The following is a 144,179-nucleotide window of genomic DNA, read 5'->3' as shown; positions in this document are numbered from 1 at the left end:
CAACAGCACATTAAAAGGATCATACACCATTATCAAGTGGGATTTATCCCACTTGAATAGAATGCAAGGATTCAAAAGAATGCAAGGATTCTTCAATATATGCAAATCAATCAGTGTGATACACCATATTAACAAATTGAGGGAGAAAAACCATATGACCACCTCAATAGATGCAGAGAAAGCTTTTGACAAAATTCAACACCCATTATTGATAAAAACCCTCCAGAAAGTAGACATAGAGGGAACTTACCTCAACATAATGAAGGCCCTTTATGAGAAACCAAGAGCCAACATCGTTCTCAATGGTGAAAAACTGAAACCATTTTCACTAAGATCAGGAACAAGACAAGGTTGTCCACTTCCACCACTATTATTCAACATAGTTGTGGAAGTTTTAGCCACAGCAGTCAGAGAAGAAAAAGAAATAAAAAGAATCAAACTTGGAAAAGAAGAAGTAAAGCTGTCACTGCAGATAGCATGATATTTTACGTATAGTATCCTAAAGATATTACCTGAAAACTACTAGAGCTAATCAATGAATTAGGTAAAGTAACAGGATACAAAATTAATGCACCGAAATCTCTTGCATTCCTACACACACATTCCTACACACTAATGATGGTATATCATCATAGAAGAGAAATAAAAATTCTAGTGTTATAGGGAAGAACTAACCTGACTTCATGTTGTATCTATTTCTTTAAGCTCTAGACTTGTTCTCTATAGCTAATTGCTTCCTGCCCAGTCTTGCTAACTGCACGTAGGTACATTAATCATAAATAGGATTGTGGCTTATAGCTTGAAGTATACATAATACATATACAAAAGGTGGTTCTTTAGGATGTTAATCCACCACCTTTTTGGTGTGCTGGCTTTTCGAATAAAGTCACTATTCTTTGTCCCAACACCTTGTCTCTCAACTTATTAGCTTTATGTAGAGAGCAGTACAAGCTTGGACACAATAACCCTTGCAAGCTACAACTAAGATAAGAACTCACATATGACCCCAGGAAACATATTGAGATGAAAAATTTAAACATCAGCCAGGAAACAGTATCAATATGGTCTTCTTTCATAAAGTGCGTACTTAAAATTCTATTAATTTGATGGTACTTTCCATAAACTTGATAACATTTTATTTCTCTCTACATGGTAAAGGTGAAATGCATTTCACATTATTATCCCTCAGTCTGAACTACTATTTTCTCCATTAATTTCTATTACTTTTTCCTTTTTATTGCCAACGTTTCCATAAAGAAAGTAGAATTGCATAAGATGAAGTGATATTCTTTGGATGAACACAGCAATCACAAGCTTCTTAAGATAAAAAGGGCTCAATATTACTGCAGGGTCTCAGTGCAGAACTGCCTTAGAACCTATTTCTCATAAGAACTGATCTACGTTAATCTAATCATTCAGGAGGCTCTTCCTCGGGGACCCCATTTATTATTTGGCATCCAGAAGTTGGCCTCCTGCAAAGTGAACTAATCTTGAAAGAGACTTTCTGTCCTACTAATGGCTTAGAAAATTTTCTACATCTCTTTTTTTTAATCCAATTCACATCTAGGTCTGATCGAGAACTGCAACAGAACCCTCTGTTTTCCTAGAAAAGAATTCTACATTCTTGGACAGGGATTTAAGTAGTGTAGAAAGGCAAAAATAGAACTTCTTTAAAGTGTTAAATCAATAATTTCTATAAATTGATCACAAAATGCAAGGCACTGGTTGACATTTTTTCACAGTTTCTTAGTGTACAAGTTGTCTAAAAGGACACACTTTCACTTATATCTCATTTACTCTTCACAACTTACTCCACTCCCAGCATCGTCAGGGACAACCAGAAAACAAGGAGAACACATTTAGATTACCGACAACCATTGAAATGTTATACCATCATATTGCCCACAATTCAGGAAACAACAATCCACAGTGCTCCTGTGGATACTTGTGTGTGATACGGACAGCATGAGGGGTGAAGGTGGAGAAGGGGATGAGGTTGAGGAATAAATCTTTGCTAAGTACATTTGAAAAGATTCAAACATCTGTTCCTTCAATTACTGATTTTTCCAGATTCCTAAACCAAATACAGGGAGCCATAACCTCACTCTGATTTCTAACTTTCAATGATCTATTTTTGTGAGACTTATTGCTCTATGAATATATAGTAATAAAAAGAAGAGAGAGAAAATTTTCTAAGTACATTGAAATTCCTTAAATAAGTGACTTCCTTAAATAGTTAACCAAAATTAAAATTATCTTTCTCTGATTTCATTACGTGAAGTTGATATATATATATATATATATATATAGAGAGAGAGAGAGAGAGAGAGAGAGAGAGAGAGAGAGAGGGAGAGAGAGAAAGATATATATAGAGAGGAAGATATATATATATATATATATTTTTTTTTTTAATGGGCTCACACAAATATTTCCGTGAAATTATTTTATCCTGTGTCCCCCTGACAATATTACACACATGCATACACAAACACATACACACATTTGTTTGGTATTTGTGAGAAAATTGATGCAGGGAGCCCGAAGAGCCTGTTGTTGCTATTTTGGGTCTTTCCTTCTGTCCCAGTATTAGTGCCAACTCAAAACCACTAGAGAATAATGCAATCTTTTGAAGCAGAGACTCTATTTTTGTTTTGATTTTCTCAGTACACCTTTCTCTAATAACTGTGAAATATTTATAGCAGTACTTTGATTCAAATTAGCTGAGGGGGAAATATTTCTGCTAGGAACATTTTTGTATAGGCATTACTTTTCATCAAAAACCTTCCTGGAAACTAAGTCATTATGTGAATTGCCATGAAAAGCATAGTGTTTTCTCTGAAAATGAACATGGTTATATTTCTAACTAAGGAGTTTATATTCAATAAATGAACTTTGATATTGATTTTAAAATAATATGCACCAGTTCTATTAAATGAACCACACAGCTTAATGTAGACTTCAATGTACTATAGACTACATGTCATTCACAAACATAAACCTCTATTACATAATATATATAACTAGACTAGTGTTATATTACTATAGGCATAATAACCACTCAATCAATATCTCTTAATAATATGAAGAGATTTAAAAATATTTTTGCCATCTCAAGATTTAGATAGAATTCTGAGATGGTTTTGGTGATAAACCCTTATTAAAATTCTGTCCAATTAAGTCAGAACTGATGGCTTCATTTTCTATAAGTACATTTCCTTATGTTCTTTGAACTTATATCTTACAGCCAGCTGATCTGCTCGTAGATTACACAACCTGCACTCAATGGATGCAAGCACATAGCAGAAGATCATTTTCTTATCTGTTGTTTTTTAACTGGTATGTTTAAATAATTTATATTTAATATATTTATTGATAAGATTTAATTTGGTTTTATAATTTTATTATTTGTTTCCTCTTTGTTTCCTTTTATTTTTGTTCCTTTTTTCCCCCTTCTCTTCCTCCTTTCGAGTTATTTGAACAATTTTGAGCATTCCATTTAAATTTAACTATTTTGCTTTTGACTACATCTCTTTGTATATTTTTAATGGTATCTCTATGGATTAAATTGTAAACACAACTTTTTACACTCGAATTAGAGTCAATATTTACCTCTTTAAGTATAATGTACAACCTGAACCACTATACAGGTCACTTTACCCTCTCTGATTACATTATAGTTTCTTACATATTACATCTATAAACAGACAATATTATAAGTTATGGTTTTAGCACCCAAACATATTTTGAAGAACTCAAGAGAAGAATAATCCATTATATTTACCCAGATATACATCATTTGGGTTATTTTTCCTTTGTTCTTAATTTCCAGGTTTCTTTCTGGAGCCATTTCCATTTTGTATGCAAAACTTTCTTATCAACTTAGGGCAGATCTGCTGGAAGAGCAATTCCCTTAGTGTTCTTTTTTTCAGAGAATGTCTTTATGTCATTTCATTCATGAAATTTAATTACACTGGATGTAGAATTTTGCATCGAAATTTCCTTTTTTTTCAGCAGTTTACAAATATTGTATCATTTCTTTCAGGCCTCCATAGTTTTGCATGGGAAATCCACAATCACTCCAGTTACTGTTCCTATGTGGCAGGCTTCTCAGTTTTGCACTTTTGACATTTTGAACCAGATATTTCTTTGTTGTGTATGTGTTTATGTATGTGGTGGGGAATGGGGGCCTGTGCATTGTAGGATGTTAAATGCCGCCTCTGCCCTCTACCAAATAGGTGATTTTGAACTGTGGGAAGTGAATGATGTCCATCTTGCTTTGCTGTAAAGAGGTTGGATTGTGTTTAAAATTGGAATCTAAAGAATCCCAGTTAAATATATATTTCATTTTCTCTCTTGGAACAAGTTGAGTCCACAAAAGGCTCTAGAAAACCATCCTGTCACCATTGATGATCCTTTAACCTGTCACAAGGTGCCTCAAAATAATTCATAGTTTCTTGGGAGAGGATGAGGAGTCTATAAAACTTTCCAAATGCTTTATCTGAGCCATAAGAAAACCACATGAAGGTGCCAGGCTCTCTAAATGTTAGGATTTCTGTTGCCTTCTTCTTAAGACAAATCCATAGGCGTTTTCCTGGAGTTGTCTCTGTCTCCACCCTGGTGCCTACTTCTGGGCTTGGGGGTCACGTGAACCCTTCAGTGTCTCAGTCTAATCAAATCAAGGTGAAATAATAAAAACATTGGAAAAACCATCCACTCCAAAAAAATATTTACAAAAAAAAAAACATCTGTTAAATTCTCTATGTTCATTCAGTTAACTTCCTTTGGGGTAACACACCTGTATTATTAGATTGCATATTATTCAAGCAAATCTAACTTTAAACATGCCTGATGTTTTCCAAGTATAGACAACATATGAGATGGACTTCAGTCACATTTATATTTTTCAGTTTCTCATTTATTAAATATTGATTCTAATTAGATCATGTTTAAGAGCAAAGAGAGATTTTCTCAAAGACAATGGGTTCCTTTTCTGTACTTTTTTTCTGTTTATCTTACTGTAAGTGGAAAAAAATAAAACAAAAACAGAAGACCAATGTCAGTATGAGCGTATTTTACAATATGAATTAAATTTCAAAATCAATAATATTAAGGCTAAATGTAATTCATAAAGTATACTAATGTTCATGTTTCTAGCTATAGGATAATATTTATTATCAGTGTATTCTAGAATTTTTTCAATGTTTGCTACTGTTAATACATAGTGAGATTTTTAATTTCTTAACTTGTCCCCTAGGAATCACCAAGTAGGGATCAGGGGCAAGTAACACAGAGCCTGGCATATAATAGGCACTAAGTAAGTGTCAAACATACATGAATCTGGATCAATTAAATGGGGGATTATACTGACGTCAGCAAAAATAAGTTTAGAAATAACAGCTCATATACATATAAGAAAGCATCCTCTCCTGCCCATTGCTGTGTCACATTAGCCTTGATAGATACTGAGAGGAAAATTTGAGGTTATATGCACTATAGCTGAGTTGTTATATGAATTACTCTGCAATTTCTCTACCACTGATATAAAAATTGATGTTGAGGAAATCAAGTCCTTATTTTCAGATAAGGACAGTTAGAATTACTTGTACCCAGTTCAGGTGGAGAATTCTTGCAGAAACAAATATGCTATAGTGAGTTAGCAGGGAGCCCTGTTAAATTTTTAATTAATTAATAAATCCATTTATTTACCAAATGTGTTGAAAATATTCCTATGTTTTAGGCAAATAAGATATAGCTTTCCCTAAAAAGGCCTAACAGCAGACAGATAATTAAACACATAACTGTAATTAATGTGCTAAATACTAAAGTAGAGAAACAGTGAATAGAGTGAGTCATTCTCATTTCAGAGGTCATGAAAAATCTTACAAACACAAACTTTCCAACAGGGTCTTAAGTGAGGTGTAGAAGTTTCCCAGGAATTATGGTAAGGGAAGAAAATATGGAGGGCATTCCAGGTAATATCTTGAAGAAATATTTTCAACTGCTTTCCAAGCATTTCTCATGTGCATGTTTCAAGGATAATGTGTTCCAACTGGAACTCTCTCTGTCTCTCTCTTCCTGTCCAGACTTTTCCAAACCAGAAAACATCCAACATGACTGCAATGGCAGATTTTAACAGATAAGTCTCTTGTCCTAAACTTTCATGTGAATGTTTGTGTATGTATTAGAAGCACATTTTTTTTTTTTTGACCATGCCACCCGGCATATGGGATCTTAGTTCCCTGACCAGGGATTGAAACTGCACCTCCTGCATTGGAAATACAGTCTTAATTACTGGACCACCAGGGAAGTCCCTGTTATTGTTGTTTTTAAGTGTTCAAACTTCAAAGAAAAAAAAATACTTCTCTGCATGGTTTTCACACAATTCTGGGTTGGAAAATTTGTGGGAGACAAATACTAGGGAAATTGTGATGATAGCATATTGGATCAGGGAGGCATTTTTCCCTGAGTAATGAGATTTATTCTAGGCAATGAGTTTTAATTTTAGAAAAGGGAAACTAGTCAAATCCTTTCAAAGAAGCTTTGGTAGACTGTCCAAATCCATGTTTCCAAGTATCTGAATGTCTCTCCTTCTTTGACACATGAGCGAACTTCTCCAAAAAAAGCAAACAAGCAAAAACAAACGAGGGGCAATTGTAAATTAGTTTGATTTACAACGGATTTAGGGCCATTTTAAATATGTTCTGGACATAAATTATGAACCAGAAGAGTGTGTTGAAGTTCTGTTTATATTGGACGCTACTACTGTGATTCTAACATATTTTCCAACATAACAGTTTAGTCATAAAAGAGCTAGATAACGTTTATCCGTAGATCAGAGAGAAGAGAATCTGCCTCATTTGGGGTAATCCATGCTGAGAGGAAAATAGACAAAATCACCATGTCTTGTGTGATAGAGTCATGAATTTTCACCCTTACACTTTCAGGGTATAGTAGTATAAATGTTTGTTGGAAATAATAACTCTATTAGAAAATTTGATTTTTCTGAATATATTTTGAAGACATAAATCTAATTACATCCAAAAAGTTTAAAATTGAAAAAATACATCTCAAGAAGTAGTTTTTAGTTGTATATGTTGCATTTTCTTACAGTTCAGTGTATCTTTAAAGTGATAAAAAATAGCTAAACTAAATGTTTTCAAATTTTTGAATGTTTGTCTCACTCCATAAAATGTTTAAAATTAATTGGTATACTCTTTTATATACTAAACATCTGTGAGAATGTTCTGCATGCAACAGATACTTTATGTCATGGGATAAAGATTTTATAAAGTGAGCAAGGGATTTTCAATATTTAGGTTTTCTGTAGGTTTTGATTTTCATGAGCCACAATATTATTTTTTGTATAAATTATAAGTATAGATTTTCTTTATGATTGGTGTATTATTGCTTATGATTTTAAGTTAGCATAAGTATTACTATTTTGATGAATTTTTCTCCTTCACATTAAATATAATTTGAGTTGAAGAAAAGAAAAAACACAGATCAAAGTGTGTATAATCTTTTCCCAAAACACAGTCTACCTAGGTGAATATTGTGATGAGTAACTTTTCTATTCATGTAAGGAGATCAGGTATATTAGGTCTAGAGTCTAAGAAATGAACCTTAAATTTAGGATGATCTTCATATCTTTCACTATTCTTCTCAAAATGCTCTTAAGTAGATTTGATTGCCCTTGTTTTTTTATAAAATGAATTAACTGTAGTGGAACTACTTCAAATAGAAAAAATCAATTTCTGATCAAGAAAGCAAGAGTAGTATAGAAAGTTACAATCGTTTTAATTAACCCTGAAAACTAGTAGTAAGGAAGGATGATTAAACCATATCGATAATTGGAATCATGGCATTTTGTATTTGCTGTCTGCAATGGGTGGTCAGACTGTCATTTCCTGGATTCAGCTTCTACAAATTTGCAGTCAAGATGCACAATGGGAAGCAATCACGCCTCAGAGTGACTTCTGTGTTTAAGATCACCAGCATATTCTAGCTATGTGAACTTTGGTAAGTTCTTCCAATGTATTTTGAGTCTCTGTCTTTTTTCCTGTCAAATGGCAATTGCACTGATTTTAACCATTACAGAGGTTGTTGGGTGGTATTACAGAGTCCTTTACATTTTAAAAAAAATTTTAGAACAATTTTAGATTTACAAGAGAACTGTTAAGATAATACAAAGTTCCCATATATAATATGGATGACGAATTTTCCTTTCATATTGAATCCCCTGTCCCAGAAAGAGTTGAACAAGTATCTTTGACTGAGTCTACATTTCCATGGTCAATCACCCTGTACTGAATGGTTTTGTAGACCCAATTTACAAGTGATTTATGCACATTGAGACTTCAACAGGGGAGACTATCAGTTCTAGCTTCTCTGTCATTAGGAGAATCATGCAGACTCTTTGTAGCAAATTGGCTTCAAAATGATTCATAAATCATTTTGATTCATGCAGATTCATGCAGATTCATTTTGATTCAACTGCACACGTACAGGCTCAGCCTGAATCTGAAAGCTTTTTTTTTTTTTATTGGCCCTAAATCCCTTTCTTGTCACTTTTGTGCCAGGAGAAACACAGTGGAAATTCTAGGGGTCCAGAGAGAATGAGATTCTAATTAAAAATGATTTGAAAACCAAGCAAAACTATTAAGTCAGATGCAATTGAATATCTGAAAAAGATTTTTATATTTGCATACTGTTATTTGAGCTTTGGGGCAAACTGTGTTCCCTAAAGATTTTAATGCAAGAATGTTTTCTTAACACCTTAATATTATTTTATTTGTGGATTTAGTTATGTGAATAATATTTTTGGCATAGAATAATAATTTTGTGTATGTTAAGAATGTATTTCCAATGATTAAAAATTCTGGACAAACCCAATTTGGATGAATAATTCATCTGTACCAAGTCCACATAATGTGCAAATCAAAGTAGAGATACAGATAACCAGAAGTAGAGCATAGAATAGCATAAATGCTATGTAGAGAAAAAAGGAAAGCAGTTCAAAATGAGTAATAAAAGGTTTTCACTAACTGAAGAATTAAGATAAAGTCTCGTGGCACAGATAAATTAAACTGGGTTTTGGGCCAGATGGTGGAGAGTACTGAATGCCAGACTAAGGAATCTGGAGGCTAACTTTTGTAAATTTGAAGTAGACTAGTGACATGACCAATATGATGCTCTAGGAAGCAGACAGGATAGGTTAAGAGGCCAATGGTCTATTGTAGTAAAATCTCATCTAGACACTATAACTCCAAGTGGACATTATCCAAATTTGAGAGCCTTTTTTGTTTCAATGATAGAATGATGGTGCTAGCATTTGTGGATAAGTGCAAAAGATACAAGACATTCAGCTATGGATAGGACAACTTCAAACAAGAAATGATGGTTTCATGTCCCATACAACTTTCAAATGCTTTGGTGGATAATGATGTACTTTAAAAATCACCTTATCTTTGATAAAGGAGGCAAGAATATACAGTGAAGAAAAGACAGCCTCTTGAATAAGTGGTGCTGGGAAAACTGGACAGCTACATGGAAAAGAATGAAATTAGAACACTCCCTAACACCATACACAAAAATAAACTCAAAATGGATTAAAGACCTAAATGTAAGGCCAGACACTATAAAACTCTTAGAGGAAAACATAGGCAGAACACTCTATGACATAAATCACAGCAAGATCCTTTTTGACCCACCTCCTAGAGAAATGGAAATAAAAACAAAAATAAACAAATGGGACCTAATGAAACTTCAAAGCTTTTGCACAGCAAAGGAAACCATAAACAAGACCAAAAGACAACCCTCAGAATGGGAGAAAATATTTGCAAATGAAGCAACTGACAAAGGATTAATCTCTAAAATTTACAAGCAGCTCATGCAACTCAATATCAAAAAAACAAATAACCCAATCCAAATATGGGCAGAAGACCTAAATAGACATTTCTCCAAAGAAGATATACAGATTGCCAGCAAACACATGAAAGAATGCTCAACATCATTAATCATTAGAGAAATGCAAATCAAAACTACAATGAGATATCATCTCACACCAGTCAGAATGGCCAACATCAAAAAATCTACAAACAGTAAATGCTGGAGAGGGTGTGGAGGAAAGGGAACCCTCTTGCACTGTTGGTGCGAATGTAAATTGATACAGCCATTATGGAGAACAGTACGGAGGTTCCTTAAAAAACTAAAAATAGAACTACCATATGACCCAGCAATCCCACTACTGGGCATATACCCTGAGAAAACCATAATTCAAAAAGTGTCATGTACCAAAATGTTCATTGCAGCTCTATTTACAATAGCCAGGACATGGAAGCAACCTAAGTGTCCATCAACAGATGAATGGATAAAGATGTGGCACATATATACAATAGAATATTACTCAGCCATAATAAGATACAAACTTGAGTTATTTGTAGTGAGGTGGATGGACCTAGAGTCTGTCATACAGAGTGAAGTAAGTCAGAAAGAGAAAAACAAATACCGTATGCTAACACATATATATGGAATCTAAAAAAAAAAGAAAATGCCAATGCAAAAGACTATGAAATATGAAGGGATCACCCCAGATTAAAGGAGTAAAGAGGTGTGACAATTAAATGTTTCATGAATGATCATGGACTAAGGGAAAAAAACCCAGCTATTGCAAACAACTGAGAAAATTTGAACACACACCATATATGGTGCATGATAGTATTCTGTCAATATCAAATTTTGTGAAATTGTGCCATGGTTACATAAGCAAATGTCCATTTTCGTGGAAGATATATGAAGAATTCAGGGATTAAATAGCATAACATCAGCCACTTGTACCTAATTCTCAAATGGTTCAGCAAGAATCATAATGTGTTTTTTGTGTCCTGTGTCTATATGCTTACTGATTCTCAATCCTACTTACACATTACAATAAACTGAAATCTCTGAAACAACAACAAAAAAATCATTTAAAACCTATCTTTTAAAATGTAACTCCACACAAAAATACTTTTGCCTTTAATGACATTGGATTTTCTACAAATAAATATAATAAGTAAATTGAGGAGTGATTAGTCACCTGACTTACATGACTCTATATTAACATTTGAAAATATTTATTTCTTATAGATTTAGTACTTGGTCCAGCATATTAACTACAGATAATATATTTCAGCAATACTCAGTTGTATATTTCAGATTGGGTTTCAAATATATGCCATAAATAAAAGTTATCAACCTACCTAATCTGCCAACATTATTTTTATTCTAATGAAACAATGAAATGTTAAATAGAATATTTTACAATGAAATATGCTGGTAAGATTGGCAAAATATACTTCCAAGATTTAGACAAAAGTTTTGAAGACTCTATACTATCATTTTAATGTTAAAAGAAAAATAACCTTAACATTAAGGAAGAAAAAAGAGTCTGTTGTTTCTTTAAGTATAACACAAATGACCACAGAATATGCTAAGCTATATACTATTTAAAAAAAAAATTAAACTTGTCAGCTATGAAAGGTCATGAGAATGAAAGAAAGAAATCCAAATAATATATTTTCTCTTACTCCTTTAAGAAATATCTGTGTTTCAAGAAAGACTGATGCAATGGCAAAAGATGTGAAAAATCAATTGAACGATGAACTGCAGTTAAGCACATTTTCATTACAATCGCATGAGAATATCATGTGTCAATATGATGCTTTACTGCTCACATATATTGTTTCCACAAAATGAAAAGTATTAAAATGTTTTTTTTTAAATATTGAGAAAGGTCACTAAATGCCAGCAAAAAGTTATGACTTATTTTGTGGACAACATATTTGACTTTCCAAATGTCACTGCTTGTACAAACTGGTAGAGCACCAGCTGTGGCTAAGAGCAGTCATAAAAAAGTCGCAACTGGTATTTTAACCATTTATTTATGTATCTTAGAAACCAAGATTCTTACATCAAGACCTCAAATCACAAACGTTGTTACTGTTGTTATTAATAAAATTAAGAGTAATATATTAACAATAGATTAATTCATAAATAGTAAAAATAGCATGAAAAGAATGTGTATGAAGATCTTTTTTACGCTAAAGGCAGATGGCTCTCCAAAGGAATTGTTTTAAAAAAATCATTTTGCTATTTGAGATTATAGTAATGTATTCTGATATAATTAACACAAAATTAAAGACAAAAAATAGTATATTTTGATCTGATGTGATATGTCTTTCAGATATATTTTAAAAGATGATTCTAAAACTGCAAAATAATGAAATCAACATTAGAAAAGGGAATTATTATGGAATTAACATCATAATATCTAAAATTAACATTGCTTGCTTAGAATTACCACTATTTATTATCTTTGCAGCAATTAAATAAGGATAGGCTTAAAAATATTGTTTTTCCATATTATTAAAAGGTATGATGACTGATTTTTAAGATGTGTATGAAATTTCAATACATGGTTACTATATTTGAAATACTGTGTAACACACTAATGAACATTTTTAGGAAGATATAATTAAGTTGTTAAAAAAACAAAATATTTTAAGGTCAAACCCAACTGGACTCATCAAACTACAAAATGTTTTAGGATCAATGAAGACAGAAACACATTTCTTTGTAAATAATGTAAATTACTTAATTTGAGCAAAAGCAGCAAAAATAATTGCAAATAGAAGACTCCCTTTTAGTTTAATAATATTTGATTCTAAGTTTGCTAAAAGGGAGATTCATCATCTCCCTTTGCTGTGTACATCAGTTGCTCATTACTTTTTATTTCTGAGTAGTATTTCACAGTATGGCTATACCACAGTTACCACAGTTTTTTTTTTTTTTTTAATTCATTCTCACAGTAGAGGACAGTCAAGTTATTTCCAGTTTTTGGTGATAATGAACAAAGCTACTATAAATATTCTGACAGGCTTCTCTGTGATCATAAGTTTTTATTTTTCTTGGGTAAATAACTAAGAATGGGGGCTTCCCTGGTGGCGCAGTGGTTGAGAGTCCGCCTGCCGATGCAGGGCACACGGGTTCGTGCCCCGGTCCGGGATGATCCCACATGCTGTGGAGTGGCTAGGCCCGTGAGCCATGGCCGCTGAGCCTGCGCGTCCGGAGCCTGTGCTCCGCAACGGGAGAGGCCACAACAGTGAGAGGCCGCGTACCGCAAAAAAAAAAAAAAAAAAAAAAAAGAATAACTAAGAATGGTATTAATGGGTCTTATAGTAAGTATATGTTTAACTTCACAAGATATTGCCAAACGATTTTCCAAAGTGAGTATACCATTTTTTGTTTTCACTAGCAGTGTATATAAATTCTACTTGGTCAGCATCCTCACCATATTTGAAATTGTTTAGGTTTTTATTTTTTTAATTTTAGCCATTCTAATGGAAATGCAGTGTTATTGCATTATGGTTTCCTTTGCATCTCCCTAATGATTAATGATGCTGAGCATCTTTTCATGTGCATATATACATCTTTGGTGAAGTATTTTTTTTTCCAAACATTTTTTTTTCATTTTTAAAACTGGGTTGTTTGTTTTCTTATTATTTGGAATTGATAGTTCTTTATACACTCTGGACCAATCTTTTGTTAGATACACACTTCATCAGCGTTTTTCCTAATCTGTGGCTGGTCTTTTCATTCTCTCAACAGTGTCTTTTGCTTAGCAAAAATATTATTTCAATGAACTTCAATGTATCAAGTTCTTTGTGCTTTGGCATTATACTTAGTTTTTTTTTTCCTAACCCAAAATCATAAAAATGTTCTCTCAGGTTTTGTTCCAGAACTTTTATAATTTTAGGATTTATATTTAGACCTATGAACCATTTTAAGTTAATATGTGTATATGGTGTGAGGTATAGGTTGAGATTAATTTGTTTAAATATAGATGTACAGTTGTTCCAGCACTATTCTTTGAAAAGATTTCCATTCTCCAATTATTTGTCTTTACACTTTTCTCAAAAATCAAATGACCCTTAAATGTAGGTTTATTTTGGGACTCCATTCACTGATAGATGCATATTTTTGTCAATATCTACTGTCTCAATTACTTTAGTTTTATGGTGAGTCCTGAAATCAATTAGGGTGGGCCCTCTAAGTTTTACTTTTTTGTAATTTTTGACTATGCTAGTTTCTATGGTCTTTAATGTAATTTTTAGACTCAGCTTTTCAGCATCTACAAAACATCCTGCTGAGATTTTGATCTGAATTGTCTTAATGGTATAAATCACTTTGAAAAGCATTGGCATCTTAACTATACTGAGTGGTCTAATCCACGTACATAGTATATCTTTGAATTTATTTGGATGTTCTTTGATTTCCTTCATTACTATTTTCTAGTTTTAGCATACATATTTCACAAATGTGTTTTTAGATTCACATCTAAATATATGTTTGTTTTTAAATTTTGATTTTCAATTGCTCATTAGTAAATAGAAATACAGCTGAATTTTTAAATGTTGACCTTGCATAATATTAGCTTTAATTATAGTGTCCACTCACTCATATCTCTACCCATACATTTTTCTATTCTTCTTGTATAGGATGTGTTCTGAATTTTGTACTTCTCTTAAGTATTTAATCATAAAAATAGAGAACAAATCATGCTCTTCCTTGGCACTGCCTATGGAGATGATTTTTTAATTGTGTAGGGATTATGAGATACTGTATGTATTATAATATAAGGACATGAACTAGATCATTGGTGGCAATTAGAAAAGAAAAAATAGAGTGGATATGTTTGAAAAGGAAATAGAGTAATAAAAATAGTAGGAAATATTTGAAAAGGAGAACAGAATTGTACATGGTAACTTACTGGATGTATAAAATGAAGGAGAGGTACAGTTTCAATTTCAGGATTACCATCTACAAAGTTCTTTCCTAGAAATGCATTTTCTGTTCTTTTTTTTTTAATTCAATTGCTCTTTACTACCAGGTTTGCTAGTGCTATTTTCTCCACTAAATCCTACTGATGATTAGCCATTGGTAAGAATTAAAAATGTTTACTGTGAAAATGCTGATTTTTTTTCTGCCCAATCATTTTTACATTGATGAACCAGGAGGATTTTCTTCTTGTTTTACTTCTGTAAATGGAATGGGTCCCCCTTTTAAAATAATTAGCCCATATTAAGACTATTGAGTGCATATACCATATTTATAATTCTAGGTTGTTAATTACTTTAGATGATTCCAAGCTTCATCTGAGGCCCTGAAAACCAATAATAGAAATTAGGTCTTTTTAAATATTAAGAAATGCAGGTTTTCATTATCTGATTTTTCAAACAAGAAGGAATTATTTAGCTGAGATATAAGATTCAGCATCTGAACAAGCAGTTATGAATATTTCTGTGTACATTAGTAGGTATCTGCTAATACTAATTCTAAAACCAGATAAAGGAAACAATTAACAAAATAAAAAGAGGATGATAAATTGCAAAACCACCTCAGATACTCCTTTTGTTTTTTAATGTAGACATGGTAAGAATTAATTAATAACAATTAGTTTAGCGAGAATTTTGTGAGATCTAATGAGTACTTCTTACATTATCAGTCCTATTTGAAACTGATAGATGTTGTTTTGGGGGGTCTCTGAAGAGCTGGTCTCTGAAGAGCTCCAGCCCTTTATGTCTTAGTGCAGAAAGAATTCAGAGAGAGGCAAAGTGATAGATAAGAAGTGATTTATTAGAATAGGACACTTATGAGGCTTACAAGTGGGCAGGCGAGAAGGTGCTGTGCCCCAAGAACTTAGTTGGCTACAGTTTTATAATCAAAGGAAAAGTAGGGAGGAGGAAAAGACCACTTCCTTCTTCATTCTTGAGTAGACGTCACACTTTCATCATCAGCTTCTCCTCCAGGTTGGACAGGGGCGTTTTCTTGTCCCTACAGGTAAAGCTAGGACTGTCATGGCACTATGGAAAAATTTTTTTAAGTCTCCATACAATGAGGGTCTTTCACTTTAAAATGTTACCTTTCCATAAATTATTGTTTTTTAAGTGTGTAGAGAGCATGTGCTAGGGGTTATTAACTTACTGAGCTCACTGGGCAGGATGTGGGTCTCATGCCACCATTGTTTTATTGTTTTGGGGCATGTCTCATGCTTCTGCTGCATGGGTTTTGTTGCTAAGCAGGCCTGCTTGGTTTTGTGGTTAAGCAAACCTGCTTTCTTGAATGATCATTAATTTACAGGTGTCTCCCATACTTTCTTCTTTACTTACAATCCCCTAGTGGGATTAACTATTTAATTACCTAATTTGTCCCTTTAACTCTGTCCCTATCATACTCATGGAAAGTATCTTCTTTTGTATTTATTTGCTTACAAAGTACATACTTCCAGCAGAATTTCCAGTATATATGCCAATCAAGAGACCTATAATATTGCTGTGAATTCTTAAAATCTTGAAATTTGGTTTGATTTAAAAATTAGAATATATTTTTATGTCACAATCCCATTTTGATCAACTCTAAAAGCACCTAGCATCTCAAACAGTTGCAAAGGAGGTGATGAAACTTGATGATTTCTGTTACTTAGAAAACAATTCCATGGCAAGAGAGTCTCTCCAAAGGCATATGACTTTAGGAGCACAGAAGATAATTGATGATTTTGCCTTCTCAGCAACTAAAAGGGAAATGGATGACCTTATAGGCTCATTTCCTCATCATCTTGAAAAGCTGAGCAGAAAGCTACCTCAATAAAGGAAGAGGTCATGTCTAGTGAACAAGCTCCAGAGTCTCCCCTTTCTGACAAGCCAGTCTACTAGCCTAAGAGCTTCCACTTTTACACAGTCATACACATGTTTTCTGTTCCTCCTCTTGGAATCTGTGCTAGAATTTGGTGGCAGACCATGAGGATGAACTAAGCTGTGGGATAATAAAAGCTCAAGTGACTGTTTGCAAAGTAGTCCTTTGAATATACTCACATATTCCCTGTGCAAAAGATTTTATTATATCGCCCTAAATAAAGAAAAGCTGAGGCAGAGTATTGGATAAAATTTTATAAAGTTTTTATGTGGACAGTAGAGTTTTGTGATTATTGTGGATCCAATTGACTATATATAATGAAAGGAACCTAATAGTCATAATTTGGAGGGAATTTTGGAAGAAAAAAAAAGGGTGTTCCTATCATGGTTCACTCACTGTTAACACTGGAAATAAAAAGTTAAATCCTGAATTCCAAAGTCAGCTGAACCACGTTCACCAAGCTACTATTTTTATGGTTTTGTTTATTACATCATTTTTCTCAAACTGTTAGTGTTTTCCCATTCAATGGAAAAGTTATAGAAATGATTATTTGGTCTTATTCACACCATTTGCTTTAGGCGTCTTGTTCTTTGGCTTAAAAGATTTCACGGTGATATTTTAGTTTCTCAATAGATCAAACAACAACAAGAACAGGGAAGAGAAATGACCCAACTGAAAGCAAGCAGGCCATAGAAAGAAAGAAAAGTAAATAAAAATGAGGGAAGCTAGTAACTGTTCATATCATAGGTAAAGAAAAGGTGTATCTGACATTTTTATCACAGTGCATGAATACTTCTTGCTAGGAAAAAAATAAGTGATGTATGCTAATTCACATGTTAAAATATTCTAGCAGTACTCCTTTGAATTTCTCATAATAATAGACTGTAGTGTAGTGTGAAATGGATACCCTTCAAAATAAATACAATTATAAACGCATGTGCTTCAGTGAGCTCTGAACTCTTCTCATTCAGAGAAGTAGAAATACCACTTAAAAATGGAAATCCGGTTGCTTTCATTCTTATAATAAGGCAGTTTGTATGGATGTCTCAGAGTGATTTACAAATCAAAACAAACCAAGAGCATAGCGCTTCAAATGAGGCTATCAACTTTTAAGATTATTTGAAATTCAGACAGTGGGGAGGGGAAGTAGTTCAAACTCCCAAAGACTTGGAAGTACCACATACAAAAACCATGTAAAGAAACTCACAGGGCCTGTTCTTCTCTTTGATTCTCTTAGTTACAAATATATAAACTGCTCCCTGTAGCTGGATTGCATATGCATAGACATTATAGGTGATATGAAATATCTTGATTTTCACCCTTTCCACTAAAGTCAGGAGTCTTTAACATGCTTTTAAACAATCAACACTAACCATAGCTTCTTTTTTTTAAGTTGAATTATACAATTATAGTATTTAATTTAAACGTTGTATTAGATTCTGGTGTGTAGCATTATTTCATTCGTTATTATGGCTGAGTAGTGATCGACTGTGTGTATATATATATATACCATATCTTCTTTATCCATTCATCTGTTGATGGACATTTAGGTTGTTTTCATGTCTTGGCTATTGTAAATAGTGCTGCTATAAACATTGGGGTGCATGTATCTTTTTGAATTAGGGTTTTCTCCATATATATGCCCAGGAGTGGGATTGCTAGATCATATGGTAACTCTATTTTTAGTTTTTTAAGGAACCTCCAGACTGTTTTCCGTAGTGGCTGCACCAACAGGGGAGGAGAGTTCCCTTTTCTCTGCACCCTCTCCAGCATTTATTGTTTGTGGACTTTTTAATGATGGCCCTTCTGACCAGTGTGAGGTGATACCTCATTGTAGTTTTGATTTGCATTTCTCTGATAATTAGAAATGTTGAGCATCTTTTCATGTGCCTGTTTTCCATCTGTATGTCTTCTTTAACACTAACGATAGCTTTTAATACCTTCATCAATCTTATCAACCTTATTTTTTCTGTTGTTGTTTGCCTGAAAAAAGATACATAAACACATCTCAGTTTGGTGATATTTTGAACATTTAAACCATTGATTGCTATAAAGAGGCTTGGTAGACATGTGTAGTTGCCTAAGATATAGGAAAATGTTCTGCTGTCTACATCCTCCTCTAGAACAAATGCACAGATCCACACAGAGAAGGAGCTCAGTAATCATCATATTGATGATCCTTTAGACACCAAGGTGAAAACTGTCTTTAAAAAATACAGAATCCATGGCACCGTGTCCTAAGATTTCAACTTAATAGACTTAGAATGAGGAGTCTGTTTTTCTGAAAGGCACCCATACAGCCAAATTTGGAAAATAGTGCTTTAGATTATTTTGAAACTAAATATTTTTCTATTTTTATTTAAATATAATTTTAACAAAGATTGTGCAATGGCTAAACACTTTTACTTTTTCTTCCAAATCCATTCCCAAACTATGGGCATTTAATTATTTTCATTATAAATAGATAACAAGATTACCCTTTTAAATTTAACACTCAGAAACATTTTTAGGCAAAAAAACAATTATAAATTACAAAATATATGTGCAATGAATTCATGTGACTGAATTTTTATGTAAATGCATATGTATATTTTCAGCATATAATAATAAATATGATACTTGGGAAAGTTCTTTATACAAGAAATGCCAGTATCTTATTTTATCTGTACAATGACATATATTTTTAAGGACCTTGAGTTGTGAGATGGAAACAAATAGTTAAGAATATCATTTTTTTGTGACATTAATAAAGGGCTTTCTTTAACAATTCCGACTCTAGCTAGTGATTCGTTTGATTTTTGCTACTCAAGGGGAGGAAAAGATAATGAAGATGCTTAGTTTAAAAAGCTTTATTTTATAACGTGAAAGAGTTTTGTTCTTGTAAATTCATCAAATGATCTTATATAACCCTTTTAAGCAGCCACCTCTGGTATGAGTCTTTATTGCTTACAGTTCTTCACCAAACACTGGGCAAATAAATTTGACAAATCCATTTAGTGTATGAAACTCTATGAATTTATTTGGGACCACTGCATTTGGACCACCTCATTCTTTAAGCAACTTACTGTACTAATTCTTGGATTAACAAACAAAAAGTGACTTGTCTAGTCCTAAAAGCCTTTCATCAGTAATAGCTCTCAATATTTCATTATAAATTTTAAAGTACTTGATATATGAACATAAGGGGATATGGTTACAAAATCACAGCAAGAATTAGGATAAGCATTTAGAGTCTGTTTAAATAGTAAAGGATTCATTATTATAATGATTGAATAGTAAGTGCTCATTCATAGTAAAGTATGCTAAAAATTTAGAACATGCTACCTGCTCTTTCAGTTAATTTTCGATGTCCAAGAAGAATAAAGGTGGATTTTTCACCATCTTTTATTTATGTAATTTTTCTTATGATTTTCTAATTTAGAAATGTGATTTTGGTAACAAAATAAATTGAAGCTATCAGGAGATTCATGTTGTAGTATTTGTTCTGCTACTAACTCCCTATAGGATTTATATGTGTGACTTTACTTCTCTCAGCTACAATTTTTTCATTGTAAAAAATGAGCTGTTGGACTGGATTTTATCTACTATTCCTTCCATCTCTAAGATTTTATGCTTCTGTGGCTGTATACTGTCTTACTAGGCAAACCAGAGAATTATATAATATTCAGCAAGTGGGATGTGATAGCACATTGACATTTTCTTATTTTGCAGTTATTTTTACTGTTATGATTTTCATACTTCCTGATCATAGTATTCATCTCCAGACCATTCTTAAAAACAGAACTCTTACTAAAACAGAATTCTCATGGGAGTTATCTGGAAATCTGCATTTTAAGGAATACCAACTGATTCTTATAATTATGCAAGTGCAAAAAACACTGAGTTATAATATTGGACACCAGAAGGAATTATATCATATATTAGGAAATTTTTGATTGCAAATGACAGAAAATCCACCTTAAATTGGTTTAAGCATCCTGTAATAAGAAACATTTATTGGCTCATTTAACAGAAAAGCCCTGGAATAAAATATTCTTTAGTCTCTAGAAAATCCAGAGCTTATATGATGTCATCAGGGTCTGATTTATCTTTCTCTGTGTATGTACATATCACATATGATTCTAATTTCCTCTGTGTTTTATTCAATCTCATACATACACTGCACTTGAGAGCCCTAGTTACAGTCTCACACAACTCCAGGCTTGCTTTTATACTGCTTTAGAAAACTGGAATAAACAAATATCTTTACTGGGTGCTCCACAAAATCCCTAGATCAGTTCTGATCCTCTTTGATTGATTCACATTCCTGTCTGGGCAAAGTCAAATGGAATTCTCTGTTGGCCAGCTGCATCATATACTCATCCCTGAAGCATCTGCTCCACATAAATAAAACAGGATTAGATCGAAGAAGAGAATATTTCCTGAGGGAAAATCAGGTGTTAACAGAAGAATTGATCTTGGGCAAGAAGACATTAATGATTCACTACATGTGGATAGATTTTTCAGAGAAGTCTCAACTCATCTGGGAAAGTCATGGATCAAAGCTTCTTCAACGAGGTAAACGGGAATATACCTTGTCCTATGTTAGATGCCATTCACCACTTCTCATCAATACACTGTTATTCAGTTAGATCCGAGTTCAGTGAAAATTATTCCCAGTTTCTTGTTCCTCCCCAGTGCTGCAGCTCTGATTTTAAAAAAAGAAGAAGATGTGAAAGGAAGGCCTTTTCTCAGTAAATCATTAGAAAAAATTTATATTTTGCTCTTTGAAGATAAAAGGTAAAATGTAAAAACACATGCCACTGTCATTACATTCTAAAGAACAGGAGATTTAACTTCATTTTCAAGGTTTATTTCAAAGGAAAAAACAGTAAACATTTTTTTAAATTTAAAACTCTATGTGTTTAATAATGGGAATTGAAAAAGATTATATTTTAAAATATTTATATTTCTGGACATCTTTCTGTACTGTGATGTCTTCCTAACATTGAAAATATTCCTTTTGCTTTTGATTTCCAAATATAATACACTTCCTTAATAGAAACATTTAAAAGTATTAATACTTATAAGCACATAAAGACAACTTATTTATTATGCTCACATGGCAAATAATCCATCTACATGTCTCATTTTAATTAATTTCATCATAATTTGATAGTATATTTCTGTTCATAAGAAACTGAATTTCTAGCTTGAAGAGGAACCTGTGCAAACAATTCTGTAAGGCACATGATAACTGCATGTTTGGAGACTTCTGGATCTGGCTAAGATGGAGTAAGCAATGCTACCCTATCTCTCCACAGACTGCAACTTGAAATGCTGGGGACAACACAGGAAACAAATACCCGAGGGCCCTGAAAAGAAAATAAGAGCAGATGGATTAGGAAGGGAAATCAAAACTCAAGGAATGACCAAGGCAGCTATGTTTTCTCTGTTACTTTTATCCCTCCCATACCCTACCTTAGACTTTATGGAAGCCTAAATTCCAGAGCTGTGTGAACATAGAAAGTTCCAAGAAGAACCTTGTGTTTCTGGCCAAAAAATCGAGAAGTTAGGGCTTTGGGGAAGGAGACTATGTGAGGAAATCCTTAATTTCTCTTCTTCTTCTTCTTTTCTTTTTACTTTTCTGATCCTGCTGCAACCAACCTCTGTCAAAAGCTGCACTCTGGCAACTGTAGTCGTGGCAGTACCAGCAGCACCTGCCACATAAGGCATCCAAAATACTAGAGAAAATATGCCTCTCTGTTTGGAAGGACTGGGAAAAGGGACATCTCTTGTCCTAAAACTATGAAAAGAACCTCTGTTATTATTTTTTTTCTTTCTTTTCTTTCAGTTCTCTACCCCAAGGTGGACTCAGTCCCAGAGACTACATGACAATGTTAGGAGACCTGATGCTATTCAGAGCATTAGGGAAGGGTGCTGTTAGTGAACTTGAAAGAGAAGACTGAAAATGGGTCACAGACAGGTTGGGAGGACCTTCTGAATGGCCATGGTTTACATGTGAACAGTAGGGCCACTACATTCAGTGGAGGAAGTGATGGTTCTGGAAATGTGCAATGCATGACCTCTGCAATCACCAGTGCAGCTCAGGAAGGACTGCTTTTATTTTTCACATGCCAAATAATTAAGGAAGATATAACACTGATTCTATATACTCTCCTCCAGAAAACTGAAGAGACAGGAAAACTTTCCTCACTTTATAAAGCCAGTATTACCCTGATTTGATTTTTTAAAAAGACACACAGTATAAGAAAAAATGAAAATAAAAACACTACAAACCAATATCCTTCATGAAGACATATTTATAAATTTTTAACAAAACATTAACAAATCAAGGAATACAGAAAAAGGATAATACTTCGTAACCAAGTGAGATTTATTTCAGGAATGCAAAGGTAGTTTAACATTCAAAAATTAATCAATATAATCCACGGTATTAACAATAAAGAAAAAAACACACGATCATAACAATTGACAAAGAGAAAGAATTTGACAATATTCTATATACATTTATGATTAAACTTCTCAGCCATCTAGGAATAGAAGGAAACTTCCTTAATCTAATAACATGCATCATCTAAAAAGTTACAGCTAATTTTATACTTAATAGTGAAAAACTGAATTCTTTCCTCCTAAGATAGGGAACAAGGCAAGACTGCCCACACTCACTAGTGTAATAAGTTAATAAAAATAGTTAAAAAGCATATAAGGTTCAAAAGAAAGAAATACAACTGTCTATATTTAGAGATGAAATAATTTTCTACATGGAAAAATCCCCAAAATCATACCAAAAAAACTCTACCTAAAACGAATTAAAGTATAAAAAATTAATTATATTTCTATATTGTAAAAATAAATATTAGGAAACAAGTTTAAAAAAATAGAACCATCCAGAGAGAGGTTCCAAAAATGCAATTCCTATGTATATATCTTATATAATATATGCGGGAACTATATGCTAAAATTGTTCATTGACAGGTGAATGAATAAAGAAAATGTGATATATATAATGATAAAATATAATGTTTTATATATATAGATATATGCACAATGGAATACTATTCAGCCTTAAAAAAGAAGGCAATCCTGTTATTTGAAACCACAGGGATGACCCTGGATGACATGATGCTAAGTGAAATAAGTCAGATTCAGAAAGACAAATACTGCACAATATTATTTAAATGTGGAATCTAAAAATATTGAACTCATAAAAGCAGAGAGTAGGATGGTGTTTACCATGTGCTAGGGTAAAGGAAATAGGGAAATGTTAGTCAAAAGTTAGAAAGTTTCAGTTTTGCAAGATGAATAAGTTCTGAAGATTCAATGTACAGCATGGTGACAGTAGTTAATTGTACCGTATACTTGAAATTTGCTAAGAGAGTAGATCTTAAGTGGATTTTTTTCTACACACAGAAAAAGGATAACTATGTGAGATACTGGATATGTTTAACTTGATTGTGACAATCATTTCACAAAGTATACATATATCAAAACATCTAATTTTACACCTTAATCATATATAATTCTTATTTGTCAATTATATCTCAATAGCTGGAAAAAAAGAAATGTTAAGAACTCTCGAAAGTCAACAGTTAGCAAGCAAACAACTTGCTCTTAAAATAAGATTTGATGGGAAAAGGATCTAAAAAAAGAGTGGATATATGTATATGTATAACTGATTCACTTTGCTGTACAGCAGAAACTAACACAACATTGTACATCAACTATACTCCAATAAAAATTTTAAAAATAAAATAAGATTTGATGAAACACTTTACCAAAGATGATTATAGTTGGAAGAAAATCACATGAAAAGAACACAACATCTTTAGTCATTGAGAAAATGCAAATTAAAACCATATGAGATTCCTCCCACATCTTTTAGAGTGGCTGAAATGAATGTGTAAAAATGAATGAATGAATGAAAAGATCTTAATACTATGTGCTGACAAGGATGCAGACCAGCCGGACATCTTATACATTGTGTGTGAGAGTACAGCTACTTTGGAAAATAGTTTGGTACTTTCTTATAAAGTTAAATATACATTTATTATATGACCTCACAGTCCTGATTTTAGTATCTTATTAGAGAAAATAAAACTTTGTTTACTCAAAAATTTACACACAAATGTATATATCAGCGTTATTCATAACCACTAAATATTGGCAGTAGCCCAATATCCTTAACAGGTGAATGGATAAACATACTAGTGCGCTCATACTTTATACTAACTTTCAGAAATTAAATAGAATGAACAACTGAATGTCAAAACCATGACTAAATCTAAAATGGATTATACTACTGAAAGAAGCCAGGAAAAAATTATATGACATTCTGGAAAACCTAACAATTATATGACATTCTGGAAAATGATATGACATTCTGAAAACTCTAAGAAGGTCAGTACTTGCCAGGGTGTGGGGAAAAGGGGCATTTGACTAAAAAGGGACAGTAGTAGGGAATTTTTTTGTGGTAAGGAAATGGTTCTGTGTACTGATTATAATGGAGGTTAAAAGACATTACGTATTTGTCAAAATGTACAAAACTGTACACTACAAAATTTAATATTTCTGTATATAAATTAAGATAAATATATTTCTTGACAGGTTTTTCCTTGCTTGTTGCATCATAAACTCAGTAGATACATAGCATAGAGAAAAATAATATTATTTATTTGATGACGGTTGCTCATTTATTCAGGTAATATTACATGACATCAGTTACAGTTAAACTCATTCAAGAAACCATTCATCCCCTTCACTCCATTCCCACATGCGGAAAGTCTGGTTTTATTGATCTTTTACATAATACCCATTAGTAAACTCACAGTTTCAATGTTTAGCACTATCAATGACAACATAAGGATTTTAAGAAGTCAAATTTCATTTTATTGCAATTTATAACAATTAAGAAAACTTGTTATCACCTAGAATATTTCAGTTCAGTTGCCCTTAAAATTGGGTATGTTCATGTGTTTTTGACTCGTGCTAAAAACAGCTTAATTTCTTTTCCCAATTAGCTCAACTGGCAAAGATTTTGAGTCAACAGGGCACACACTTATCTTTTATAGAGTTCAAAAATGAATGATGCAATCACAGTTTGGAAATATTTTAGTTAAAACTTTATGCCTTAATTATGCAGACCATGTTGTCTAATATTGATTCATTACAATATAATTTATATACAGTATGTTTGTGAAGGGATTAAGATGATGCACTAAGCTTTAATTATTAAACAGACGATTAACTTCCAAGAAGAAAGATGATCATCTATTAAGAAAACCACTCTACTGCACTCTTATCTCAAACACCTTCTCTCAAAATCTCATTTATCTTTATCATTCAAGAATATGTTGCTACAATGAGCAGAGAATTTGTCTCTCAATTATAATCATATTAAATTGGGCTTTAGGAAAATATTCACGATAAATTTGGGTCATAAATTTACATGTTTGTGAGCGAAGAATTCAAATATTCCTTTTTTTAAATTTCCTTGTAAACTTTTATTTGTCAGCTTGGCCTAAGTAGTCATAAGGTAAATGCTCAGGGAATCACATATTTCATCATGGAAAACTTGGGCAATGAGGCTTCAGAAATCGATGAGGTACCTACACAGTCTCAAAAAAGAGAAAATCCTGAGAGCACTGAACTGTGTCCTTTAAATTACATTTTATCTTATAATTAAAATACCATATATATTAATAAACAGATAATTTGGGGAGAAATCATGTAGAAATAGGTTAATAAGCAAGAAAAAATGAAGTTGCATTTGAAAAGTAACAGGGGAGAAATCTTGACACTGTCATCCACCCCAGCTCACTGATCTAGCATCGTACTGAGCACGAATGCAAATCTCAGAAAATCTACTCTAAACAGGTAGTAAATTCTGATTACTTATTTACTTTTCCTTCAAACACACGGCTTCCATATATGTTACTTTATTTGAATTAGTTTCTCTTCAGCTTGCATTAATACAATAAAAATTTTACTGTTGAGAAATATCAACAACACATCAGATACAAAATTTCTCTATGGAATTAGAATTATTTTATTTAAATAGAAAAAAATGTGTTTTGGAATTATCAGTTTGGATTGCTATGGTTTATTGATTCCCTCTTCCCCTTCCTCTCTCTCTCTCTCTCTCTCTCTCTCACACACACACACACACACACACACTCACACACACACACACAGATATAAAAACACATATATCTTAACTGCTAATTGTTAAGTAAATATTCTTGGAAGTCTATTTAACCCACATAAGACTGAATTTTCTTAGAGCAAAAATAATTTCACTTAAACAGCCCAAATCTAGGCATCTCAGATGTATGACATACACTTTTCTTTTGTCAGTTTTCTTTAATGTATTCTAAAATTGACATACCTCTCTGCCTAGCTTTGCACTCATCTTTAAAGCACACATACTCTGAATTATTATTTTCTTTTGTTTTTCAATTTCATTTATATTATATAAAAGAAAGAGTTAGATATATCTCTTGCCAAAGCGAGAGTTTTCCACTCATTTCATCCTAGTCTTTCCTCAGGCCCTTCACATTCTCCAGTGAAATATTAGTCTCTGTCTGCCAGATATTTGCAATCATATTTTTCATCTGCCTTGAAATTTGGAATTTGAAAGGACTTCTAGAGAGTTGTGTTGGTTATTTAACACTCTCAAAACAATTTTCATTTTTTTAATGCTCATGTTATCACTGTCAGTTATTGATTAGGTGTCTTTTTTTCTAAAAAGATAAATATACAAGTTCACCACAGGCATTATCTATATCTAGAATATTATAAACAACAGAATGCTTTCAGCCTGAAAATCTCACCTACGTTGGAAATCTAATATCTAACTTCCTATACAACATGGTAACTTATAATTCCAATAGGTATCTCATTCTAAACATGCCTGAACTCCATTCTTTAGCTTTCCACATAAAACTGTTCCACAGGTAACCCTCTGAATTCACATGCTGACAACTGTAATAGTGGTTAAGTCAAATCCTTGGAACTGCCTGGATTCTATTTTGTTTACTCACACCTCACAGTTATTCTTTCAGAACATTTTATTAGCTCTCTTTCCAAATATCTCAGGTTCAGCCACTTCTCGTCATGTGCACTGCTACTTCGTGTCCTAAATCATCACCAAAATGTGCCTGAATAACTGCAATAGCCACTTAGTTTCCCTTATCCAACACACAAATAAGAGTGATCCTTCAAAATATGAATCAAATTGTTTTGCTTCTTGCTAAAGACCCTATCATGCTTTCTATTCCATACACAGGAAAGTCAAGGTCCTTGCTGTGGACATGTTGCCTGCCATTCTGATAAGCAATGAATGGTGCCCGCCAACAAATCATCAGCCACGGCAGCCACCAGGATGGTGAGTCCTGAGGGGAATTCAGGATGGAGAAAAACAGGATACTGGCCCTAGAGAGTTAGGATACATATCAAAGGAATAACTTCAATGAGCCCAGGCTCTTGAATCTTCCCATACATAGAGAAGTGTTAAATTCATGGTCTTGAGGTGTTTTGGTTTTTGTGATTAGCAGTAATCTTTTGATGTTCAACTTTTTTTTTTTTTTTTTTAAGCAAAATCTCCTATAGATCCTGGCTCCTCCCCTACCTCTTTGGAGCAGTTCCACAGAGCTATCTGAGAAGCTGCCTCACAGCCTATAGACCTCAGTAAAGTCACCTAATAAACCATAACTCTCAACTTTTAGATTGTATTTTTTTTCTTTTACTTCTGCTTCCCCTTCTCTTCCTGAGACTATAATTACATATATTTTGGATTCCTTGATCTTGTCAGCCTGTTGAAGTTCTGTTCATTTTTTTTTAACTTTTTTGTTGTACTTCAATTTGGTTAGATTTTATTTTTCTGTATCCAAGTTCACTGATCAAGGCTTCTTTTGAACCCATTTTATGACTTTTCATTTCAGATATATTTTTTCAAATCTAGAAATCCCATTGATTTTTACAGTTTCTCTCTTTTTTATATTTATGTTTTCATTAATTTTTGACTCAAAAATGATAAGAGAAATAGAAAGAGGGCTGTGGGGAGAAAGAGAGTATGCTGTGTTTGTGAAAATGAAGAAAATCATTAAGGTGTATATGTGAACATCTTTTGAAGCAGAATCATTTTCCTTTGAAACTTTATTGTTTTATGTTTATTTATTTGTTTATAATAATTATTTTTCTCTGAATACGAGAGCAATTTATGTAAATTATTGAAACTTTAGAAAATATATAACAGCCAAATATAAAAATCAAAACTAAAGCTACCATTCAGATATCTAAACTGGAAATATATGTATGCATTTAGGCATGTGAATAAAATATACTGTTCAAGACATAGAATATAATCAATATTTCTCTCTTTCTCTTTCCTTTTGCCCACACTTTAAAATATATAGAAATACTGTATGTTTAAATAAATTGGGGTCATACTGTGTATTATGGAATCTTATATCTGGTCATATAAATCTTGTGCCATCAGACAAGTATGACAACTTTCCTGTGGCAACTGAGGAATTAATTTTATTCGACTGAGATTTTGTTAGCCATTTTAGATAGATGTATTATAGGAATAAAATACTTACCTCAATAACCCATTGTGAGGTCATATCGATTCATTTAGCAAGTACACATGGACTAGTTTGTGACAAGTTATCTTTTGTTATTTTGTTTTTAATGTGAATGTGTTTTTAAAGTGAAAATATTTTTCACTCACTTATAAATTTGAAAGGCTTGGGAGGTACAGTCTACATCATTATATTTTTTATAATGTCAAATCCATGTTTTTCACTCCTTAAGCATTTGGTAAACATTTGCAAATTAGCAGGAAATAATTTATTTACACTTGACATGGTCCTTCCAGTTCATTTTACAAAATATTTTCATCTCATAAAACACTGATGTGATCACAGAAATGAACTGGGCATGATTATTGAATGTATTTCTAGTTCTTAAGACAGGCATTATTTTAGTAATCTATAAAGTTGACTCTAGTGTAGATGAAAAGATAAAAGTCATTTTTAGATACAGATATTATTTTAAACGAAGTAACTACTTTTCAATATTTCAATATGGGATAGACAAAGGCTTTTTTTTCTCTCTCTCTCTCTTTCACACATACACACAGACACTTACTATAGCTCTTTAAATTTACTGCCCACGCAACACCTGCCATTTCAATATGTACTCTGCAGTGCACAGAATTATTTAGTCATGGTTTCTTGAAAACCTTACACATTGCAACCATTTATTAGAAATTGTAATTTGCCTTTGCTGCTCCATAGACCTGCATCAAAAATGAATAAATTAAACCTAAATATAGCTTCCTTCATTTTTCAATTTGCCTAATAATTCATTTTTCTATGGAAGTGTTATCCATCTACAATATGATTATTAAATGACTTCTTCAAATTACTAACCATAGGCCTGTTAACTTATTAAAAATCTTTTGAGAAATTTAAAATGTTAAAACAAATACAGTCTTTATAAATGTCTTTCTCCAGTATATAGTTCCATGACTACTTACCAAGATTTTTGCAGAAGGAAAAAATAAAACAAACATAAAAATGGAACCTAAAGAAGAATGTCAGGATAAATTTTGCAAGAAAATGTTTCTGGTGTCATTCAAGACTTGGAATATTTTTCATTCAAGACAGACATTTGTGTCATAAAATATGATATGTACCTTACCACAATGCATGTTTGTGACTTAAAACAATACAAATTTATTTACTGAAATGAGTCTCATTTGGTTAAAATAAAGGGGTTAACAGGGCTGTATTCCTTTCTACAAGTTTCTAGGTAAGAATGTTTTCTCACTTTTTCCAGTTTCTAGAGGCTGCCCACATTTCTTTGTTTGTGGTCCCCTTTCATCTTCAAACCAACAATGGCTGGTTACATGTTTCTCACCTAGTATCATGCTGAGTCTATGGTAATATCCTTCAAATCTTTATTCTGATTGTTACTCATGATCAGATGCTGTAAATTCAGATGTTGATAAAAAGATGTTTGATTCCTTCTTTAGTGTTGTACTTGAGTTATACGTGGAGCATAAGTATGATCTAGAAGATACGGATCATATACTTTTTTAAACACCAGAAAAATAATGCTTTGCGATGGTGATGTTATAGATGATTATGCTATTATTACCTTGAGTCCAAGTTGCCTATCAAGAAGATTGGAATTTAAAATCTATTACAGTTTATTGCCTCATAGCATAATAATATTTTCATTAAACATTATGACAGTGAATACTTTTGAATACAAAAGACTTGAACACGCACATGTGCACCAATGCACAAAATGTTGCAAATAATTTAGTAGATCCATGAACCTCCTACAGTAAATCTGTGGATACTCTAGGAGTCTTGAAAACTCAATTGAGACCCTTTGAATTAGGGTACACAACCCAGCATCATGCTATACTTCCTGCTGGAAAGGAAGCTGGGATACATTTAGGTAAGGAGTTATTTGGTTGACAGGGCAATGACCTAAGAGTCATTTAATGACTATTTGAACAAGGTTGCCAGATTCTGTTCAGTTCTACGCAAGACATAGAGGTCCAAAACCAGTACGATTCAGGGAAAGAGAGTTAGAGGACTTGGTTAAATAAGTGAAAAAGAGAAATAAGTCAGGCAGAACCAAAGCCGATCTAGGATTCTGCTTGACCAAAGACAATAGGCAATGAGAAGGATTCCATTTTCAGGAAGTAGAACTGACAAGGATAATCTGGGAAGAAATTAATTCTCCTTCCCATGACATCATTACTAAAACAGTGCTACTCAGAACAAAGGCTGCAAACCGGTGCCTGTAAGTAAATTATCAGCAGCAAAGAGATGAACACATAGTAAGTGTTTGGAAATTTTATACCATAATGTTATGTGTGTTGAGTCTAAAAATAGAAAAGTTTTGCTTGTGTTTCTGTGCATTTTTTAAATTTACTAGTTATATATTTTATTTTACAAAAGTCTTGATACACAAAATGAATACATTAGAAATTAATAATAAAAGTTTAGAATTTTTCCACCAGAAAGCTTGAGTAGCACCCATCCAAAATGAACTGAGAAATCCTCAACACCTAAAAAGTCAAGGCAGTAGGGCATGTTTTCTTTGTTGAAATTGCTCATGGGAGATTATTGGAAAAGGGAGAAGTGCCTAGTAACTTCTACTTCAGGTGCAGAACAACAGAATGAATATATGTTTAAATCCTCTGCCATTCAGACCAAATGTTCCATTGACCCCTCCATTCGATTCAGTCTGAGAAACAGGTTGCCTGCCTGAAATACCTGGTCATTAGAAACAACTTGGAAAAACTATTATGGAGCATTAATTGATAGAAAATTATCTTCTCATCTTTTCGCTTGGTATTTTACCCTAAATATAAGAAGACTGAATTTCTTCGAGTATGGTTCACAAACATTTTCCAAACAGAAATCACCCAACAAAATGTAGATATTTTTTCCAGTCTCAATTCCTGCAAATTCACAAAACAAATGGAAAGAGTTGCCAATTCATAGAAAATTAGATATTACTTCAGTTTGTTCAGCTTTGCATCCCTCATTTTTTAACACTACCAGATTTTCAGATAGAAATTTTTAGATATTTCTAGTAGTAAATAAGATCATCAAATTGTTTTCTCTCAAATAAACACATGATTTTAATCAGGATCTTTAGCATCAGAATTATTTTAGGTGGCACATATTTTGTAAAGATATAATGAAAATGTACTTAGAAGTTCTTGAAAGGCTGAGATCATTTGCAATAGAGTAATTGGGTTAAGCTATAATCATCTTTCAGTTTTGAGTTTCAAGTGGCATTGCTAACTTACTCCTAATTATAGCCCTTTAAACACATCATTATGGCATTACAATAATTTTGACAAGAAATGATCCTTGAGTAATTTTTTGAGCTAAAAATACATGGATGAACTTAATTTGCATATGAATGATAAACTGACAAAGTTGGCTGAAGCCACATATATTGAAGACAATTCCTTTAAATGAGCACTGTTAATTCAATACTTTAAAATCACACACACACACACACACACACACACACACACACTTTAAAATAACAATATTGGTTAATCATAATTTCAAAACATTTTATTAGGCATTAAAATTCTTCTGGCTCCTTGACCCCACCAAGCATCATTTATGAATGGAATCCAAAATAATGGATGAAACTGAAGACAGGCCAGAATAAAACTGAGACTGAATGTCTAATCAAAAGAGAAATGGATGTTAACTCAAAGTTTTCTTTTCCAGGTTCTTGCCATTAACTTTCCACATGATCTTAAGAACTCTTGAGTCTTATATCTCCATCCTTTAATGGAGGGCTGTTGAATCATATAAATTTTAGTTTCTACTTCAGCTGTAAGGCTAACAGTAAGAACATATTTGTGATTATAAAATTTTCAAATGCTGCCACATTTTCAATAATTTGTTAGTATCTGATTAAGTTTATAGTATATTCTTTTTCTCTTCAGCCTGCCAGGCAATGTTGTTGTAAAGAGTGTGGGCTTAACAATTCATCTAGTAGCAATGAAAGACACATATAAAAGCAAAAACTTGCACTCTGAAACCTTACATTTCTGTTTGGTATCCAAAATAAATAAATTAACCAGTCATTACATTTAGAACTTTGAATAATTATTTGTTCAATTGTCCTCAACTATTTTTTACTATAAATTAGTGTATTTACATGTTGTTATGCATTTGTAAAAATTTAATATTGGAAAAGATCTGCCAATTCCGTTCATTTATGCTTTTATATCTCTCCTAATTTACTCTAGGTTCAGAACAGCTCTGTGAGCAATTTGCTGTCTGATTGAAGAATATTTTTTTGAAGTAGACCTTAGTGAAGTAAAGCTTTCTCTACTTATTTATACATATAATTCTCTATGTGAAGTATCCTTGAATTATTTCAATTGCACAATTAACTAAAAATTACTGTTTAATTTTTAATAATTTTTTCCACTGAAGGCAACTGTATAGAAACACATGCAGATTTCAGAATTATTTAATGTATCTCTATATGGTGCCTTTGTGGGTTGGTTATTCATTTTTCATTTGACCTTTAACCTAATTTCACTATTTGGGCTATCCTGCTGTAGTATCAAGAAGCTTGTATTACCTCTCTTTGAAAAATGAGGATGTATATAATGATATATAAAATGAGAATCATCTGTTAGTTTAGTTTATATCTACATATATAAATAAATATTTACACACATATTTATAACCATAATCATATCAGAATTTGGATTTTTCTTAATCTTCTATGAGCCAGGCTATTGATCTTGACATTTAAAGAATCTCTAAAGTGGGGAGAACTTGGAACCACTTTTGTGACTAATATCTTTTGTTCATTTAGGTGATTCATTCTGGCAAGTATTTCAGACTAGGCTAGAAGAATGAATTTTTAGAAAATCCATAGCTTGAAAAATTTAAATACAGTAGTATATTTTCTAACACAAAATTTTAAAATTCTATTTAAAGGATAGTTAATGCCCAGTTTTTAAGAGACATATCTAGAAACTACACATAACACTTAACAGGACATTTATTTTCCTCCATTTTCTACACATGTGTATAGAATTCTTTGTTCCACAAAAGGCTAGATTCAATCAATTTAGTACAAAGTAAAGTGTTGAGAAGCAACTCAATGTTATTCCACATGGGTTTTTAGCCCAGGGAGCTATTTTCTTCAATGCTTGCCATTATTTGATTTTTTTCTTCAACTCCTTAGTTCATTTTAAGATTCTAAATATCTTTCTCAACCTTTTAATCCTCTGCCTGTCCAATATTTGTGCATCTCCAGTTTCATGTACTGTGTGAATTTTTAAAACAAGAAAGTTGACAATAATCCTCTGAGCATGATTCTATGTTTTGATCAAATTTCTATGTTTCAAAAACTGTTAAATTTTTGTGGAATACTTTCTCCTAAGCAACACTTACAACTGTATTTGAATATATTATGTCAAACAACATGAGCATAAATCTTCTTAGATGAATATAATACCTCCCTTTGCCATTGCTTTTTTTTTTTTTTTTTTTTTTTTTGCGGTACGCGGGCCTCTCACTGTTGTGGCCTCTTCCGTTGCGGAGCATAGGCTCCAGATGCGCAGGCTCAGCGGCCATGGCTCACGGGCCCAGCCGCTCCGCGGCACGTGGGATCCTCCTGGACCGGGGCATGAACCTGCGTCCCCTGCATCGGCAGGCGGACTCTCAACCCCTGCTCCACCAGGGAAGCCCCTGCCATTGCTTTTTTCCCCTTCAATTTATCTATTGAGCATCACTCTTTGGAATAGCTAGGGGATGCTCAATAAAGCAAGAGACGTTTTGTTGTCACTATAGGAAGGAGAAACCAACAGAAAATATTCTGCAGCATGAAGACTTTAAATTCAATTCAGCCCATGGTCTAAAGTCACTGTCCTCTAGCAGCTGTTTTTAGATATCTCCAGAGACAGGGGGCAGAAAGTGGTATGACAAAACTGGGGATCTGAACTATAAATAATTAGGATACAACAGAAGTGTGAGCAGCAATCCTCAATGTAATTATTAACTGTTAAAACAGAAAACAGCACCTGATGCCTACCCTTCCCACAGCCCAATCTTCAATAAAGCTGTTACACATATACGTATATATATATAGATATCTCTCCATCTGTCTATCATGACTTTCAGAACCAATGTCATGGTCTAATAGGCCCATGCATTTGACACCCATCTGTTGTCAGTTTCCTAACTGAAACAGGCAAAAGTCTTTATTACTAATGAGAATTGGACAAATGTCCCACTCACTGGACACCCCAAAAAGAGAAGGTGAGAATGAAATGGTCTCTGAGGATTCAGAGCAGTCTAGGTATAGATAAATTTGGATGCTTTCTCTGGCCAGGGAATAAGAAGGACCTGCACTTACGCTCCACTCCAATCAAATAGTCATTGCATAGCTGGAATGTGGATAAGAGAGTAACAGACAACAGCCTGATAGAAAAGAACTTAGGATGGTGGCCAGGCACAGAAAAAGAATGGAGTATGTCCCAGACTTCCAAATCAACCATGAGCCTGCAGTAAGCAGTTATGCCTCAAAGAAAACAGGTGTGTAGGGGAAGACCAATGGAGAATGGAATCCTCCAGTTCAGCTGCCGAAGTGTAAAAACAAACAAGAACAACAAAGATCCAATTTTTCTATTTGATTTCAGGCTTTCAGGATAAACATTTCTCAAGTTCCTACCTATGTCTTTGTGGCTGTGGCTTTGACGTTTTCTTGTGTACATTGTGACACTTTGATGCTACCAAAGGGAAAAAAGTCTAAATTTTCCATGTTTCAGTAGCCTAGGTTTGAAAGAAGTGAAAGAAGTCCAATCAAATAAACTACAAGTACCGATTAAGATGTGCTCTACACACTTAGAGCAAATGGACTTCAATGAAAGAGAATCTCTGTAGGAAACAGGTTAAGGATTATTTTACATGAATTATATAAAGGCAGACTTTCAGGATACAAGGGAAATGATTTAAAACATGATAATAATGAAAGAGAAATAGAACACAGGGTTGCCAGAATAGAGTGGCAACAGATACCATAGTGAGTACTTTAGGGAAGCATGTTAGTTACTTAGAAAGACACTTGAATAAATTATTTCAGAACTAGGAGCAAAAGGGGAAGAAAAGGCATAAATTAGGAAATAAAACATAAATGACATGAGACGTTTGATATAGCCAATATAATTGTAATGGGCATTCTAGATATCCAGATCACAGAATGAGTCAGATAGAGAAAAGGATATAACTAAAGGCATTTGGGGAGAAAAGTTTTCTGCTCTGAAGAAGGCCTTGAGAAGTGTTGCAACGTCAGCGCTGATGGTGCTTCATGGCTTCTCACTCTCAGGCTCCCTCCTGGCACCACTTATGCTCCTCAAGGCCCCTTACTACCCAGCTACATTTTATTTCTGCTCTTCTACTCAATACCAACACTGCCTGGTACAAAAACTGGGTGGTATTTGTGGGAATTAGGGAGGATACTTTTGTGAACCTTATGCTATTCTCTTTTAGCAATGTCTTTAATGTCTTAAATGAATAATGTTTGTGGTTCAATATTTTATATATTTCAGCTTTTACTTACAGTTCCTCACACCACTGGGCTGGGTAAGAAGAAAAATCTGACTAGTAGGCACCAAGGTTTGTTCAGAATTAGTGTTTCTGTCTGTAATTTTGCGGGTGTTATTGTTAAAGGGCTAAGTCTGTAGGATCCAGGTGTTAATCACTTTAGCATGGATTTTTTTTTCCAGGAGAGAACTCAACACTTCCTTCTATATGAAAATAGACTATTGTTTGTCTAGCTAACTAATCCAATTGACAGCATATTTATATTCAGTCATCCCTTGGTATTCTCAGGTTCTGTCTCCTCAGATTCAACCGTGAATGGAAAATATTAGAAAAAAATTCCAGAAAGTTCCAAAAGAGAAATTTGAATTTGCTGTGCACTGGCAACTATTGACATAGCATTTATAAAGTATTAGATGTTGTAAGTAACCTAGAGATGATTTAGAATAGTTTATAAACTTCCAAAGAAATTCATAACACAGAGCATACTTAGGGATTATAATTAGAATTATCTTGGTTAATTAATCATTTTTCAATTTGGAAATATGGTCAGATGTGTCTTTTTTAGAAACAGCATTGTGACATTTGCTGTTTAATTGCGTGGATCTGTGGTATCTAATTGGATTTTCAGGCGTGACTCAAAAATTGTAATGTCTACTATTTAATATAGTTGTTCTGACATTCCTTCAAGCATTTTTATTTAGTAGTTCAAATAATGATTAATTTCTCTTTGTATAAGGAAGGGGAAAACTTCTAGAAAGAAAATATAAAATTAAGTCACACATTTGTTTCATAGGTTGCTTTGTTTTATAACACATCTCTACACACCCATTTACTCAGAAATGGCCACACACCACCCCCTTCATTTCTGTTTTCTCATTACTTCCTCTGATCTCACATTATGCTCTTTTTTTCTCCTAAGGACGTAGCTGCCTTCCTTCAAAGACACTCCCCCCACCCCATACCAAATATCACCTTCTCCACAGAGCATTTCTGGTGCAGCTGAATCCATACAAGATTATACTTGTAAAACATCGTCAACTAACAAAAAACTAAGGTGTATCAGGAGGGAATATGGTGTAATTGCTTGGGAATTTCAGTGTGGTTGCTGATTTCTTTATGTGGTAGCATGCTTCACTCCAGAACTTGTTACCAAAATATTTATTTCTTCAACTTTGAAAAAAAATTATTTAAAAACCTCCCCAAAATTCTAAAATTCCGTGTATGTTTTATTAATCAATAGAAGGACAACTGACAAAATCCTAATGATTTCAAATATTTTACAAGCTTCGTAACCGTAGACCAGAACTGCATATTGAAAACTTGTTATCAGCCCTTCAGTTATCCCCTGAAGATGTAAAAATTCTTTCAATGTGGGGGAAATAGGGCAGGTGAAGTTTCACCCAGTCATGAGATAGTGTATGTTTAGTCCGCAAATGGATGGATAGTCATTTAAATAAGAACAATCAGTTACTGTACCTTTGATTGTTATTCTTTATGGCAACAAATTTTATAAATCTAATTTCATAAATGTACAAACTGTTTGTCTTATAAGTTAGCAATGAAACTTTTTTGTTATCAACTTCCATATAAGAGCTTTTTGAGGTTCAACATGGCAGAGGAGTGAGACGTGGAGATTGCCTCCTCCACACAAATACATCAGAAATACATCTACATGTGGAGCAACTCCTACAGAACACCTACTGAACGCTGGCAGAAGACCTCTCAGACTTCCCAAGAGGCAAGAAACTCCCCACGTACCTGAGCAGGGCAAAAAAAAAAAAAAAAAAAGACAGAGACAAAAGAATAAGGACAGGACCTGCACCTTGGGGAGGGAGCTGTGAAGGAGGAAAAGTTTCCACATACTAGGAAGCCCCTTCACTGGAGGAGACGGGGGGTGGTGGTGGGGAGGCTTCAGAGCCACGGAGGAGAGCGCAGCAACAGGGGTGCAGAGGGCAAAGCGGAGAGATTCCCGCGCAGAGGATTGGTGCTGACCAGCACTCACCAGTCTGAGAGGCTTGTCTGCTCACCTGCCGGGATGGGTGGGGGATGGGAGCTGAGGCTTGGGCTTCAAAGATCAGATCCCAGGGAGAGGACTGGGGTTGGCTGCATGAACACAGCCTGAAGGGGGCTAGTGCGCCACAGCTAGCCGGGAGGGAGTCCGGGAAAAAGTCTTGACCTGCCGAAGAGGCAAGAGACCATTGTTTCGGGGTGCGTGAGAGGAGGGGATTCAGAGCACCACCTAAACAAGCTCCAGAGGTGGGCACGAGCCGTGGCTATCAGCACAGACATCAGAGATGGGCATGAGACACTAAGGCTGCTGCTGCAGCCACCAAGAAGCCTGTGTGCAAGCACAGGTCACTATCCACACCTCCCCTCCCGGGAGCCTGTGCAGCCCAACACTACCAGCCTCCTGTGATCCAGGGACAACTTCCCCAGGAGAACACACGGTTTGCCTCAGGCTGTTGCAACATCTCGACAACCTCTGCCGCCACAGGCTCGCCCCGAATTCCGTACGCCTCCCTCCCGGCACCTGAGTGAGCCAGAGCCCCCGAATCAGCAGCTACTTTAACCCCGTCCAGTCTAGGTGAAGAACAGTTGCCCTCAGGCAACCTACACACAGAGGCGGGGCCAAATCCAAAGCTGAACCAGAGAACCTGTGCGAACAAAGAAGAGAAAGAGAAATCTCTCCCAGCAGCCTCAGGAACAGCAGATTAAGTTTCCCAATCAACTTGATGTACCCTGCATCTGTGGAATACATGAATAGACTAGGAACTATCCCAAAATTGAGGCGGTGGACTTTGAGATCAACTATGTATATATTTTTTTCTTTTTCTCTTTTTGTGAGTCTGTATGTGTATGCTTCCTTATGTGATTTTGTCTGTATAGCTTTGCTTTTACCATTTGTCCTGGGGTTCTGTCTGCCCCCCCCCTTTTTTTTTAATAATAGTTTTTAGCACTTGTTATAAATGGTGGATTTGTTTTTTGGTTTGCTTTCTCTGTTCTTTCTTTTTTTATTACATTTTAATTTTTTAATAATTTTTTTTATTTAATAACTTTATTTTATTTATTTATTTTCCTTTCTTTCTTTCTTTTTTTTCTCCCTTTTCTTCTAAGCCATGTGGCTGACAGGGTCTTGGTGCTCCAGCCAGGTATCAGGCCTGTGCCTCTGAGGTGGGAGAGCTCAGTTCAGGACATTGGTCCACCAGAGACATCCTGGATCCATGTAATATCAAATGGCAAAAGCTCTCCCAGAGATCTCCATCTCACCATGAAGACCCAGCTCCACTCAACAACCAAAAAGCTACAGTGCTGGGAAACCCATGCCAAACAACTAGCAAGACAGAAACACAACCCTACCCATTAGCAGAAAGGCTGCTTAAAATCATAATAAGGTCACAGACATCCCAAAACACACCACCAGACGTGGTCCTGCCCACCAGAAAGACAAGATCCAACCTCATCAACCAGAACACAGGCACCAGTCCCCTCCACCAGGAAGCCTGCATAACCCACTGAACCAACCATAGCAACTGGGGACAGACACCAAAAACAACAGGAACTACGAACCTGCAGCCTGTGAAAAGGAGACCCCCAAAAAAGTAAGTTAAGCAAAATGAGAAGACAGAGAAAAACACAGCAGATGAAGGAGCAAGGTAAAAACCCACCAGATCAAACAAATGAAGAGGAAATAGGCAGTCTACCTGAAAAAGAATTCAGAGTGATGATAGTAAAGATGATCCAAAATCTTGGAAATAGAATGGAGAAAATACAAGAAACGTGTAACAGGACCTAGAAGAACTAAAGAGCAAACAAACAATGATAACACAATAAATAAAATTAAAAATTGTCTAAAAGGAATCAATAGCAAAATAAGTGAGACATAAAAACAGATAAGTGACCTGGAAAATAAAATAGTGAAAATAACTACAGCAGAGCAGAATAAAGAAAAACGAATGAAAAGAATTGAGGACAGTTTCAGAGACCTCTGGGACAACATTAAATGCACAAACATTCGAATTATAGGGGTCTCAGAAGAAGAAGAGAAAAAGAAATGGACTGAGCAAATATTTGAACAGATTGTAGTGGAAAACTTCCCTAATATGGGAAAGGAAATAGTTAATTAAGTCCAGGAAGCACAGAGAGCCCCATACAGGGTAAATCCAAGGAGAAACTGGCTAAGACACATATTAATCAAACTATCAAACATTAAATACAAGGAACAAATATTAAAAGCAGCAAGGGAAAAGCAACAAATAACATAAAAGGGAATCCCCATAAGGTTAACAGCTGATCTTTCAACAGAAAATCTGCATGCCAGAAGGAAGTGTCAGGACATACTTAAAGTGATGAAAGGGAAAAACCTACAACCAAGATTACTTTACCCAGCAAGGATCACATTCAAATTCAATGGAGAAATCAAAATCTTTACAGACAAGCAAAAGCTAAGAGAATTCAACACCACCAAACCAGCTTTACAACAAATGCTAGAGGAACTTCTCTAGGCAGGGAACACAAGAGAAGGAAAAGACCTACAATAACAAGCCCAAAACAGTTAAGTAAAAGGTAATAGGAACTTACATCTTGATAATTATCTTAAATGTGAATGGATTAAATGCTCAAACTAAAAGACATAGACTGGATGAATGGATACAAAAAGCAAGACCCATATATATGCTGTCTACAGGAGACCCACTTCAGAGCTAGGGACACATACAGACTAAAAATGAGGGGATGGAAAAAGATATCCCATGCATGGAAATCAAAAGAAAGCTGGAGCAGCAATTCTCATATCAGACAAAATAGAGTTTAAAATAAAGACTATTACAAGAGAAGAAGAAGGACACTACATAATGATCAAGGGTTCAATCCAAAAAGAAGATATAACAATTCTAAATATTTATGCACCCAGCATAGGAACACCTCAATACATAAGGCAAATGCTAACAGCCATAAAAGGGGAAATAAACAGTAACATCATCATAGTAGGGAACTTTAACACCCCACTTTCACCAATGGACAGATCATCCAAAATGAAAATAAATAAGAAAACACAAGCTTTAAATTATATATTAAACAAGATGGACTTAATTGATATTTATAGGACATTCCATGCAAAAACAGCAGAATACACATTCTTCTCAAGTGCTCATGGAACATTCTCCAGGACACATCATATCTTGGGTCACAAGTCAAGCCTTGGTAAATTTAAGAAAATTGAAGTCATATCAAGTATGTTTTCCAACCCCACACTATGTGACTAGATATCAATTATGGGAAAAAATATGTAAAAAATAAAAACACATTGATGGTAAAAAATACACTACTTAATAGCCAAGAGATCACTGAAGCAATCAAAGAGGAAATCAAAAAATTCCTAGAAACAAATGACGATAAAACATGATGACCCAAAACCTATAGGATGCAGCAACAGCAGTTCTAAGAGGGAAGTTTATAGCAATACAATTCTATCTCAAGAAATATCTCAAATAAACAACCTAAACTTACATGTAAAGCAATTAGAGAATGAAGAACAGAAAACCCCTGAAAGTTAGCAGAAAGAAAGAATCATAAGGTTCAGATCACAAATAAATGAAAAAGAAATGAAGAAAACAATAGCAAATATCAATAAAACTAAAAGCTGGTTATTTGAGAAGGTAAACAAAATTGATAAACAATTAGCCACACTCATCAAGAAAAAAGGAAGAATACTCAATTCAATAGAATAAGAAATGAAAAGGAGAAGTAACAACTGACATTGCAGAAACACAAAGGATCATGAGAGATTACTACAAACAGCTATATGCCAAAAAAATTGGACAACCTGGAAGAAATGGATACATTCTTAAAAAGCACAACCTTCTGAGACTGCACCAGAAGGAAATAGAAAATATAAACAGACCAGTCACCAGCACTGAAATTGAAACTGTGATTAAATATCTTCCAACAAACAGAGGCCCAGGACCAGATGGCTTCACAGGTGAATTCTATCCAACATTTAGAGAAGAGCTAACACTTATCCTTCTCAAACTCTTCCAAAATATAGCAGAGGGAGGAACACTCCCAAACTCATTCTACGAGGCCACCATCACCCTGATACCAAAACCAGACAAGGATGTCACAAAGAAAGAAAACTACAAGCCAATATCACTGATGAACATAGATGCAAAAATCCTCAACAAAATACTAGCAAACAGAATCCAACAGCACATTAAACGGATCATACACCATGATCAAGTGGGGTTTATTCCAGGAATGCAAGGATTCTTCAATATACGCAAATCAATCAACGTGATACACCATATTAACAAATTGAAGGAGAAAAACCATATGACCACCTCAATAGATGCAGAGAAATCTTTCGACAAAATTCAACACCCATTTATGACAAAAACCCTGCAGAAAGTAGGCATAGAGGGAACTTTCCTCAGCATAATAAAGGCCATATATGACAAACCCACAGCCAACATGGTTCTCAACAGTGAAAAACTGAAACCATTTCCACTAAGATTAGGAACAAGACAAGGTTGCCCACTCTCACCACTATTATTCACCATAGTTTTGGAAGTTTTAGCCAAGCAATCAGAGAAGAAAAAGGAACAAAAGGAATCCAAATCAGAAAACAAGAAGTAAAGCTGTCACTGTTTGCAGATGACATGATACTATACCTAGAGAATCCTAAAGATGCCACCAGCAAACTACTAGAGTTAATCAATGAATTTGGTAAAGTAGCAGGATACAAAATTAATACACATAAATCTCTTGCATTCCTATACACTAATGGTGAAATATCTGAAAGAGAATTTAAGGAAACACTCCCATTTACCACTACAAAAAAATGAATAAAATATCTAGGAATAAACCTATTTAAGGAGACAAAAGACCTGTATGCAAAAAACTATAAGACACTGATGAAAGAAATTAAAGATGATACAAACAAATGGAGAGATATACCATGTTCTTGGATTGGAAGAATCAATATTGTGAAAATAACTCTACTACCCAAAACAAACTACAGGTTCAATGCAATCCCTATCAAAATACCGATGGCATTTTTCACAGTACTAGAACAAAAAAGTTCAATTTGTATGGAAACACAAAAGACCCCGAATAACAAAAGCAATCTTGAGAAAGAAAAACAGAGCTGGAGGAATCAGGCTCCCAGACCTCAGACTATACTACAAACCTACAGTAATCAAGAGGGTATGGTACTGGCACAAAAACAGACATATAGATCAATGGAACAGGATTGAAAGCCCAGAGATAAACCCACATACATGTGGTCACCTCAGTTTTGATAAAGGAGGCAAACATATAAAATGGAGAAAAGACAGCCTCTTCAATAAGTAGTGCTGGGAAAACTGGACAGCTACATGTAAAAGAATGTTATTAGAACACTCCCTAACACCATACACAAAAATAAACTCAAAATTGATTAAAGACCTAAATGTAAGGTCAGACACTATAAAACTCTTAGAGGAAAACAAAGGGAGAACACTCTATGACATAAATCACAGCAAGATCCTTTTTGACCCACCTCCTAGAGAAATGGAAATAAAAACAAAAATAAACAAATGGGACCTAATGAAACTTAAAAGCTTTTGCACAGCAAAGGAAACCATAAGCAAGATGAAAAGACAACCCTCACAATAGGAGAAAATGTTTGCAAATGAAGCAACTGACAAAGGATTAATCTCCAAAATATACAAGCAGTTCATGCAGCTCAACATGAAAAGAACAAACAACCCAATCCCAAAATGGGCTGAAGCCCTAAATAGACATTTCTCCAAAGAAGATATACAGATAGCCAACAAACACATGAAAGAATGCTTAACATCACTAATCATTAGAGAAATGCAAAGCAAAACTACAATGTTGTATCACCTCACACCAGTCAGAATGGCCATCATCAAAAAATCTACAAACAGTAAGTGCTGGAGGAAGTGTGGAGGAAAGGGAACCCTCTTGCACTGTTGGTGGGAATGTAAATTGATACAGCCACTATGGAGAACAGTATGGCAGTTCCTTAAAAAACTAAAAATAGAACTACCATATGACCCAGCAATCCCACTACTTGGGCATATACCCTGAGAAAACCATAATTCAAAAAAAGTCATGTACCACAATGTTCATTGCAACACTGTTTACAATCCCCAGGACATGGAAGCAACCTAAGTGTCCATCGACAGATGAATGGATAAAGAATATGTGACACATATATACAATGGAATATTACTCAGCCATAAAAAGAAACAAAATTGAGTTATTTGTAGTGAGGTGGATGGACCTAGAATCTGTCATACAGAGTGAATTTAGTGAGAAAGAGAAAAACAAATACCGTATGCTAACACATATATATGGAATCTAAAAAAAAAAAATTATTCTGAAGAACCTAGGTGCAGGACGAGAATAAAGATGCAGCCGTAGAGAATGGACTTGAGGACAAGGGGAGGAGAGGAGGAAGGGTAAGCTGGGATGAAGTGAGAGAGTGGCATGGACTTATATATACTACCAAATATAAAATAGATAGCGAGTGGGAAGCAGTGGCATAGCACAGGGAGATCAGCTCGGTGCTTTGTGACCACCTAGAGTGGCGGGATAGGGAGGGTGGTAGGGAGACACAAGAGGGAACAGATATGGGGATATATGTATATGTATAGCTGATTTACTTTGTTATAAAGCAGAAACTAACACACCATTGTAAAGAAATTATACTCCAATAAAGATGTTAAAAAAAATAAATTTCCATGTAAGAGATGTCTTCTTACAGTCCTAGATGTATCTACTGCCACAAAGAGAAAATAAAAACTCTTACTCTTGTTTTTGACTCTGGTTAGATTCACCTTCTACTCACAGAAAGGACCACCTACACATGGCCCTAACTGCAGAAGAGATTACGGAAGCAAAACTTTTTTGCTTTCCTAGAGCCTGTGCTTATTGGCATTGTATAATGACCTACATAACCTAACAAATTCATGACTCCATCTTGGCTGTTTTTATCTTATGTCAGCTGACTCTGGGTTCCCAGAGTTTGTTTTTGACTACTGATACCTCTCTCATCTTTCTCTAGATTTCTCTATATCAATCAATCAATCAATCAATCAATCAATCTATCTATCTATCTATCTATCATCTACCTATGTATCCATCTTTCAGCTCTGTATATCTAACATTTTTTCCTCAATCTTGGTTTTCTGTCTCTGATTAATATTTCCCTAGAGCGGCTTGAAACCAAATCTGTCAATCTCAATTTAAGATATTCTCTAGCTCATGCATACACTTGGTCAGTCCCTTAGTAGTTGCTCAGTGTGTCAGAGTTTTTATGAAGTCAGTGATTGACTTCTAGGCCTTTCCAGTATAATTTCATGTAAACTGCTACCATATATCATGGTGCCTTGTTTATGGTGCTATAATCTTTATACATAGATTCCAATTTATTCATCCATTGTTAGTTGCTGTGCTAGTAAAAAAAAATGCATAGGCAAAAAAAATAAATTTGTGCCTTAGGGAGGCTAGATTTTAGAGTGGAGAAAAGATATATGCAATAATATTACAAAGTGAAATGCTGCACAGTAGTACCTATGGGCTACCTAGGAAAAAATCCTGTATTACGCACTTACTAGTGAATGACTTTAAACATATTAAATTCTACACATATATACTGACACATGATAAGAATTCAATGAATATTTATGGCTAGAGTTGTAGAAGTCTTAACACACAATGAACTCCCAAAACGTGGGGAAATAAGCGTATGTTTACATAATTTTTAGGTTGATATATCTTTTTATTATCTTTGTCACTAACAGTTGTATTCTCAGTATGAACTATCTAGACTTTCATTTGTTGATTGCTCCTTTATTTGAAACTATCTTTCTACCTAGATTTATGGCATTGCCTCGTTCTTCTCTTATAGGCTGATATTGTTTCCTTCATATTAACTCTTGACTTATTCTCTCTAGCAATTCTTATGAGTAGGATCAGATATCATTTTCCAGAATAAAATTTTAATATACTAAGGTATAAAATGTCTTTCTCATAGTACTTATAATCAATCCCATAATTAATAATTTGAAATACTATCTGGAAATTTCTCTAAAATGATTTTCAGTGAAAAAGCAGTTTATAATTAATAGATTGTAGTTGACAATTTCACTGAAGACTTGTAACTTAAAATCAGAAAATAAAAGAGAGAAAAATACCTTGTTGAATGATCTGACATATTAAAAATACTAAGTTTACTTCTGAGTTCTTCGGAAATGCGATCACATTTAGAATTTATGTAGCCATGGCTCCACATTTTTTTTTTTTTTCGGTATGCGGGCCTCTCACTGCTGTGGCCTCTCCCGTTGCGGAACATAGGATCCGGACGCGCTGGCTCAGCGACCATGGCTCCCAGGCCCAGCCGCTCCGCGGCAGGTGGGATCCTCCCAGACCGGGGCACGAACCCGTGTCCCCCACATCGGCAGGTGGACTCCCAACCACTGCGCCACTAGGGAAGCCCCATGGCTCCACATTTATGTAGGCATGGTACTATCAAATTAGAATAGCTCATGTGTTGTTTGTAGAATAATGGTTTAATCTTTTCTCTGATGAGAAAGGCAAGGTTTGGAAGGCAGTAGGGATAGAATCCACTAATAAAATCTTCTCCTCCAACAACAACAAAAAAAGGATAAAATGAGAAACAATGCAGTTCAACTGAAGCTAATTCTTCATTTTAATCATAAATTATTTTGAAAAAAGTTCATGTAATACGGTTTAGATTCCTTCAGCTTTGAGTAAAATCACAGCCTTTTGTAGTTTTCCACCTGCAAATCTTGTGAAGATCAATAATACTATTCTCACAGTCAAAGGGCGATTTTCAGTTTTGATTATGTCTTCCACATTTAGGACACTGTTGAGTGGCACTATTGTAAACACTCTCCTTTCTTGGTTTCTATAGTGATGTTCTATCTATCATCTCTCTCTCTCTCTAATCTACCTATCCATCATCATTTTACCAATATCATTTATCGGTAAGACCCAACTCAATGGTAGTAAAAATTTCACTACCTATCGAACTTTATTTCCTGGAATTCGCCAGCATTTAGAAATGTTTCTGTAATAGCAATTGCAATGTGGTTCTTAATACAGTGTTGTGTTGCATCTTTTTATCTAACATAATGGCTGTCACATAAAAATGTTTGTTGTCGCGATGAGCGGATAGATTGAGTCAACCAGCTTACCTTGCTCAGTGGCCCATATGACCTCATGGTTAGTCTTTTTTAATGTTTGACTTTCCACTGAGTATTGGCAGGCAAATTAGGGAGAGAGGAGAGCATGATGAGGATGTTTATCCTACCGACCTCCGCCCTATCATAGTTTCCTTTTATCAGGGTTGCTTTGGTCTGAAGTTGTTTCTCTTAATGAAAACTAAGTCTCTCTCAGGGGTCATTTCCATAAGGTTGGGGTGAGAGATCCTAGGACATCTATATTTGCTAATCAGCCTTACCCAGATGAAGAGTAAATTTTCTTGCACCTTTATAACAGGAGGTAATATTACAATTTGGAGCAAGGCTCCCACTGAAGTGAGGCTCCCACCTCCCACAGAGACTGGAAGATAGAGGTGCTATCTTCCTTGGTGATTACATTTCCAAGAGATGGCTCCCAGGTCCTTGAGAAAAACTGTCCTGTGATATAAAACTGGTAAAAGTCTTTTAAAAACATTTATTCCTCAAAGGGGCAGAGAAAGAATTTTCGATTACCAATTTTCTAAAGTAAATGCTTTAAGGAAAAGGAAGTAATGGACTTCTGTGGTTAGGCCATTTGGATTCTGTAAAGGACCATGTGGGAGGGAGATCAGGGACTTAGAGGCGGGAGGAAGCCTGTTTAAAGTTTAGCCAAGCTGAACTAAGGAAACTTTAAGGTCATCTTGCTGAGTATTATTTAGAAGGAAAGTACTAAGAGCCCCTTAGAGAGGATGGCTCACAGAAATGTGATGTACAGGCAAATGAAACAAGCTCAGTTAAGTCTGAAGCATGTAATGTGAGAGAAAGTGTTTTTAGAGATGAGTCCATAAAAATTACAAAGTGAAAAGTCTTACAAGTACATTGAAATATAATCTGCTTCAGCTAATTAAAAGGTAATTTAAAACCTACTGGAGGCACAAATGTATGACATAGAAGCAAAACCAAAAAAAAAAGACGAAAATGATGCCACTGAGTCGACGAGGGAACAGCATTTCATTAATAAAAGTACGAGTAAATAATGCCAAAGGTGATCACTTAGAAACAGCTTATGGAGGTAGCAGTTAGAAGTCTGTCCATGGTCTTTAAGACAGAAATCTTCACAGAGCAGTGGAGAAAGGAATTAGATGTAAAGAGTTGAGAAACTAGTGAATAGAAGTAGAAAATATAAAGGAAGGCCATTTTATAGAACTTTCAAGTAATCTGGCAGTAAAGATAAGGAAAGGTAAAACATTGTGATTCTTTATACTAATCAAAGTTTTTAGAAATATTTCTGTATTTGTATGTATTAGGATAGTTTCTATGGCTTAGCTATTTGGGATTTTTCCTCTTTACTTGTTCAGTCTACCTGCCTGGTCCAAAATTTGCTTGGTGGAGAAAAGAAAATGTCTCATCAGGCATATGTCTGCCTCAGATGGATTCATCCCAACCTGATCCTCATTTGTCTGGATTAACCATCTCTAGACCCATTTGTTATATGTCTTGATCTTTGGCCTGCCTCACATCCCTGGCTTAACTGATTTTACCACAGTTAGAAAATAGTTTTCTTAGTAAGACTTTATAAATGTAAATGATTTTATGTTGAGATCTATGGTTGATATAAATAATGTTGAAGTTATTATTATCTCTACTACCCAGTGAAGAACTTAAAGTAAAATTAATTTAGCTACGATAATATTGCCAGTTAATGTAGACTTAACATTTAACTCCAGCAAGGCTCATGCTCTATTCTAAATCACTGTATTTAAGGTTTGAAAAAAAAATAGAGTGGAGACTAAAATGCAAGTGTAGGTATTTTGGTCACCAAGAAAAGTTATATAATCTTGTATAAATAGATAATTTATTATAATTTAAAATTATGTGGGATAGTCAGGTCCAATATAGATAAATATCTTATAATACAATAATAGAACAAAGAATTAAAATATTTTTAGTTTTCTTAAAGACAGAATTAATACACATTGATACCCAATTTGTCTTATTTTATTCGATCAAGTTAGATTTATGTTAAACAGGCTAGTAGTATATTAAATCATTCCTATCTCTTAAAAATACTTAAGAATAATGCATTCATTATTATTCAATTGATCAATAATAGCTTTAATATTACTGTTCTCCCAAGATAAATTTCTCTCTGATCACTGCCCACTATTTAATCATACTTTCAATATTAGTAATACGTTGGTCTAAATGTTTCACGTTGAGCTATTATTATACCTGTACTGTCTTTTCTCTTGCCCAGTAAGCCTGTCAAAATGCAAATTGCTTTCTCTGACCAAAACTACAGCAGGAGCTCAGCCTGGCTCCTTTTTGCACAAAACCAGCAACAGATTTGTTAACGGCTGCTCTTGGGGTCTGTACACATAATGGAAACTTCAGAACCTTGCAGGACCCACAGTTTTTCTGTCTGCAGCCCAGGAATCATTTAACAGTAGATGACTCTTTTGGCAATGTATAATTAAAGAGCTTGTTTTAGCGACACTACACACTGTGAAACACATAATAAAAGAGAGGTGGGGGGAAGGTAACATGCATGAGTGTACAATTTAGATTGTGGCAGAGAATGTGAGTACAGCTGGGAGCTTGACAGTTCTGGCTGTGGTTGCTGAGATCAGATTTGGAAAAACAAATCACTATATGTTTCAACATTAGGTGATGAATGAATCAATAAGCTAATTAAATGTATCTTTCCTTCCTTATTCTGCTAATTGAGACTGGAGAAGATTATAAACAGGTCCACATGACAAACCAGAGGTCGTCATTTAATTTGGATACCGGCATCACCTTTCCAAGGTATTGATATTTGGTTTACAGGGGAATAAAATAAGGAGAATTTAAGTGACTCTGACTTGCATTATTCTGAACACATATGATGCTGCGATTCAGATTGATGGGATGTAATAGATCTTTAGAACAGGACAGCTTTGGATCAATGGGGCTAATGTATTGGGTTATATTTCTTTTATAATCAGCTTGTTAAATGTTCTTCATCATTTGCTGCTAAAAGCAAAGGCAATCCTGTAGTTTAGAAAGTTGATTTAAAAAATAAATTAGAAACTAAAGAGAAGAAATGTATTCTATTCCATTCCTGACAGTTGTACATCCCATTACTCATTAATAACTTACCATGATTAAATGTGTTTTACAGTCATTGTTTACACCATGGATGACATCCTTCTACATGTCTTTTACCATTGACTACTTTTGCCTACATCTGAAATGTATGTAAATGAAATCATACTGTATGTGCACATTCTGATCAAGCTTTTTTTTTTTTTTTTTTTTTTTTTTTTGCGGTGCGCGGACCTCTCACTGTTGTGGCCTCTCCCGTTGCGGAGCACAGGCTCCGGACGCGCAGGCTCAGCGGCCATGGCTCACGGGCCCAGCCGCTCCGCAGCATGTGGGGTCTTCCCAGACCGGGGCACGAACCCGTGTCCCCTGCATCGGCAGGCGGACTCTCAACCACTGCGCCACCAGGGAAGCCCTGATCAAGCTTTTTAAATTAACATTATATTAGTGAGATATATCAAAGTTGTTACACATAAGTGTAGTTCATTCACTTTCATTGATGTAAGACTTTCCATAATAATTCCTATTATTCTATGCCATGCTATATGTGGTTAATATTGATGGACATTTTAGTTATTATAAATAATGCTGATGTAAAGATTGTTTTACATGTATTTTGATTTGGCCTCAATCTTTCAAATTGAGATAATGATTTCAACTGCTTATGCTTTGGAATAAAAGAGAACAGTATTATTATTTTTTTTTTGGTAGATGAGACCTTGCACACCTGCCACTCAATTCCAATATATTTGTATTCTATATGAGGCTCTAAAAAGATTTCAAGAGACCAAAATCATAACATGGCAGTTGAAAATCAGTTCTAGAATATATCTGAGTAATTAAATTCTAACTGGTGCTACACAATGCCCAGATTAGATGAGAAAGAACTGCAAAATTATATAATTTATCATCTTAATAATATTTACAGAGCCCTATGGAGAAAAATAAGGATTAAAAAAATTTATTTGTAATATTTACATATGTTTAATTATGTATTGAAACCATAATTATACATTATACAAATATATTTAAAATATAATACTAATTTTCCAATGATTGATTTTGATTAAAATAAATCAAAATTATGGGAAAAGTGTTAGACTTAAGTGTTAAGGTAAGATTAATAATAAATTTCAATTATTGGAAGAGCTCAAATAAATAATTAACATTTGGTGAACTGTTAATCTACCTTTCAAACTCTGTACTAAACACTTTGCATACCAAATCTTACTCAATTATTGTAAGTATTCTATGAGGTGGGTAATTTATCATCCCCATTTGAGAAAGTCACATTTCTGATCTGCTAAGGGACTTCCAAGATCACAGAGCAAATAGATGGAGAAACTAGGATTTAATGTGTTTCTGTCTGTCCTGGGAACACAGTATCTACCAACTCAGGTAAGTTTTTCTTAAGAACAAGGGCACTGTTTATTTTTCTTATAGTATAAGCACTTATTTACTATAATCTTCAGAATCTTCTTTTTAGAATTCTTAACAGTTTATAGACACTAGTAATATGAGTATCCAAGTATATAATCTGAAGTTGCTTTCAAATCATAGAGGAGTCTGAGCCTAAGAGGCTGCAAATAATTAGATCAAACCCCCAGGAAAAAAATTCATGTTAGATTTCATGAGGTTACACATGACTTAAGAGCTGGGTCTGAATCTTTACTCCCAAGGTTTTGTTTCCATGTTAAACACTTGGCACTAAACTCATAATCCATAAGGGTTGTTCTTCTCTTTGTTTAAGTTATGGGCTTATATTTTTTTCTTCAGGTAAACATGCAGGCTTAAACGTCTTTTAGGAATAGAATATATCTAGCTGATAATGCAGTGAAGTATCCCTTTATTGTCCTTGTCATTCTTTTCCGTTGTTATTCTTTCTTGCTCTGGTTGGTTGTCCAGGAACCAAATGCAATTCTTTCTCCACTACTAAAGTACATCCATACTTTTTATTATGCAGTGCATTGCTTTCAATGGAATCAGTACTTACATGTCACTGGTGTTGCTATTTAGATAGAGTGTTAATCCAAATCACCTCCTGACAATAAACTAATGAAAACTATTGGACTACTATGTTTACTATGCTTGAGAGCATATTACAAAGAGTGACTTTGTGTGTGATTTCCAGGAACGATGAAAGGGTAATGGGCAATGGGAGACCTTCATATATCAGTTTCACCTGAATAAATATGAAAAGATGTAATTGACTTAACTGTCTGTACTTACCAACATTTAAAAATTGTTGGGAATAGTAGAGCTTTCAGAAATGTTTCCTATTAGAAATGCATTACTTTACATGATTACACACAATTATTTCTGTCATGAATCTTCCATTTCCTATTGGTATAGCTTTTTCTACCTCACTATTCACTTAAAAAACAAACAAAATAGAGGCTTGTGGAGACAAATGTTGAGTTGTGACTGAATCATTTGTCACAACTTCTTTTGGAATTTGTGTCAGTGGGTTTCCTTAGGGAAACAGACTGAAAATCAGGTTTGCAAGCAAGAAGTTTAATAGGAGGTGTTTCCTCATGCCCCTCATGTGAGGAAGGGGTAGGAAGACTGGACGGACAGTAGCAACAGAGGCCTCAATCAGTCATTCAGGGGGCTCCGGAGCTGTAGCACTCTTCAGATTTGTCTTTTTTTTTTTTTTTTTTTTTTTTTTTTTCAGTACGTGGGCCTCTCACTGTTGTGGCCTCTCCCGTTGCGGAGCACAGGCTCCGGACACGCAGGCTCAGCGGCCATGGCTCACAGGCCCAGCCGCTCCGCGGCACGTGGGGTCTTCCGGGACCGGGGCACGAACCCATGTCCCCTGCATCGGCAGGCGGACTCTCAACCACTGCGCCACCAGGGAAACCCCCAGATTTGTCATTTTTGACACCAGGGGGTCTGGGCATTTATGTTTTTAATTAAAGTATAGTCAATTTACAATGTTTCAGGGGTACAGCAAAGTGATTCAGTTATATATATATATATATTTTCAGATTCTTTTTTTTCAGATTCTTTTCCATTATAGGTTATTACAAGATATTAAATATAGTTCCCTGTGCTATACAGTAGGTCCTTGTTTACTTTATATGTAGTAGTGTGTATCTGTTAATCCCAAATTCCTAATTTATCCCACCCACAGTCTTTCTCCTTTGGAAACCATAAATTGTTTTCTATGTCTGTGTTTATTTCCACTTTGTAAATAAGTTCATTTGTATCATTTTTTAAGATATAAATGATATTGTATGATATTTGTCTTTCTCTGATTTACTTCACTTAGTATGAGAATGTCTAGGTCCACCAATGTTGCTGCAAATGGCATTATTTTATTCTTTTTTATGGCTGTGTAATACTCCACTGTATATATGTGCCACACCTTCTTTATCCATTCATCTGTCAATGAACATTTAGATTGCTTTCATATCTTGACTATTGTAAATAGTGCTGCTATGAACATTGGGGTGCATACATCTTTTCAAATTAGAATTTTTATCTTTTTCAGATATATGGGCCTGGGCCTTTTGAAACCCTCATAAGAACTGTCTTGGGATGCTGGTTGCCCTGGAAAGAGCATGTCACTGTGGAAGAGGCAGCCTCCTTTGGCTGCAGGAAATTCCTGAAGACGGACTGGGCTGTGAGTTGTCAGGTAAGGTCTCAGTTCCAAAGGAGGATCTGAATATCAGGCCTCAGGATATGTGAATCTTTAAAAGACATGTTTGAAATCAATATGCTACCTACCTCTTTCTATTTATATATGTTATGTTCTGAATGGGGCTTTCCATTTTTTAAAACTCACTCAGTTCTTTAAGTTTCAGTATTCATTTTCTCTCAAAACATGTGAAAAGTGTTCTCTTATTTTGAATATATATACGTATTTTATATTTTTATATTTTTAATCAAATAGGAGGCTAGACATGTCTGAAGGAAACAGAGTACCATATAAAATGCAAGATCAAATATATTCAAAATTAATATTAGAATAATTTCAATTTTAAAGCTTAATGATCCCTCAAATCTAATATGAAATAACAAAATCATAAAAATAAAATATTCTGAAAGTGTATGTAAGCTTTCTCCCAAGTGTTCCTTGATGTTTTGACTCAAAAGTAGATGAAAAGAAATGTTGATGTACCTTTATCAATAAGAATTATATTAAATAACATTATCTAATATAGGCATTCTCTCTTCTGAGTATTAAATTTAACTGAAATTTTAACTAAGCTTTTAGGTAAATCTATTATATCACAAAAGGACATTTAAAAACCATGTGTTCATTTCCTCACATATAGCACAAGTCTGAATCTATGATTTTCAATTCTATGACGTGCTCAGAAAGAATTTTAAATGAATACTATACAGAGCAATGACTTTCAGAAAGGGCTCTCAGCAACTGCTAGCATTTATTGAATGTTATGTTCTAGAAACTGGGCTGTGTACTTAATGTATCTTATCTCATTTAAGTCTCTGCCGGACAAGAAGGTAAGTCCATTAAGACTGTTTTCCAGATGAGAAATCTGAGACTCAGAGTTTAATGAAGTTACCTAAGGCTACAAAGATAGTAAACAGAGAAATCAAGAAATAGATCTATCTTTATTTGGATCCAACACACAGGCTGTTTCTACTATTACCAAGCTATAGGGGTTCAACAAAATTGGTAGTCACCGAGTTGGAAGTTGAGTACTAAGCAGAATGCGTAAGATAAGCAGTCAAAGTTCTTGAAACATAGTACTCAGAGACCATTTCTACCCACTTCCAGAATTAGTGATAACATAGACAGGAAATCAACTTAGATCTAGGGATGGTTATTCCAAAGTTTAATATGTAGAACAGTATAATAACAATTATACACTCCCACAAAAGAGGAGAATAGGGTTGTTCCCTTCCAAAATTTCCCAAGTAATTTTGAGACATAATGGTTTAAACAAATATAATTTTTAAACTGCAGGATCTTAATATAATAACATGCATTGTAAACACCCCCAAAAGAGTAGGGGTATATGAATCATAACTCCAAATGCTTTTGGCCAAATAATCTTTTTCTTTTTTTTAAATTAGCCGTCTCTCAGCACTCATTTCTTCAGGATACATTTCAGTTGATTCTGTGATATTATGTTAAATATAAATATCCACTCCAGAAGAACAAATACACTAAAATTATAGCTACAGGATGACTATATTGTCATTATTTAGAACTACATAAACTAAAAGAACAAAATCAGACAAAAACTGTACAACACAATTAGGAAGCTGGGCTGGATTTCATTTACAAAACCTGCTTAATATACAGTCAGTTCAGTGTTAACTGAATTACTCTCTCTTTTTTCTTTTATTTTTTTCTTGTCTTAAATTAAAACTCCACTAATAAAGAATATTGTGTTACATTTGGCTCCTATTCTGCAATTTTTTTTTAAACATCTTTATTGGAGTATAATTGCTTTACATTGTTGTGTTAGTTTCTGCTGTATAACAAAGTGAATCAGATATATGTATACATATATCCCCATATCCCCTCCCTCTTGCGTCTCCCTCCCACCCACCCTGTCCCACCCCTCTAGGTGGTCACAAAGCACCGAGCTGATCTCCCTGTGCTATGCGGCTGCTTCCCACTAGCTATCTATTTTACGTTTGGTAGTGTATATATGTCCATGCCACCCTCTCACTTTGTCCCAGCTTACCCTTCCCCCTTCCCAGATCCAAACATCCTCAATTCTTTTTCATGCCAACCCTCCCTACAACTTAAATTGTCTTCACTAGAGCAATATACAGATTTTGTCAAGCTGGGACTTGGGAGGCACCAGGACAGGACTGCTAGGGATTTGAGGGACAGAAAGGGGGACCAAGGCCTAAGTTCAGACACATAGAAATGGCAGGAGTTTCTCAAGATAAGAGAAGCAAGCATGTGGGCAGCATAAAGGAGAGAAAAGGGAAGTCACAGGCTAATTTTTTAAAACTGGGCAATGAAGGGCAGGTCTAAGAAGTCAGCTGAAATAGTGGTCCATGGCACAAACTGTAGTGTGGATAACCATGTTTCTGGTACTCAGACAAAAAAAGTTGGCTAAGAAAAGAAGCAAAAAAAAGTGAAAGATCCCAGGCTAATTGCAAGCTATTTGAGGTCAGGACCTAGGCACAGGACACTAGAAACAACTTGATACCAACTCAAGGACTTTCTGAGAATGGTGGGTCTCCTAATTTCCTTCTGTCCAGAATCAGCTCCTCTGAAGTGCTACTCAGATGGAGAACATTAAGCACACGAAACTGAGGGAGTCAGATGAGGGGATAAAAGCAAATGGTTACAACAGTTGTCTCTGTACCTGGAAGGATATCTTAAAGTAGGGGGGCAAGAGATGTCTAAAATGAAGGACTAAGAGGAAGAGAGGAACTCACATTATTCTAAACAATATAGTTGAACTGTGGCTGCATGTACAAAGTCAGATTCCTGGGTTTTTTTTCTATTAATTACTGAAAACTGTTCCCAAATTATTTCATATTTTGCCAGTTTAAGAAGAACCATTATCGGATTTACATGAAAGAAAATTTCATTGAAAGCATCTTCTCAATGATACAGAATTATAAACTGGGAGAGTTAATGTACTAGGTATTTCCCCATTATCCTATTTACTAAGATCACTGCAAAAAAATGTTAACTAATAGACATAGACACTCTCTGAAAACAATGTGAAGTTCTCTTAAGCAAATATTACTTATTACTTTCAGAAGCATAGTTTTTCAATTTAAGTAGCCCCATTATGAGTCTTTTCTCTGGTCACAAATATTTCTGAGTTTCAGGATATGGCCAGTGTCATGTTACGTATGTTTTAAAAAGTGTATGATTTTTTTTAATAGGATAATATTTTGGGTAAAACTTTTACTGAGTATGTGGAGATTAAGGAAAATATCACTCATTAATTATCCTTGGGGAACAAAATTAATCTGGTGCAATATTTTGGATATATAAGCTATATAAACAAACAAAAAACCTTTGCCTAAATTAAAATAGAAGAGATTGTGTGCGATTGGGCACATATGCTTTTATCAACGAAAAGATTAGCCAAAATAATCTGATTTCCTTTCCTCGGTCTAATTTCAATGTCTTTGTTAAAAAGACTAAACCTAGTGACAATGGGAGCAGTGATCATTTCAGTGACACTGGGAAATTTGTTTATGATGGATTTTATGAAATGAATGCAAGTTTTATGGCATACTTACCTTTGAACACACTTTTAAAGTTTTATTTGCTGTAACGCACAATTAGTTAAGATTCAAGCCAAAGTACCGTCCTTGTGCATACAGCATATGTTGTAAGTGGTTCTTGGCTGACTTTGCTGAAGAAGTTTATAAAGTTGTTGCAGTATATTTTCCTTGCCAAAAGAGAAAATAAATAATACTTCTGTGCTGTTATTTCAGGGACATCATTTTAAAGTTAGTACCATTCCTAATGGAAAACCTTTGCAATTCAACAGTGGCAACATTGAGATAAGGCTAAAAATACCAAGTGGAAAGAATAAAGATGATTTGTGAAGCATTTCAAAACATTAAAAAAAATGTATTTTTGGAAATAGCTTTAGAAAATTTACTCTGTGGGGAAATGACCAGATGGTAAGAAGATGAAGAGGTATAATTAGGGAATGTCGTAAGTTATTATGTGATATAGAGGTTAGATACTATCTGCATAAATCAAGGATATATCACCTTCTAACTCAAGTCAAGCTTCAAAATGATAAGTTACCACAAGTCAAAATTAGCTTATCATTATAAATGCAGGGAAAAGGGTAAAGAAGGCAAAGTCTTTTCCACTTTTCCTCTTTTTTCTATTGGCTATCACAAAGAAACTTTTTTGAACTCTGTTCTCTATTAGTAAACATGAGTTATTGTATATTGCATTAGTAGGTACAATGACTTTGAGCTGGGAAAAGAAGCCAAGTCCAGGCAAGTCAGTCATGTTTCAAAATATACAAAAGCATGCAAAATAGGGTAGTATTGTCTGCCCTATTTAATATATAGGAGATGGGTGTAGTTATAAAATCAAATGAGAATATGCATATGAAAATGCTTTCGGTAAAGAGCTATTAAAGATAGGAGTAGTAGGATAATAACTGAGTGACTCAGACCTTGAGAAGATATATTTCCTGGATCTTAAACCAACTTTATTGAGAAATAATTCACCTACGATAAAATTCACAGATTTAAGTGACCCCAACCCAGTCAAAAGGTAGCATTTCTATCTTTGCAGTTGATTCTCGCACCTTCACTTCCCCACCCCAGGCTATCATTGATCTGATTTATACCACCGTAACTTTATTTTGCCTGTTCTAGAATTTCACGGAAATGGAACCATACATTGCACATTCTCTTGTGTCTAGCTTTTTGTACTCAATATGATGCTGGAGAGATTCATGTATGTTAATGCAATTTCAAAAGTTTGTTCATTTTTATTTCTGAGTTGATTTCTACTGTATGAATGGACTACATTTTTCAAAATCCATTCTCTTGTCAAGAGATATTGTATTGTTTCCAGTTTTTTTGGTTTGTTTTTTACTATGATGAATAAAACTTTCATGAGTATTCATATAGAAGTCTGTCTACAAACATATGTTTTCATTTCTCTTGGGTAAACACCTAAGAATAAAATTACTGAGTTGCCTACCTAGTAATTACTCCTGAGAAATGAAAACATATGTCCACAAAAAAAAAAAAAAAAAAAAAAAGGAAAAAATATCCTCATGCAAACGTTCATAGCAGCTACTTTATTTATATTTTAAGAGTCTCCTTTGGGCTAGAGGATGAGATTGAATATCAATGGATGAGGCACATACTCTTTTTTCCTTGTTAAGGGGTTCAATGATTCCATAGTCAAACACTCTATGAACTAGTTAATTCTGGAGAGAACAATGAGACGGATATGATAGAGGGAGGGATTTCTACCTGTCTCTGGGGTTTTAATGTATTAACTTAGGCTCTGAGACTTGAAAAACCTGAAGTGTACCTGGAGTGGGGCTGGAAGAAGAAACAGTAAGCTGCTATTATTATATCGATGTGGAGCTAGTCTAGGCATAGCAGCGTAATTATAGAGTGGCAGTGGATAGCAGCAGCTCAGATGACAACTCTGAGTCCTGAGGCAAAAGTAAGAACACAGGTGGTGCTAGTCAGCTGAGGACAGATCTGTCCAGGACAGTGGTCATGGCATGAGGGTTGGCATTGGCACAAACAGCAAAAGAGGGCCAGAATAAAGGAATCTATTCAAAGATCTATATCTTGAGAAAAGTCCCAGAAATAACTTGAGAAATGACTCTTTTGTAAGGTATTGCTATCTGGCAAGTAAGTAAGTATTCTAATAATGTGAATATAAAAGTTACATATGTTTTATTTTGTCCTCACTGATTCAGGACAACAGTGGAAATGGGTTTTGTTTTTGTTAAATCACGTAACTCATATGTTTAGGGCTTATAGTATGTGATCTTACTAACATTAGACATTAACCTAAATTAAACATTAACCTAAAACTAATTGATTTGGGACATATTCTTATTGAATAATTCTAAGTCCATTCAGCTTTGGAAATGCTCAAAAAATTAGTGGTAAAACTCTGCTGGAATATTTCTACCATGCAGCTTGGATAACTATATGAGGTTGTACTCACCAGTTTCAAAGATTATTTCCTTGTCTCTGTGTACTCCATTACACTAATAAAAATATTGAGATTGTCCACTTATCACTGGAATTAATGTTTCTTCTGGAAAAGTCCAAAATTTTTCTCCTGTTTTTCTGGTTTTAGGGAACCGTCCCACCTTTCTCAATTAAGAATTCCAGCTATAATGATTACTTATCATTTCAGTAGAATTAAAGTATTGCAAGACAGACATTACAGTTATAAATTTTGAGTTGGTTTTAACCATGCTATTGTACCCACAAGGTAACCGAGAATAAGAAATCCATTGCCGGGCATATCTGAACTTGCATGCTAAATTATAGATGTAGAATGTGAAAAGAACATGGTTCCATTTTTTTCTTTAAGCGGGTATAATTTAATTTTAATTTTGGCTTATCCCCTGTCATATAAAGCTTACCAGGCCTTAAAATGGTAGAGTCTCCTCTGTAATTACAATTGGCACATTTGAAATCACTAAACTGTAACAAAGAGCATCCTTCTAAAAGCCTCCATAGAGTATAGGTTATCACCGGCCAGGCAGGCTTACCACCCACTCTCATCATGAAGCCATGAATAACTAAAAATGATCCTCTAATATGTGGCTGCTGTAACTATGTGTAGACACGGCTGTTTTTAACTCTTTGGTTTGAGAACTGGCCAGAAATCATTACTCAAAACAAAACACCTTCTTTCCAATTGCTGCTTGCCAGGTGCAGTTTTCTGCAGTTCTTATCAAGGTCCCTCTGTGTTACATTTAAAATATGCTTAAAACTTCCTCTTTTATCCATATGTGTTCCTCTTCCACTCATGTAAGTTCCTTGAATATCAATCTTTCACCTGGTAATAAGAAAATGAATTATTAGGCCAAGATTTTTTTTACTCTTCACTAGGCATCACAGATCTCCTATATTTAGTATATATTATTAGCTGCTTAGCATCCTAAGGAAGGAAGTTTTCATTCTACATCTCCGTTCCTATTGAAAGTAGATGCCATGTCAACTCTATGTATCTGATTCATTAATTATATTTCTGAGATAATATTTGTTCCTTATTGTCCTAATTTCAGTTTTATGAGGGGATTTGAAATTTCTAATAGTACATTGAAGTTGAAGAAAAAGCCTTAGAGTTCCAGATGTTACATATGGATCATACAAAGGATTTCTTGGGCCTCTGGTAACTAAGAAGAGTACTCAATATCGATGTCAGATAAAGGTAAAGTCAGATCCCCGGAGAAGAGGACATGAAAAATATATGATACTCCCAGGATTTTCCTATAGAGAGCAGTTATGTATATGTATTTGTATAGCTTTCTTTTCTAAATAAAGTAAATTAGCTAAAATATATTAGATGACTTCAGATATGTTACCGATATCACCACCTTGACAAAAATTAAGAAGACCAGACATCTTACTTACAATAAATTATTTCACATTAGGAATAAAATTGTTGTGTATGCTAATGAACTTGAAAAACTTGAGAAAAAAAGAGTTCGTTAACCTTAGAGTGGTGTGGAAAACTCTCCATTGTTCCATCTCAGCTTCTCTCTTCTGCTTCATCTCCAGCATCACTGAAATGAGCTCTTTGCCCAGCATGGCAAACAGTGTACAACATGTGGGTGCCAGGTCCTTCTTATAGCTCAATAGATTGGCAGATGAAGTTACATTGCTCTGGAATGCTGTTTCCAGTCCCATCCACCTCATGTACTCTCACTCCTGACATCATTTCTCTGAAGATTCCTTTATACACTGCAGAGTAAGTGTGCTCCTTCCCTCCAATTTTTTTTTTTTTTCTCATGACTTCCTAGGCAGTAGTCTACCATATAGAACATCTCACAGAGTGTGCTAACTGTCCATTGGGCTGTCCCTCTTAGCAGGCTGAAAGAATTTTTCATGCAAAGCTAGATCTTATGTGTATATTAATCTTCAGTACCTCACATATTCAATACCACACAGTATATAATCAGTAATTATTTGTTGAATAGATAGAATTATACCACCATGTTGTTGGGCAGAGAAATAGAATTTAGTTTTTAAAAATTGAGGTTGTCTTCAGGGCTAGCAGTTCAAATTTATATTATCATACCAACCTTGGTTCAGACTGAAGAATTTCTTGGTAGTTTTTGTTTTTTTGTTTTTTTTTGATGTTAGTGTGATTCAAATGTTACTAAAGTATGAGCCATTTGCTTAGTAACTACATAGCAAGGGAATGCTGTGATCTGATCTGTGATTAAGAAACATAGCAACATTGTGAGGGAAAGAGAGAAGTGGAGAGATTAGACTCTTTATATTGGTGTTAAACTATCACAAATCTACATATCAAAGAATTTGTAACATTTGATGCCCTTCCTTTTTCTAATAGCACATGACAGAAGCTTGGTGATACTTTAAAAATATTTGTTCCTTTAGGAACCAGATGAAATGCACTGCTTTTTGACTTATCTCAATGGATCTTCTCAATAGTGTAATATTTGAAAATCTATATTTTAAGAAAATAAATTCCAAATATAAGGTTTTATAGAAAGCTAGAATTTTTTTTACAATTATTAGAGAATAAATAATATCAAATGGAATCAATATCTTTAAACTTACTATCTTTTACCCCAGGAATCAGTAGACACATATAGCTGAAATTTCACTTGAATGTGTTTTGGCATAATTTGATCAACTATTATAAAACCAAAAAAGTGTGATTTCCAGAATTAAACATAATAAAACTTTCATAATTCAATGTTCACTCATTTTTTAAATATTTACAGAAAAATAAAGACATACCTTTGAGTGTAGCAGAGAAATTAACAACCAACTCATAATAAAGCTGGGAAGGTTTAAGCAGAAAAAAAAAATTCATAGGGGCATAATTTAAGATAGTAGAAAATAGATAAATGTGTATATTTTTAAAACCATCTACGAAAGGTAAACTTTAATATAAAATTTAAAAGCACTCCTATTTTCCCTATAATTGATGTATTTGTTTTGTTTTTCAATAAGTACAAATTTGTTTGGCATATATAACAATTTAAAAATTAGAGAAAATAGGATATTTAAGTAAACCAATAGGTTTTACCATTTTTGAACAACTTGGAAAAACACCTGGAATATTTATGTAAGATACGATTAAAACCAATTACTCAATAATTAACCCCAAATAATTATCCCCTATTTCAAACAGAAAGAACTTCCTTAAAAACAGACACACTGATAATAAAAGAATTGCCTTGGGTCAAATTTAGAAGAACCAGCTGAATGAGATGTTGCAGCATTCTGTGTGTTGAACAAGTTAGCCCTAATCTGAAAAATGATTAATCCCAATGGTATTAAAGCATTCAGAGTATAGGCATGATATGTTATAAGGAATATCTTAGACCAAAGATCAAAGACAAAATACCAAAAAAAAAAAGCAAAGCACAAGGCAAGTTTGCATTACTAAAATAGGTATAACATGACTAAGCCTGGAGACATGAAGAAAAGAGAGATGAAAGCAGTAGCAGAAGTCCTGGAGACTGGAACAGTTACGTACCACTGGGACTTGCAGTTTCAACTCTGCACACAACATAAAAAGAAATCTTGTCTGCAGTAGATTCCACAGAGAGACCAGGAATGCTGAAAAAGTTAGGGCTTTGGGGCTTCCCTGGTGGCGCAGTGGTTGGGAGTCCGCCTGCCGATGCAGGGGACACGGGTTCATGCCCCGGTCCGGGAGGATCCCGCTTGCCGCGGAGCGGCTGGGCCCGTGAGCCATGGCCACTGAGCCTGCGCGTCCGGAGCCTGTGCTCCGCAATGGGAGAGGCCACAACAGTGAGAGGCCCATGCACCGCAAAAAAAAAAAAAAAAAAAAAAAAAAAAGTTGGGGCTTTTACTCTCTCAAAGTATTGCCACAGCTAGAAGAGGAGTGAGAAACACACATATACATAGAGATAAATATAACAAACTCCTGAAAATTGGGTGAGAATTGCACTATGTTATACTTTCGGCATCAAGTATTTCTGACTCCTCATCAATACTGACAACAGACTGGAATTGTAATGAAGTAGTCATAGGACATACAAAAATGGAGTTGAGCAACCATTGAGGACCTGGTTTCAGACATGTCCCTGCACCACCGAGAACTTGAAGTTTCTGTGAACTATACGAAACCCAAGGATACCAGCTGTTTTTTAAAACAACACCTGCAGTCTCTTCAATAGATGGTGCTGGGAAAACAGGACAGCTACAATGTAACAGAAGGAAATTAGAACATTTTCTAACACCATATACAAAATAAACTTAAAATGGATTAAAGACCTAAATGTAAGACAGGAAACCATAAAACTCCTAGAGGAAAACATGGCAGATCACCCTTGACATAAATCATAGCAAATTTTTTTGTGATCTGTCTCCTAAAGCAAAGGAAATAAAAGCAAAAATAAACAAAGGGGACTTAATTAAACTTAAAAGCTTTTGCACAGCAAAACCATTGACAAAACCAAAAGGCAACCTACTGAATGGGAAAAATATTTGCAAATGATATGACCAATAAGGGGTTAGTATCCAAAATACATTAACAGCTCATACAACTCAGCATCAAAAAAACAAACAACCCAATTAAAAAATAGGCAGAAGACTGAATAGACATTTTTTCAAAGAAGACATACAGATGGCCAACAGCCACATGAAAAGATGTTCAGTATCATTAATCATCAGAGAAATGTAAATCAAAATCGAAATGAGGGGGCTTCCCTGGTGGCGCAGTGGTTGAGAGTCCACCTGCCGATGCAGGGGACACGGGTTCGTGTTCCGGTCCGGGAAGATCCCACATGCCGCGGAGCGGCTGGGCCCGTGAGCCATGACCGCTGAGCCTGCGCGTCCGGAGCCTGTGCTCCGCAACGGGAGAGGCCACAACAGTGAGAGGCTCGCGTACTGCAAAAAAAAACCCAAAACAAAACAAAAAAAACACACACAATTAGATATTACCTCATACCTGTCAGAATGGCTATCATCAAAAAGACCACAAATAACAAATGCTGAGGATGTGGAGAAAAGGAAATCCTTCTACTCTGTTGGTGGGAATGTAAATTAATGCAGTCACTGTGGAAAACAGTATGGAGGTTCCTCAAAAAACTAAGTAAAATTACCATATGACCCAGCAATTCTACTCCTGAGTATATAGCCGAAAAAAACAAAAACACTAATTTGAAAAAATACGTGCACCCCAATGTTCATAACAGCATTATTTACAATTGCCAAGATAGGGAAGCAACCTAAGCGTCCATCAATAGAGGAATGGATAAAGAAGATGTGGTATATATGTATAAAAAACTCAGGTAACTAATTGTGGCCTTGCAGTTTTTTGCCTTTGTAAGCCTCCTTCATTTTGTAGTCAGGTAGAACACGATTTAAGAACTTCTTGAACCTATGTCTCCTGAGCTGCCATCCTAACATACCCCAAATAAACACCTTTTTATTTCAATCAGATCTCTGTTTCTGAAATTTTGGTTAATAATACAAAATGGCCTGACTTCAGAATGTGATTCAGATGTTCTACACTTCCCTTAGAGGTGGGTTTCATGTAAGTGTTTCAGCCAAATCAAAACTTTGGGGGAAAAAAAAAGGAAGGAACAGAAACTGTTAAAATACAGGAAATGCTAATAGACTATTCTTACTTTCCTAGTTCATAACTTTTCTTGTATAAAACTAAAACAACAATGAATTGAATGATTACATTTAAAGGCTGATCAATGATATTTTTTTTCACTAAGGTTTGAAATGCTCATTTGGGACTGCCAGGGATGACAGTCTAGGGAGAATGTCAAAGTTCCTGCCCTCCTGACTTCTTAGCAGAACTTGTGGGCTCATTTGCTGCAATTTCATTCTCTTGCTATTTCCCTAAATCTCACTAAACTGCAAACTCCTTGAGAGCATGAAATATGACTTGAGTTTGTATCCACAGGGTCTAACTTATGCCATTACATTTTAAATAATTTGATGCAAATTACATTTTAAATAAAAACTTGATATGCCCTCCGTGAATGGATGATATATCAGTAGAGGCATAAGAATATTTCGATAGACTTAATGTATTTTCTGGACACACCTTGTATTTTCAAGCTTCTTGAGTTTTTATTTTGAGCTCTGATTACTTTAACACCTCTAACCATTACATCTTCCCTCCATCACTGTTATCCAATATGAAAATTCTATTCAGTTTTAAGGTCAAGCTTAATAATAAATAGCACTTATTGAGGCTGTGTGATATACCTGTCATTTGCATAATTATATGTAATACTCAATGTAAGCATGCTATTAAAAATGGAGTTTTAGGGCTTTCCTGGTGGCGCAGTGGTTGGGAGTCCGCCTGCCGATGCAGGGGACACGGGTTCGTGTCCCGGTCCGGGAAGATCCCACATGCCGCGGAGCGGCTTAGACCGTGAGCCATGGCCGCTGAGCCTGCGCGTCCGGAGCCTGTGCTCCGCAACGGGAGGGGCCACAACGGTGAGAGGCCCGCATACCGAAAAAAAAAAAAAATGGAGTTTTATTATTACAATCATAGTAATCTATCTTCTATAGCAGTACATCTCAATCTATCTGGATTATAGGTCCTTTGAGACGCTCCATAGGGGAAAAAAACAGTTATACATATTTTCAGTGTAATTTCTTTAGGACTTCTTCTTAAACAAAACGAGTCCCCTGCTTGAACAAATTTTGAGGATACACCTTTTGCCCCCAAAATTGAGAAAAAAAATAATCTTACCTTTGAGACACAATTAAAGTGTAACCATTTGAAGCCAGTACACTGTGAATATATTTCACGTGAATAGCTGTTTCTTTGTTTTTGTGATTTTACTTCATTCTATTTCATTTATTTGTGGGCAGTTAACTTCAGTGCCATCCTAACACTAATTTTGTATACAAATTTTGTGAGAAATATTCAGTTGCCCAGTTTCTAGATCTCAGCATTCTGCAATGTTTCAGAAGCAGCATTTCAAGTCTCAGAGTTTTGGTCCATCACTTCTCTGAAACTACTCTGGCCAAAGTTACGATACCTTTGTTACTAAAGACAAAGGACACATATTTTTTTCTCATACGGTAACTTTTGAAAGTGTATCGCCTGGTTTTTATTTCTGCTCTCCAGAGTGCACAGCTTTTAGCTTATGGGGAGCAGCTACCTTAGATTTTCTCCTACACTGCTCTCACCTGCTTTCTGATCTCTTAAATATCTTGCTCATTGGTATTCCATGATAGCTCTTTTCTCTTTACATCCTCACCATGGTTGGCTTCATCCAGATGAGGTTTTCTGATTATTTAAATGTTTATGACTCCATCTGGTATTTATTTCAGAATGGAAATTGGCTAACTATGTCAACATCTAAGTTTATGGAATAAAATTCTTTTCAGTACCTGTAGCACTTGTCATTAGAGTTCATATGTAATAAAAATGGTAATTTAAATGTGTGGAAACTAGATTGCTCAAAATAGAGGACAATTAGCAATCTATTAAAATAAATATAGATTTCTATCTCAGGTCATACATAAAAATAAATCTTATATGGATTGAACATTAAAATATTAGAAATTATGACTGAGTCATATAAAAATAGATAAAGCTAAGGTTAGGTTTCTTTTATAAATGGTGAAAGAAAGAAGTTTAATTTTTGAAACCTCATTAACAACCTTATTTACTTTTAGATTAATTATTTTAAATTGGTAATTTTAAAGCACTGACACAAATAGAAAACTACTATTTAGTACTGAAACATATTTGTAAATTTGAAAATATTAAGAAGATTCATTTATTTGATGCTCTTTATTTTAACACAATCATGTCTGACTTAATTTAATAAAATGTATTTCAATGGCAATTATATGTTACTTTTAAGAATTTGAAGAAATATGTGATCACAACACATATAGTAAACAAGCATAATAAATGCTTTACAATAAATATCAATGATAAAACCTTTTAAAACTATTGATCTATAAATAAGACGATTATTTAATAAATACCATGCTCAATAATCATGTGCAATGCATATCTTCCCATTAAGAACATTAGTGGAAAGAAGTACTCTAATATTCTACAGCAGTAAAATATTTTCAAATAGTTTTGACCTTGAAAACCTTTTGAGCAACAAATTTTAGTAAGATCAATAAAGCAGACAGATAAAAGTAGAATTGCTTTTGTATCCATTCAGCCAGTTTATGTCTTTTGGTTGGAGCATTTAATCCATTTACATTTAAGGTAATTATCGATATGTATGTTCCTATTACCATTTTCTTAATTGTTTTGGATTTATTATTGTAGGTCTTTTCCTTCTCTTGTGTTTCCTGTCTAGAGAAGTTCCTTTAGCATTTGTTGTAAAGCTGGTTTGATGGTGCTGAATTCTCTTAGCTTTTGCTTGTCTGTAAAGCTTTTAATTTCTCTGTCAAATCTGAATGAGATCCTTGCTGGGTAGAGTAATCTTGGTTGTAGGTTTTTCTCCTTCATCACTTTAAATATGTCCTGCCCCTCCCTTCTGGCTTGCAGAGTTTCTGCTGAAATATCAGCTATTAACCTTATGGGGATTCCCTTATGTGTTATTTGTTGTTTTTCCCTTGCTGCTTTTAATATGTTTTCTTTGCATTTAATTTTTGATAGTTTGATTAATATGTGTCTTGGCATGTTTCTCCTTGGATTTATCCTGTATGGGACTTTCTGTGCTTCCTGGACTTGATTAACTATTTCCTTTCCCATATTAGGGAATTTTCAACCATATCTCTTCAAATATTTTCTCAGTCCCTTTCTTTTTCTCTTCTTCTGGGACCCCTATAATTCAAATGTTGGTGCGTTTAATGTTGTCCCAGAGGTCTCTGAGACTTTCCTCAATTCTTTTCATTCTTTTTTCTTTATTCTGCTCTGCAGTAGTTATTTCCACTAGTTTATGTTCCAGGTCACTTATCCATTCTTCTGCCTAAATGTAAGGCCAGACACCATTAAACTCTCAGAGGAAAATAGGCAGAACACTGTATGACATAAATCACAGCAAGATCCTTTTTGACCCACCTCCTAGAGAAATGGAAATAAAAACAAAAGTAAACAAATGGGACCTAATGAAACTTAAAAGCTTTTGCACAGCAAAGGAAACCATAAACAAGACCAAAAGACAATCCTCAGAATGGGAGAAAATATTTGCAAATGAAGCAACTGATAAAGGATTAATCTCCAAAACATACAAGCAACTCATGCAGCTCAATATCAGAAAAACAAACAACCCAATCCAAAAATGGGCAGAAGACCTAAATAGACATTTCTCCAAAGAAGATATATAGATTGCCAACAAACACATGAAAGAATGCTCAACATCATTAATCATTAGAGAAATGCAAATCAAAACTGCAATGAGATATCATCTCACACTGGTCAGAATGGTCATTATCAAAAAATCTACAAACAATAAATTCTGGAGAGGGTGTGGAGAAAAGGGAACCCTCTTGCCCTGTTGGTGAGAATGTAAATTGATACAGCCGCTATGGAGAACAGTATGGAGGTTCCTTAAAAAACTAAAAATATAACTACCATACGACCCAGAAATCCCACTACTGGGCATATACCCTGAGAAAACCATAATTCAAAAAGAGTCATGTACCAAAATGTTCATTGCAGCTCTATTTACAATAGCTAGGACATGGAAGCAACCTAAGTGTCCATCGACAGATGAATGGATAAAGAAGATGTGGCACATATATACAATGGAATATTATGGAATATTACTCAGCCATAAAAAGGAACAAAACTGAGTTATTTGTAGTGAGGTGGATGGACCTTGAGACCATCATACAGAGTGAAGTAAGTCAGAAAGAAAAAAATACTGTATGCTAACACATATATATGGAATCTAAAAAAGAAAAAAGAAAAAAAGTGGTCAGAAGAAACTAAGGACATGTCGGGAATAAAGATGCAGACCTACTAGAGAATGGAGTTGAGGATATGGGGAGGGGGAATTGTAACCTAGGACAAAGTAAGAGAGTGGCATGGACATATATACACTACCAAACGTAAAATAGATAGCTAGTGGGAAACAGCCGCATAGCACAGGGAGATCAGCTCAGTGCTTTGTGACCACCTACAGGGGTGGGATAGGGAGGGTGGGAGGGAGGGAGATGCAAGAAGGAAGAGATACGGGGACATATGTATATGTATAACTGATTCACTTTGTTATAAAGCAGAAATTAACACACCATGGCAAAGCACTTATATTCCAATAAAGATGTTAAAAAAAAAAAGAATTGCTTTGGTTTGGGTAGGTTTTGAGGGATAGAGCCCCAGATACTTGTAATATGCAAAGCATGCTTGAGGAAAGTTGAGCTCTGAGGAATGCAGTTCTGCTTTGAAAACAATCATTTATACCTCAAATTCATCATTTTCTAACATTATTCTAGCCGACCATTAGTTACTTTTACATATCACACCAACAGTTTTACTGCCTGACCTCTTCTCTGTTTATATTTTCATTCATTAATATTAAATAAATTCTCTCTTCACTGAGAAGGATATTCCATTTAGTTAAGGAAACTGATAATTTTATAATTGCATAATGTGTACATGTAATAATTATATTTTATGACACAAAATAGCAAACAGTAATAAGGTACACTAAATACAGCATAACAGGACATATTTTAATGTTATAATTAGAAAAAAAAGTAGCCCTCAAGTATAGACTTTCAATTTATGTATATCATCGTGTATGAAGCCAAGTGATGAGTATTCTTGGCGTTCTCCAAAAGCCAAATGATCTTTTCAGAGGTTTTATGCTACCAACATCAACATTTTTAAAAAAGAATCTTCATTACTTTTTTACTCTGAATTCTGTCTCTTTGTGTCACCATATATATTCTACTTAGATCTGGTTTTTGTTTATGTGAGTAATTTGAATGAGTAAATTCAATATTAAAATTCGAGACACATATAATGTTATTTCTTACATTGTTTTCCTTATTAAATTATTTTATTTTCTGATTTTTATTGTACTTTTTTCCAGCTTTATTGAGGTACAGTTGACAAAAGTTGTATACAATTAGGTTATACAATGTGATTTTTTAAAGGGGCTCAACATGGTTTAATATACATATACTGCATTGTGAAATGATTACCACAATCAAGTTAATTAACACATCCATCATTTCACATGGCTGCCATTTGTGTGTGTGTGTGTGTGTGTGTGTGTGGTGAGAACCCTTAAGCTCTACTCTCTCAACAAATTTCAAGTGCACAATACAATATTATTAACTATAATCACCATACTATACACTAGATCCCCAGAGTTGAGTCTCATCGCGAGCTGCCCCGTTCTACCTCCCTACGAGGGGCACCTCTCAGGATTCTGAGAAATCCTTTTCCAGACTTCTAGAATGGAGACTGAAGGGTATCTGGAGATACAAAGAAACAGAAAAATCCAGGATGATGAAATATTATTATTTATAACTAAATTTATATATATATAAATTATGTATTTATAACTGAAAGTTTGTAACATTTTACTAACATCTCCCCAGTTCCCCAGCCCCCAACCCCTGGAAACCACATTTCTACTCTTATTCAATGAGCTCGACTTTTTCGGATTTCACATATAATGGAGAGCACACAGTTTTGTCTTTCTGAGAGGCAAATGTAATTTTATATATACAGGCTTAGAAATCACCAAGATCAGTCCTACAGCTTTGTAGATGAGCTCACAGAGACTCAAATTACTTTGACATCTGCTCAAATCATACAGGTAAAAACTGAGAAAGGCTGTTAATAATCAGCTAGCTTCTTTTGCAATACTTAAAATTGGGAATTCCCTGGTGGTGCAATGGATAAGAATCCACCTGCCAATGCAGGGGACACAGGTTCGAGCCCTGGCCTGGGAAGATCCCACATGTGGCAGAGCAACCAAGCCCATGTGCCACAACTACTGAGCCTACACTCTAGAGCCTGTGAGCCATAACTACTGAGCCCATGTATCACAAGTATTGAAGCCCTCATACCTAGAGAAAGCCCATGCACAGCAACAAAGACCCAATGCAGCCAAAAATAAATAAATAAATAAATCTATTAAAAAAATACTTAGAATCCTTAAAATGCTATCATTTGGCTAAACGTCTAAAATATTGCTGGCACTATTTACAAAATATCATCTTTAGAATTTAAAAAGTCACCATTGTCCTAAAATACTCTGTTGTAACTTACAGCATTCAATCACCAAATATCCAGTTTAACAAATTAACTTTAAATATAATAGTGTAAACTGGCATTTGAATCATGGGTTTACACTATGGAGACATAACAGCAACTTGTTTCCATTCCATTGATTTTATTTCCTGTCTTAAAAATGGTTTCCTTTACTTTTTTTAAGACTGAGAGTAGAAACTTACACTCTCCATTGCTATTTGTAACCAAAACCAAAATTGTTTCTGGCTCATGGCTTAAACCCAGATTTGCCATGGATATGAAATGTATGTTTAAGTGATTTTTATGGTGTCTCTTTTTTCGTGTAGTCTTTTCATCATATGATGATAAAATCAAAAATTCAGAAATATGAAAATTAATGCCACAGACCAATAAAGTAGTATTTAGTAGGAGTCTATTGTGCATATAGGAATAGTCTGTGAACTGGGAGCTTTCAAATTCAAAACTGATATGGAGCTCATGGGCATGACATTACAAGATGGCTTATAGGATGAAAGTGAAGAAGTTGTTTAAGCTTTACAATGATTGGTCATTACAGTAGGGGTTTCCAGATGGCAGGGGATTTGTTGAAAGGGATTATCTCATACTATTTTAGGACGAGAACTTAAGTTTCTTTTATGATTATCAGAGGCATTTACGAGAAAGAACCTAAGTTAATTTTCATCTATATTCATGAAATAAGCTAGATTTAGTTCAGTTCACATGGCTTAAATGACTTTGTCTGCTCAGGGAATTTTGAACTCTGGTCTCCATTTTGTATTTAATTTCAACAGTACTGACACCTGAAGAATAATTATTCAATAGCCATGAAAAAATTACCATAGGCTGGGTCTATTATATTTCCTGATGTTAATCAGGCACTTTGATCAATTAAATTTTCCAGGAAATTGATAAATTAATTGCCAGGAATTTGATAAATATGTGAACAGGGACTCTGTTAAGTAACTTGGTAATTATCCCTGGTATACTATGGCAGTAGTTACTAAGTTGGTTTGAAATAGCCTTAGACAATTTATAAATGTCCCAAGAAATTTTTCCAAATATAATGTATTCATTTGATATATTTTAAATGGTTATAATTTGTTGCATTATGTAAATAATTAGGATCCAGTTATTTATGTGGTTTTAAATTCCATTTTCAAATTTTTTATGATAGAAATGTATCACCTTGAAGGAAATGCATTAATGCAATGTTACTAGAGGACCAATAATGATTATTTATTTATAAAGGATGTAGACTATACTAAGTACTTATAAAACAATAAGACCCAGTGTCTCCTAACATGTGGCTAAATGGTAATAGTGAATGAAGTATAGTTACATGTTCTAAGTAAGAAAAAAGTTGTTATTTAATTGCCAAATAAATGATTTGAGTTCTGAAAATCAAATTAATACTCCAAATAATATCTATAATCACAGAGCTAATTATAAACTCTTCCTGCAAATAGCTTTCACGTCACCACAAAAATAGATCAAATTTAATGTAAAAGCAAACACAAAAAGAATAAAATTCAAATCAACACATTGTCATATGATAAGTGTTGCTTTCTTTGATAAAACTAATTTGCTATCCCCAACAATTATGGTATTCATTGCTGTGGCAGAAAAGCTTTGGAGTCTGCCCTCACACCAACAAGTGCTGTGCAAAAATTTAATTTTTCTATTACTTTTCACTTATTTGAGCTGCTCAGGGGTCATAGACCCCTACAAAGTAGGAAGATTCACAATTTCAACATGCATAAAGAGGGAAATTTTGCTATTATAAGGAGAATAGAAGGAGGTGCAGTGATATCACAATGAGATTTAGTTTTATTTTGATTTTCAGCAATTGACTAGACTTGGTTATGCTGACATATGTCTTAAATCTAACGAGTAATTTGGTAAATGCTTATCACTTATATATGTACAAATATAAAATATTAAAGTAATTAGCAAACTGACAAATTATAATGTTTACTGTCTAATTCCTAAGGCTAATTTTAAAATAAACATTTTTTGTTATAAAAGCATTAAACCAGTGCCTTAAAGTAATAAACATTTAGATTGAAAATGAACATCATTGCTAGCATAAATGAACTAATAGGCAAATCAAAAATGGATAACTGTCAGGGCATATGGACATAAGTGAATGAATTTAGAAACTTATTTCAACCTTTAACCTGTATGGTATGTAAAAATTCTGGCTATGTTTTAGTTATCTAAGCAGTGATTTGTAAAGAAAATCAGGAAATTGCGTGAAAATCAAAAAACAGAGCAGATATCCACTATAATTCAAACTTTTTTTAATATAGATAAGCTTTCCCAGTTAAAAAATGATTAGATTCTGAAAGATTGTTGATAAGATGATTTCTTCATAAACACAAATTAAAACTATATAGCAACAGGTGACATACTGTGAATATTCAAATTGATTAAATTTGCCTCTTGTTTTTTATTTTTGCTTAGTTGAAAGTTAGTAAATAGAGAACTTTGATTATATGAAGAAAGATAGAAATTCATTCCTTGCCACACCGGTGTCACTATTTCAAAACAGTATAAAGTAGTTATACTGTATTCACTAAAAGTTTTATGCATATTTATATATTTTTACATATACTAATATATGTTTATATATATTTAAATATATATATCTGTATTTCAAAATTTTATAATAGAAACTTTATAATTTTGAAAAATAATTTATAATTGTTTATAAATTACAAAATTTATAATATTTGAATTTTATAATTCAAAACCTTTAAAAAGGAACTTAGTAGTCAAGTAATATATATTAGCTTTGCTATTGTTCAACTATAAAAATTACTTTAATTTTTACCCTACTCTACTATCTCTAGCTCTTATCTGTAATGGGAAAGCATTTGCATATTACTTCTAAAGCAAAATTTTTTCCAATCGTGTAAACAGCAGCTATTACATTTAAAATCATAAAATGAAGGTGAATCATAAAAATCACTGTCAATTAAATTTATGCAAATTAATTATTTTAAAGAAAATCAAATAAGACTTTCAGAAATTCCATAAGTTACAATAAGATTAACCATGCTGTTCCAAAGTCTCCAAGAAACCACTCTTCTGACCAAATCCTCTATTTTTTTTGCATCTTTAAAGACTCTACTTCAGACAGTCTGTTTCTCCTTTTTATCAACTCCTTGTGTTTAAGAGACTTTAGATGGTAATCCTTCTAGTGTTTTTTCACTTCTGAAACTAGAGGATATTCAATTAGTCTTAATTGCTGGCTGGATGATTATCTGGTCAGCAGACTAGCTAATTAAGAATTGGTCATTATTAAACATTCACATATCCTAATCTGTCCATAAGAGAAAAAGAGCATTTTACTTATTATGCATTAAGACTGTATCCAGATCAACCTTAGTACAACATTTGTTTTTGTATTTGGAGGTATAGACCAGTGGCTTACCTCTTTGAAACCTAAATTTTCAGAGCGAACAATATCTAGCTATCAGAATTATTGCAAAGTTTAAAGACATATGTGAAACTTCTTTGTCAATATCTATGTGCCGTACAAAAATATTTTTTAAATATGAGTAAGATGAAATCAGACATCTGTGCCCTAATTTAAAGAAATTAAATACATGAAAATCCAAACAGATAAAATAGAGGCTAGCAACCAAAATTTTATAGGCATAGCATTTTTCATTTTTTAAAGACAGTTCATATTATGAGAAAGATGAGACAAATATTTGTGTTTTGCTTTTTAAATTTTTATTTTATAGCTGCAGAAGTGACAACTCAGAGATTGTTACTTATTAAAGGTCACAAGTGTACTAAATACAGGGGCTAAGACTATGATTTAAGTGTTAGTAGCATTTCACAATTTCCTTTTACTTCACAAGGAGAGTTTACATAAATGTTAGTGTATAGGGTAACATTTAAATGAGTAAAAATAAAGTTGGAGTCAATATAAAAGAACTGATACTCTATTTTCTTCTTACAAACCCCACCCTATCTAAAAAAAAGGAAAGAAACTTCCATGTTCAAGGAAACAAGAAAATAAATCATAACTTCAAAATGCAAACAATGAAGGAGATCTTCATTACACTGTAAAATCTATACACACAGGAGGAAAGCAAATTAGAGGCAATTCATAGCCCCCTCATCTCTGAAACTGGCCCAGAACTCAAAGTGACTTATTTGATATTGTCCTGAAAAATGACAGGATTTAGGAGTATAAGGAAAACCATGGGAGGATTGAGAATGTCCCCAATGGCTCCAGTTTCATAATGCAGAACAAAAAAGAAGATAGAATTGAAAAAGTGATGTCACCTATGTGTTCTGGAATTTAACCTTCTAATCCAGAGTGTGGTGAAAGCTGAGAGAAGATGAAGGAGAGACGATACATAGAGAACAGAAGGAAAGGAGAAGATACTGCAGAGAGTAGGTGTTCAGAATAGAGTAGTAAATAAAAGAGGAAACCTCAAGAAGCAAGTTTAAAAAAGTTAAAACAATAAGCTGAGCCTGGCTGAAAGTAAGAGAGCAACAAAAAAATAGATAAAATACCAGGGGCACCTCCAAAGTACCAAGAATGTTGTGGCAGAAGAAAATATTTCTACTGCCACTGAAGACACGCAAATTATTCAAGGCCTAGAAATTCAAAATTTAGGCAAGGCACAGAGTTTTGTGAAAAGAGTGCTACAAAAGGGCTTTTCCTCACTAGTGTCCTAGGTACATGGACTTCACATGCTCCAAGAGCAGCTTCATACAAGCATCATGCTCAGAGTGATTATCTGGCTGAAACAAATTCAGGGATACATCAGGAAAAAAAGAGACGTAGTTCACGCTCCATGAAACCCAGAAAGTTCAGAGCACAGATCTTAAAAGGAAAATGTGCATATTTATTGCATGACATGGAGATGAAATTCAGCCTCTCTTGATGCCTCGTAATGTTGCCGGACCCTCTATCAAATTTTAAAACCTCACATAGAAAGAATGGTAAATTCCCTTCGCTGAGCAGGAATACTGTTATGTATAGGGGGATTTATTTTTCTTCCAGATATGGAAATTTCAGTTACTTCATTAACACTAAATATCCCAGATTTCTGAGAGAACTGAATCTAAGATTTCTCTTTTTCTCTCATGGTATCTTTCTCTGTTTTCTGTTTTCAAGATGTCTCTGAGTCTCTGCTTTGTTCTTGGGAAACAATAACATGGGCCTGGATTGTACAAAAACCAGTCCTGAGTTCTGGGAACATACTTTTGCTTTTAATAACTGCTTTAGGTGCTGGGATATATTTGCATCTTCTCAATTTTATGTGTTTAATGCTGTGTTCATGTTATGAGTGGGACACTTGAGAAATGTGGGGTTAATTTGATTCAAGCTCAAAGGACCTGAAGAAATTGACACTTGTTTTTGTGGAAGTCAGCTGATGTTGCACTTGCTAAAGGAACCCAGACTCTTCCTGGGCATTAGGGTAAAACTTCACTTGTTGGAGATGAAAAAGAATAACAAATTGGCTAGGAAAAATGTTTGACTTATTATTCCTTCAAACTAAACCTTAATGAATTTGAACTTCCCTTGTTTTAGTTATAAAATTCAAGGAAAATACAATTATATCAGCCTTGATTACTCTTTGAGATTTGGATAGTCAGAAGGGTTCACATTATTCATATGTGGAATGTGTTACATGGCTGGTTTATTGTGTGAAGTACATTTAGGCTGTTCTTTGGGCTCACATAGGTTCTAGTGAATTACATTGGACATGGCTTGTATATTTTGAACGGGAAATGGAATAGACGGTAAAGTTTTGACTTAGCATGGTCTTGGAGTTAACTATATGGAGCCATTTCAGAGTCTTCTTTTGGTAAAAGCTAAATTGTCCACCTTGGATTCAGAAAACTCGGAAGAGCAATGGATGACGAGCAAGCCTCATGAAGGTGATACAGTACTACCCCTTCTTTTTCCCTGAAGAAAAAGACCACTGGATTAATCATTGAAAAAAAAAGACCACTGGATTAATCATTGAAAAAAAAAGACCACTGGATTAATCATTGAAACAAATAAGAAAAAAAAATCTGGAAAACATTAGCCCCATCCATCACTTATATTCATGTGTCCATGAAGAAATTTCCATTCCACTGTAATTATAAAAGATTAGTAATAAGAAAGTTATTTCTGTTTTCTCATACTTTTTTCCTCACTCCAATATCCCCTGAGTAGGAATGGCTTCCTAGTGGTGCACTTGAGGAAAAAAACCTGAGCGTGGGTAATCCAGCTGTTTCCTCTCTAATTCTCTGAGTTCTAATATCCCATAGCACGCATGAACCTACTGTTACTCCATGCCCCCACTGGGAGATAAGTATATATATATATATTATATATATATATATATATAGCCTGCTGGATCTTCTGCTGGGTGGGAGCCTGAAGTTTAGGGTGGGAAAGTTTAATAAAGCTGACATATTAGCCTTCATCTGTCAGATTACCTTATTATTTATTTATTTATTTATTTATTTTTTGCGGTACGCGGGCCTCTCACTGTTGTGGCCTCTCCCGTTGCGGAGCACAGGCTCAGGACGCGCAGGCTCAGCGGCCATGGCTCACGGGCCCAGCCGCTCCGCGGCATGTGGGATCTTCCCGGACCGGGGCACGAACCCGTGTCCCCTGCATGGGCAGGCGGACTCTCAACCACTGCGCCACCAGGGAAGCCCAAATTACCTTATTCTTTAACTGTGCAGAAACCACATAAGCAAACTGATGTGACACATTTTTACCTTTAAACCCTATCAGCAATGCATTTCTTCTATTTTCAATGCCCAATACCAGTTCTTCAACTTGCAAACTTTTAGTTAGCCACTAAGACCAACTTACAGGGCATCAGTTCTGTGAAGAATTTTTCTGAATGTCTGGCAGAGGTGATTGCTCTATTTTCACGGATGATACAACTCTTTGTTGTGTGGCTTTCCAATTACCTTCATTTGATCTATTTGTCACCAAAGTGTATATGATAAACAGCTCAAAGACAGTACTTACCTATTTTTGTGCCCCATCTACATAGCATTTAACAAATATTTATTCCGTAGACTGACCACACCTCACTTTCACTTTTGATGGCATACATAGCTTTCTCAAATACACAGATTTATAGGAAAATTTTAACCAAATCATAAGCATAAAGCTTTGGAGGAAAAATTCATTCTGGATTAATATTCTTGTTGTGCCTTCTTCTCCCTGTATAGGAAGATTCTTAAATTTTTGAGCCTCAGTTTCTTTATCTCCACAAAGGGAATAATAATGCATAATTAGCAACTTAATTAGGTTTTTTTTGGAAACAAAAGGAACAATCTATGTAGGTGCCCCCAAAGTGCCTGGCATGTGGTAGTTACTCAGCAGACCTGAACCATCACACTCCAAAATAAGACTATTGCTTTTTAAAAAAGGAGGTATTTCTACCTCTTAATATCAATTTACTGATTCTTTATTTAAAGATTCATTTCTCTCATTTATCCTAACAAATGGACAATCTAGCTAAATCATCCCATTTGAAGAATACCTTCTCACTGTCCTCCATTTACATTGAGATGATTTCAAGAACTAGAGAATGATGCCAAGGGTTGTTCATTCTATTCAGGAAGAAAACTACACATTCTTATTTGGTTACATGAAATTCACAAGAAACTTTAAAGAAATATTAATATTACCCTGCCAAAAGCTATACATTTAAAACTACAGGGTAACTTCCTAAAGAATAAAGGAGAAAAGATAATTTTAGTTTCTAACATATTTTCATGAATGTGCTTGGTGCATAAAAACATATCCACTGCTTTAAAAAATAATAATATAGAAAAAAAATAAAATTCATGCACCAAGCAATTTCAGCAAAATCTAAATATTTATTTTTAGGTGTGTTATTTTCTTTTTATTGATCAATTTGATATTGGACATAGATATTTCTGTTTATATCATTCGACCTGTGAAGGATTTTTTGTTTTTTAACTCAAAGGTTAAACCAAAATTAAGCAACCATAATTTCTCTTGTGTATTAGTGAGCTTCTTATGTAGCTCTTTATTATTTTAGGTCTTAAATTGTTTAAATTGCTTAACATGCTTAACTTAAAATTTTGTAGTATATTTGTGAGTGAATATCTATTGTGAATTTTGAATATATATTTCATTTTTAACAACTTTACAATATATATTTTCTAGATGATTCCTCTCAAAGAACAAGGCTTGTCTCTATACAAATGGAAATCTCAGGAAAACACTTTACACAGCTCTTCACATTCTACAAGCTGTGAGAACTGAAAGCAGAGCCCTCATCTGAAAACTGGGGATTAAGAAGAATATTTAGAAGACAGCCAACAACTTTTCACTTCATTTTCAATGGACAGATAATGGACTTAATGGCCCACAGTGTTACAGGTCAGTCATATTGCCTTCTTTCACTTTTCATTCATTATTTATCAACTCAACAAACATTTTCTAAGTGCCTACCGTGGGAAGACACTGTCCTAGGAGCTGGAAACATATTATTAAGCAAAAATAGAGTCTTTCCTTGCTCTCTTGGCATTTAAAGCCTTGGAGACACTGGTGAATATCACAGACTTAGTTTTCATATTCAAGGATCCTACAGTCTTGTGGTTGATAGAGATGCAGACAAGTCATTAAAAACTGTGTGATTAGCAGTTGTGAAAAAGCATTGAAGAAGTATAGAGACACGCAAACACATTACAGTGATGTCTCTTCTAGAATGGGCTTCTTTGAGAAGGTAACATGTGAATTGAGATCTGAAGAATGACTAGCAATTGTTAATTGGAATTGGGAGGTAGTCAGCCTTGAAGAAGAAAAAAACAACAGCTTATATAAACGCACATTGCAGAAAGAAAACACGATGTTTGCTTGAAATTGTAATCAGAAGGTGTTGAGAACATAAGAGTTCGATATTGCAGCTTCTTACAAAAGTTAACTTCATTAAGAACGCATTAAAGAGTTTTAAGGCGAGGAGTTATATGATGTATTTTTTTAAATAAAAGATCACACCGTCCAAACTGTTGAAAATAAATTGGGCTGTCAGAAGTATAGTAGGAGTAATGTAGGGTAACTGAGTAAGGGACCTATGTAACAGACGGGTGAGAAATGATGACATCTTAGAATCAGTGGTGGTAATGGAGAAAAATATCATGATTCAAGATATTTAGGAAAAAAGACTAGCTAGAAGTTGCTGATTGATATAGCATGGCAAGTCCTAAAGTTTGAAATCATTTGTACGTTTTCCACATTCTGAACCAAGAATGGACCAATGTTCAACTTTCTCTAACATTTCAACTCTCACCTGCTGAATAATTTTTGCATTGACTGGAGAACTAGCTGAAACAGTTTCATAAAATATGGATTATGTTAGACTTGTACAAGTCATAAATTTGGGTCACTACCGAATTCAGTCTTCTGAACATTAATTTAACTAAAATTTCTGTTTTCTGGCTAAGAACTATGTTACCTAATTAGTCTTTCTCCATTTCTGTCTACATAAATAGACAATGTCTAACCTAACAAAACAATAGGATTTATCACTTCAGGGAAGACTTTTCCTACACACAGATAGAGAACGATACCCTTCTGTGTTGTTAGTTAATCTCTCTTACAAGCTCAGTGACTCAGTCCTGCAGATAAACCTCATAGCAATAAACAGTGTTCAGAATTGCACCACAGCAGAATGATAGATTGCCACACGTCATGGATACAGAGAGTTACTCCTGAATAATTGTCCTAACCTTGGCCTACAAAGCTCTACTTTTTCTGATTCCTACCTACTTCACTGAGCTCTGTCTTTGCTTAGTTTGCTTTTTGTGCTGTTTCTTGTACATGTCAAGTTTCTGCCTGACTTAGGATCCCCGTACAGGCTATTCTCTCTGCTGAAAGTTCTTCTGCCAGATTCTCTGTTGCCTCTCTCCCTGCTTTATTAGAGTTTCTGCTCAATATCTCTCCTTCCTGTCTCTGATCATACTATCTTTACTGGTCTCTATTACTCAATATCCTCTTACCTTGCTTATTTTTCCTTCATAGCCTTAATTAATAGCTGATATTACTTTGTATTTCACAACTTGTGCTTGCTTACTGTGGCAGGCTGAATAATGACAACCTCCCACTTCCTGAAGATGTTTATGTTCCAATCTCCAGAACCTATTACCTTACAGCAGAAAAGGGGCTTTGCAAAGGAGATGAAAACATTATCCTGGATTATCCAGGTGGACCTAAAGTAATCACAAGGGTGCTTTTTAACTGGAGGCAGGAGGCTCAGAGGAGTAGAAGAGATGGTAATGGAAGCAAGAAACTGGAGTCATGTGAGGAAGAGGTCATGCACTAAGGAATGTAAGCAGGCTCTGGAAGTTGAAAAAGGAAAAGAAACATTCTCTTCTCGAGCCTCCAGAAGGAACACAATTCAACTTGATTTTAGACTTCTGACCTCTAAAACTATATGAGAGTAAATTTTTGCTGTTTTAAGCCATTAAATTTGTTGTAACTTGTTATAGAAGCCATGAGAAACTAATACAGTTATCTTCTACCTTCTTCTCCTGAATGTAACCTTGAAGAAATTAGGGACTTAATCATTTTACCATTATATAATTATGTATGGAACACTGTGTGCTCAAGGTAGGTAATTAATAACCACTTCTAAAATAATCAAATTATATTAGGAAATAAAATTTATAAACACACAGAGTCTAATATACACACAAAAATGCATACATATACCACAAAAACCACAAGCATATACACTCACATATCTGAAAAATACTATAACACTCTTGGTTAATTAAATATATGCTTATGTGTATATTTCAAATCGTTGATTAACCATCTTTTAGTTCTCACAAGTGTACAAAGAATGCAGGCAAGGTAAGAAATGTTAATTTAAGTATAATAACTATACCCTAGTGCATTGGATGAACCATTTTAATCAAGGAGATGAACTTCTATATCAATGTCTGGTGCCTTCTGTTGCAAGGCAGTTGGGATGAAGGTAACATGGCTGTTACAGTTTAAAGTGTATATTCTTTTCTTAAATTTTTAAATTTAAAATTATTTTTATTGGGGTATAGTTGCTTTACAATGTTGTGTTAGTTTCTGTTGTACAACAAAGTGAATCAGCTATATGTATACATATATCTCCTCCCTCTTGGACCTCCCTCCCACCCCCCATCCCATCCATCTAGGTCATCACAGAGCACCAAGCTGAGCTCCCCCTGCTATACAGCAGGTTCCCACTATCTGTTTTACACATGGCAGTGCACATACATCAGTCCCAATCTCCCCGTTCATCCCACCTCATCCCCATGTCCACAGGTCCATTCCCTACATCTGCATCTCTATTCCTACCCAGCAAATAAGTTCATCTGTACCATTTTTCTAGATTCCATATACATGTGTTAATATACAATACTTGTTTTTCTCTTTCTGACTCACTTCACTCTTACTTCACTCTAGGTCCATCCACATCTCTACAAATGACCCAATTTTGTTTCTTTTTATGGCTGAGTAATATGCCATTGTATATATGTACCACATCTTCTTTAGCCATTCATCTGTCAATGGACATTTAGGTTGCGTCCATATCCTGCCTATTGTAAATAGTGCTACGATGAACATTGGGGTGCATGTGTTTTTTTGAATTATGGTTCTCTCAGTTTATTTGCCCAGTAGTGGGATTGCTGGGTCATATGGTAGTTCTATTTTTAGTTTTTTAAGGAACCTCCATACTGTTCTCCATAGTGGCTGTATCAATCTATATTCCCACCAACGGTGCATGCGGGTTCCCTTTTCTGCATACCCTCCCCATCATTTATTGTTTGTAGATTTTTTGATGATAGCCATTGTGACCAGTGTGAGCTGATACCTCACTGTAGTTTTGATTTGCATTTCTCTAATAATTAATGACATTGAGCATTAAAGTGTATATTCTTTCCTGAAACAAAACTGAAATAAAGAAAAGCCATGTTTTTGCAACTCAGCTAGGTCTTCAGCACCGTTTTTCGGCAATAGCAAGGGTTTGGATTTTAGGGAAAAACAGTGAATAAACATAATTCAGGACTGAGCAAAAAAAACCATTATCTCACTATTCCAGAATTTAAAGACTGATTTTTCAGTGCTTTGGGTGAGCAGGCTTAACACTGAGCCAGCCAAGAGCTCAACAAACTACTGTAGCCTGCCCTGGCAGCCACCTACAGTGGTATCCTGGCAACCCTGGGTATTTCATTCAAGCCAGAAGCCTTATAATAGTTCTACTTTGGTCTTAAGAGTGAGATTGTGATGCACCATTTGTTACGAATTAAAATTAAGAGGCCATAATCAAATGTAATTCAGATGCTTATATCAATAAGTGGTTTTACCTGGCTAGTTACACACTGTGACTCCCTTTGTGCACTTGTTATATAATGAGGATAATCTTCAGGTCCTTCCTTTGTCAAATAAATTCCTTACCTACACTGATGTTGCTATTTCCTAGTCCTCCAATGTATTCAGCTATCAAAATAGAATAGCGAATGTTGGAAATTTACATAGAAGCTGATCAGCAGTGTTCATTTTTAGAATAGCTAGAATTCAAAATAGAGCTGCTGGGGAGCTGCAATCTGCCATTTTTATGTTTGAAAGAAAGGCCTATTCATTCAAAGAGTAGAAATGAGAAATCACAGAGTAATCATTTTCTTTAAAATTCCTGGTCAGTATAAAATTGTTATGTGTGCTTTATTTTATGGAAACAATGAACAATTAAAATCCCTTTGTATTTAGTTATAATATTTTAAACAAAGCTGATGCAGCTAGAACTCAGAACATTTATTTTAAACACCTAAGATATATCAAACTAAAATTTATCCAGCCAATATTGCCAAGAAACTGAAATCATAGTATGGTTAATAGGCAGTTGGGGAAACATAACATAAAAATTGGGTTTTGAGCCTGATTTAGCATTTGGCTTGATTTACGATATTTCCAACTTTATTCTGTTACTTCTAAAATTGAAACCTATCTCAATTTAGAAACTATCACATAACAACGAAATTACTTATCATTCTAGTAACCATTTTTATATTTAGTTCTATTTATCTCTTTAGAATTAAATATTGGATTTAAATTCCCATGTAGTAAATGCTTTTCCAAATTCAATTTAAATATACACTTAAGATATGGACTCATTTTGATTTTGCTTTCCTATTTGATTTTTCATAAAGCACATAGACATTTATAAGTTAATTAAACAGTAACCTTTTAATAAGCACATTTAAAGACATTTAACATAATTTGTTAATTTAAATATGCAGGTTGATAGCCATTTCATTTTATAGCTTAATAATCAGATAAAGAGTGCTGTCAGCAGGAAAGTTTCAGGAAGAAGCTTTGAAAACTATCCTTTGAAAAAGCAGTGGGAACATTGTCAAAATTTTTCAAAACTCATTTTTTTTCAGAACTTTGAGAATAAACCAAAAGCTTGCAACAATCTGGGGAGTACTTAATTAAGAAAAAACAGGTAAATCTCAGTAAGAACAGTGAGGTTTGTGGTGTTTTAACTTGCTTTATTCCTATCACCCTCTTCCCAGCTCCATAATAGCATTAAAAACTAACAACTCTTTAATAACAGTGAAAACCCAGCAGTCAGTCACTTGAGGTGGCAGAACAAGTTTGGAACTCCCTAATAGACCCATTCCCAGATAACTATCCTGAATTTATCTGATAGTTCCTTAAAAAATTCCACTTGTAAGTCTTGTCTTTATTTGCTCTGACTCAGAGCTTGCCCAGTGCAAACAGCCTCTCCCTTGAGGGTGTTTGCTGAAAACAATCGACAGCAATAGTTTAACATCACAATTCCACTAGGCAGCAGTATGAGTTGGGACAAATAACAAAATACTTAAATGAAAAACCTGGAGAATAAAATGACCATACAGGACTTTGAAAAATTCTGACATATTCTTGGAAATCTAGAACACCACCCACATGCATAAAGCTATGTATAAACATAACTATTCAGATGCTCACAAAAGACTGGAGAAAGCTCTAAGCTTTACCTCTAGCTGACCTCCATAAATGAAAAAGAAAGGCTCAGACATAGTTGTGAACTGCCTCTCTATGCATTGAAGACATGCCCCAATGTGCACATAGGGTCTCTCAGCAAAGATTAGAATACTTATTGATTCCAGAAATTTAAGAAAATCATATCCAATCATTAGTTGACCACTAAGCTGACAGACCAGAGACTTCAGTAGCCACAGAATAATGAATCCACAGAAGTTGTTCAGGAAAGTCATTAAACAAACAACAGCAGCAAAAACAAAAACAACAACAAATGGCAACAATAACAAAAATCTTTGGTTCCTAAAGTTGCCATTTTATACTATTAAAGATGTCCAATTTTCAGCCAAAAAGTTATGAGACATGCTAAAAACAAACAAAAAGTAAGAATGTAAGGCCCATTAAAAAAATGTCATCTAAAACTGTCTTGAGGAAACTTTACTTTTTAAACAAAGACTTTAAATCTAGTATTTTAAATACCTTCAAAGAACTAAAGGAAACTATGTCTAAAGAACTAAAGGAAAGCATGACAACAGTGTTTCACCAAATAGAGAATATCAATAAAAAGAACTAATAAAAAAGAATAAATGGCAATTCTGTAGGTAATAAGTACAAAACTGAAATGAAAACTTCACTAGAGGGGTCATGAATGTGTTTGAAATTAAGTCAATTCAGACAATTCGGTATGAGGAACAAAAAGAAAAAAATAATAAAGAAAAATGAATAGAACCTCAGAGATATGAGGGATAACATAAAGAAATCAACACAATGGGATTACCAGAAAGAGAGGAGTGAAAGAAAGGGGCAGAAAAATATCTGAAGATAATAATGTTAAAAGAATCCAAAAATTGATGAAAATATTAATCTACACATCCATGAAACTCAGTCAACTTAAACGGGATACACTCAAAGAAATCCACATTAGAATCAAACAGTTGAAATCTGAAGCTAAGAGAAAATCTTGGAAAACAGCAAAAGAGAAATGACTCATTATGTACATGGTATCTACACTAATATTGATAGCAAATTTTTCATCAGAAACCATGGAGTCTTGAAGACATGGGGATTATATATTCAATGTACTGACAGAAAAGTACTCTCTCAACTAAGAATTCTATATCTAGTAAAACCATCTTTCAAAAAATGAAAAGGGTACTAACTTATTCTGAGATAAACAAAACTGAGAAAATTTATGGTAGCAAACCTGCCCTAGAATAAATATTAAATAAGTACTTCAGTCTGAAATGAAAAGACATTAGAATTAACATGAAGAAATAAAGAGCAACAGTAATGATAACTTAGGTAAATATAAAAAATAACATAAATAAATATATTTCTTGTCTGTAACACTTTTTCCCCTTATCTGATTTAGAAGACTACTGTAACAACTCTATAGAGCAATAATTATAAATCTGTCTTGATGAGTATACAATGTATAACAATTGGCAATAATAGTATGAAGGAAGGGAAGAAAATAGAGCTATATAGGAGCAAAGATTTTGTAAACTATTGCAGTTAAATTTGTATTAATCTGAACTAGATTGTTACAAATTAGGATGTAGTTTGTAAAACTTGGGGCAACCAGTAAGAAAATAATTAAATATTGTAGTAAAAGAAATGACAATGAAGTTAAAATGGTATACTAGAGAATATCTATTTAATACAAAGGAAAGTAGCAGGGAATAACAGTTTAAAAAGCAAAAAGAAGGCAAGGCAAACAGAAAACAAGTGGAAAAATGACAGATTCTTAATTTATCAGTAATTATATTAAGTGTAAATACAGGAAGCATTTCAATCAAAGAGCAGAGATGTGCTAAATGGATTACAAACATGATCCAACTATATGTTGGCTACAGAGGACACACCCAAGTTTCTAGAAAAGAGTTTGAAAGTAAAAGAATGAAAAATGCATTCCACATCAACAATAACTAAAATAACTTAAAAAAAGCAGGAGTAGACATGCTAATATTAGACAAAATATACCTAAATTCAAAGACTGATACTAGAGACAAAAACAACTTATAATAATAAAAGGGTCAGTCTATCCTGAAGCTATAATTATAAACATATATTCTCATAACGATAGAATCCAAAATATAAGGAGCAAATATGGACAGACTTGAAGAGAGAAATAGACATTTCAACAATAATAGCTGTACACTTCCATAAAACATCTTCAGTAATGGATTAAAAAACTAGGCAGAAGATAAACAGAAAAACAAGACTTTAACAATACTATAAGACAAGACCTAACAGATATTTAAAGAGTACACCATTCAACACAGCACAATATATATTCTTCTGAAGTGCACCTGAAATTTTATCCAAGGATAGACCACATGTTAGGTCATAAAAGAAGTCTTCATATATTTTTAAAAGATGGAAATTGCACAAAGTATCTTCTCCAGCTACAGTGGAATGAAAATAGAAATCAACAACAGAAGGAAATCTGGAAAATTCATGAGTATGTGGAAATTAAGCAACATGCTCCTAATTAATCAATAGGTCAAAGATGAGATCACAGACTTCCCTGGTGGTGCAGTGGTTGAGAGTCAGCCTGCCGATGCAGGGGACACGGGTTCATGCCCCGGTCCGGGAAGATCCCACATGCCGCGGAGTGGCTAGACCCGTGAGCCATGGCTGCTGAGCCTGCACGTCCAGAGCCTGTGCTCCACAACGGGAGAGGCCACAACAGTGAGAGGCCCGCGTACAGCAAAAAAAAAAAAGATGAGATCACGAGGGAAATTAGAACATATTTTGAGATGAATGGAATAAAGATACAACATATCAAAACCTATGGGATGCAGCTAAAGTAGTGCTTAGTAAGAAATCTATAACTGTAAATGTCTCCATTTAAAAAAAGGAAAGGTTGTTAATAACACAACATTCCACCTTAAGACACTAGAATTAGAAGAGCAAACTAAACTCAAACCAGATAAAAGTAAGGAAATTAAATTAGCAAAACAGAGAAGAGAAAAACAATAGTGAAAATCAACAAAAAAATAATTGAATTGACAGTTCAGAAATACATAGAAAAATTTATGGTCAAATTATTTTTGAAAAGGGTGCCAAGACCATTGAATGATAATATAATAGTCTCTTAAATAAATGGTACTGAGACAACTGTATATCTACATGCAAAAGATTGAATATTGACTGCTACCTCATACCATATACAACAAAACAAAACAAAACAAAAACAAAAAGCAAAAAATACAAACAAAAAAAAATCCTCAAAATGGATCCAAGAACTAAATGTAAAAGTAAAACTAAAACTCCTAGAAAGAAGCGTAAATCTTCAAAACCTTGGATTAGGCAATATGACACCAAAAGAAAAAGGAAAATGAGAAGAGAATACAGTTTAGTTGTTCCATAATAAATTAAAAATAGAATTGCCATATGATTCAGCCAAATCCATTCCTACGTACATACCTAAAAGAAGTGAGAACATAGGTCCACCCAGAAAAAAATGCATATTTTAATGTTTATAGCAGCATTATTCACAGAAGCCAAAATGTGGGAAAAACCCAAATTTCCATCAACTGATGAATGGAAAAACAAATATGGTATATCTATGCAATGAAATATTATTCATAAAAGGAATGAACTACCAATACATACCAAAAGATGGATGAACTTTGGAAACTTTATGCTTACTGAAGGATGCCAGACACAAAAGACTACATATTATATAATTCTATTTATAAAATGTCCAGAATAGGCAAATCAATAGAGAAAATAAGTAGATAAATGGTGGTCAAGGGATGGGGAAGGTGGAATTTGTACTGACTATTAATAGGCACAAGATTTATTTTTTGGATTAATGGAAATAATCTGTAATTATATATGAAAATAGTTGCACAACTTTGTGAATATACTATAAATCACTGAATTTTACACTTTAAAGTTTGAATTTTATGATGTGTGAAATCTATCTAAATTTAAAATAAACAAAAAGTGCTGTGATTAAATCTTAAAAGAATTCATTTATTATTTTACAATATTAAAATTTATTTTCAAAATGGAACAATGAGAAAAAATGAAATTTAAGCTCAAAATTACCCAAAGACAATAAACTCAAGGCAATGCAACACTGATCAAGTTTTTATTTGTCTTTAGAGATGCCACTGTGCCTATTACAAAGAGAAATTTTGAAACCAGATAAAATTTGTTAGGAATTATGTTTTGACACCTGTTTTGACATCTGATATTACTATTTTTCCAATTTCCTCCCTTTAAAATTGGAATCTATATTACTTTGCAGAGTTATTTTTAGATAGGACAGTACATTTAATGAGCTTAACATAATGCACAGTATAGAGGAGGTTAAAATTAGTTTCTTTTATTATCACTATTATTATTATTACTGTTTTAGTTTTACTATTTCAATATTTTAATAAATGTGCTTGACTTATTAAGTCTTTGCTTGATGGATTAGAAATATTTTTTAACCTTAACCATTTTTGATGGATTAGTTACATACCCCAATTTTTTGTTATGTAATAATCAAGGGGGAATATGCCATGCTTTCAATTTCACTCTCAGAAAATAAAAAGGAGTGAAATGAGAAGCAATAGAAGTGTTCTACTTCATATTTTAATAGAGATACTTCATACTAATAAATGAAAGTGGTTTGGGGTTCAGGATAATTTTTTTGAAGTATCCTGTTAAAGTCTAATAACACTGTGTTGTATTTCTGTCCCAGAGTTTACAGAGGTGCAAAATCATAATAGTTATTTGGTTCTCTATGTTAGAAGTAAGGATTTGGTACTCTGAAATAGCTGTTGGACTATTTATCTAAATGGCAATATTTACACTGTAGCTTCAATTATTTATTACTAAGGATATGTTTTTCTCAAATATCAATAATATTTTCCCCAAATAGATTAGTCAATAAATAACATAAATACTGCAATAAATTCCTTCTGATTAGGTAGCTTTCTTTGTACTAAGAGTACGTGTAAGCTGATTTAAGGTATCACTGGTATTCTATAGATTTTCACATGACAATATGAGATAATCTGTGCATGTATGCAGTATCTCAACTTGAAGATCATAGTACTTAAAAGGTCCATGTCAAGACTGTAGACAGTTGACGAATCTATAAAATTGTGTGCAAAATGTGGACTTGGGTATTTTTCAGAGAGATACTTTGTACATTTAACCAGACTATTAAAAATCTTGATAATCAGTTTAATCCTCTCATTAGTGGTACATAGTTCCCAGGTCTACAATATATATTCATGACTGTGTTTACCTATATATAAGAAGCTTACAGCAAACAACTGACAAATTTAATAAAAATGGAAAATTTTCCTTTCTGCTTATGTAATCTGCATTTTAATTTTTAAAGACAATTAGATTCGATAATTGTTCAGATTTAATACAAATGTGTAAAAGATACTATTATTGATCCTTAATTTATCCATTTGGTAATTCACACAGTTTTAGTCTTAAATAATAGTCATGTATTTGATAAGTATGTAAACTACTATATTCATAATAAATACACTTATAACGCTAAACAAAATATTTATAACTTTTTATAAAGTTATGACTTTTCAAATTTGCTGTCTGCAGTCTAATGTACATTCCCAGAGGGATTGCATTAAGTAAAGCTGCATTGCTGGAAAGTTAAGCTTATTAACATCATGCATTTTTATTTCAAATTAAGCTATGCTGACTGCATTTATTGGAGGATTAACTCATTGCAACTCTGGCAATACCCTATGTCTGATAGGAAAACACCATGTAAAACAGAAATGATCAAAGGTCTGAAGATCTGGAGCATCCCTTCCTAATAGGGACACCTCAGTCAAACTTTCCTCAAAGACACTGAACTGTTAATGAAGCTGTGGAGGGAAAGGAAATCCAACCTGTTACAAAAGTTGCAGATACACCCACTTCCCTGCTAAATGCAGTTTCACACGGCTCTGCACTGCAGAGAATATCCATCTCCAATAGACGTCAAAGGCAAGTTGGATAAAAATTAAAAAACACACTCTGAGGCACTTTTGATACATGAATGCATGAACGTTAACAACTTTTAAAACAGAACAACTGGAGTGACATCAACAAGATGGGTAAATAAGATGTTCTTTTGTATTCTCCCCACAAAATAGAAATTTGGCATCCATCCACAGACAAAAGTACACTTGTGGGAACTGTGGGATCCAGGAAGGAGACTGTGAAACTCCAGGTTCATCCAAAAACAGGAAGACCCAGTTTGAGAAGACAGGCCTGCACCTAGATAGCTAATTCACTCACTGAGGTCCCAACAATAGACCCAGAAACAACTACATAACCCTGAAGACTCTGCTGAAGCCCTGTTTGTCTTTGGTTCTGTCATCAGCACCATACACAAAGGGACCCGGGAGGACTCTTGCCCACCATATGCTAGGTAATAGGCACACATGCCTTGGTCATGACTCTGGACCCTGAAGTGCCCATGAACTGGCTCCAGTCTCTCTTGGCCACAGTCTGGGAGCTGCTGGAGAACAATTACCGTAGATGAGAGAGCCTTTGTGGAAATCCAGGAGTTCAGCAAAGAAGTTTTAGCATACCACTGATTGTAAAACCCACAAGATTGGGTGCACTGGAGAAGGTAAGAGGGGCAGTTTGACTTTACCTGTATTACCCTCTCCCAAAGTGATAACTCAGTGAAAAAAGAGCCATTCTCAGCCTGTGATTTCTCCTGCAGGGAAAAGTGAGAGTGTGAGTGAACACGCAGCAGGAGGCCTACCCACAAGCCACTACTGATTTCCCCAGCTGGCCCAGGGCACCCCCAGTAATCCACGCACCTCACCCACTCCTACCCCTCCCCCAGCCCCACTCCATGACTGATTCCTTGAGCACACTTTTTTTTTTTAACATCTTATTGGAGTATAATTGCTTTACAATGGTGTGTTAGCTTCTGCTGTATTACAAAGTGAATCAGCTATATGTATACATATATCCCCATATCTCCTTCCTCTTGCATCTCCCTCCCACCCTCCCTATCCCACCCCTGTAGGTGGTCACAAAGCACGGAGCTGATCTCCCTGTGCGCACACTTTTGACAGTGCAAGAGCAAGCTTTTGCAGATAGCTAATGAACATGTGCAGAAATCTGGCCTGAATCTTCGGGCTTGGGAGAGAATGCCTTTGGGAAAGTAAAAGAGAGGTTGTCAGCACATGGCCTGGCTATACAGGACTGAGCCAAAGCCTATACGCTTAAGAATTCTGCCACACAGAGAGCAAAATGTGTGGAGTAGGCATATCCATAGAAGGTCTGAGAAAGCCTCAGAATCCTTAGCAGGGCTGAAGGAAGGTATTTCTTTCCCAAAGAGAAATTTCTCCCAAAGAGGTATTTCTCTCAGTTAGTAAAGACTTAAGGTGGAACACGAAAAATCAAGAAAATACGACATCACAAAAGGATCACAGTAATCTTTCAATAACCAACCCAAAAGATATCAACAGCTGCCATTTACCCAATAAAGAATTCAAAATAGATGTAATTAGGAAACTCAATGAGCTACAAGAAAATATAGAAAGACAATTTAATGAAATCAGGAAAACAATTCATGAACAAAATGAAAAATTTAACAAAGAGATAGAAATAATAAAAAAGAATCGAAAGGAAATTCTGGAGCTGAAAATACAATGAGTGAAAAATTTTAAATGCCATACAAAGCATCAATAGCAGAATGGATCAGGCAGAAGAAAAAAATCTGCATTAAAAGACAGGAACTTTGAAATTATCCAGTCAGAGGAGAACAACGAAGAAAGAATGAAAAACAGTGAAGAGAGCCCAAGTGATCTAGGGGGTTACCATCAAAAGAAACAATCTGCAAATTATTAGAGTACTAGAAAGAAAAGAGAAGGAGAAGCATGCAGCTTCAATAATTTTTTAATGGATACACAATGTAAAAGAGGTAAATTATGACATCAAAAACATAAAACAGGAAAGTAAAAGAGTAGAGTTTTTTATGTGATTGAAATTAAGTTATCAGTAAAAAATAGTTATAGCTATAAGATGTTTTATGCAAGCCTCACAATAATCACAAGGCAAACCTCTACAGTAGATACACAAAGATAAAGAGAAGGGAATCAAAGCTTGTTCTTCAGCCAGATTTTGTTTACCAGAGACTATTGCATGTGCCTCCACGCTCTCAGACATTCTTTATAAGTCAATTATTTCTGTTTTCCATTTCTTTGATTGATCTCTTAGCTTACACACAACTGGTTCTGGACCTCTATTATTGAATTCACTATTAATCATTGCTGTTCTCTTTTGAACAAGTGAAATAGTTACTGTTAAAATTATGTTTGCAATTTACCATATATAATTTTTGTCAAAACTGGTCTTTTATAAACAATTATATTAATATAAGCACAAAGTGACATTTCTACATGTATTGCTTAAAACTAAAAAATACCAGCAAAATGAACTCATGTGTTCTGAGAGTTCATCATAAGTTAAGAAACAAAATATCAGCGTATCTCAGAAATCATAGTGTACTTCTTATAGGTACACTATGAAACCCTTGGCTTTAGTTATTCACTAAACCTTCTAGGTGTAATTTATTTCTCTGAAATTGCTGCCCAGAATCTTCAGCAACTGTATCGTTTTTTCTCAGTCCAAGGAGCTGATATTCCTCTTTCATTCACTAACTCATCCACTCACTAATCAATCATTTGCTGCAAACCAGGTACTATGCTTGGCCAAAGATAAACATTTGAGTAAGACCTCTGCTCTATACTTACAAAGTTCAACTTCTCTAGGGTGACAGAGAAGTGAACTTATGACAGTTTGTTAAATGCTCTTATGGAAAGAAGCTCAGGATGAGTAGCTCACCAGGAAGCATATACATTTGAATATACAGTGTTATATAGTACTGTCACAGACATCTATTGCCATGGAACCATGACTATGGCCTTTTGGTGAGTGGAAAAATACAGGTTGGGAAGTAGTGTGTAATGTGGAACAGAATGGAATGGGTAGTTATTGTTTAATGGCTACCAAGTTTCAGTTTGCAACTTTATGGTGAATGTTTTCAGATGAAAACATTTTGGAGATGGATGGTGGTAATGGTTGTACAACAATGTGAATGTACTTAATGCCTTTAAAATTAAAATGGTAAATTTTATGTCTATTTTACCAAAAAAAATGACAATAATAATTTGTTTTTTAAAAAAGAGGAAAAGGGATAGACAGACTTGTTCTATATTGTTCTATCTATATTGTATGAAGAGTTTTCCTACAGTTTTGCATTACTGGTAAGCTAAGAATTGTAAGAGCCAGGTAAGGAATAAGATACTTATGTGATACCAGGTATCTAAAGGTAATAAAATTAATTAATCATTCTCACAAAATTATAAACTCTGTAATTTAAATACTTTAATTACATATTTCAATTTACTGAATCCTCAATGCAAAACTACCTTTCATATCAAGGAAGAGTTTTAAATAATAAACCAGTAGCCCCTGTGGAGATGGTTTCTTCAAGCTCAGGTAACTGACAGACACACATACAGTAGAGGATTCAGCCAATTTTAAAATGTGTAAAATTTTTACAAATTTAATACTAGCAGTTTTAATCCAAATGTTAGAAAATATGAAGTTAGATATTGTGAAGAGTATATGTGAAGAAAGATGTAAATAATATTGAAATAGTTTACTACTGTTGTCTATCACTAATAAAATTTTGACCCTATTTTCTCCTTCTAAGAAGTGTAGCCTGCATCATTTTAATACTGAAAAGTTTGTAGCCGTAGACATAGCCATAGTCTATAAGTAATTGAAAAAAGAAAAAAAAAAAGAAATCATTGTAACGTGGTTTTATCATTTAACTTTAGCTAATTTTTATTCCAACTTATCAGTTTTAACATCTTGGAAGTTCTTTGGCACTCTTATTTTGGAGGCCTGTAACCTACATCATAGCAAAATACTAAAAATTCAACATCGTCTTTTAAATTTTTAAAAAATAAATGTAAAGGATCATGGCGATTTTGAAATTCATTGAACAGAAGTAATTCATTCCACGTCTGGCTGGCTGTGATTTCTTGATAATTATTGTGCTTATTTGGGAAAACCCATTCCTAGGGCTGAAGGAGGGCACCCAAGAAAGAACAAATTTGAAAGAGGAATCACTTCCCAGTGGTTGGAGTTCAGAACTCATTGGAGAGGGATGGTTGCAGCCAACTGTGTAGTTGCCATGGTCAAAGCTAGGAAAAGCAGAAAGCAACACTCCAGAGAACAGGCAAGCGACAGCCAGAAGACAGTGTCTGGCCAGGGCTGCAGGCTTGCTGCGAGGGTCCCTGCACTGTAGGTGTGTGACTTGGGCAAAGCTCAACCAAATGTCCTCACATATACATTACTGACCAGCCCTGCTGTGGCCAGAACCAAGAGAAGCCCTTCTTCCTGCAATGTCCTTCCACGCCCTCTTCTGGGAAAGTTTACCATCATGCTCACTCAGAAGGAGAAATGCTTTACAGAACTCTACCAGGATTACAGAGAAGGTATTGAAGAATGAGTTTGGAGCCAAGAGACAATACAATGATACTGTCACAGTTTTTTTCTTTAACTATTTTGGGAGCAATCCTATTGTTCTTTCATCATGTTTCAAATATTTTTTGCAGGAAATGTAGTCTTTAAGTCCAGGATTAATAATTACTATTATTTAAAATGGCCCTGGCTCTGTATCTCTCCAAAGGGCAGTCTGAATCTCAAATGAAGACTCCACAGCTGCATTTTTTCCCCTTCAGTCTTTATTAATTTTGGGGGTTTTCATATTCTACTGCAAAAGTAAAAATGATGATGCAAAAAGCAAATGGTGATACTCTTCCCACAAAGCTGGGTCTCTTCCATATCAGTTGGTTTCTTTTTACCCTTTCATTCATGAATATTCAATAGATGTTTATCTCATGGCACTGTGCTGGGTAATGGGAGAAAATAAATATGACTTCTGCCCTCAAGGAGTTTACTACTGTAGCAGAAACATTTCTCCTCAAGGAAGAATTCTTTCTTCAATTTGCTTGGCTGAAGTACCTTTGCATTAGGTCAGGGTAGTACTTGGAAATGAATATTTCAATAATGCTAAATTTTTCTATTTGTGAAAAGAGGAGGAAGATAAACATAAAGAAAAGTAGAAGGATCATGATTATGAAAAAGAGACAATTCCAATGTGATATTTTAAGATTGACCCAGAATGAGAGACAGATTTCATAATTCTCAGAGGGAAGAAATTGTAATTATCTTGAGAGGAATTGAGGAATTTTAGGATATTTTACTGCATACATGTGTCTGTGTGTGTGTATTTTTTTTCTTCTGAAAGTTTTTAAATTTTTTGATTTTGTTAATTGTTAACATTAGTCTAAAAGTAAATATAGCTAGCTCAAGGTCACTCAGGTGTATTCCAGTTGCCCAAAGGGGAGGAGGGCGTAGATAGTCTAAGTCACATCAATAAAGATACAACAAGCAGAAGCATGACTGTGATGATGAAGAAATATATGTGATGTTATGAGAGTAAATTGTAAGCCCTGACCTAGTTTGGACAATAAGAAAAATGTTTAATTAAATTTTTTAATTAAACATTTTAATTAAACTGCAATGAGATAAGGAGTAAATTAGGCAAAGCCATTGATAGGTCAGCTGATGGTATTGTCAGGGACAGAATTTGAGGTAGAGGAAATAGCTAGATGGTGGTAAAAAATTTTTTCTGCATAGAAATATTTATTTGTAAATTTCTTTTCTGCATTAATTTGTGCTCTTCCATCATAAAAGCCCAGTCTCTGCAGAGGATAATTATATAATCAGTATATGGTTAGTGTAATAAGGCAGGGTCTCTCAGCTGTACAGCTTTACTATTTTTCACCTTAATCTTCCTTTACATATGAAATTTATTTTCCCTAAAGTAGACATGTGCATTAAATCTGAAAATTTTAAAACTGGATTTCCCCCATAGCAAATTAGGTTTAAAATGCAATAACAGTCAGCTTTCCACACCCTATATAAATATTATTTCTAATTCTTTAACTATGCTTTGTTTTTCTATATTAAATGCCGAATGTAGACTCAATTACAGGATTTAGAAAAAATGTTTTTTTAAATGACACACTATGTTTTCCACAAGTCACTCTCTATTTAATTAACCTGCTTTATTTTCTTCAGACAATCATTATTAAACACATTTATTTAGTGAGCTAATTTTTGTTTGTTGCTTACCTGCTCAACACTAGTGGAGTAAACTCCACTAATCAGGGACCCTCCTGTCTTACTCACCACTGTGCCCCATCACTGAAAATAGTCCTGGATCAATAAATGTCTGTTAAAAGAATGCTTCAATGAGTCATATGTTGGCAAGTATGGATACCGTGTAAAAGATTTATAGGTGTTATTATCACCCTGGCTATAAGGAGAGGTAAAAATTTCATATATATATATATATATATATATATATACAGTATATTTTTTCTGCCCTTATGCAAACATACAAATAATTATATTTTAAAAACTTATCTTTGCATTTAAATAACTGCTCAGTTCTTTAAAGTATTATTTGCAAACATTTAAAAGGACAAAAGCAGAAAAGGATAAAAGTAGTAAAAAATGAACACTATGAGATGCAAATACTGGTTACAAGAGAAAAAGACAGAAAACCTCTTTCCAGTTGAGGGAAAGAAAATAAAACTTGTATTAATGAAGTGACTGGTAAATGTATTTGTGCATTCCAGTGTGTTACTTCAGAGAAGTCAAGAATACTTTCATGTTTAATCTTATGTCTGAGGAGAATCATTATACTAAGAGATTCATACAAGATAAAAATGGACAATTTCAGCTTGTGCTAGAAAATGACTTTTATTGCATTGACATGTTCCATTTATTTTTATGATTTAAAAATGACATGAACTCAAATTTAAAACAAATCCCATGGAACAATTAGGAAAGAATTTTACTACAAGTAATGGGAAATGTAAAATTCTGTGAAGCTCTTAAAACGAACACCAATTACTACACAAAGTTGAATAACAACCTTGCAAACCATTTGAATTAAAAACTTTTATGTGCATTCTTTTGTATTTGTCTGAATAACTTTGAGGTCAAGAAATATGGCATAACATTCGAGCAATACCTTATTTTCCCCTCATCTAATCATGAATGTAAATATATGTAGTTCTTACCTTGGTAAAGATAAATGGAAAAGATGCTAAATTCGGAGGGATTCTGGATATTTTGTGTTTATTTTTCTGGAATTATCTTTCATATTTATTTTCTGTTTTTTATTTCTTCTTTTGAGACATTCCTAGAATATAAATTGGTAAGATCAATTTGCGTCTTAGAAAATGCAACCTAAATACAGTTTTATTCAACCACATGTCATTTGCAAAAAATGAATAAATTCAAGATATTGAACAAAAACTGTCATATTCCAAACAAAAATAATGTATTAAAATTTTTCTCACTTTAGTTCATAATTAAGCCCAAACAGACATTTCCATTAATTTATCAAAGTGGCATGTCATTTTGTTATGTTTAATAAATAATCAACTTCACTTTCTAACTCGTATAATATTTAAGAAAAATGATACAATTTCTAAACAAAACTTCTTATCATAAAGAACAATTTATGGAAAATAACTTCTGTAACACTGAATATTAATAAGTTACAATAATTACTTCTCCTTAACAGCTTACACTTCACAAGCTATGAATCAAGGCTAAAGTTTATACTATAATATCATCTAATAAATAAACAATTATATTTAGTAATATTTCAAAATATGCCTGGGATAAACAGACCTTGGAATTCCATCTCTATTTCCAGGCCACCCTATTTGTTTTTGACATGCTCTACTTTAATTTTTAAGATGAATAATAGATAAAAATCAAAATTATATTAGAAATGAAAAAGGATGAGAGGACACCAAACTGAAAGCAAAGCTTGGTTTTGGTACAGGCTTTACCCCTTGAACCAAATAATTTATAGGAGCTGCCCACTCAGAAATCATATAATTCTGTGACTTCCTACTCTGACACCAACATTTAAATAATAGAATCCTTCAGAATCACAGTGATCCATGTGAGTCTTCTCTTAATGAAAGGGAGGTATGAAGCTTTTTTTGGAGTCTAACATACCCCAGATCTAGTGCTAATAATAAGACATAATTACCTCATTTAGCTTTTTTTTTTTTTTTCATTTAATAATGAAATTCAGTCACTCTAAGTTTCAGGTTTGAAAAGGGCTCAGACTTTCTATACCTCATTTCGTTTTTTTGGGGGTTTTTTTTTACATCTTTATTGGAGTATAATTGCTTTACAATGGTGTGTTAGTTACTGCTTTATAACAAAGTGAATCAGTTATACATATACATATGTTCCCATATCTCTTCCCTCTTGTGTCTCCCTCCCTCCCACCCTCCCTATCCCACCCCTCTAGGTGGTCACAAAGCGCCGAGCTATCTCCCTGTGCTATGCGGCTGCTTCCCACTAGCTATCTATTTTACGTTTGGTAGTGTATATATGTCCATGCCACTCTCTCACTTTGTCACAGCTTACCCTTCCCCCTCCCCATATCCTCAAGTCCGTTCTCTAGTAGGTCTGTGTGTTTATTCCCATCTTACCCCTAGGTTCTTCATGACATTTTTTGTTTTTTTCTTAGATTCCATATATATGTGTTAGCATACAGTATTTGTCTTTCTCTTTCTGACTTACTTCACTCTGTATGACAGACTCTAGGTCCATCTACCTCACTACAAATAACTCAATTTCGTTTCTTTTTATGGCTGAGTAATATTCCATTGTATATATGTGCCACATCTTCTTTATCCATTCATCCAGTGATGGACACTTAGGTTGCTTCCGTCTCCTGGCTATTGTAAATAGAGCTGCAATGAACATTTTGGTACATGACTCTTTTTGAATTATGGTTTTTTCAGGGTATATGCCCAGTAGTGGGATTGCTGGGTCATATGGTAGTTCTATTTGCAGATTTTTAAGGAACCTCCATACTGTTCTCCATAGTGGCTGTACCAGTTCACATTCCCACCAGCAGTGCAAGAGGGTTCCCTTTTCTCCACACCCTCTCCAGCATTTACTGTTTGTAGATTTTTTAATGATGGCCATTCTGACTGGTGTGAGATAATATCTCATTGTAGTTTTGATTTGCATTTCTCTAATGATTAGTGATGTTGAGCATCCTTTCATGTGTTTGTTGGCAATCTGTATATCTTCTTTGGAGAAATGTCTATTAAGTCTTCTGCCCATTTTTGGATTGGGTTGTTTGTTTTTTTGTTATTGAGCTGCATGAGCTGCTTGTAAATTTTGGAGATTAATCTTTTGTCAGTTGCTTCATTTGTAAATATTTTCTCCCATTCTGAGGGTTCTCTTTTGGTCTTGTTTATGGTCTCCTTCGCTGTGCAAACTCTTTTAAGTTTCATTAGGTCCCATTTGTTTATTTTTGTTTTTATTTCCATTTCTCTAGGAGGTGGGTCAAAAAGGATCTTGCTGTGATTTATGTCATAGAGTGTTCTGCCTATGTTTTCCTCTAGAAGTTTGATAGTTTCTGGTCCAGGCCACCCTATTTTAATTTAATTAGTGAATATACAAGTATTTTAGACATACACATGACTTCTCTACAAATGCATATCTGACCCTTGTTTCACATGTATCAATAGTTCCTTTCTCATTGTATCCCCTTTAATGAGAGATCAGGTTTATAAAAAGAATGTTATTTAAGTTGATTCTATTTATGAAGGTAGATATCTTTACTCTAGCTAGGTAAGTGATGATAAATATATGATTTTCTTTGTGCAGGAAAACTAATAATCGTGTTTTCTGCCCCCAAATAAAGTTAACAATCATGTATCATGCATTTTGTTAAGCAGTGAGGCCTCCTTCTAACACTCATTTACTTTCTTAAATTAGGACCAGGGTTAACAGTCTGAAGCAAAAGAATAAAGGAACTAAGGATATCAAAACACACATATTTTTACCTTCACTGTCAATTCCCTTACACTATAATATTTTCACAAGTAAACATTTAATCCAAAGTTTCAATAAGATTGTTTAATCTTTAGTATTGTGTTAACTCTAAACCACTCTAGAACTTAGAACTTTGTAATAGTGATGTTTATTCACCTAGTAATAACACTAAAAATAACATCTAAGATAGTGATTCTCATCAGGAGCAATTATGGTTCCCAGGGGGCATCTGGCAATGTCTGGAGACATTTTTGGTCCCTACTGAAGGTACTACTGGTATCTACTGGGTAGAAGCAAAGGAAGCTGATAAACATCTCCATAGGATAGTCCCCATAACAAATAATTTTCTGGGTCAAAATGTCAATAATACCAAGATAGAGGAAGCTTGACCCAAATGTCTTGATCTGATTTTAAAATATGTCATTTTAAAGGACTAAATGGCCTTTAGATCAAGACATTCAGGTCAGCTTCCAAATTAGAAACCTTGTAGAGACAAGCTGTGTGATTGTTTTTATACTTGGCAAAACTCACACTCACATACGGGAAAATTTTCAATGTCACCAAATTGGTAAATTAAAGTGATAATTTCTGGTAAAGTATATTGGTAACTATTTTCCTTAAATAGATTATAAGGAATAGCTTAGAAGATATCTGAAAAGAACAGGCTTTCTATGCTCTCTGAGAAAATAAACAGAATTGCTGAAGAGAAATACATTTCCATAATTTCATCATTGCACCAGGAAATTGCATCTCGAAAACTTCAAGTGTCTGAGGTATACAGTACAAATTGAACTAAACTGAAGCAAGATATCAGGCGTTAACAGTAACTGCTTTTCCAGACACCAGAGAGAGTTATTGGAAGTGTGCTGTAGAATATCTGGGAAACCATGACTACATTTCTTATTGTAGATTAACACTGGAGAGCCAGAGCCAGGGGTGTGACATATTCAATATTTGAGCTTATCCATCATCCATCCCAATCTACTTCCTCTGTAACTTCCTGTACTGCAGAAATTAGAAAGCAAAGAAATGTATTCCCTGAGTTCACAGCAGCTAGGTTTCTATATGTGATTTAGATTTCTATCATCAGATGTATTCATATGAGTTCTGAATTGAAAACTGAATTAAAGTAAGGGAGAGAGAAGAAAGCTCAGAGAAGGAGACAGAGAGAGAGAGAAGAGGATACAAGAGCAAGGCAACCACTTCGCAGGAGAGTAGACTGTGTAGGTACTTTGGAGCCAACAGTTCTGGTGGTTTCTTCCTGATCTTCAGATTGCAGAGTGCAGGTAAGGTGGCTGCCAGTTTGTGCACCAGCTGCCTCAATCTCAATCTCTGGTGTTGACCAAGTAAAATGTGTAAAGATTAATGTCCTGTGTGTGATCATGGTGTTATTTAAAATAGGCAAAATATGGAAACAACCTAAATGTTCCTCAAGAGTGGGTCACTTAGATAAATAAATGTACATTAATAGAATTTATTTAAATTCACCTATAAAAATAATATAGATCTGTGTTAATTGTCAAGGAAAGATGTGATGATACAAATATTCAGGCATGCATTTTTTAACAAATATTTATGGTACACCTACTGTATATTTGGTAATGTAATATATATTGACAATGACAAAATAGAAGTATTTCCACCAATTATATAAATTAATATTTTGAAATTCATAAGGGATCTTTAAATGAAAAATGTTGTGAAACTGTATGAACAACAATAATCTATCATTAAAAACATACCTGGGTTTGCATATTCATAGAAAAATACCTATGAGGTGATTTAGTAAATATTACCAATAGATATTTCCAAACTATATAAATAAAAGCTACTACCTTATTTCACATTTTTTTTTTTGCATCACACTTTTGTTTGTATAGGCAGAGGAAATAAATTATTTCCATTTTAAAGTGGAATGATTTAAATATTTGTGATATACTTATAACTCTCCTTTATCTATAATACACTATTTCCTCTCAAGTTCAACTTGTCTGATATGTGAATAGATAGTCTTTATACACATGTATGTATATACCTGTTTCCTTATATGTGTGTCATATTTTATATATCTCTTACTGATGTTAATATAATATACTTTCTTAAGTTGCAACAGAAATAAAAAGAATCAGGTAACTACAATTCTAAGTATGTTGTAAAAATTCCAATATGCATTTCTTCCAAATGGCTATACGTTATCGAGCATTTATAATGTGCAAGACATGGTTCTAAGTACTTTAGATGAATTCCCTTAATTAATCCTCACCACAACACAATACACTAGATCCAAAGCCTAGCACCTCTTTATGTAATAGGAAACTATCACTCAGAGAACCTAAGTGCCTTACTCGGTGTTTATGGCCAGTCCATGATAGAGTTTTTTGGTCTGAAAAAAAATCGCACAACATAAGAGCTATGAGTTGAGTCTATTTGGTGTCTTACTGAGGACTATAGCTCGAGAGACAGCTTCTCAGCTAGCTCTGAGAAACTGTTCTGAAGAGGAATGGCAGGAACCGCGTAAATATGAACTGTTTTGCTGGGGAAAACATGTAGTCAAGCATAGAACGAGTGCTTATCGCCAATCACAAAGAACAGACATCTCAAGTAAATCATTTTAGTGCTTTTCTATGTATGGGAAGATACATGAATCTAGGATTGTTTAAAATTTTCCTTAGAAATGTATTTTAACTACCTAGGGGTTAGTATATCTAAAGCACATGGTACTTTCTGTTCTTCTCCATCCTGAATTCCCCTCAGGCACACTGTCGGTGGGTGGGCAGCTGCAATGGCTAATAGCTTGATCCTTATAGAACTGGAAGGGTAGGCAACATTTTTTTTTTTATAGGACATAGAATTGAAAAGAGTTTTCTAGAACCTCTGAGTCCGTATTTTAAAATACTATATCTTTTTTATTTACCTATTATTTTATTTTGGGTACTTCAAAATTATCTTCCAAAACATTGTTCTTTCATCTTCCAAGAAATAAAAGATTCTTATAAATTCCTTACACCATTGTCGATGCTGATTAACTCAACACGATTTCAACTTCAGGCTATGTGCTAGTATAGTATAAGCCCTGACATTTTTCTTTTCTTTTTGTAATGCAAGTGCCTGACTTAACCTTTGATTGCCCAGGCATTCACTTCAAAGAAGCATCCACTTCAAAGATGGCTCTCTCCAATAAACATAACACCAGCCACAGGACTAGGTAAAGAGCCAGACCTCTTTGTTTTAAAGATCTTGGTTGCTTTTGATAACTGACCTTTGGGCCATTTGTTTTCTCTCTTTCCGTATTTTAAATTTCCAATCTTATGTTTTAAATTCACCAATAAAGAGTGAGGTCTTGAAACCCTAGGTCCCCACCGTCAACCCCAATAAAAGTAGAACCTCAGACTCATGCATTCTGTCCCTCTTTCTCTCTCTTTCTCTGTACATGTGACCACCCTATGGGGCCCCAGATGTGCCATGTAATATTCAGGACTTGTAAGTAATAAACCTTTTCTTTTTTCAAGCTTCCTGATGGTTATTTCTGAGGACGTCTTGTAATCATAAGAACCACAAGGGTGGGTCCAGCCATGATATTAGTTATCAACAGGCTGAAACCAGCACAAAACAAATATGAATATCTATATTTGTCTTCTCACAGAATGATGAAGAGGCATAAGCTTACTGTGAACATCTTCATATGTGTTGAGTTTAATGTGTTAATTCATGTTAACCTCATGATTGCAGTGAAATTCTGCTGCTTGTCATTCACAAAGCTATGTAAGCATATCTATTTTGTTCATCATCATTTCTTTCTGCCATACAAAATATCTTTTCTTTGGAATCTCTATTTCTCCACTTTGGTGATTAAGTTTTAGAAACAAATAAAGGAGCGTATCACCATGGCCACAGAAGGTTATTATATAAGTTGGTAGCAATATCTCATTGTCCTTCAAAAGACTTCTTAAGAACAATAGATAACTATGTGACTCTGAGGGAAAAATTAACATACATCTTGAATTTGTGCAGTAAAGATTTGTCTGTCTTTTCTGTTCAACTTCTAATTAGCCTTCTGTCTCTAATTGTCTGTGCGATTCTTAGGAAGTCATATCCTTTCAAAGAAAAAGTTAATGATTGAAAGTTACCATCTTATTAGCCAAGTGACTGATGTTAGATAATTGTATTGTGAAAGATAACAGCTACAAATAAGAGCCTTCTTACTTTCACCAGCTTAGCACTCTTTCTTAATAAAACATCAAAATGTTACCTCCCAAACGTCATTATTCACACTTTGTTTTATAACTAAATAATAAAGGAACAGAGCTGACAGTAAGATATGAAGAATGCTAGCATTAAACGTGAATGTGGTTGTATTTTTTTCCCTGAATTTGCAAAAACGCTAAATATATTAGTGCAGACCTAAGGCAAATGCAACCAGATGAACTTTAAGCATGATATACAGAAAGTAATCTTTATGAATTCCAAAACCAACAAGAATATGTTTATTAATACAATTAATTAAATATGGTGTTCTCTGATTTCTAGACTGAGTAATTCAAATAATGTAAAAATCCATGTGCTAAACTATACATTGTACTAAGCACGTGGGAATCAAAATTGACAAGGTGAAATCTCTGCCCTCAGTGTAGGAAATGTGTCCTCTAACAGATAAGAGAGAGTCAATGCCATGGGCTGCGCTCCTATATGCAAATTCTTTACACAAACTGTGAGTAAAGGAATATCAGAGAAGGTGCTATAAGAGCTAAACTTTATGGATCAAAAGAATTTTGTCAAACCAAGAGGGAAAAAAAAGAGATTAATTCCAGGCAGAAAAAATAGTATAAAAGAAGCAGACATGGTGAAACTACATGGGGCATTCACAAAATAATGTGCACACCAGTGTAACTAACATGGACAGTGCATGGCAGCAAGTGATGGAAGATCAAACTAAAGGTAGATTAGTGATACATTACGCAATTTAAATTACCAGCTCTGTTTTAGAAAGATAACTCCACGCAGCAATTGGGTGTTGTGGGAGCAGGGTAGGAACAAAGTCCAAGGATCATTTTCGAGTCTATTGCAGGAATCTAAAAGAGAGATGATGAGAGAGCCTGAGCAAGTTCCAGTGGAGGCTGAATGGGGGCAGAGGAAGATCCAGAAAGGCTTGGAGGTAAGGTCAACATCAAGGTGTTCAGCTTCATGGGGACATTTCGGAAGGAGACAGGAAAACTTCAGCTTTAAAAAATGTGTGATGCTTTGAAATCTTCCATTCTTTTCATTTGATAACATCTGTATTGGACAATCAGCACCATGCCTGACTTGCAGATAAAACAACTGAAACTCTGATGTCAAGTAGTTTATCTAGTTCACACAGAAGATGTAAATCTAAAAACAATAGCTTTCTTGACTATTATTCTGACACTCTTTTCCTACAATAGCTTAAGTAATTTTTATGTAACCAAGAAAAATCGTAGGAAATATTAGTTTTCCATTTGAAAATGTATCTATATCTGTCTATCTACATCCACATCTATATCTGTACCTATAACTATCATCCATCTATTTATCTTTAGCATAATCCTTAAGAATAGGAGAAATTATGATCTTAAATTCTGCAATAAATTTCTTCAAAGTAACAGTTTTATTATTTTTATATATTTTATTCTCACAGTGGGACTTCTGATTTCTTCTGTATGATTCCTTGCCCAGCCTAGACAACCATGTTCAGAAGCTTCTGGAATGTTCTGACAAATATTCCATATATTCTACTTCCAGCATTAACTCCTGCCACTCTAAACTAAAATTACCTAAAGTAATCCTTCCACTTCTCATAGAGTTGTTGTCAAGCAACAAAGGACAGTTTAGACCCAGCCCACTAAACATAACATTTTATTTCAATTATGTCCTTGTTATGGTTTGGAAATTCTTATGGTCATCAATCAATATTCCTAAAGTAATTTTAAACCTAGAATGTAAAATACAGTTTTTAAGCCATTACATTACTATTGTAATAATAATAAACTAGAATTTGTTGAGTATTTTCAAGTTGTCAAACAGTGTCATAAATGCTTTGCATGCATTATCTCATTTAACCCTCACCATGGATACATTATTATTATTATTATTATTATTGTACAACCAGAGCCGCAGAGGTTTAGAAATATTAAACATATATGTCAAGGTCACAGAACTATGAGCTGTCAAAACTAGAACTCAAACCCACTTCTGTTTGAACTTAAAGTTAATTGTTATATTATATTGCACTAATATTATTGTCTATCAAAAGTCCTCATTCAAATTTCCTACCATAGTGCATAGTAAAATATAGGCACTAAAACTAGCTTTGATTTAATGTCACAGTTGCTTAAGTGAGACAATAATTTTGTTGAAATAAATACAAAGATATTGAAAACAACAATGCAAGAGGTTTAATAAAAGTATTATTGGGCTTCCCTGGTGGCGCAGTGGTTGAGAGTCCACCTGCCGATACAGGGGACACGGGTTCGTGCCCCGGTCCGGGAAGATCCCACATGCCGCGGAGCAGCTGGGCCCGTGAGCCATGGCCGCTGGGCCTGCGTGTCCGGAGCCTGTGCTCCACAACGGGAGAGGCCACAACAGTGAGAGGCCCGCGTACCGCAAAAAAAAAAAAAAAAAAAAAAAAAAAGTATTATTAATTGGGAGATGCATGTACAAAAATCAACTTTTTGAATTAAAATCCAGTGGGCATAATTGCTTTCCTTACTCCTCTCTACCCATAATTGTGATGGAAAACCAGACAATAAGCAAGCCGTAGATCCTCTATTTCAAGAAATTCTTGGAAAATAGAAGGTGGATGGGGTATTATCTGCTAATAAGAAGGAGCAGAGGGAACTACAAGCAAAGCCACATCATAGAATATTCTAAAGAAAGTCTCAAATGAAGGTAAATCATGAAAAGCAAGAAGGGAGGTGCAAAGACGTAGGATCTTCTTTAGCATTTTTGAGATCTTTATTCTGAGAATCTGCCCATGGACAGAATGGGCAATCTTCACTCTCAACCTCCCTTAAACATATTCTAAATAGACTGAACTATCTGCTAAGAGAGAGCTCCTGTCGTAATCATCAAGCCTGGAGATTTGCAAGAGCACAAGTAACTCCAGACCACCAAAAGGACCACTGAGGTAGAAACAAAAGGAGAAGAAACAGGGCTGACCCTGGCTTCCATCCTGAAGCAGTGTCTCTGAAGCAAGACCTCTGACATGCCAGACTCTGGCTCAAGAAAGAAAATAGAGAAAGCCCAAAACTCTTGAGCCTAAGAAGGATGGGAAATTGCCAGAGCTGGAATACAAACTAACTGCACACTCTCCCTTCTTAAAACCATGCACAGTTTTTAGCTACAGTAAGAACACAGATTCACTGACAAGGAAATAATCGAAGGCAATTAGGAAAAAAAAACATTGAATCAACAGATATTTAAGAAAATCAAATGTTTTGTGTGAAGACAAGAATCCCTACAAAAGCACTACACCAAAGTGATTGAGTTTAAAGAAAATACATATTCAATATCTTCAAGAAAAATGCACAGCTAATAAATGAAAAGTTCCTTTTAAAAAGAAAGTAAAACAATATATTTAAAAAGAAACAAAATAAATATGACTGAATATTGTTTTAGTAAACTGGAAAGTGTAATTGAGAGTTTCTACCTGAATGCTGAGCCAAGAACAAAGTGGTAGAATTTATGAGAAAACTTAGGAAAAATGAAAAGATGAATTCACATGTTCCAAGATGCATCTTAGAGAAGTAAGTAAAAAGAGAGTACCAAAAGAGGAAACAAAATAAAATAATATCATGACTGAATAAATTTCCCAGTCTTCTTTAGACTGAAAGAGGGCCCACAGGGCTCTAATTAAAAATAAAGGAAAATAGAGTGACTTGCCCAAGGTCACTCTGTTTTCATTATGTTACATTAGGTTACAAAATCTACTTGTTATGAATGAAATGTATATAAAATGCTTAGCACAGTGCCAGATTCATAGAATGTGTTTAAAAATTAGATTTTTTTTTCCTAAAGGGCTTGAAACAATGTGTGTGTTTATGTGTGAGCACATGTAGTAGGCGCTGAATAAATAACATATTGATTGAACAAAAAAAAAAAAGAAAAGAAAGCCAACAACACAATGTATTTTAACAAGACAAATTTAGGCATATTCTTGTCAAGTTTCAGAACTCCAAAAGCAAATAGAAATAAAAATAACAGCAGAAAATTTTAGGCATAAAGTTTTTTTTAATCACTGCTAAAAGACAATGACAACTGAAAGGAAATTATTTTAAACCTATCATCTTATGCCAGGAAAAACTAGCATTCCAATATAAAGACTAATTAAAGATATTCTCTGAAAATTTCTGGTAAAATTCAAAGATGATAAATTTAAGAAAACAGAAAACAAATCCAAAAATATGTAGGATATATGACACATTGTTGAGGGAAATAAAGCAAATCGTAACCATATATAAATGACTATCAAAATGTACATTAAGAAAAATTATGAAATGCTATTGTAGATAACACTATCTCAGGGCTAGATATGAGGAGAGAATAACATATAATAAGAAATTTATTAAACCATTCTGATCTACCAGTAAAAACAGAATTTAAGACGTGCAGAAGCTATTAGAATTTACATTTACCTGAAACTAATGAGTTAATGAGCTATTTTTCCATTTTGGCCTAGACAGTAAAGAGTTTGTCACTAGAGTTATTCAGTTAAATGTCTGTTATATGCATAATAACATGCAAAGCTCACAGTTTTTTGCCAAAACTTATGATTGACTTTCCTTTGGTTGGAGTTACAAACTGAAATAAATGCTTCCCTGATGTTAACATGCACTAATAAATCTTTTGATTGCTTTACCTCATGATCTCTTAATAAGCTGTTAATGTAGCACTCAGATATTTTGACTGTCTTCTGAGACAAAAGAGAAAAACAAGTAAATGATGAAAATTTTTTGCTTAAACACTGCTTTTATTACTCTTCATCCAGTTTGTTAAAAGACATTGACATTTTCTTGAGAATGAAATTCTACAGAAAATGTATCTTCTTACATTATATATATTAGATAATTTTAAATATATGTTTTTAAAGTGATAAAAAGAGTTATAATAATTATCAGCCTGTTTGATACAATCATATTTTAAAGCTATATTCTATAGTCTTTAATATTTAGTTTTTTGTTCTGTTAGGGATTTTGAATAGAGATGGTTAGCTCAGAGGAAAGAGTCAGGGAAATACATGAACATTGGATTTGAAAAACTCTAGGAAAATTATTGATAAGAGGATACAGTTTCAGTATCTCCTTCTCCTCTGGGTATCTCTGCAAGATATCAAGAAACTTTAAGCAAAAAATTTTATGAAGAATGTGGCTGTCTTGTACCCAGTCTGTCCTTATCAACCAGATCATATAGAAATTTTCAAGTGTTTGAATGAGTAAAGAAATAAATGTTTGCCTAAATGAGTTAATAAATAAATTGATTACCTGGAACACAAGAGAAAAAAATAACTTACCTTTAATTACACTTATATACAATGAAATAATTATTTAGAAAAGATTCACTACATTTAATACACTAAATAGAGTACTAAATATTGGGGCAGAAGATTGAGTAAGGCAGAAATCACCCCTGCCTTCAAGATGTAAATATCAGAGAGAAAAGTGAAACTAAAAAAAGAATTGAAAAATAAGTTAAATATTAGCATAAGTGAAGACTAGTTTAGATGCAAAGAGGGAGTACAGAACCTGGAGAAATCTGAAGGATAATTATGAGTTACCAAGGATAAGAAAGATGGGGAAGGAACAGCATGTATACATAATAGGTTAGAGAAATACAATTGACCCTTGAAAAACATGGGTTTAAACTTATGTGGGTCCACTCACACAAGGATTTTTTTCAATAGTAAATACTACAGTACTACACGATCCGAGGATGGTGGAATCAGTGGACACAAAACCGCGGATAAGGAAGAACTGCAGATATGGAGGCCATATAAGTTATGCACAAATTTTGAGTGTGGAGGGTCAGTGCCCCACCCCCCTCCATGTTATTCAAGTGTCAACTGTACTTCCTTTAAAGTCATCTCAGTTTTCTCAGATGCACAGGGTAAGTTTCTGGACTTCTTTTTTCTCAATACAACAACTTCTTTTTTCTTAATACAGCAACAAGTCAGGCAGGAAGTTGAATTTCTTTCTTTATGATGTGAATTTTATGTAACACAACTTTATAAAATATTTATTCTAACATTACCCTAATTTTGACACTTCTCATTATGCCTGAGATTATTGCAATAGTTTATAATCTCATCTTCACACTCTAACATAGAACTTTTTTAGAGCATCCTTTTCTTCAGTAATTGGTATTTTCCTACAAGAGCATGCTGATCATATAACACTTGTCTTTCAGATAGTGTTAGTGATCCACACATTAACATCTTTACCATGGCAACCACAACTGCTATTAGGTGATATTAACTGACTTTTCTACTGTGTTTTTTAACCAACCTCTCCATGAAACCTCAATAACAATTACAGTAGAAAGATAACTTATTGGGGCTTCCCTGGTGGTGCAGTGGTTGAGAGTCCGCCTGTCGATACAGGGAACACTGATTCGTGCCCCGGTCCAGGAAGATCCCACATGCCGCGGAGCGACTGGGCCCGTGAGCCATGGCCGCTGAGCCTGCGCGACCGGAGCCTGTGCTCCGCAACGGGAGAGGCCACAACAGTGAGAGGCCCGCGTACCACAAAAAAATAAAAATAAAAAAATAAGACAACAAGTAACAAGTGTTGGCAAGGCTATGGGAAATAAGGAACACTTGTGTACTGTTTATGGGGTTGTAAATTGGTACAGTCACAATGGAAAATAATATGGATGTTCCTCAAAAAATTAAAAATAGAACTGCCATATGATCCAGCAGTTTCACTTCAGGTATTTACCCGAAGAAAACAAAATTGCGAATTCGAAAAGATAAGTGCACTACAATGTCCTCTGCAACATTATTTGCAATAGCCAAGTGATGGAAGCAACCTGTGTCTATCGATAAACAAATGGATAAAGAAGATGTGGTATACATATACTATGGAATAATACTCAGCCACTGAAAAACAAATGAAATCTTTCCATTTGGGTCAATATGGATGGATCTAGAGAGTGTTATGCTAAGTGAAATAAGTCAGAGAAAGACAAATACTGCATAATGTTACTTATATGTGGAATCTGAAAAAACAAAACTCTCAAACAAAACAATAAAACAGACTCACAGATACAGAGAATAAATGAATGGTTGCCAGAAAGGGGGGAGGGGTGAGAGGGTGGTCAAAATAGGTGAAGAGGAGTAAATATAATTCTCCAGTTATATAAGAAATAAGTCATGGGGATGTAATATACAGCATAAGGAGTATGGTCAGTAATATTGTAATAACTTTGTATGGGGTTAGGTGGTTTCTAGAATTATCATGGTGTTCATTTCATCATGTATGCAGTGTCAAATCATTATGTAGTACACCTGAAATTAACATAATATTATAGGTCAACTATATTTCAATTAAAAAATCCTTTCCTTTTTATGCTATAATATTTTACTTATATCTTCATTAGGATATTTATTTAATTCTCCTTTTAATTGCAATTAGTTCATTCATTTATTCAGTGAATATTTCACTGTTTAGTGTGTGTGTGATGCTTCCTATGTGCCCTCTACTGGCTTATAAATTCTTTTAGAATAAGTTGTATGTTCTCTTATTATTTCATCAGTGTCTAGAAAGGTATTTTCTGAGGAATACACGTAACATTCTGTTTTATAATTTAAAAATAAGAAAATCATGTAAGTACAGTTCTGGGACATGAGTTTTTGACTTAAGAAGATTAGGTAAGAAAGTTATGTGTCTCTTACAAGAGCAAATCCTAGGTTAAGTTGTCTTTTTAAAAATATGTTCAGAAAAACATATGTTCACGTATTTCTCTCTTAACCAGAGTCATCTAATGCATTATACTTAATTTTGTGTTTTGCAGCTGAAGACTCCTATTGAAAAAACAATGAAATGCATGCAAAGACACATTAACAGAATGATGAAGCTTTGGGATATTAGGTTATGGGAGAAGAGATGAAAAGTTAGAGAAATGGGATATATCTGTGGAAAATTAATCACATTGGGGAGATGGGAGGGAGAGGACTATTATCATTAAATTTTGTGTATCCATCCAGAGAGCAGATCTAGAACTAATGCAAAATATATAATGGAGAGGTAGAGTCAGATTTTGATTTAAAAATGAGAAGATACTTGCTGAGATAGAGTTCTATGGGAGTATTCATGCAGAGACTGGATAAATGCTGAATTGGAACTCCTTAATTGGAAAGCTGTACTATAAGTAGGGCATTGAACTTGACAATGTCTAAGGCTCCTTTTCAAGTTGTGAATCAAGGATACTTCACATATCCAGTCATATTCCAATTTTCCATTTTTTCTCTATTTTAGGATTTCATTGTTTTCACTGTAGCTATAAAGAATGGCATGTAAGTGAATATAAGTATTAAACATTGGTGCTAATGGTTTAGAAAGTAAAAATATTTCTGAAGCTTAGATTTCCAGAGATTTTAAAAGTTATTTTCAAATGTTTATAAGTTAACAAGTCATCAAGTGCCTACACAGCATTCATAAATTGTATAATCACTCATAAATGAAGGTCTACTTTGGTTTCACATACAACTTTCTTTTTTAAATTTATTTTTATTTTTTTAATTGAAGTATAGTTGATTTACAATATTGTGTTAGTTTTAGGTGTACAGCAAAGTGATTCAGCTGTGTGTGTGTGTGTGTGTGTGTGTGTGTGTGTGTATATATATTACATATATATATATTCTTTTTCAGATTCTTTTCCATTATTACAAAATATTGAGTACAGATCCCTGTGCTATTCAGTAGGTCCTTGTTGGTTGTCTATTTTATGTTTAGTAGTATGTATGTAAGTTTGGGATTAACACATACAACTTTCTTAATAGAAGTACAATTCTATTTGTGAAGATTGAGCATATTTAACATGATTAAATGATAAAGATATGCATGGGTTCACACAATTTATGTATTTGATGATTTTTTTGGTTTTCCACTCTTAGCCAAAACATTTATAATGTTTATAAAATGCCAAGAGAAGCCCTACTTAAAAAACATGATTATAAAATGATAAAATTTATTTTAGTATGACATGTGACATTAATATGTTTAATAAAGAAAATTAAGTCAACTCTTAAATATCTAGTTTTTGAATTACCATTTTCTTTATCTTTTGCCTTTCCATTGCACAATTTTCAGTCATTTTACTATTTATTAATACCAGAGATCTTGTGAAGAATTGGGAAACTTAAATCAGCAAACACTGCTATTATATAATCCATTTAAAAACAATAAGAGAGAAAATGGATTAAAATGAGTCCTTTGAATTAACTATGAATTGAAGAATTCTTCTCATTACAGCAGATCATCAGGACTTTGCTATTAAGACTACAAAACATCTTGGTGAAATTTCATTTTCAACACCTAAGGATAATGTCAACAAAAAACACTGCTATATAACAATAATTATATAATTATTGATAGATTAAGTGATTAGAACCCTACCTAATAGAAATATTAGTATTGATCTCTAAAGATGGCCATGTATTTAAAGATTAACTGTAATTGAATCCCTGAGGCTGGAACAAAGTAATCAAATTATAAAAGAATTTATTTTAAGAAAACTTGATTTTATCTGAATGTAAGCTAGTATAAAATATAGACATATGTTATATAAATATACAAATTAATTAGTGATTAATGTATTCATGAACTCAATTAATATGTATAACACAATTATATTTGAGTATAGTAGTAGAAAAACAAATAAAATATAATATTCTAACATATGCTTCTATGTAGAGGAAGCTGCAATACAAATTTTAAATATTTTTATAAAGTAAGATTTGCAATGGCAAAACATTTTGTGTTCACATAAATTGAATGGCTGTTAGTTAATCACAATTAAACAATTATAAAAATAACTGATTTTCCAAATGGACAGTCAGAGAAATGTTTACTAATCTTTGTGTGGCATATTAACATCTAAAATATGTGTAAAAATAGAAGACACTCCTAAGTTCTTCCTTTGTTGTACAATGACCTTATAAACCAATGTCTAAACAACTACATAGGTCTATTTGTTCTTTTATTACTATTTAACTGAAAATTTTTTACCATGAATGGGTGCTGATTTTTGCCAGATGCTTTTTTGTATTGTAGTTTTGCAAAATGTGTTTTGCTTTCCTAAAAATGGCTGCAAAAGCATTTCCCATCCCACACGCTTTCTGCAGTGTGACCTTGCCAACCGGAGATTATTTCTCTAGTCCCTTGAATGTGAGCAGACTTTGGTACTGCTTTGTTTAATAAAATGTGGTGGCAATGATGCTATGATGGCTGATTCTGGAGATAGCCATTTACTGGTCAGACAGTTTCTTCTGCTTGACACTTGGAAGACAAGCACCATATAAGAAGTACAACAACCCTAAAACTGCCATGCTGTGAGAAGTCAGGACACAAGGAGAGGCCCTGGAGAATCAAAGGGCAAGGGCATCTGGGTATCAGACATGTGAGTGACGATGCCACCATGGTAGTGGATTTTCTAGCCTCAGCCACCTTGGCTGAAGCCAAATGAATCAAAGAATCACCCAGCTAAGTCTTTCCTGAGTTCCTGACCCAAAGAACAGGGGCAAAAGGAAGTATTCTTTAAGCAACTAAATACCAGAGCACCTGGTAATGTAGCCGTAAATAGCCAAATATATACCTCTTAAGAGGATAATATAGGCTTTTCTCTTTTTATTTAGTTAATGTGGTCAAAAACTATATTGTTTAGGGCTTCCCTGGTGGCGCAGTGGTTGAGAGTCCGCCTGCCGATGCGGGGGGCGCGGGTTCGTGCCCCGGTTCGGGAGGATCCCACATGCCGCGACATGCCGCGGAGCGGCTGGGCCCGTGGGCCATGGCCGCTGGGCCTGCGCGTCCGGAGCCTGTGCTCCACAGTGGGAGAGGCCACAGCAGTGAGAGGCCCGCGTACTGAAAAAAAAAAAAAAAAAAAAAAACTATATTGTTTAAATTTCAAGTAATGAAATAACCTTATTCCTGAAATATATCAAAGGTGGTTTGTGGGGAGATGTTTACTAAGAGGAGAAATTAAGAGTAAGGGGATTCTTCTGGCAACCATAAGTTCGTTCTCTAAGTATGAACGCTCGGTTTCTTATGGTTAGAGAGGGGAAGGGTGGGGAGTGGAGGGATAGGTAAGGAGTGTGGGACTGACATGTACACACTACTATATTTAAAGCGGTTAACAAACAAGGACCTACTCTATAGCACAGGAACTCTGCTCAATATTATGTAACAACCTAAATGGGAAAAGAATTTGAAAAAGAATAGATACATGTATATGTATAACCGAATCACTTTGCTGCACAGCTGAAACTAACACAACCTTGTTAATCAACTATACTCCAATATAAAATAAAAAGTAAAAAAAAAAACAAAAAGGGGATTCTCACTGAAGGTGGGCAGGTGGTAAGATATCAAGGGTTGGTCGGGGGTGGGGGAATGAGGAGTTTGATCAGATAACCAGTGTGATCAGATATCCAAGGTGGGGAATTCTCTTTAAACTGACTTAGCAAGATTTTTGCTACAACTGGAGGATGCAAGGTCATCAAGGAAAGGGGCCAACATCAAGACCTAGTTGAGAAGAGGGTTCAGAGGAGTGTGACTAAAGTTTGGTTAAGGAAAGAGCTTTTTTTAGGGTCTAGACTTTAGAAATATGTTACAAGCTTGATCATTACTCTATCTCTTTGATTTTATTATGTACAGTATTATGTTTCTTCTGTTGATATCTTTTACATTTTAACATTTTTCAAACAGAGTTGCAGCTAAACATTGAAGAGTATATTTAATACTATAGTCTTTCTTTTCCTAAAAAACATAACATCACAAAACATTATAAATGACTATATGTTTAAAATTAAGAAAATATGATACCTGTCCAGCTATATAACCTTCTCATTCTCCATTGAAATGTAAAATAACCCTAAGAAATTAGAAAGCTTATCACTTAATATAATAGATATTTTGCTATTCAACAATATATTTTAAATAAATCCAAGGTCAGATTCTTCCCTCAAGTGAGAATAGTAAACACAGTAAGTAGTTAAGAATACTGTCTTTAGAGTCATAAAGACCAAGTTTGAAATCCTTCATCTGACAAGTGTCTCTAAAGACATGCAAATAACCATCTCAGGTTCCTCAACCATTCTTAGTATCATATATAAAGTAAAGATAATAACATGTACTTTGTAAGAGTATGGTGAAATTAAACATATTTTCCCCCCAAAATCAGCATAGTATATAGTTGATACTAAAAATTCAATATATGTTAAATTATTAAGATCAAGCTTTGATGGTATTTTTTGACGATGTTAAAATATATGTCCTTAAACTTCTAAAGGATCATTGTAGTATAGAGGTTAAATGCTGCTTCACATCTGTGTCTATGGGAAAAAATAGATAACATAATCTGAATCCAGAAATAGTAAAATATACTGACAGAATGATTAAACATTGAAAGACTAACTGATTCGTCAACTCTTCCTCCGGAAACGATGTACATTAAAAGATATTGGGCTTCCCTGGTGGCACAGTGGTTGAGAGTCCGCCTGCCGATACAGGGGACACAGGTTCGTGCCCTGGTCTGGGAAGATCCCACATGCCGCGGAGCGGCTAGGCCCGTGAGCCATGGCCACTGAGCCTATGCATCCGGAACCTGTGCTCCGCAACAGGAGAGGCCACAACAGTGAGAGGCCCATGTACCGCAAAAAAAAAAAAAGATATTCTTCTGTCTAGAAAAATTTATGTCTATACATTTTTTGATGGATGCCTGGACCAGCACTTTGCATTTTCCTTCTGTTCAGTGTGCAATATACCTGGTATCCTCTTCTAAGTGAGGATGAGCAGAAATGAAGTGGAGGATAGATCTAGGCTGTACTGTAGATGCAGACATTGGCTAGGATATAAAGGAGCATACAAAAAATAAATCAGTCCAAAGGAGTGAAGTCACGTTCAGCAACTAGCAATTGGAAATAAGTTCTGAAGCAAGTAAGAGCTGGAAGAATCTCCTGAGACAATGTGACAAGATCTGGATTTGGAGTAGAGAGTCTTTTATAAAATGCCAGTGGAGGAGCTCTTGGTCAGAAAGAGGGTTGTTAAGGGCCCTGAGTTAGTCAGACAAATTAAACATGTGTTAGTGTTAGCAAAAGGGTGTAAGAATTAGAACTACAAGGTATTGAGAAATGTTTCACTCATTATTTAACAAGAGAGATTTTAAAGAACAGGGAATGGTTGTAAAGTTAAACTTTGTGAGTCTAGTAAGAAACATCAAGGAGATGCATTTGTGTCATAAGCAAAAAATTAAGAAAGAAAAACTTGCCTGTTATTAGCTGACAAGACTGAAATTAAGAAGAAAGCATTGAACTTGCTTGTGTATTTACAATTTATAATAATTTATAGAAGGCTTTCTTATAAAAGAAGAGAGGTTAGTTTTGTTTTGATTTTAAAATTTCAATTGTGTACCTGAATCTCTCCATGCCTATACGTATTCTCAATTTCTAAATTAGATAAGTTAATGAAGGGGCTTCTCACTCTAACTCTACCCCTGGTGCTCATGTTAATGCAGATTCCTAACTTGCCACTTACACTGATTTAATTTAATTTAATTTAATTTTAGACAGCTTTATTAAAGTATAATTCATATACCAAAAATGGGCAGGGTTAATGTATACAGTTTGATGAGTTTGGAGATATGCAAACACACATGAAACCATCACTACAACATAACCAACACCTCCAAAAATATCCTTCTGTCTCTTTGGATGTTTTTGTTTGTTTTTGTTGTTGATTTTGTGTGGTAAGAGCTCTTAACAAGACATCTACCCCTTTAACAAATTTTCACATGTACAATACTGAGTTGTTCACTACAGGCCTACCTTGGAGATATCTCAGGTTTAGTTCCAGACCACCACAGAAAAGTGAATATCACAGTTAAGTGAGCCAAATAATTTTTTTTGTTTCCCAGTGCATATAAAAGTATGTTTACACTATTCTGTAGTCTGTTAAATGTGCAGCAGCATTATGCCTAAAAAAATGATGTACATACCTTTATTGAAAAATACTTTATTGTTAAACAATGCTAGCCATCCTCTGAGCCTTCAGTGAGTCATAATCCTTTTGCAACATCAGACAAAGACCACTATCACAGATCCACCACAACAAATACAATAACAAAATAATTTGAAATGTTGCAAGAATTACCAAACTATGACACACACATACAAATGCTGCTGGAAAAATAGCGCCAATAGACTTGCTTGAGGCAGGGTTGTCACAGCCCTTCAATCTGTAAAAAACACAGTATCTGCAAAGGGAAATAAAGTGAAGTACAATAAAACAAGGTATGCCAGTATGACATTGTTGTACAACAGATCTCTGGAATTCGTTCATCTTGCATAACTGAAATTTCCTACCCATTCAACAGCTCTCCATTTCCCTGTACCCCCAGGCCCTGGCAACCATCATTCTATTCTTTGTTTTTACAAGTTGAACAATTTTTAGATACCTCATATGCTGAACCATGCAGTATTTGTCCTTTTCTGATTTATTTCACTTAGCATAATGTCCTTCAGTTTGACTAATGTTATTGCATATGGCAGGAATTACCTTTTTTATGGCTGGATAATATTCCATTTTGTGTAAATACCATATTTTATTCATCAGTCAATGGAAATTTAGATTGTTTCCATATCTTGGCTATTGTAAATAATGCTGCAATGAACATGGGAATGCAAATATTGCTTCAAGATTCTGATATCGATTCTTTTGGATAAATATCCAGAAGTGGAATTATTGGATTATGTGGTGGCTCTATTGAATTTTTTGAGAAACCTCCGTCCTCTTTTCCATAGTGGCTGTACTACTTTACCTTCCACCAACAGTGTACAAGTGTTCCAGTTTCTCTATATCTTTACCATCACTTGTTATCCTTGGTTTTTTGTTTGTTTGTTTGTTTTTTATAACAACCATCCTAACAGGTGTAAGGTTATATCTCACTGTGTTTTTTTTTTGCGGTACGCGGGTCTCTCACTGTTGTGGCCTCTCCCGTTGCGGAGCACAGGCTCCGGACGCGCAGGCTCAGCGGCCACGGCTCACGGGCCCAGCTGCTCTGTGGCATGTGGGATCTTCCTAGACGGGGGCACGAACCCATGTCCCCTGCATCGGCAGGCAGACTCTTAACCACTGCGCCACCAGAGAAACCCCCCACTGTGGTTTTGATTTGCATTTTCCTGACGATTAATGATGTTGAACATCTCTTCACATACCTGTTGTCCATTTGTATATCTATTCAAATTCGTTGCTCATTTTTAAATCAAGTTGTTTGATTTTTTTTTTGCTATTGAGTTGTAGGAGTTTCTTACACATTTTGGATATTAGCCACTTATCAGACTTATTAATTTTAGTAACTACATGTATCATGATGTAGCTCCCATTACCCTCTAATGACTCCATTTTTCTATCCACCCCTCATAAGAACTTGCCTCTTTTCCTTCCTCCTATAGGATCCTTGAACATAATTTTTTCAATCAATTATGTTTTTAAAAACCAGAGTAAGATTCATGTTTGTTTGCTTGTATGTTGTGTTTATTTTGTTTTGATTTTCCCCAGACAATTTCTGCTTTAGGCATGATTACACAGAACAGCCTAAGGCAAAGATAAATAATTTCTTATGATAAAGGAGAGGGAAAATGCATGAAAACAGAATATAAATTAGTATCTCCATATTATACTGACCTTCATATTTGCTTTGGGTTCCTTTAAAGCAGAGACTACTTTGACTCAACTTAGCAAAGACTTTTCTTAGTACCTAGTAGACCCTTGTGATCTAAGAACCTAGATTTTTCTTTACTTTCCATTTGATTGTTTATGTTTCTTCTCTAGGTCCATTTTCCTCCTGCATTTTTATTATGACATGTATATTAGATATACTCATAATACAACTTAGATGGTGAATTACATCCACATTTTCTACTCTTTTGTTCATCATAAATCTTATTGGCTTTTTCTTTCAGTTTTTAGTGGATTCCTTAAGCTGGACTTACACTTCACTGATACAATGTTGCTCTTTTCTTCTATTTACAATATTTTCCTAAGGGATTTTTAAAAAAAATTTGGCAATTATAATTAAAAAAAATATTTCCTATCAGAGTTTTTAACGGATTCATTGACATCTTGGCCCTTGTTAAGAGTGTAAAAATAGTATTTTCAAAGCCTTTCTCCTGTTTATCAAAGTGTTTCTTTAAGAGGTGAACTTTTACTTCTTCATGTAAATTTCCTTCTTCAGAATATTTATATATGCCTGACATTTTTCTCTTTCAGAAAAAAGTACTCATTTGTTCCTCATTATAATTAAGACTGTCCTATTAGATCCTTTTTTACCTTTTTTTTTTTTTTTTTTCCGGTAGGCGGGCCTCTCACTGCTGTGGCCTCTCCCGTTGCACAGCACAGGCTCCGGAAGCACAGGCTCAGCGGCCATGGCTCACGGGCCTAGCCGCTCTGTGGCATGTGGGATCTTCCTGGACCGGGGCACGAACCCGTGTCCCCTGCATCGGCAGGCGGACTCTCAACCACTGCGCCACCAGGGAAGCCCTAGATCTTTTTTATGAATCCAGTTAAAAAGTTTAGTCTTAAGGAAAGAGGGAAGAGAAAGCATTATATTGTTTGCATTCTCATGTTGTTAATTGGGAACTGGGTTTTTCTGTGAAGCACAGAGAGAGAACTTCTCAGAGGAGAGTGTGGCAATGGAAAGAACAGTTACCACTATGGGGATTAATTGTGGCAGTTGGGAGTTAGCTTGGGGCAACACTCTTCTTTCCAACTGGAATACTTGCTCTTGTTTAGAGCCTGTCCCAGCAATAACAGCTTTCACAAGTCTCTCTGTGTCTCTACTGAGGTTCCTTCCGTTGCCACACAGTGAAAACACAGAGCAGTTCCCCTCCTGGTGTTGACATTTACTCAGCATCCATCTGTCCTTGGTGTTAATACATGCCTAACACTTCCCTCCTGACGCTGTCATGGCCACCCCTCAATTTCAGCACCTGACACTAATTTGAAGTATTTTTGTGTTCTTATAGAAGATTCTATTCAACTCATCCCAGAGACTTGGTAATATTTCCCTTTATCCAGTCCTTTTTACATTTTATTTTGCAGAACAATCTCATATGTTGTGGCATTTCAATGAGAATTTTAAAGGAAGGAAACCACTCAACTGTGTTGGTTCAAGTCATCAACTTGAAGTTGTGGACTTTTCTTCTATTCCTGCATAGCTTGTAACATAGCATGTCACCCAAGAAAAGCAGGAAATTAGAATTTGACAGCACTTTTTAATTTCTTTAGCATGTTCTGTGAAATAATAAAATGTCTGCACAGGGCTTTGACGGAAAATCCTATGTAAGTGCAAAGACCAACTCTTCCTCAAATTGAAATATTCTTTTACATAGCTCCATAATGATTTATAAGTACCCTTATGAAAACTGTAGTGTACACCTGGATAATATAGGATAATCTTCCCACCTCATGACCCTTAATTTAATCAAATCTGCAGAGTCTGTTTTACCATGAAAGATAACATAGTCATAAGTTTCATGGAGTTAGTAGGTGGATATCTTTGGGAGACCATTATTCTGCCTGTCACAGAGACATTTTACAAAATACCTGGTTGTATCCTAAATAAATGTCAGTTTCTTAAAACAAATAAAATTTGATGAATCACTCCGATTAAAGGAGACTAAAGATAGATGAAAAACTAAATGCAGTGCCTAATCCTTGTTAGGATTTTAGATCAGAAAAAATTGCTCTAAGATACTATTGGGATAACTGACCGGATTTGAATAATTGAAGTATAACTATGTAAGTGAAGGTCCTTGTTCTGAGGAGATACACATTGAAATATTTAGAAGTAAAGGAGCATGTTGCTACCACATATTCTCAAATTGATTAATAATAATAACAACAATAATAATTATAATGAGAATTATAGAGCAGATGTGGCAAAATATAAGCAATTGGTTAATCTAAGAGATACAAGAGTTCTTTGTAAGAGTCTTGCTAATTTTTCTGTACATGTGAAATTATTTCTAAACAAAACAATACTAAAGTATACTTATAGAAGATTTCTTCCAGTATGATCTTATCAGCTAAGCTCTTCATCATCAGCACTTATATTAACAGAGTTACCCAGAAATGGTCTTCATGCTATGTCAAATGAGGTTAGTAGGAAGACATAATTGAGACTCAGGTGAGAAAAAACTGGAGGCAAATGTTCAGTGTTGATGCCTAAAAAGAGCCTGCATTCAAGCACAATAGGATGGTAATACATAGAACTTTAAAGTCAGTGGTAAACTAAAATTTTTTTGAACTACGTAGTATTTCAGAAGATATTTTAGTTATGGGGTAACATGATGCAAACAGTAATTAAGGCAAAAATGTGCATGATGGATTGGAAGCAAAACACTTTGGAATTTAACAGCAAAAGGAATTTACAACATGTTATAAGACTTTTCTAGCATTTTAATTTTGAGATGGCAGGGATTAAAACTGGGATATTAGCAGGTGGCCTGGGGAGGAAGAAATACAAAGTTATTGCAAAAAAGAAATCAATAGGACTTGACAACAAGCAAGATAGAGCAAGATAAAGAGAAAGATGAAACTAAGGATAAGATGTATTTGATGTTTTTTAGTTTGGGTAACTAAGCAAATAATGGAAACTTTTCAGGAAAATTGTCATGTGAAAATGACTAATTCAACACTTGGCATAATTAGTCTGATTACACAGCAAGATAAACATTAAGAAATAACCAGTAAGAAATTGTAGTTTTAGGATTAGATCTCAGTAGACACAAAAAGGAGTTCAGTGGTATAATTTGGTTATGGGAAGATGTCTACTGATTCTAATATCCTACATTAACGTTGGATCTAGAGTTATTTGATGTTATGGAAACATGGAAAATCTAATACAGTAAGAAGAGAAATCTATTTTAACTTAATCTATTTCCATACTCATACAGCAATAAGCTGTCAGTTTATGCACTTGTGAAGTTTCATTTCCTTTCAAGATAAAATGAATTTTGTATGTATAATTTGTCTCTAATTTTATCACATACTGTTATTTTAAAGCAATGCAACAGATCTATTTTTGTCAAGACAGCATTATAATTTTAGAACCTGTGTGAAAATTAACTTAAAAATCTATAAAATCACATTCAAATTTTGTCATGATTAATTCCTCCTGGTACTTTTCAAAAAAAACCTCATTCACGCCCTCAAAATATGCAATATAAATCCTATGTTAATTGATTCTGCAAAACTGATGACTATCACTCACTACTTAACTACTCTATAGATTTTTTTTTTCTTTTTTATATGTCCAGGTGCTATAACCTTCTGAAGAATTCCCAATTGAAAAGTCTTCCCTTTTTCTGATAGCCGCTTTTTCTATACTTCTGTCTAATGCCAGTAAGCTGCATCTCATTGGATCCTATATTTGTGTACCCTTTAGAAAAATAACCCTCATTATCATAGATAATATTTATTGAGCACTTGCAATGCCCTAAATGTTGCCTGAAGTAGGTAATCATTTAAACAGACGAGAAAGCATGGTATATTAGTTTACTATTATTTCTGGAACAAACCACTTCAAACTTAGTGCCTTGAAAAATGCAAATTAATGTTCTTACAGTTCTGGAAGTCAGAAGTCTATTAAAAAAAAAAAAAAAAAAGGTGTTGGCTAGGGCTGTGTTCCTTCCAGAGGCTTCATGAGAGAATATACACTATATACTTCCTTGTCTTTTTCAGCTTCTAAAGGCCAGCCAGATTCCTTACCCCTTCCTCCATCTTCAAAGGGCATTATTCCAACCATTGCTTCCCCTGCCCCAACTCCTTCTTCTGCCTTTGACCTTCTTACCTCCTCCTGTAAGAGTTTTCTGATTATACTGGGCCCGATCAAATCCAGGATAATTTCCTCACCTCAAAATTCTTCCTTAATCACATCTTCAAAGATGTTTTTGCCATGCAAGGTGATAGACTCAGGTTCTGGGGATTAGGAGGTGGGCATTTGGTGAGGCCATTATTCTGTCTACCACTAGTGATTCAAAGGGATAAATATCTTTCCAATGACACTCAGCTTGTTAGGTAGCAGAGGTCAAAATAAACCCAGAATTTTCTGACTCCAAAAGCAATCCCTACACTACTATACTCCGTTGCCTTCCCAGATAGCCCTTACACCTTCCATCCTTCTTAAGCCTCCTACGTACTTTAAATTCTAACATGAATACCAGGAAACACACATACTTCACATATTAAAAACTGTGGAAATGAAATCACCATAAGAATATCTGTGTTATTCTCTCAGAAATAACATGGGCACATATTACTTCTCTTTAAGCCTTGGTAAACTTTTTATATTTAAAATTTTTCACTGCTAGACAAAGTAAAGGTTATAGAATTGCTTTATTTGATTTTGATTCTGAAAAGTAATCTCTTTGCCACATGTTCTCCTCACCTGTATTTCCACTTAAAGCCAGTGTGCTGTATCCCTTTGTATACCATACTCATGTAACAACCTTGAAAATATATTGAAAGTGTATTAGCTATTTCAGAGTGATGGGTATCCACTTTAAAGTGACTCAATGAGAAGCCTTAAAGCATTGATTTAAATACCAAAGCGAACACAATAGACAACTCTAGAACTCCAGTCCACAGTAGAGTACATCTCATTATTATAGCTGACTTCTTTTTTTAAGGAAATTTTTTATTTTGTGATAATTTTAGATTGGCAGACAAGTTGCAAAGATGGTACAAGAATCCCCGTTCAACAAAAGCAGTGATCTGTTTCTGGTATTCAAGAAAGCATTGTACCATGTTTGTTACACAGTGTATGTTCAACAAATGGATGAATCGATGATGAATTTGAAATGTCAACAGTTGTTCAATCCTCAATTTAAGACTGTTTTTCAACCAGGTATGATTTTGCCCCCTAGAAGACATTTGACATTGTTTGGAACAATGGTTTTGTCACAACTGAGAGAGAGGAGTTGCTACTGCCATCTAGTGGATAGCTACTGGCATCTAGCGGGTAAAAGCCAAGACTACCGCTAAACATCCCACAATGCATAGACTACTCGCTGTCTACGAAGAATTACCTAGCCCAAGGTGTCAAAACTGCCGAGGTTGAGAAACTATTTTAGACCAATGCAGTTGTAATAAATAACAATGGATTAATGGGCATCTGTACCTTTCCAATATGTAAATGAAACAAAATCAGTGTTCAAGATAACTCCATAAATTAATATAAACACATGTAAGTGTTAGCACAAAAACTATTTATATAACAACTAGAGAGCAATGGTAATTGCACTGATCTTGAATAACGTGGAAAACAATTCCCTTTCTGTTGTTTCAGTGTTGTGGAGAAAATCACAGATATTAAGTCAGGTTTGCCCAACACTTGATCAGAGAACTATATGTTCTCTTTTGGGAAGTGAAAATATCTTTAAAAAACTCATCAAACACTCTAATTACTCTATTCTTTGTTCTGCACAAAAATTAGCCACAGCTTCCTGCAGAAGACAAGAATGCAGATGTTGCTTTTACACTCAGCCAGATGATTCCATTAAAACCAAATTGTAAACTCATATATGTTTCAATCTCTTCTCTCCCTTATGACTGCAGCATTTTAAGACTTAGATTATCAACTTTGTATAAAATATAGGCCAAGAAGAAATGTGCTTGAGATATCACATTAAAATCAGTTCGAAGAAAACATTATAATTTTTATTTTTTTAATCTACTTTTTTTCACGTATTATACTATTAAGTATAATTCTCAAGTGGAATTTCTAGAAGTTCTGAGGACTTTATTGAATTCAGAGAGCTCAACATGCCACTATTTTTTAAATCCTTTCCTATACCAAGAATGGTCAATTCTTTTCCTGGCAGAAATATTTACCTTTCACTGTCTTACTGTGTTAGTCAGCCATGTGTATTGAGTGAATCAGTGAATTCTTTCCACTTCAGTTTTAGTATCTGTTATCACATGTCATCTAGTACATTTTAGAGTTTCCCTATCTAAGTGATATAAAAGTAACTTATTGCTACAATCCGCTTTTAAACAGTAAATGTTTTCCAGAATTCTCAAGTAGCTTAGTCATAAGAGGGATAATTTGAGACACATTCACCTAGGCAATGTGTATAATATGGGCTCAAATGAACTATTTACGTACTAATAAGTAAATATCCTGTGAGATAAGACAAATGACTTTCAAAATATCAATATTCAAAGAAAGTTTTGCCTAAAATAATTCCTAAAAGTCTGTCCTGGATCAGTATACTTAAGCTAAGATTATACCTTATAGCATTTTAATTCTAAATACGATTAAAAAGAAATATCGAAGAAAATGGTCATTTTAACATGAGGCTCCTAATCATAAGAAGAGCAACAGAGCAATAGATTTACTTCTTTTTTAAGTTCAGTATTTCATTTTATATATATACTGCATTTTCTTTATCCATTTTTCCACCAATGAATATTTAAGTTGTTTCTATTTTATCTATTGTGAATACTGCTGTAATGAACACGGGAGTGGAAATATATCTTTGAGATCCTGATTTCAATCTTTTGGATATATACCTAGGAGTGGGGTTACTGGATTATATGGTAAATCTACTTTTAATTTTTTGAGAAACCTCCATATTATTTTCCAAAGTGGCTGTATCATTTTACATTCCCACCAAGAGTTCCGATTATTCCATGTCTTTGCCAACACTTAGTATATTTTGTTTTTATGATAGTAACCAATCTAAGAGGTGTGAGGTTATATCTCATTGTGGGTTTGATTTGCATTTCCCTGATGGTAATTTTGAGCATCTTTTCATATATCTTCATATATCTTTTCATATACTGTTATCCATTTGTATGTCTTTTTTGAAGAAATGTCTATTCAAGTCCTTGCCCATTTTTAAATTGGATTATTTGGGTTTTTGTTTTTTGTGGGTTTTTTTGGCTATTGAGTTAAAGGTGTTCCTTGTATATTTTGGATATTAACCTTTTATATGGTTTCCAAATATTTACTCCCAACCCATGGATTGCCTTTTCACTTTGATAATTGTTTCCTTTGCTGTGCAGATGATTTTTAGTTTGATGTGGTTCCACTTGTGTGTTTTTGTTTCTGTTGTCTGTGCTTTTGGTGCCATACCCAAGAAATTACTGCCAAGACCAGTGCCATCAACATTTTCCCCTATGTTTTCGTCTAGAAATTTTGCAGTTTCAGGTCTTACATTTAAGTCTTCAATCCACTTGTGTTTATTTTTTTGTGTGTATAATTTAAGATCAGGGTCCACTTTCATTCTTTCGTGTGTGAATATCCCATTTACAGAGAATTATTCAGCCTTAAAAAAGGAAAACCTGCTGTATGTGAAAACGTGGATGAACCTTGAAGAAATGTTGCTAAGTGAAATAAGTCAGTCACATAAGGACAATTACTGCATGACGCCACTTGTATTAGGTATATATTATAGCAAAACACCTATGTGTTTTGGTGGTTGCCAGGGGCTGTGAGGAGGGCCAAATGGGGAGCTGCTATTCACCAAGTATAAAGTTTCGGTTACACATGATTAAGTTCTAGACATCTGTGATATAACATTGTGCCTACAGTTAACAATACCGTACTTTACACTTTTAAGAGGGTAAATCATATTTTAAGTGTTCTTACAACAATTAAACAAATTAGAAGCTACTACTTACTAACCATCTGCTGTGGCACAGAGCTCAGAACTTTACAGATACCGTTATTACTTCATTAATATTGACAGTAGTTGAAGTAAGTTTGAGCTGTTCCATTTAACTATGAGAAAATTAAGGTTCAAGGATAATAAGGAATTTTCCCAAACTTATAGAGCAGATAAAATGCAATGGTGAGATATGAATACAGTTCTGTAAAATTTTAAATCAATATTATTACCAACAGACTAGCCTCCCATTTTGCATTCTTTATCTTTAAGCTTAAAGTACAAGGCTTAAAGGAGAGGATATACAGCTGGAAGGTTATACTTGTCAACAATCTAAGCTAAGACAAATCAAGAGGTTGTATTGTTCCATTTCAAAGTAATTTCCTACCCAAAATATTGCTCTTTTATAATTGCATTTTCTATAGGCAGTATGTAAGATGGAGACTCTGAAATCATACTCCCTAGGTTCAAATCTCTTCTCTGCCACTTACAATCTTTGTGACAATCAGAAAGTTACTTAACTTCTTTGTTTCTCATATCTTTTCTTACTATGCTTGTAGTTACTGTAGCTATTAAATAAACAATGCATGTAAAATACCGAACATAACACCTTCCACTTATACAATGTTGTTCATCATATCTCAATGAAACTCGAACAAAATAAAGTTACAACCAATCTTTATCCCTTACTTTCTCCATCACATTATTCTATGAATGTGTAGTAATTTAACAATCTGTACTGTTTTCTCATGTAGCTGTTTTCTTGTTTATTGACTAGATCCAATATTAAATAAAAGGAATTCTCAAAGAAAAAAAATCTAACATAAGATATATGCAGTTGATGGTTTTCTGTTGCTACTGTGGTTTTGTTGTTGATATTATCATTATAACTCTAAGATAGCATAGAAGGACATACAATTCCATTTAACATGCCTTGTATATGTCACTAAACATGATGCCAGAGTTACCTAGTTAATGACATTTGTCTCTGTAGTTCTCATATCTTGTCATTCTTCTCAGAAAAACATGTTTTCCATTTTCTAATATACTTCATAGGTTATGAAGTCTAAAGCTACTAGAATAATTATACTTTTCTGAGAACTTGATATGCACTTTGTTTAAAAATGTGGGCAAGAAAAATATCAGAAAATGTTAACTGAAATAAATTTTCCAAGTAAACCTTTGATTCCTCTTTAGTAAAATCACAGCTCTATAATACAGTTTTCAAAATTATTCCCAGTGTCAGAATTGGGTGAACATGAACTCAATCACCTTTGTGCACCATTCACTTACTTACTCTTTTAAAGAGTAAGAAATATTTTTCTCATCAGGAATTAATATATACCTTACATTGTAAACAATCATTTTTAAGTTTTAAATTTATTGCTATTCTAAAACCGTTTCATCTTGCATATGGCCAGCATAAATTCTAATGTATATTTCCTAAATAGAGAAAATAAAATTGACTTTTTAACTTCACTGATTTTATAGTTTTAAAAGAAGTAAAATTATTAATAACCTGTAGATTATAATTAATATGTATCTTTTGTAGCTATTGATAATTATTGCTTAGAATTTATACACATAAAAACTTTAAATCAAAATGTTTCTCAAGTTTTATTATTAACTTGAGCAACTTATCTACTTTTAATATTATTTACCTTACCTCTTTTACAAATTTGTATAAATGTAAATCTTTAAACAAACAATAATAAAAATTTAATATTATAAAACATTTTAGAATGTCCAAAATTTATAACTATACTTAACATTTAAACTTAAACATGAATTAATAACATTTATGCAATAAGACAATATTAACTTTTTTTAATTGGCACACAGTTGACGTACAACATTATTTTAGTTTTGGGTGTACAACTTAGGGATTTGGCACTTACATACATTATGAAATGATCACTATTATTTGTCTAGTAACCGTCTGCCTCCATACAGATTTATTACAATACTGTTGACCATATTCCTTATGATGTATATTACATCCCTGTGACTGACTTACTATATAACTGGAAGTTTGTACCTCTGATCCCTTGACCTATTTCACCCACACCACCACCCACCTACCTTTTGGCAACCACCAGTTTGTTCTCTATATGAGTCCATTTTCATTTTGTTTGTCTTGTTTTCTAGATTCCATATATTAGTACCAGGTAAATATTACCTTCTCTATCCTGACATGTGACCTCAATCTGAAGTCATCTTATGGTCCCCTACATTTATGAAGGCTATACCAGTAGAAATCTTCCCACACTATCTTTTATGCTTATTATGAACATGTCTTAACTTTCTTGCACATTAAGTTACAAGATAGCTGAGACTATGACATATACATTCATATTCAATTCTTAGCATAATAGTATAATCAAGTACTCTTTCAAGCACTTTTTCAGTGAATTAACAAATTATGAACAATACACACCACTGACTTCCAGGAAAATTAGATTGAAGGAAATAACAGACACAGTGGAATTATAAAAAGACGATACTATTAATTTTATACAATGAATAACATACTTAGCTAGTAAACTGTACAAATGTAGACAAAAATAATACTAAAAGTTTAAGTGAAACTTTCAGAGTTTTCCTTTTTTTCATTTCAATAACACGGAATACAGAACATATAATTCAGATATATGTAATTTCTTTCTATGGTACGCTTCTATGGTAAATCTATCAAATAACTAAAGCCTTTCAGGAAGATTAGAGAAATTAGTACATTTCTTGGCTAATTAGCAATCCTTAACCAAGGTAGAATATAAACATTTTAAGTGCTTCATTTTTTTTTTTATGTGGTGATTCATAGAATTTTCTCCAGACCTTAGCATTCAATGTAAAGACAATTATAATTAAAATGAAAATACCTTACAGGGAATGTTGTACCAGTTTCTATTTTCCTTGATACTCTATAAACATATGCACCAGTATTTTATAGCCAACCAAGACTGCCCTGATCTCTCCCTTCTTTACTTATTTCTGCAATCATTGAAACTTGATTTCTATCATCATTTCATAGAAGTCACTCTCGCTCAAGTCATCCATAATCTTCTGATTATTAGTTTCAAAGACAATTTTTAATGCTTCTTTAATTTGTGCCCTAATTTGATGCTGAAGATTTCATGTCAAATTCTTCAGGTTTTTCTTCCCCACATTTCTGGCTACTGAATGTCACTCTCCTTTATGAGCCTTTCCTTCTTTGATCACTTTTTAAATATGATACTCTCTAGATCTCTTAACCACTGTAAACTGTGGTTTCAATTATATTCTAGAAACTGATGACCACCCCCCAATACACATCAGTGTACAAGAGTATTCTCTTATTTTCATTCCTGTGTTTCTGATTTTCTATTGAACATTTCCACTCAGGTGTATCCAAAACCCATAACACTTGATTATTTCAAAAATTATTCCGTGTGTTTTTACTAGGAGGCATGAGAAATCATCTAATGTTCACAGAAAGATAAGAAGGTCTACATGTCCTGAGACACATGATATGTAAATGTTATCTCCACCTCCTCCAGTGCCAATGCATAATGCCTGAGAACTATCTTAAAACTAACTTTCCTAAATCCCTACAACTATGCAGACACCAAAAGTGTAGAGCTGAAAACTCTACTTCTAAACTACTTCTAAACATCTCTCAAATCCATACCAACTGCTATAGTTTTGGACTATATCATTTCTTGCCTCAGTTATTTCAATATTTTTCTCCTTTCTTGCCCTATTCCTTTCTCCTTTTTCAGTTGTTTGCTCTGCACTAGAGTGATATTTCTAAATTGAAATCTAGTCAGTCATTCACATAAAATTTGTTAAATGGTCCCAGTCGTAGTCAAGATAAAATCCTAAATGACATATAAAGGACTTCATGATTTACATCCCCCGTTAATCTTTCTGATTCTCCTTTCTGCTTTGGGCCTTATGTAGCAGCCTGACTGAATTACTTTAAAACCCCTAATGAATCCTTATGTTTTTGTTCTATTGTTTCTTTGCTAATTAAGTTTCTCTCAGACTCTGCTTTCATACTGTCTCCACCTGAAAAGTTCTACTCATCTGTCAAATATCAGTTTAAGAATAATCTATCTAAAGTTTTCCTGAAATCCTGATAGTTCCATTATCCTTAGATCCTATTTTTACCTTACTTAGATGGTAACTTATATCATATTGTGTTTTAAAACAGCTCACTGTTTTAACATCTCTCTCCCTTCACTCTCCTGTAAGCTTCTAGGATCAGTGACCATTTTAGGAAAATCAGTAAAGTTCAGTTTCTGTTGAATAATATGGACTGATACCAGTATAGGTTTGTTTAATTGAATTGTGGGCTGACTGGTGTAGAAAATTAGCGAATGTACTTTGTCTTTGGGCAGAGACATACAATATATTCATCCAACCATTTTACTTTCCCTCCATTTCCCAGTTTCCTTGCATCTGAGTGATGCCTTTAAATTAATTCTGTCCACTAGAATGTGGGCACCAGCAATCTGAAGTAACTACTAAAATCTCCTGCTAGGTCTGCAGCTTATTCTCTCTTTGCCCATTATCAGCTAAATTCAGATTATCAGATCAAGAATTCTGAAATCTTAGAAATGGCACTGGGTGCCTGCAGAACCATAAAGTGAACAAAAAGTATTGGTGCGTCTAGAACAGTCATTAATTTATACAGAATGTGTTGCTTGAGGACTATTGACTTTTAGAGAGTTTAATATTCCTTTTTACTTTCCCCGCCTCCTGAGCAGGAATTAAGTAATTAAGTCAAATCTAGCTGTATTCATTCTACAACCATGTTCCTTTAGGTGGAGCTTTATGTTCAAAGAGGATGGATTTCACTCTACCTGATTCTGCAAGATTGGTTACTTTGTTTTGTGTGTTTGTTTTATTTCTTGTTCTTTGGACTCAGTGTCTGGTGATAGGTCTCCTTGGAATATAGATCTTATTCACGGCTGGTAGTGAAAGAAACTGGAAAGCCTGCTTTCCAACCTCGCCCCTACCCCCCTAATAAATCAGGCAGAAGACGGAGGGAGACTTGGAAGAAAAAAAGTGTGGAGTGAATAGTTTAAATCATCAGTTACAGAGACATCTGCCTCCCACAAGGGGTTCACTTTTCCTTGCCAATCTTGTGTTAAAGTATTCAGGATAAACTCCCTGCAGAATTTCTCCACTTGTAGCATAAACCCTGGGCCTTTGGTGGCCTTTGCAAAAGAAGTCAATTGTAAATCCAAGTGTGCTAGTCTGTCTTGTGATATGAGACAGGAGTCTTATGGTAATAAACAGAGTTATTTGATATAGAGAATCTGTTCTGCACATTTTCCCCATGAATCTGTGGAAGTGGTATGTAACTGATCAGAGTCTGATTTCTGGCCAAATATCTTTTAACACAATTAATCAGAACCTCAATATAAAATGGATGTATTCATTAACTTTTTATTTTCTCATACATGTAAATGTTAAGCTAAAGTTTTTGAACCAGTCTAATTAAAATAAGAAAGAAAAAAGAAAGCCTCGCAGCTGAAAACTGTATGTGCATACTTACCTGAAATGATTTACAACACTGCAGTTTTTTTGTTTTTTTAATCATTCAAGTCACCACTGTTATAGAAGGACAGACTAGGAATTAAACAATGCTGTGATTTGAGAAAATATGAAAAAGAAGACTTAGGTGTTTATTGCATAACAGAGTAGAGAATATATGCTTCAGCTAACAAAAATTTTGTATGCTGAAACCTACAAATTCTGCTTAGACTTATGAGAAAAAAAGCAGAAGTCACAAAATGAAGGTTTAACATTCTTAAGGAAAATCCCTATTCTCTCCCACTGTCCAAAAAAAAGTCAGGTGCTTCAAAAGCATCCTTTATAAAATGATGTCAATATAAGCTTCCTTGTGCTGCATTGCTGGACCAGTTGCATCCCACATTCTAGTTAACTCTTCGTAGTTTCTAATATTGACCTTTTGGAGACATCCTCCCCATCCTTCTTGTTGACTCTCTGTTTTCCTCACTTGTACCCCATTCAAAGGATAACTCTTCACTTGGCCTGGATTTTCCTGTAATACAGCCACTGTAAACTGTCCCACACCTCCATTTCTCTAGCTTAGCCTCTTGATGATCAAAATTCTGAGGACCCAAAGAAATTCCTACACTCTTTATAGGCAACCAAGATATATACATTTAATTTCTAAAAATTGCTTTTCTATACAATGGCATTTCTTCCTACCTTTTCACTATAATATTTCTTGACTTATATTTAGGGTAGAGTAAAAAAAAATTCTGAGTATGATGAAAAAATTAGTAAACTCAAGGTTAACAATAAAATTTGTCAAGCTTCTCATTTCTTGGATCACACTATTTCTGTTCAATAGGTATATATTTAATAAATACCACTCGCCCAGCATAGTCTTAAAGCTGAGGGGAAAAAAAGAATAAGGCACAGCCACCTGAGTTGGATTTATGCACAAATAAAAACAATGTAATGTGATCTTTGTAGCAGTGAAAGTATATGTGAGTCACAGAAATAATACAGAATTTAAACTAATGCTCTCAGGAAGCTGTAACCCTTAGGAAAGCATCACAAAGGAAGAGATTCCTAAGCAGAATTTTGAAAGATCAGTGGGAACGTCCAGATTTGCATTAATTAGGAATTCCATGAATAGAAATAGCATGTGTCAATATCAGCATGTGGGTGACTGTCTTTGTCTCGTTTAGTATCCACTGAGTAAAATGGACTCATGAAGTATGATATTCTTCATAACCCACATATTCTATTACCAAATCTATTTTGCATTGGGACATAAGACCATTCTATTCCCAATTATCATCAATATCATCTCCCTCACCCAAGTTCAGAAGGTTTATGTTTCTATGTAAGTTCAGAAGGTTTATGTTTCTATATAAGTTCAGAAGGTTTATGTTTCTATGTGACTACATCTTTACACACAGTTTTATCCATATTGGAAGAAGAAATGATCTCTCATCTTTTTTCTCTTTTTCTGTGGACTCATTCTAGGACCCTACATAAAATATTAGAGCCATGTGGTAAGGGATGTTAAAACCCCCAAACTACAGATCAAAATTCCTCCCCCCCAGTAGGGTAGGAAAATACCAGCTCTAATAGGAGATAAAATGAACAGATTCCTGGATACTGTATTTGCTTCTGACTCTATAGTAAAGAATGTGCTTGAAATAAATATTGCTGATGACCTTTATATGTTTCTCTTTATTAGCCATCCAGTTATTTAATAGTTATTTAATCAATCAATTAAGAATAGGTACCAAACAACAGGGAAAAAATTTTTTTAGACATTTTTAAAATGCAAGGCAAAAGATTTTGAAAGTATAATGCTATTTAAAGACCCCCAGGATACAAGCTGCATAACGCAATTTCCCTAGCCTTCTATGTAATAATCCATGCTCCAGAAAAAATTCATCTACAATATTGTATCAATATCAAAAAGTCAGTAGAAAGACCCCAAAGATTCATGCTTCCTCTATAATATCTCGAATAGAAAACAATGAGCTGGACAATGTCTATAAAAGTGACAGATTATAAATCAAATTTTCCAGGAGCAAAAGGCTGCTTGGAAGCCCCCTCTCTAAAATATATTACCTCTCTTACATTAAAAAAAGCACAATAATAATTATACAGTAAAGAACTACAAAGTTTGAATTGCTTAGCAGCAAACTCTATCCTTGGTAGAAACTTCGAACAGGGTTTATGCAAGGTCCTCTTCATTTAAATTTTTGAGTTTCATTTGATGTTAAAAATAGATAAAAAAATAAAATTATATAATTGTTCTTTTATAGATATGAAATGTCAGACTGGGTTCTTAGAAATCATATCTAGTGAATACTCTTTGAAAAATATAAAGAGAGAGTGAGAAGAGAAAAAAATATATATGTATAGCATAAATTCTCAAAGTCACATTCAAGATTAATTTAGAGTAGGAGAGTTCTAAAATAAATATTGGTGAGTACACACACAAATCTTCAAAGCTGTCTCGGTTCAGAGTATATTTTCATGAAACTGTAAATTGTCTTACATAAAAGTAATTCTTGAAATGAATGTAACTGATTCATTCACGATTGAAAGGAAATGGAAGAGCAAGAAAGTTGAAAAAGAAGCTTATTAAACTGTGCTTATGTTAGATCCATAACACTGAATAGTTACCACATTATTTATAATCATAATATACCTAGTTTATTGAAATCATACAATACAATAAAAATCACTTTGATTGAATAATGAGGCTTATGGAATAAAAGTCCTAAAGTATAACCATAATTTACCATGTAAGGATAATGATAAAGACGGGGAATACAAAATAAAAGTACACAAATGATTATTTGGATTATTTTTCAGAAAAAAACTCAATATTCTTTCCCCATCACTATGAGTGAAGTATAATTCCTCCTTGCATTAATGTTGGGCTTGACCATGTAACTTTGGCTAGCAGGAGGCAATGATGCTGCGGCAAGCAAAGGTTTGGCTTGGATCTTATGATCTGATGGTCTATCATGGAAGGAATATACTCCAGATAGCTGGGGCCTCCGGATAGGACAAGTAAAACAGACCATAAGCTCTGTAGCTGCTGGTTCAAGCAAGATGAGATAAATATGAAACTACCTGAATTTATACCTGCAGCCTGGAGCCTGAGACCCAGAAACTGGAATCTAGAGTCTAGTCTAACCCAACTGATTTGCAGCCAGCCCTCACACCAGTGAGCATGAAAATAAATGATTACTCTTCCAAATAATTTGTCTCTTAAGAGCTACAAAGGAAAAAAAAAAGCTAGAAAGAAAATAATGTATCGAGATCTCATGCACAAAATCATTGTTATAATTTATTATTTTTGTACTTTTGCTCACCTTGATTGTTCCACACTTGGCAGGTGAAAAATCATCTCTGAGGATGGTTTTTCATCCATGTGTTATTTCAACGAATCTTGAATTTATGTGAACATAAAGAGAATAGCCATAGGATGCAAAATGTTATGCATAATGACCTACTATGGGCTTTAACTTTGTAGAAAGCATTCCGTTTGGATATTTTAAAGATCTTTAGGTTTAGTACTAGAGTTTATGAATAACTGAGTTAAGAAAATACAATCTTTTAGGAATGAGTGACAAACAGAATAAAAGCATGTCAGAAATGAAAGTGTCAGTGGTTGATTTAGACACGTACAATTGACTATAAAAATCTACCTTTGGCTTGTGGTTTTATTGCAATTCTGTTTTTTCAGGCTTAGTTCTGTGACATGAAACTGCTGAATGTGATGGTCAGTGAGGTACCATATGAAATTCACTTTATCGAGAAACAGCATACTTTCTTCCTAAATTAATGAAAGATTTCCAGGTTAAATATGAAGAGAGGAAATGTTGCATGGCTATCATGCAATAAAATCCAAAGAGATTTGCTTGCCTTCCACACATGTTGCCTTATATTTTGAGTTACATTCTGTAATTAAATCCAGAGGGAAAGAACTGTAATTCTGATAACCCATCTTTCAATATTTTCACATAAATTTGGGGGATGTCTTGGTATAATAAAGCTAATTGGTCTCTGTGGGAAATAAGGAAGTGCATTTTGAAGCAATTTGCTTTCATTCGACTATGTGTTCTGTTTGGTATATTATTAATATGTGAAATAAAAAGTAAATATTTAAGCACATGTGAATACATGTCTATAATTCATATAACAGATTGTGTCACATGAGGCCTGTTTAAGTTCTTTGGGACACAGATTGAACTTTTTCAGAAAAATAATGGTCTCGCCAAAGATTGGGATTCCAGACAAGACTAAAAAATAACTATCTAAACTCTAAAATGAATTTCAGTTATTTTTGGAATAAGGCAGAGTACATTAAATACATAAAAGAAAAGAAATAAATCTTAATGTAATTTATGTATAGGTTATGTATTAACAATATCAGCATGGAGAAAACAATTCAGAATTTCACGCTGGTTTCCAGGAAATTAATTAGTTGTACTCTACTCCAGACATAAAGAAAATAGACTCTAGGTTTGAGAAGAGCTTAATAACATAAACATAGTATACATTTAAAGTATATTAGGACTTCCCTGGTGGCGTAGTGGTTAAGAATCCGCCTGCCAGTGCAGGGTACACGGGTTCGAGCCCTGGTCCGGGAAGATCCCACATGCTGTGGAGCAACTAAGCCCGTGTGCCACAACTACTGATACTGCAATGCACTCTACAGCCCGTGAGCCACAACTACTGAGCCCACGTGCCACAATTACTGAAGCCCGTGCGCCTAGAGCCTGTGCTCCACAAGAGAAGCCACCACAGTTAGAAGCCCACACACTGCAATGAAGAGTAGCCCATGTTCGCTGCAACTAGAGAAACCCCACACACAGCAAAGAAGACCCAACACAGCCAAAAAAAAAAAAAAAAAGTATACAGAGAAAATGAAGGGCTCCAGAGAGTAAAAAGTTATGTGTGTTGAGGGATAGGATGAGATTCATGTTTGCAGTGGTCCAGTTTTATCGCAGAATGTTATAAGCCAGAGTGGCTGATAGTGGTGGTAAAATATGTGTGTATGTACACATATAGTGGTGGTAAAATATATGTGTATATCTATATACACGTATATAAAATATTATTTATAATTTATGTATAATATTTATATAATACATATATATTTAGTGGCAGGACAAGCTGATCATCAGTACTGACAGCAAAATTGATGTCTACAGTGGTTGCAAAGTGGAGCTCAAAAGCAAATTTGAACAAGGAAGGAAACTAGTGTTGTGGATCACGTATATTGGTACTTCACCTTTAAAGTTTCACATTGACATGGTTTGGTGGATCAGTCACTGAATTGGATTGGGAATCGAGAGACATGTGTTCTGTTCTCCAAAATAGTTTACCTGTTCTCCAAATAATTTGATTTACTATCTATAACACTGAATCACATTTACTTTAGTATATAAAGATGGTGCTTCACAAGATGGTAGCCACTGTTCCTTGTACTTGGAGATTTCTAAGATATAAGGTTTAAATAAAAAAAGTTTGCCCTAAATGGAGAGCTGTCTTCGACCAGTTCTTCCCTCTTCCTTACCTAAGATATTGTGATCTCAGTTTTCAAAAACATACTGATGAAGACTGAAAAATCAAGTCATGTAATTTATTTCCAAATTGTATTTCATAATGCTACAGCACAACACATCTATGACTACCATACTTTTGAAGAATAGTGCTTAGTAATTTTCATGTTGCTATAACAAGTGATGTATTGACCTGGAATTCTTAATTTAAAAAAAAAGATATTTTCTTACTGAAGATTATATATATGAAGATTAGTATAAGCCCGAAGTTGTTTTAGAATGTGAGCCGGGACCTTTTATTCATTCATAGTCTCTAGAAGCTCTTATTTTGGAAACCCTATCGCACATCATAAGGCCATAGTAAAATGGATCTACATTCCACATCAAATGCAATTTTTCCTGCAACGCTTTTGAAAAAGTTTTAGAAATTGTGTCCTTTAATTATTTATCGATGTGAGTAATCCATTTACTTGATAATTGGCCATGATTTCCTAGCAGTTAATATGTACTTAGAAATTCTTGCAAAATGAGACATCTCACTTACAAATTATTTTCAAATGTAATTGCTCCTAATGAAGTTCATATAATATTAATTTAACAATTGATAACAGCCACACAATGCTATGTTTTTATAGATATTAGCTTATTTCCCAATATTAATTTTTATTCCTTTTAGGAAAATCAATTAAGCTTAATTTTAAGCTTCAAAATTCCTGAGTCCTTGAAAAACACAATGACCTTAAGCATTGTGTCTTTAATGACTGCTGGAAGAAATCCCTAGACATGGTTGCTCATGCTGCAGTTTCACTCTTGTTTAGATAGCCTGCTAGAGTCAACTCAGAAAAGTTGTTCAGTACACACATGTTACCTAGAGTTTTACTACTCCAATATATTACTTGAGCAATATCAAGGTAGATCCCTTCACATCTCTAGGTTCTAATATTGTCTTTATCACTATCCAAGTTAAAACCCCAAGACCCAGTAAAAATTAAATATATATGTGCATATATATATAAACAAACATCCAAGTTACAACTTTAAACATTTCTTTCCATATAATCTTCACTTTTTCTTTATTATTTTGTTTTGTCTTAGTATTTTTCATTGTTTTAGTATGAAATTCTATCAGAGCTCTCGGGATTGGATGTCACTGTGCAATTGTTTGCTTCTTGCTCTTGTAAATGGCTATGTACTCAGTGCCAATACTGAAAACTGACAATACAACCAGTACCGTAACCAAAAAATCATTTAAACATGAGAAGTTTATAAAAAAATGGAGGAAAAAGCATTGTGGGAGATTGCCTTTGGCATAGACACAAGCATTCTGAAAAAGACTCTGAAAGCAAGGGAAGGCATAAGGTTTTATCTTAACACAGATTAATGGACAGACTTCATCTAGTTACTGAGCTGGCATTTCAGAATGGAATTCTGATATTTATACTTGTTATATGTGACCTCCCATTAGAATTTCCAAGAATATTCTGAGTGGGAGTGGGTAACAAACCACACCGAGGAAGAAATCATAATTTTGTTGTTAATTTATCCAGTACTGAATTTCAGTGTTCTATAAAGTGTCTGTCAAATATTATGTTTAATACATATTTATTCAAAAACAGGGCTTCCCTGGTGGCGCAGTGGTTGAGAGTCCGCCTGCCGATGCAGGGGACACGGGTTTGTGCCCCGGTCCGGGAAGATCCCACATGCCGCGGAGCGGCTAGGCCCGTGAGCCATGGCCACTGAGCCTGCGCATCCGGAGCCTCTGCTCCACAACGGGAGAGGCCACAACAGTGAGAGGCCCGCGTACCGCAAAAAAAATAAAAATTAAAAAATTAAAAATTAAATTAAATAAAAAATAAAATAAAAACAACTTAATATTCTTGAAAAATGTGGACAAAGAGAAATTTTCAATGGTAAAAATAAATATGTCAGAAATTGCAATACATGTAAATGGACTAAATGTTCTAGTTAAAAGATTAATATGTTACTATGGATTACAAAAAATATACAGTTATATCCAATTTATCAGAGACAGGGTTTGAATCTAAGGACACAGAAGTCAAAGTAAAAGAACTGAATGAGGTATACTTGAAGAATACTAACAAAAAGAAAGCCTGAGGTGGCATATTCATATTGGACTAAATAGACTTTAGGGGAAAAATATTGATGAAGATAAAAGTCTCTATACAATGATAAAAATATTAATTCACCAATATACTATATATATGTACATATTACACTAAATATTTTCAAGTAAATATCTAGACTTTACATATGTA

General features: G+C 34.2%; 1 long non-coding RNA gene across 1 annotated transcript; it reads left to right on the top strand.

Moving 5' to 3' along the window:
- Positions 1-50,655: 50,655 nt before the first annotated feature.
- On the top strand, positions 50,656-109,128 carry LOC137226636 (uncharacterized). The gene is made up of 4 exons (XR_010944437.1): positions 50,656-50,872; positions 54,642-54,785; positions 81,127-81,342; positions 108,008-109,128. It is a non-coding gene; the product is annotated as an uncharacterized lncRNA (long non-coding RNA).
- Positions 109,129-144,179: the final 35,051 nt, after the last annotated feature.

The sequence above is a fragment of the Pseudorca crassidens genome, chromosome 6 (genome assembly GCF_039906515.1).
Source record: "Pseudorca crassidens isolate mPseCra1 chromosome 6, mPseCra1.hap1, whole genome shotgun sequence".
In the NCBI taxonomy this organism is placed as follows: Eukaryota; Metazoa; Chordata; class Mammalia; order Artiodactyla; family Delphinidae; genus Pseudorca; species Pseudorca crassidens.
The sequence above is the reverse complement of the archived record's forward strand: the minus strand, read 5'-3'. Positions and strand labels throughout refer to the sequence as shown.